Source organism: Chionomys nivalis, chromosome 2, assembly GCF_950005125.1.
Source record: "Chionomys nivalis chromosome 2, mChiNiv1.1, whole genome shotgun sequence".
In the NCBI taxonomy this organism is placed as follows: Eukaryota; Metazoa; Chordata; class Mammalia; order Rodentia; family Cricetidae; genus Chionomys; species Chionomys nivalis.
In genome coordinates, this window is record NC_080087.1 from 120864946 (window position 1) to 121001086 (window position 136141).

General features: G+C 53.1%; 9 protein-coding genes across 22 annotated transcripts in view; 2 read left to right on the top strand and 7 right to left on the bottom strand.

The window, feature by feature from the left end:
- Positions 1–6169: 6169 nt before the first annotated feature.
- Positions 6170–21467, bottom strand: Stk11ip (serine/threonine kinase 11 interacting protein). 3 transcript variants are annotated; one of them, XM_057762836.1, is made up of 24 exons: positions 21182–21467; positions 18592–18797; positions 18343–18417; positions 17780–17875; positions 17390–17494; positions 17193–17264; positions 15618–15744; positions 15123–15226; positions 14918–15013; positions 14731–14772; positions 14401–14547; positions 14123–14207; positions 13271–13621; positions 12917–13122; positions 12508–12624; positions 12200–12377; positions 9971–10201; positions 9748–9851; positions 9235–9332; positions 8962–9140; positions 8657–8738; positions 8440–8510; positions 7677–7924; positions 6170–7012 (listed from the first exon to the last, which is right to left on the bottom strand). In XM_057762836.1, exons 1-24 carry the CDS (start codon positions 21240–21242, stop codon positions 6863–6865), a joined length of 3231 nt encoding a protein of 1076 aa, XP_057618819.1. In that variant the 5' UTR covers positions 21243–21467; the 3' UTR covers positions 6170–6862. The 3 variants fall into 3 exon arrangements, with proteins under 3 accessions (XP_057618819.1, XP_057618818.1, XP_057618820.1); XM_057762835.1 differs by having other exon boundaries at positions 6171–7012; positions 17390–17497; XM_057762837.1 differs by lacking the exons at positions 18592–18797; positions 21182–21467 and having other exon boundaries at positions 6172–7012; positions 17390–17445; positions 18343–18357.
- Positions 21468–31798: 10331 nt separating this feature from the next.
- On the bottom strand, positions 31799–34838 carry Inha (inhibin subunit alpha). Its single transcript, XM_057758455.1, has 2 exons — positions 34472–34838; positions 31799–32835 (listed from the first exon to the last, which is right to left on the bottom strand). Exons 1-2 carry the CDS (start codon positions 34740–34742, stop codon positions 31997–31999), a joined length of 1110 nt encoding a protein of 369 aa, XP_057614438.1. The 5' UTR covers positions 34743–34838; the 3' UTR covers positions 31799–31996.
- Positions 34839–35458: 620 nt separating this feature from the next.
- On the top strand, positions 35459–55667 carry Obsl1 (obscurin like cytoskeletal adaptor 1). 5 transcript variants are annotated; one of them, XR_009056387.1, is made up of 21 exons: positions 35459–36886; positions 38201–38470; positions 38557–38808; positions 38954–39256; positions 39410–39706; positions 41719–41991; positions 43827–44099; positions 44662–44934; positions 47657–47929; positions 48510–48785; positions 48861–49148; positions 49304–49579; positions 50161–50430; positions 50554–50826; positions 51792–52058; positions 52782–52894; positions 53401–53557; positions 53714–53875; positions 54174–54278; positions 54619–54874; positions 55542–55667. XR_009056387.1 is itself a non-coding variant. In XM_057758345.1 (21 exons), the coding sequence occupies exons 1-21, from the start codon at positions 35875–35877 to the stop codon at positions 55547–55549; spliced, it is 5691 nt and encodes a 1896-aa protein (XP_057614328.1). In that variant the 5' UTR covers positions 35460–35874; the 3' UTR covers positions 55550–55667. The 5 variants fall into 5 exon arrangements, 4 of the variants coding, with proteins under 4 accessions (XP_057614328.1, XP_057614341.1, XP_057614332.1 ...); XM_057758345.1 differs by having other exon boundaries at positions 35460–36886; positions 54605–54874; XM_057758349.1 differs by lacking the exon at positions 49304–49579 and having other exon boundaries at positions 35461–36886; positions 54605–54874.
- A 163-nt stretch (positions 55668–55830) lies between these two features.
- Positions 55831–62185, bottom strand: Tmem198 (transmembrane protein 198). Of its 2 annotated transcripts, none has more exons than XM_057758468.1 (5): positions 61823–62185; positions 61392–61528; positions 58354–58929; positions 56976–57178; positions 55831–56656 (listed from the first exon to the last, which is right to left on the bottom strand). In XM_057758468.1, exons 2-5 carry the CDS (start codon positions 61435–61437, stop codon positions 56519–56521), a joined length of 963 nt encoding a protein of 320 aa, XP_057614451.1. In that variant the 5' UTR covers positions 61438–61528; positions 61823–62185; the 3' UTR covers positions 55831–56518. The 2 variants fall into 2 exon arrangements, with proteins under 2 accessions (XP_057614451.1, XP_057614446.1); XM_057758463.1 differs by having other exon boundaries at positions 61324–61528; positions 61823–62183.
- A 220-nt stretch (positions 62186–62405) lies between these two features.
- Chpf (chondroitin polymerizing factor) lies at positions 62406–67036 on the top strand. The gene is made up of 4 exons (XM_057758382.1): positions 62406–62933; positions 63881–64454; positions 64913–65092; positions 65390–67036. The coding sequence occupies exons 1-4, from the start codon at positions 62620–62622 to the stop codon at positions 66644–66646; spliced, it is 2325 nt and encodes a 774-aa protein (XP_057614365.1). The 5' UTR covers positions 62406–62619; the 3' UTR covers positions 66647–67036.
- A 1-nt stretch (position 67037) lies between these two features.
- Asic4 (acid sensing ion channel subunit family member 4) lies at positions 67038–89405 on the bottom strand. The gene is made up of 10 exons (XM_057758396.1): positions 87972–89405; positions 72675–72819; positions 72444–72571; positions 72128–72290; positions 71621–71677; positions 69291–69444; positions 68700–68791; positions 68541–68620; positions 68230–68334; positions 67038–68078 (listed from the first exon to the last, which is right to left on the bottom strand). The coding sequence occupies exons 1-10, from the start codon at positions 88551–88553 to the stop codon at positions 67965–67967; spliced, it is 1620 nt and encodes a 539-aa protein (XP_057614379.1). The 5' UTR covers positions 88554–89405; the 3' UTR covers positions 67038–67964.
- Positions 89406–95956: 6551 nt separating this feature from the next.
- Positions 95957–102917, bottom strand: Gmppa (GDP-mannose pyrophosphorylase A). Its single transcript, XM_057758450.1, has 13 exons — positions 102842–102917; positions 102022–102147; positions 101824–101921; positions 100517–100620; positions 100072–100258; positions 99693–99752; positions 98594–98724; positions 97597–97731; positions 97381–97478; positions 97148–97194; positions 96909–97001; positions 96576–96744; positions 95957–96267 (listed from the first exon to the last, which is right to left on the bottom strand). Exons 2-13 carry the CDS (start codon positions 102059–102061, stop codon positions 96167–96169), a joined length of 1263 nt encoding a protein of 420 aa, XP_057614433.1. The 5' UTR covers positions 102062–102147; positions 102842–102917; the 3' UTR covers positions 95957–96166.
- A 994-nt stretch (positions 102918–103911) lies between these two features.
- On the bottom strand, positions 103912–107297 carry Spegnb (SPEG neighbor). Its single transcript, XM_057761296.1, is given in 5 exon segments — positions 103912–103960; positions 103962–103990; positions 104703–104772; positions 105076–105149; positions 107292–107297. Coding segments are annotated over 5 exon segments (228 nt in total).
- A 108-nt stretch (positions 107298–107405) lies between these two features.
- Positions 107406–136141, bottom strand: part of Speg (striated muscle enriched protein kinase) — a 56297-nt gene continuing 27561 nt past the window's right edge. For 6 of the 7 annotated variants that reach the window (XM_057758304.1, XM_057758299.1, XM_057758317.1 and 3 more), the window contains 32 exons: positions 133990–134250; positions 132733–132891; positions 132442–132631; positions 132106–132329; positions 129307–129426; positions 128952–129056; positions 128563–128769; positions 128173–128296; positions 127910–128085; positions 125253–125365; positions 124601–124769; positions 124312–124408; positions 123987–124187; positions 122483–122540; positions 121840–121917; positions 121575–121753; positions 121115–121141; positions 120402–120554; positions 119488–119530; positions 118459–118527; positions 116326–118294; positions 115915–116046; positions 112562–112678; positions 112215–112382; positions 111999–112121; positions 111668–111835; positions 110985–111564; positions 110330–110569; positions 110009–110232; positions 109134–109209; positions 108700–108849; positions 107406–108409 (listed from right to left, as the gene is read on the bottom strand). In XM_057758304.1, coding sequence (XP_057614287.1) covers positions 108217–108409; positions 108700–108849; positions 109134–109209; positions 110009–110232; positions 110330–110569; positions 110985–111564; positions 111668–111835; positions 111999–112121; positions 112215–112382; positions 112562–112678; positions 115915–116046; positions 116326–118294; positions 118459–118527; positions 119488–119530; positions 120402–120554; positions 121115–121141; positions 121575–121753; positions 121840–121917; positions 122483–122540; positions 123987–124187; positions 124312–124408; positions 124601–124769; positions 125253–125365; positions 127910–128085; positions 128173–128296; positions 128563–128769; positions 128952–129056; positions 129307–129426; positions 132106–132329; positions 132442–132631; positions 132733–132891; positions 133990–134250 — 6893 coding nt within the window. In that variant the 3' untranslated portion in view covers positions 107406–108216. Of the gene's footprint in view, positions 108410–108699; positions 108850–109133; positions 109210–110008; positions 110233–110329; positions 110570–110984; positions 111565–111667; positions 111836–111998; positions 112122–112214; positions 112383–112561; positions 112679–115914; positions 116047–116325; positions 118295–118458; positions 118528–119487; positions 119531–120401; positions 120555–121114; positions 121142–121574; positions 121754–121839; positions 121918–122482; positions 122541–123986; positions 124188–124311; positions 124409–124600; positions 124770–125252; positions 125366–127909; positions 128086–128172; positions 128297–128562; positions 128770–128951; positions 129057–129306; positions 129427–132105; positions 132330–132441; positions 132632–132732; positions 132892–133989; positions 134251–134574; positions 135363–136141 lie in introns of those variants that run through there. The other variant, XM_057758340.1, reaches the window with a different exon arrangement.

A 136141-nucleotide genomic window follows, 5' to 3' on the forward strand; every position in this document is an offset into this window, starting at 1 on the left:
TCAAAGGCAGATCATCAGGCAGCAATGGTACTGTCATTAGGGAACAGGCAGAGAATGTGAGGCTGTGGCCCTCAGCGCTCCATCTACTCTTGTCATGCTTGCTATGTCTCATCATCCTCATCCTTTCTCTTTGGAATTTTTTATTATACTATACTGTATTTATTTATTTGGAGGGTGGGGGGACAAGACATGGTGCTTGAGCAGTGGTCAGAAGGCAACCTATGGGAGTTGGTTCTCTTCCTCCACTCTATGGGTCCCAGAAATTAAACTCAGATTGTCAGGTTCAGGGAAGCACCTTTACCATCTCACCAGCTCCTAGCCTTTACTCTTAAAAAAAAAAAAAAAAAAAGATTTAGATTTAGATTTTGTATGTGTATGAGTGTATTCCTTATATGTATGTATGAATAGCATGTGCATGCCTTTGGAGGTCATAAGAGGGCACTGGATCACCTGAAACTGGTGTTTTGGATGGTTATGAGTCTGTGGATGCTGGAAACTGAACTCCGGTCACCTGCAAAAGCAACAAGTGCTGCTATCTACTGGACCATCTCTACACACACGCACTTCACGCTTTTTTTATTATTTTTATTTTTATTTTTTTAAATATTTATTTATTTATTTATTTATTTATTATGTGTACAGCATTCCTTCCATGTGTGCCCACAAGGCAGAAGGGGGCGCCAGGTCTCATTATAGATGGCTGTGAGCCACCATGTGGTTGCTGGGAATTGAACTCAGGACCTCTGGAAGAGCAGTCAGTGCTCTTAACCTCTGAGCCATCTCTCCAGCCCCTCACACTTTTTTAAATAAAGTTTTACTTTTCTAAATGTATAGTTGGTTGAACCTGCTCAAGTATCTTCACCAGCAGCTGGGGTGTCTCCACCTTTGGTATTTCTGGTGTAAATTACGTGGACTCTGAGTTCGGCACATCCTTTACTAAGTAGCTCCAGGAGGGTTGTCCTGGCCAAGGAACCAGAAATATTCAGCCTCTCAGAGCCCACCACAGGAGTGATAAACTTACAGATGGGAACTTCCTTATGGTTCGTCATACGTAGCATTGTCAACAGGGCTAGAATGTTGAGCTTGCCATGAACTTGGTCTTTGGATCTCTTCCTTTTGGCTTTACTCTCAGACTTGTTTACTGGGCCTTTGTCTTTCTTGTCCAACTTTCCAGCATCTTACTTCTCGTCACCTGTCCTTGGGTAGCACAGTGGAGCTCAAAGAGTGTCAGCACCCTCTGCAACTGTGCTATGATGCAGGACAAAAGGCACATCCTTTACTCTTAAAGCAAATAGTCAAGATAACTTTTTGCCCTAAAATTTAAGGGGTACTTTGTAACTTACAAAGCAATGTGATAGTCTCGTGGTCCCGCACAGCAACCCTCTACTTGACAGGTATAAAAAAAAAAAATAAATAAATAAAGAGAGAGAGAGAGAGAGAGAGAGCACACACCTTTAATCCCAGCACTTAGGAGGTAAAGGCAAGTGAATCTTGGTGAGTTCGAGGCCAGCCTGGTCTACAAAGTGAGTTCCAGGACAGGCTCCAAAGCTATACCAAGAAACCCTGTCTTGAAAAGCAAAACAAAGCAAAACAAAACAAAAAAGCTCATGAAGTATAAACAGCTTGCTCAAGATTCAAGACCCAGAGGCAACACAGCCAAAGGAGCCCCAGAGCTCTGGCATAGTGTCTGACATTTACCCCTAAAAAATCACAGTATGCTACCCCTCCCCTATCACATCTCAATGCCCTTATGAAACTGTTAAACCTTCCAAGCCAGGTGCAAAACTGAACTGCATCACTTCCTCCCCAGGTGTATTTTTCAAGACTATCTTTGCTATTAGAGACGACAGAGGTGAGAAGTTAAGAATGAGATCCCCGGGGCCAAGTGGCCTGAGATCATACGCCAGCCTTGGCCACTTGGTAACTGCTTGAGCAAGTTATTTATCACTGTTCCTGGCTCTCGGTTTCTCCAGCAGCGACAACAAGGTCGTTGAGAGGAAAAGTGGGTTTGTCTGTGAATAGCACAAAGAACAGTGACTTTGACACATGGTGGAGCTCAGGAAACGTTAGCCAGACCAATGCTGCTGGGCCTTCAGAGTCCTCGGCCAAGCATATGGAAGGACAGTGTTTACACACAGGAAATAAACACACGTTAGCTTATATTAACACGCAAGAGCTCTATGTTTAGGGCCATAATAAATTTGCCAATCATGCAAACCCCCCAAAGGCAGGGAGAGCCAGAATGGCTTTGACCTCCCATCAGTTGGTTTCTGACACTCTTTATTGAAAGCAGCATTTTTGTTGTTGCTGCTGTTAATTTCCTGGGGGTGTGAACCAGAGCTTTACACATGCTAGGAAAGCACCCCACCACTGAACTGTACCCCAACCCCAATAAAGTAATCCTTACGTTGCTAATCCTAAATTTAGACAGTGGGTATGGTTTCATTGAGCCCAGATTGTCACTTAGACTCTTGCCAGAATTATCCCATTGCTTCCCAGAGGGTTGTGTTCAGGGCCAGCAGCTGCTGAGTGGGTTCGTGAACAGGCTTTTACAGGTACGGTGGCACTGAGGAGATGTTGTAATTTAATACCACTTCAACCCTTGGCACGGAGCAGGGGCTCAGACTCGTATTTACTAGTGTTGTTACTGTGCAGTGGTTTATCTCATCCTAGGCGCCTGGCCTTGACTTTGACCCAAATCCAACCTCTGCATGCTACCACTGTCCCTGAGGCTCATCTTTCCCAGCAGAACTTACCTTCCAGACCAGCCTTCCTGATGTGTTTGTGTCAGGACGACATCCTGAGAGATGAAGCCTTGTACTGTCATGCTCTTGGGTCACCCCTGAACGAGCGGCCTGCTTGAGTTTTGTTTTGAGGAAACAGGTGGGAGAGAAGGCAGAGACAACCTACCAGCAGCCCCACAGGGAGTTCCCAAAAGAAGAAAAAGAGGTGGGCTGGCAAAAGAACGAGATCTTGTCCAGAATATAGAGAGGGGAAGAGATCTTTGCCCTCTCCAGTCCGCAAAACAGGAGGAGGATCCCCCAAGGCATAAAGGGAAAGAGTCGGGTCAGGGAATCCTGCCAAATCCATAGAACAGAAGCCAAGTTCAGACCCACCCACTCGCCCTATCTTCCATGCCACGGGTTGTGTATACTTTTGGTTACGGTCAACAAGCAAGCACTACCTTTTATTATGAAGCATCCACATCAAGTACCATGAAGGAAAGGTCCAATAACACAGGAGATTCAAGAGGAAGGACTAGGGCCACCCTCTTTAAGGTGACAATTAGGCAACGACCTGAAGGATATGCCACCAAGAACATATGAAAAGATTGGAGCCTGAATAGGATAAGCATTTCAAAAGGCCTCAGAGGCGATAGGGTTTAAGAGAAACAGCAGAGGTCCTATCTGTAGATAGAGGGTCCAAATGAGATCACTTTAGTAACCTACCCCATCTTTCTCACCTGTAAAATGTAGATCTTCCCCAGGGCAGCCATAATATCAAAGGAATGCTGAGTACACAGACCAGCACAAAGGAGGTCTTTAAACACAGTCACTATGCAATTCATGTCAGTTCAGACCTGTAATCCCAGTACTCAGAAGGCTGAGACAGAAGGATCTCAAGTTCATGATCTGCCAGAGTTACATAACCAAACCCTGAAAGAGAGGGGTATCTGGTTTCTTCCTGCATCCCTCCCACACCTAAAGCCGGCACCTCTGAAGAGTTCAGTAAATATCTGTGGAGCTGAAAGCAAGTGCACACATAATTATAGTAACCAATAAACTAAAGAATGTTTTCTGTGGCGGCCAGAGTAAGTCCACAATGATCAAATGACAAAAGGATAGGCCGAGAAAAAAAAGACATGCCCTGACTCATCCTATCTCCAGAAGCGTCTGAGTTTCCTCCGAGGCATGCTAGGGAAATGTCCACTCATAAACACATGGGCAATAAGACATAAGCATCCACTCTTCCAATTACAGAGAACATTCCTAGGCTCCTGGGTGTTGTGGAGTATTATTTTAACTGGGCAAAGATGTGTTACACCTGTTCATGCTGCAGAATACTATGTGAGGCTATGCTGCATTTGGTTATTTTGGTTAGGCTGCATTTGTTCAATTATGTAAAGATGTGTTGCTGCTTCAATTCGCCTACCTAAGACACTTGACTGGTCTAATAAAAAGCTGAATGACTAGGCAGAAGAGGGAAAGGTGGGGCTGGTGGGCAGAGAAAATAAGTAGGAGGAAAAAAATCTAGGCTAGAATGAAAGAGGAGAGGAGAGAAAAAGAGGAGATGCCTGGGGCCAGCCTGGTAGCAATCAGCCAGCAAACACAGAGCTGGACACACAGAAAAAAAGGAAAAAAAAAAGCCCTGAGAGAAAACACAGATAAAGAAAAACAGGTTAAGTTAAAAGAGTTAGCAAGAAACGAGCCTAAGCTAGGCCGAGCATTCATAACTATAAGAAGTCTCTATGTCATGATTTGGGAGAAAGGCTGCTCCACCTGGGTGACACCTAGCAGGTAGACTTCATATCCAGCATTCACTGAACGCACTAAGGTTTGCACGATACTTCCAAGTATAGTCTACACCTCTGTGAAGTAGGTAGGTTATTGGTTAGTCTCAGTTCCACACTGCAGATAGCAAGCACGGGGAAGTTATTTGCCCACAGCTAAACAGTGGATCATAAAACTAAGGCATAGTTCTCAACCGTGTCCTTTCTACACCACACTGAACCAGTCCGGTCTACAAAGAGTTCCAGGACAATCAGGGCTACACAGAGAAACCCTGTCTCAAACAAAACAGAACAAAAAAGTAAACCCTCAAGCCAGAAGGGGTGGCACACCCCTTTAATCCCAGCATTTGGAAGGCAGGTGCAGGTGGATCTCTAAATTCAAGGACAGCCCAGTCTACAAAGCAAGTTCCAGGACAGCCAAGCCTATACAGAGGAACCTTGCCTCAAAAATGAAAAAATAAACAAGGAAGGAAGGAAGGAAGGAAGGAAGGAAGGAAGGAAGGAAGGAAGGAAGGAAGGAAGGAAGGAAGGAAGGAGGAAGGGAGGTGAGAGAGGGAAGGGAGGATGAAAGAAAGGAGAGAGAGAGAGAGAGAGAGAGAGAGAGAGAGAGAGAGAGAGAGAGAGAGAGAGAGAGAGAAAGAAACTCACTCTCCCCTTCCCTGCTCCTTTTATGCCTTTGATGGAAGATGCAGTACAGTGGTGTGGTTCTTTCAGCATCTTCTCTGCACCACTTTTCAGGGACCACGAGGCCGGTTGAGTGTTCTTCACAGCAGCCTAAGGCCAGACAGAGGCCAGCCAATCGATAAACTGCTGTTGGTCAGGCGGGGGTGGGGAGGGCAGACAGAATGGACCAATTGATCTCTAGGGACAGCCAGAGCATGTGAGGCAAGTGACTCCTGAACTAGGCCTCCAGCTAGCAAAGCCATCGCCCTTACTCAGAGCACAGCTACCTGGGGTCCTGCTTTCTGGCGAGGCACAAAGCTAAAGGGTGAAACACCCCTTAAGTGGTGCCGGCCTCAGGCCTGAGAAGCATCTTCTGGGTCAGAAAGCAAGAGCGCCTTTTCACAAGGCTGCCAAGGCTGCCATTGTTAAACAAGACCTTCCTAGAAACTGGAAGCACAAACAACTGGAAGACCTTTGCCTGACTCCCCAGGCTCACACTTTCTTGCACATCAGCCTAAATGCCTCATGGCAGACTCTTCTGTCCCATCTGACCATGACCTGTTTCTGGAAATGATGACTCTGGGCCGGAGGCTGGGGAGGCCTTCCTCCAGTCCCTGCTTCCAGACAGCACAAAATCATGAATGGAAAGGTGCCATGCACACCGCTGAGAAAGTGGACTAATATTTTTGGGAAGTTTTAATTTATTTCAATTAAGAATTCAGGGCAGCTCTGAGGCAAACAGAAGTAGGTGAGATTACTTTGTGAGCCTCCAAACAGGCCTGTCTGGGTCCTCTGCAGGTGTTACCAGAGGACACAACTTTTCCAAGAGCACCTCTCACTGGCCAGTCCCAAGACTCAGCATTCCCCCTCACCCTCCCACCAGACAGGGCACTGCCTGGGAGAAACCACGCCTAAAAATGAGCGTCTTGGTTGAGTAGCTGAACTAACTACTCCTTTTCTCGGGGAGATGTGTACATAGGTGTATACATGCACTGAAATTTCCGCAATGGTACAATGCTTGGTTCTATAGGTAATTTACAGAGTCAGCAAGGACAGAATCTCACTTTTTATTGCAGGTCTTTATTTAAAACGTAAACTCTGATGGCTCACACCATTAATTCCCAGCACTTAGAAGACAGAGGCAGGCAGATCTCTTTATGAGTTCAAGGCCAGCCTGGTCTATATAGCAAGTTCCAGGCTAGCCAAGGTTACACAGTGAGACCCTGTCTCAAAAAGAACACAAAATCTTAAGAGACCTAACTTTTTGACAGGCAGTGATCCCATGCAAGGCCACCTGATGGGTCCTACTTTGCTGGAGAAGGACTGGAGACGGTCTCATAGTGCAAACAAGGTTGCTTCCAGGAAGGAATTCGGGCATGGCAGGCTTCACAGGCAACATTACTATGTACCACCACCCAGGACACCTGGCATGGAAACAACTTGACTGATACCTGAGAGAAGCGCTGGAGAGACACTTTCACTGACTCCTGAGCCTGCTCTACTCGGGAGACCACCCAAGGACCAGATCATTTCTCTGTCCTTCTCTTAAGCTGTGGGTTATCTGGGGCCTCACTAGCCAGTGGCCAGCCGCTGGGGAGGTCTGCAGCCAGGCAAGAAGACAGGCCCAGAGGTCAGAAGAAGGGACTTCTGCAGTGAACTCCTGAGTCAGGCGAGCTCAGTGGAGACGCCTCATCGGTCGAGGTCCAGAGCCTCCTGGGTTACAGTCCGTAGTCCAATGGAGAACAGCTCTTCCCAGGGCTCCCGGATCCAGGCCAAGAGGGCTGTCAGCTGCTCCCCACACACAACACGGAGTGCCCAGAAACTCTCCAATCGAGACACCTAGCCGTTCGAGAGGATGGCAGGGGGAGACACAGAAGAAGACATGCCAAGAGGCCAAGGGAATCTTAGGCGAGGACTCACCACCCTCCTTGGCTTTTCAAGGCTCTTCCTTTCTTCCCCTCCCTAGGTCTATGTGACTCTGCACTAAAAGGCTGATTCTGAGCCTTGATGACAGTCCAGTCAGCATTGACCACAGGCTCCAGAGGGCTGGCGTTCATAGCCCCATCTCTAATCCTCCCTGCTGAAGGGACTGTGAGCTCTAGAGATGAGAACTGAGCAGGTTCAATTCCTGACTCTACCCTGTGACCTGTGCAAGTCTGCTCAGGTCCCCAAGCCTTAGTCACACCATCTGTACTACAGGACCAAGAAAGGCACCTCTTCCTCGTGCTGGAGTTGTGAAGGTCAAACAGGTGGCATACAGTGGGCGCGCTGATCACACCAGCTCGCACCAGCTAGGCTGCAGTCCAGGGCTCCAAGGCCAGGACATTCCCACGGCTGACTGCTGCTTTCTATACATGCTGCTCACCCAACCCAGGCCCTCACATCCAGACTCTGCCCCCACTGGATGCCTGCCCCTCCCTCGGCACCATCCCAAACTAATACCCATCCTTCCGAGATGTACTTCCACACTGCACACACACACACACACACACACACAACCTACCTCATCATAGAAGATAAGCCGCAAGTCCAAAGGGCTTGTGCGATACAGCTGCACAGAGCTCAGACTACTGAGTGGCTGCTGCTCCCTGACCTGCATGGAAGGACCTTGCCCCCGAGGAGGGGCCTGCTCAGAGGCTTCCCCAGACACCACTGGGAGGGGGGACTCTGCCTGGGACCCTGCAGGGTCTTCATCTAATAGGTATAGTGTGGACAGCGTCAGCAACAGGGACACAGGGCAGGTAGACGAGCCTGCAGAGAGAGAGGCAAGATGATGCCTAGAGCAAAAGGCTATGACAGACCTAGATACCCAGGTCTAGCGTCCCAACACTGCCCTGGAGAAGAGGAATGGACCACACTAAAGAGTGGGCCACGAATCGGCACCATGCTTCCACAAACTCCGAGGACCCTCACCACCAAAAGCCCCGAAGGCCTATACTGAGGCCTATATTGAGGGAGCCACCGCACCAGCCAACCCAACGGCCCAGAGCCTCTTGACAGGATGAGGGGACATATGCAGCCAATATACCCACTTTAGGAAGGCTGGATGCCACAGCTAAGGTCTCCGGGCAACTGAAGCCCTGAGGACCCCTGACCCCACCTGGAGAAGTGGGAAATACCAACCTAACATAGGTATGCCTACAAGTTGAGGAGTCCAAATTCCAGAAGCTGAAAATTACGACATGGGTACTATAGAGGCAATAGGGGACAAGCCAGGGGCATTATGGGATACACAAAGCAGGGAAGCATTTGCAGCATTGACTTACCTTCGGCCAGGAAGGCCCGAAGGTAGAAGAACTGAGGAACCTCTGCAGAAGTTTCTTTTCCCAGCAATGGCCTGTGGAGACCACAGTAGACACAGAAAGAGGATCAGCCAGGGTAGGGTGGGCTTCAAGGAGTGGAGTAGGTGGGGAGGTGTGAGCATGAGGATAGGGCTGTGCCTGGAGTCTGTCACCACTGAACCCTAACCTCTGGCTGACTCACCAGAGCCGATGCTGCGGGGTCACCTCCTCCTCCGTGGCACTGATGCAGTTCCTCTGGGTGCGAGGCAAAGCCTGCAAAACACCTGGATAGGGCCGGCCAGAGACAGGAACCCTCAGAGGCCTTTGCAGTCTTCTAGCCCAAGCTCTGACCCTGGCTATTCTCCGTAATGTGGGGCCTCAGAAACTGCTACTGCGGGGATTGAGGGAGCAGGGAGTTCCAGGACCTCCGTCTACTGGTAAGCATCAAACTGAGGAGCAGGCCCTGAAAGCTTGACCTCTGAGTCCATCCCTCCCAGCCTCTCTCACCAGTGAGCTCCTCAAGGAAGGCACGGCAATGCCTGGCATCTCGGGGCAGCAATACACAACTGCCTGTCCCAGCTGACCACTCCAACCGAAGGCTCTGGCCTGCAAGGCCAAGCTCCATGCCACTCAGATCCTGTAGAGGAATGGCCAGGGTGGACTGGAGCCAGCTAGCGGGAGGCCCACTGTGGAGAGAACAGGGAGACCAAGATTAAGAAGCAGACAGGACGACATTGGCAGGAGCTGATGTTGCCCCAGCTACACACCTGGCACACTCACCAGATAGCCCCTGTCACCTTCAACAGGTAAAGCCTGTGGTCAGACACAACCACAAGGCACAGAAACTCCCCCATGTGGCCTGCTAACACCACTGGCACCTAAGGGAAGGGAAAGTGGATGAGAAACCAGAAAATAAACCAAGGAGGCAGGTGCCAGACAAAAAGCTGCAGCCCAGCCCCTGTCGCTACTGTGATCACCAGTCTCTCCTCACCACTGTTTCTGACCATGCAGTCTGCCCTCCCACCGGCCCCAGGATCTCTTAGCAGGCCTCCCCAGTGTCCTCTCAGTGTTTCCAACCTGTCCTCCATGCTCAGTCAAGACTATCTTAAGTAACAAACTCTCTTCCTTCAAATCTTCTGGGTAGTCCCTGGGATCCATCCAGACTCCCTGGCAGACACAGCACGCTGCCTCCTAGACCCCCCTGAGGACACCTGCCTCTATCCCTGTACACTGGGATGTCCCATCTTTTCCACGACTTGATGCCCATGGCCGGGGTCAGTGGGTGGCACAGACCTTGATACAGCACTGGAACTCCTCCTCAGAGTCACTGAACACCTCAACATCCAGGAAGAGCCGGAGGCGGTGGTCCACAGAGCGAAGACCAGAGTGTCCAGGAGCTATGAGCAATCAGCAGGCCATCAGCCTGGCTCTGGGAGGCCACAGCTCCAACTGACCTTACCCCTCATGCCCATCCTCCCATCCCCATACACCTCCACCTTGCTTCACCTATACTCACTTGGACTGAGGCTCCAGCTGCTACGGCCATGAGATACAGATGCCTGAGGTGGGGTGCCATCAGACCCGCTGGGATGGTCACTGTGGTTATCAAGGTCACAGGCAGGGCCAGGGTACCCGGGGGGATCTGGTGGTTTGTCTTCCGGGTTCTGCTCTCTATTAGGGATTTCCCCAGACACGGCCAAGAGAACTACATGGTCACTCCCACAGTTTGGACACACAACAGGAGATTCTGGAGTGACAGACAGAGATCCTGTGAGCTCGTAATGCTCCCCACCACCATCCAGTCTACCTCAGCCCCAGTCACAGCCACCAATCCCAACATCCCACTCCCAGGCCCATCTCCAAGCGTAGTCTCTAACCTATCCCTCCCCATCCCAGTGAGGGCCAACAGCCTCCTGCAATACATCCCACTTCTGGTTTCCAGGACCTGCTCTGGTCCCTCCCGCAGCCTTGCGTTCATCAAGCACAGCACTGCTTTACCAGCAATGCTTGAAAATCAAAATCCGGATCCAGGGAGATGCAAGTGGTACCTCCTACATGTGCATGAGGACCTGAGTGCAGATCCTCATGCCCCAGGTAAAGGCAGTGTGGTGCCGGTAAATAGTGACTGAGGAAGACACCCAATGTCAATCTCTGGCCTTCACGTGCACACAACTACATGAACACATACATACAACATGTGCACACACACAATCATTATAATGATAACAACAAAGACAAAAATCAACAGATTGGGGAAGACAAGGAGGTTCCTCGTGCCAGTTAGGTCTAGATCCCAACTAGATGGGTAATCCTGGACCAGTCAGCTGACTGTCTTAACTACTAGATGGGTAATCCTGGACCAGTCAGCTGACTGTTATTAACTACTAGATGGGTAATCCTGGACCAGTCAGCGGCACTCTGTCTTAACTACTAGATGGATAATCCTGGACCAGTCAGCTGACTCTGTCTTAACTACTAGATGGGTAATCCTGGACCAGTCAGCTGACTCTGTCTTAACTACTAGATGGGCAATCCTGGACCAGTCAGCGGCACTCTGCCTGCCTTAAGGAGCTGGCAGGATAGGTGAGTGGACACAGACAGAGAGAAGGATGTGGATGAACAATGAGGCGAGAGACGCTGAGTGGCTGCAACACTGCAGGCAACGGCAGCTCCGTCAAAACTTTTCCTACCCATTTTGCAAATAAGAAAGGAAAAAAATTAAACAACTTCCACACCCTACCCACACTTCCATAGCTGGAGGATGTAAGAGAAGCTACCATATATGAAGGACCTTTGCTTTATGCCGGCAGCTATACTTGGTGTTTTATTGTCAGATTTAAATCTCACAAGAAAGCTGGGCAAGGTAGCACACACCTGTAATGCCAGTATTCAAGAGACAGAGGCAGGGGGACTAGCACAAATTCAAGGCCAGCTTAAACAAGAGTCTGAGGCCAGGTCCAGTGAGAGATTGTCCCTAGCTATATGAGGCTTAGTCTCAAAACATCAAAAACTTCCAAAGAGAAACTCTACCACAGGAGAACTGCAGAAGCCACAGCACTGATAGAGGACAGCCAGGATCCAGGAAGGGCTATGATATGCTCCTGCACTTCTATGCTAAGGCAGGCTCACAACAGGCAAGGACACAGGGGTATTTTTTCTGGAAAAAAATAACTTAGTCCTGTTATGTCTGCTGCCAAGAAGTGTGGCTGATAAGAACTCTGCACTGCTCACAGCTGTTAGCCAGAGTTTCCCTTCCTTCTGCAGGGCCTTCAAAGCTCTTATTGTTTGCCCCACGATGGAGCAATCCCGAGATCAGAATATAAAGAGATGCCACAAGGTGCTGCATCCTATCAAGTAGCTCACAAGGTCGGTCAAGGAAGGACAACTTGTGCCAATCCCCCAAGCGGCTCACTCAACAGTCACTGCACAGAGGGCTCATGACGGCCTGGCACTGCCCTGAGGGCTTTGTGCCATTCCTGAAATGTTACCCCAAAGAGCCAAAAGCCGTCAAGTTACGAAAAAATGAGTACATTTAAGTACTCTCACAAAACAGCACTTCCAACTCAACAGGGCCCTTTCTGCTGTTTAACACACAGGCAGGCAGTTGTGCTTCTCCCGGATGCCAACAGTTGCTCACTCCCCTAAGGCCCTCTTTCCTGGGGCTCCCTCTGCACACTCCTCTCAGAGACACCTTCCCTGCGGTGGGGAGCTGTGTGGGCAGGGAGATCAAGGGCACAGCTGGTACCTGGGTCTTGAAACAGAGGCTTCCAGCCTTCCTCACTCTCCAGACCCAAACTGGGTTCATCTGGCTTGAACTCAAAGCTACAACGCAGACACTGGAATCTGCCTCTCCGTGGGTCCCTGGCCTCCCCAGGCTGCTGCTCTTTCACACTGGTGAACGGGGTCAGCACAGCAAGCAGCTCCTGACAGGAGATGGGTCAGAAGTAGTTAGCTGTGAGCAGGCAGGCTACAGGTGGAACTGCATGGAGACCCCAACCCTCCATCCCAGGACCTGCTCCCTCCACTCTTCCCACTGGCCTCTGGATCCAGCACCTGGATGGCCTCGTGGGCCTCTGGCTCCAGCACAGCGTAGCGGCGCAACTTCCGGTCAGGACAAAAGTAGGAAAAGCGCAGAACAAGAATCGGAGCCCCAGGGGGTGGACCTGAGCCCTGTGCAGGAGGAAAGAACACAGCAGTGGGCAGAAGATGAAATAGAGCATGAAAGAAAACAGTAACTCTGGACCCACAATGCTGGTGCTGACACCAAGTCCTTAGACAGAATCCATCCTTTAGCCCACTCCCCAGCCACACACAACACACCCAGAGCACTCCTCGGCTCCAAGTACTCAGGGAAGTGGAAAGTACCCAGCCCAGCACCTGGCACACAAGCACCAACAGGCTATCAAAGATGAGTCTGGACAAGCCAAGCACCTCTTGCCAAGCCCCCGACCCCACAACTCACCTCGGGCACCCGTTCTCTTGGACTCTCAGTCTCCGACTCTAGCTCAGCTGCCACCAGGCTCTGCAGCTCCAGCCGCTCCAGAGTCCGGGCTGCTCGGAGCTCCACCTCAAACAAGTGGGCAGAAGTCACTCGGAGAAAGCATTCCTTGTCCTGCATGCCCCTAAGCCCCTGCAGGGGACACACCAACATGGGGCGGCAGAGCTCCGCTGCAGAGAGGACAAGAGAGAACTGGAGTGAAGAAAGGGTCCAGGTCCCTCTCGCCCGAGAGAGGCTGTACCCAGCCTGGCCTCCCCGCAGCCCTTCAGACATCTCAATAGCACTTGTCCCCATATCCCTGATGATGCATCCTCTCACCTTCCACTTCCTTCTGTTCCTGCTCCTCTTCCTCCTCCAGGTCCTCTCTCGATCCCTCTTCTTCATCTTGTTCTTCCCTCTCTTCTTCATGGAGCTCTGGTTCCACCCTGTCCTCCTCTGTCATCTGTGGTGACTCCTTAGTGTCCCCAGCTTCCACTGCGGCTGGAGGGCTGCACGCAGTCTCTAGGTTCTGGGTATCCTTGGGCGTGCTAAGGGCAGGAGTCTTGGTGGTGGCAAGAGGGGGGCTCCCCAAGGTCTCCACGTGGCTCCTGTACTGCAGCCAGTCACAGCCAAATCGCTCCCGGAAGCTGTTCAGCAGCTCAAGTTCCCGGTGTTGTTGTACAAACCACCCTGGGAGGAAGGACATAGAGCTGAGGCCCTACCCCGACCCTAGGTGACCCCAGCCTCTTCCACGGCTACTCTCAATAGGCCTCCCCTCCGCAGTATGTCCTCAGCTGTGTCCTAAGGAATGCTGTGATCAAAAGCAACCCAGACCCACACACCAAACAATTGTGGAGATTCACAAAACACGGTCGCATATATGTAAGACCCTGAGATAATGTGTAGGAAAAAAACCTGTTTCACCTTACACTTCCCAAATGGTTCTGGCCATAAAATCTCTTTATTATACAATCTGTAGCACCCTATGAGATCCTCATTTCTTAGGTGAACGCTGCCTAGAAGCAAGCCCTTCTCTTCAGCCTACACTAAAAAGACAACAGACTGAGGGGTTCTCCACAATAATCCATACCACCCCAAAATCAAGTTTTTCCTAACACCTACAAGGCAATTTCAAGATTACAGAGATCTGAAGGGAGGTGGGAAGGGAGTGAGCAAGTAGGGTCAACTTACCAGCTGGAGAGGGATCCAGAGTTCGGAGCTCTGGGTCTGTGTCACTGGGCTCAGAGATGCTAGGCCGCCTCACACGGACTCGGCTCTAGTTTGGACAGACAGATGAGGTTCTATAAAAGCCGGAGCTTTTAGCCTGAACATCCATGGCTACGTACATAACCTACCAGAAAGTGCCAAGTTCTAACAAGACCAAGTCTTACTGCTGCTAGCCTGTACCTACAGCGCCAGTGAAGAGACCACCTAAGCCCAGGTACAAACCAGTGGAAGATGCCACTTACCTTTACCTTACGAAGTGGGGCCTGGGCCACAATGCCCCCTGAGGAGAGGCTATCACTCAACTCAGGGCCACCTGAGGTTTCAGTGGTGCTCCCCACTAGCCAGGACGGAGGTTGGGCCACGGGACCAAGCCCTGAAGATTCTGAAGTCTGGTATGTGACAACAGGAAGGAGGTCAGAACCAAGGGGGCACCTCTGCCTGCTTGAGCTAACCAGAGAAGAACCCTACTTTCCACTGACCAGGAAAACCTTTCCTACCCCATCTCCCCAGCTACTGCCTTCCCCTCACGTCATCCCAAGAGTCCTCCCTCATCCCACCCCCACCAGGCTAACCTGAAGATTCTTCAGTGACAAAACCTCGCCATCAAGCAAGAACTGAGCAAGAGAAAGGAGAGAGCAGGGCTTGAGGCAGGGCCCATGGGCAATGACTCCTCCAGAGGATGACTAGGTCTTTGACCTCTCACTCGGGGACAGCAAAGGGCTGAAGTCACAGAAGGACAGACACTAGATAATCACTCACGCCATGAGCAGCATCTCTGGCCCGAAGTGACAAGTACTGAGCAGTGGTTGCACGGTGTGCTGGGTGGAATGACAAAGGGTTACCTTCCAGATAGAGCTGCAGGACAGAGAGGAGACGGGGTAGGCTGGAGATCCTCCCCATTTGAACGCATAAGGAGACCCAGACCTGAAGGTGGCTCCCAGGCCCATAAGGAACTCATTCTCACCTTACGGAGCTCAGTCAGCAGCCACAGTGGTGACAGCTCTGTGTGTCTTTCTAGAAGATTATAGGCCACATCAAGGTGTCGCAGGTTCCTCAGCTGTTCCAGGCCTAGTGCAGAGGAGAGAAGGAAGAGGCCTTTGGTGGCACGCTGGAGACAGAGGTGGAAGGACAATTCTCTGCACCACAGTCCTATCTCTAAGTCTTCACGGGGCTCTAGTAGATCAGCAGTTCTCAACCTGGGGGTCGCATATCAGATATCCTGTATATCAGATATTTCTATTAAAATTCATAACCGTAGCAAAATTACAGTTATGAAGCAGCAATGAAATAATTTTATGGTTGGGGGTCACCACAACATGAGGAACTGTATTAAAGGGTTGCAGTGTTGGGAAGGTTGAGAAGCACTGATCTAGATGACAGTTGTCTATGGGCCAACCTGAGCCACACCCGTCCAATTCCTTTCCAGACTGACCCCACCCTACACACATTTTCTGCTTACCTTGAAGGCTCTGAAGCTCATTGGCTCGCAGTATCAAAATCCCCAGGGCCGCCCCTGAAGGTCCTACTCTTGGCACCAAGTGCAGGTGGTTATAGGAGATGTCCAAATGGTACAGCTCGGATAAATCCTGGCAGTGGGTGAGGAGACAAAGGTTCTCCATTTGACAAAGCTCTAGGCAGGGTCTTCTGTGCCATCTTCTCAAATCTACCTTGACCTGTAGAAACTGCAGGCTCAACACAAGCCATTTCCTCTGCTCTGCATTGAAAGAGCTGGACAGACACTACCATGTTCCTAACAGTTCCAGGCTACTCTCTGATGGTGACTCCAACCTACCAAGTTCCCGCCTGGAAGACAAGGCTCTGAGGAGCACTCAAGGCAACCAAAGAGATTCGATCTGTTTCAGCCACCACCTGAAGAAAGGGCCAGTCTCTGGGGACAAGAGGGACCTAGCCAGTCAGTGCAGTCAGTGAGAAAGCCCAGGTGCACTTCATGGGGACCCACAGCTACTTCCTGACTTGTAAATCCCCAGGTCTCTGAGTGCAAAGATGACCCCCCAGGCTCTTCTCCTTCATTCCCCAGTCAGCCGTTCACTTTGAACCCTCTCTCCTATTTTAGGACTTGGAAGTATATCCTTACCATTTTTACAAGTACTCAGCCTTATTATTATTATTACTCTAAATTACTATTATTATGATGATGATGATGGTTTTTCAAGACAAGGTTTCTCTGTGTACACCTGGCTGCCTGAAACTCACTCTGTAGACCAGGCTGATCTTGAACTCACAGAGATCCGTCTGTCTCTGCCTCCCAAGTGCTGGGATTAAAGGCACATGCCACCACCACCTGGCAACCTTATTTACTTTTAATGGAGGTCAGAAAAGACACAGGGAAAAGGTTTGTCATCATCATAGAATCTACACTTCTGAGCCACACACTAGGCTGTGACATAGGGTACTCTTCACAAGAACTCCTGTGATATAGGTGGGTCTTCTTTCTATGTGTTGCTTTCATTGATTAATTAATAAAGAAACTGCTTGGCCTGATAGGTCAGAACATAGGTGGGTGGAGTAGACAGAACAGAATGCTGGGAAGAAGGCAATGAGGCAGACACCATGATTCTCCGACCAGAGATGGACGCAGGTTAGGATCTTTCCCGGCAAGCCACCACCTCGTGGTGCTACACAGATTAATAAATATGGGTTAAAGCAAGATGTGAGAATTAGCCAATAAGAGGCTGAAACTAATGGGCCAGGCAGTGTTTAAATGAATACAGTTTCCGTGTAATTATTTCAGGTAAAGCTAGCCGGGAGCCAGGCCACAGCCCGCAGCTCCTATCTATACTCCTGTGAGTTCCACTTTACAGGTGAGCAAACCAAGAAGCTAACTGATTTGCCCCAAGTCATCTAGGTGTTCCAAGCTGAGATCACAACTGCCTTGTATGCTAGAGGAAAAACCCACATGCAGTACTGACTCTCAGGATGTGGTTCCACCTAGGACTGAGAGCAATGTGGAGAGTGAGTGAGAGCAGAACCATCCAAGGCCCAAGTCCACCAGCAACTGGCAGCTCACACTTACCATCAGGAAGCCTTTGCAGTCCTGGATATGATTGTGGCTCAGGTTGAGGAAGCGAAGAGCTGACAGGAGACGCTGGAGGGGACAGGAAAAAGACGCACACAAGAATACCTGTCAAACAGCTGGCATTCCTCCCGACAGACCCATCCTTTCCCTCTCCAAAGGCTCCTTCCCTGGGCGGGGGGCAGGGGGGCACTTACCAAGGAGCTGTCTAAGCTGGTGAGAGCGTTGTAGCTGAAGTCCGCGGAAAGCAAAGCTAGCCAGGGAAGGGCAGAGCACAGGTCGCCACCACAGGTTGACAAGAGCTCCTGGGTAGGAGACAGGCACACCTACTACTTCATTCTCAACCTCCTCCCCACGCATGCGCTAGCATCCAGGTCTCCCTGGAGATAAGTCACTGTCCCCAGGGAGCAGACTACGGGGACCACGGGAGACAGACTCTAGACTATACAGCTTGGTGTGACTGTAAGTACACAGACAGGTGTAGAGCGCTGTGGGGTCACAAAGGACAGGGGGAGAAAACTGGGGGAAACCACAATGCTTGGCCTTCTGCATTTCTCAGGACAAGGAACCACCCTTCACACTCTTACCTCTAGTGCCTGGATGCTCCTGCTACAAACCAGAGACTCCAGCTGTGAGTAGATGCTACGGAGACCATGCAGGCTGTGGATGGGGACTCCTCGAAGCTGGTACAAGAGAAGAAAGGGGGGCTGGAGAGATGGCTCAGAGGTTAAGAGCATTGCCTGCTCTTCCAAAGGTCCTGAGTTCAATTCCCAGCAACCACATGGTGGCTCACAACCATCTATAATGAGGTCTGGTGCCCTCTTCCGGCCTTCAGGCATATATGTAGACCGAATATTGTATACATAATAAATAAATAAATATTTTTTAAAAAAAGAGAGAGAAGAAAGGGAGGAGGTAGGCAAAGCTTCAAAGAAGACAAAGGCCTCGTCCCCACCTTTTCTGATGGGAAGGAGGGAAAGGATGGCCAAGCCCGGCTAGGGATCAGGAAAATGGTAAAGGAAAAGACCTCACTGAAGAGCAATGGCACATTCAGACCTGACCTCCCACCAAGAGGCTGTCTCCAGCCTCACACCCACGAGGCTGCCTTTCACTAGGTTCTGCCCACCCACATGCTCCAATACTCCCTCACCTCCAGCTGTCGAAGAGACTTGAAGGGGAAAATCTTGATGGGCCCTGGAAGGCCAACACCAGGGATGTGGACCAGCTGAAAAAGGAACATTCAGGTTACTGAGGCAAGGTAGTCTCCAATCAGTACCATTTTCTCAGCACAACCACCCACTTCACTGACATCTTCTGGATCCCAGCCTCCCAGCCTTCTCACACCCCATTCATCCCCTGAGGCTCTCTGCATATCCTGTCCCCTTGTTCCTCCTAGGACCTTGAGTGAAAGCGTCTTCTGCAGCACATCGAAGAGGAACTGGAGCTGGAGGATGGTGGGTGAGTCGGCAGGATGGGAGGGAAGAGCCACAAAGCCCGTCTGGCCAGGGCCCCATGGCCCCAGGTACAGTTCAAACACTCTGTTCAGTTGTTGCAGTGTGCCTGTTAGCAGGCTCAGTGTGCTGCAGCCAGAGAGAACTGTGTCCCCTGCACATGAAGGAGAAGAAAATAAAACGTCTTTCTTTGTGGGACCCCAAAATATACCCACCCTCATCCGTATTGAAGACACTCCACTGCAAGATCCAACTTTCTACCCACTTCCAGCTCAGAAGTCTTCTATAGTTCCCCATGTTAAAAACAAACAAAATCCTAGTTTTCAACCTGATACAGAAACTGCTTCACTCTAAGAGACTTTTCCAAATTCTTTTGCTTTCCACTCAAAAGAGCCTAGGCTACTTACAGTATTGGAAATACAGCCCACTTGATCCACAGCTCTCTCATTTTGACACGTTCCCTTTTATTGCCAAGATCAACGTCACCCTGAGAACTTTTTCAAAGTAAGACCTCTGGGGGCTGGGGAGATGACTCGGTCATTCAAGTACTTGTTGAGAAAGCATGAGAACCTGAATTTGGCCCTCATCACCCCCTTGATGGCACAAACTGAAGAGACAGCCGTAGAAAGATCCCTGGGGCCCGGGCGGTGGTGGCGCATGCCTTTAATCCCAGCACTCGGGAGGCAGAGGCAGGCGGATCTCTGGGAGTTCGAGGCCAGCCTGGTCTACAAGAGCTAGTTCCGGGACGGGCACCAAAGCTACAGAGAAACCCTGTCTCGAAAAACCAAAAAAAAAAAGAAAGATCCCTGGGGCCAATGGCTAGTAAGCCTGCTTAATCAGCAAGCCCAGGACTCAGTGAGAGCTGCTGTCACAAAGAACAAGGAAGACAGCTCCCGAAGAATGGCACCTCTGGCTGCCCCCAATGAAATAAAAATATTTAGAGATGTGCCCACTCATCACTCCGTCTGGAGAGGACAGTGACACGCTAGATGTAAAGAAATGTTTTAAAATATATTCTAAAACCAGGTGTGCTGGTGCACATCTTTAATCCCAGAACTTGAGAGGCAGAGGCAGGTGGATCTCTGTGAATCCCAGACTCATAGTGAGAGAGAGAGAGAGAAAGAGAGATCAAGAAGTCAAAGAATATTGCAGGTGTAGTCTATAATTCCAGCAAATAAGACACCAAATCAGAATGGTCATAATTTCAAGGCCAGCCTGGGCTACAGAGAGATAGCAGAGAACTTCTAAAAGCTTTACTCAGCTTTCCCCGCCTTTATACTTCTATAATGCTAGTACAATGAGCAAAACCAGAAAATCGGTGTTGCTATCACGGTTACAGTATTCAGTTCTGTGCCGTTTGTGTAGATGTTGACAACTACCACCATAACCAAGACACAAAACTATTCCAGCCCCATAATCATATTCGTGCACTCTATGATTCCCAGTCCGGGAGCCATGTCAGATTTTTGTAGAATAATAAATCTTACAACCTTGCATAAAGATTTTCTATGTACTAGACAATGAACTGAGTATAGACAGAGACATGATTCAAGGAGTTTCTCTGAAGTCTAGAAAAGGCATGGCATGGAAGTTAATATTGATACAAGCCAGAAAATGAAAGTGCTCTCAGAGAGTCCACAGTCCCACCATGGGAGTGTAGAGATAGAGGACACTGATGCTAACTAGGTAACACATGCCAAATGACTCTGCTGCCTCATCTAAACCTCATCATTATTTCCCCCAAAGAACTATCAACCCCACCTTACAAATAGGAAAACTGAGGCTCAAAGAAGGATCTCTCCTTTTCTTGTGATGCTAGGGACTGAAGTCAAAGTTTTGTCCACGCTAAGCGCATGCTCCCCTGCTGAGCTATATCCCAGCCCTCCAAGAATCATCTTGGATGTGATCATCCAGCTGATAATTAATACAACTTTGATATCAAGTCAAAGCCTGTTTCTATCACTGATGCCAACCATGTCACAAACAATACTGTGTGAGCTTCACCATGCCCAGGAACTGGGGGAAGCAACTGCTGTAACACTATCTCTTTGGAACATTTATTATGTATGCATGCACTCCACTAAATAAGATAACTGAACTGTTGATATTTTTGAGTACAACCACTATGATAACCTACCCGCGAAGAATACTAAGTGAGGCTCTAAAAACTTAGCCCTGTCTGAAAGAGGGTTGGGACTCACCTATGTGGGTCTCACTCCCAATGTCAAGTGTTTAAGGTGCTATACTTGGTGGCTTTCTCTACAAGCGATTACGTTCTCGTCTCGAAGTGTTTCATCTAGTAATGATCCCTTCCCTCGGCGGAGGTAAGTGGTGCTAGTAATGACTAGTAACAATTCAGACTGTCAAAGACAGGGCTGTAACCAACGTGTCACGAGGAACACACCCAGGAGAACAGAGAAATGAGAAGTCTCTCACACCTCGTGACCCCGCCGGCAGTGACTCAGTGAGTCCGGCGTTTCTGGAAGGTATGGAACACACGCACAGCGTCCAACCCAGATAAGCCGGAAGTTCACTCACCCGAATCCCGCAACAGCCCGGCGAGCTTCCACACTACTGAATCCCGCGGAGCGGTCGTCATAGCCACAGGACGCTGGGGGCGGAGCCTTGGAAAAAGGGGAAGCGGAAGAGCCTCAGGTGGGCGGTGGCGACAAAAACCCAGAGTTTTCGTGCAAACGGAGCTGTCGCGTAATGGAAAAAGCAAGGAGCAGCTATAAAGAACGTCCTCTCGGACCCCCTTTCCACGAACACAGGGCCTCGGGAGCCCATGGATTCGCGCGGTCGGCACTCCAACCACTTTTGCTGCCAGATGCCTTAATGACAGGAAGTCCCACCCCGGAAGGCAGTGTAACTACCGGAAAGCCCGCCTCTTCTACCGGAAGCCGCGCCCTGGACTGGCTGATGTGTCCGCGGGATTCTGAGCATGGTGGTTGAGCCCCCCAGCAGGGCCCCTGGCTCCAGCTTGTCTCCGGGCGGCCCCTTCAGTGGAGGGCGAAACCTGACTCCATGTTTGCAGACTGGGCGGGGAAGCAAAGTTTGGAGAACTTTGGGACTTTTTTTTTTTTTTAGTACTAGGGAAAAAAAACCTCATCCAAAACAAATACTAGTTTTCCAGTTAAACAGCCCTGTCCTCCTTGGGAAGTTCTTCAGTTATCAACCAGGCAGGACTGAGACCCTCAGGAATGCCCTCTCTCGATTCCCCTTTGCTATCGTAGTCCTCAATCTCTAGAATTGTTATTTCTCCTTAAGGTTTAGCACAGTCTCAGACTGGCCCCTCGTCTTTGACTCGGCGCTCTGGAGGCAGAAGCAGGCAGATCTCGATGAGGGCTAGATAGTGAGACCCTGTCCCTAAAACAAAAACCAGACACGGGTAATAAATCGCCTGAACCCAGTTTTCTCTCTCTCTCCCTCCCTCCTCTCTCTCCCTCCCCCTCTTTCTTTATTTCTCTCTCCCCCCCCCCTTTCTTTTTTAACTGTGCTTACAACTCAGCACACCCAAAACAAAAGTGGTTTTCCTAGGTTTGAAAATAAAATATATTCACAGAGGTTAGATTATTTACCTGTGAAGGTCATCCAATGAGTGACAAAAGCAAGTTTGTCAAGTTTTCTAGCTTCCACATTGCCATGGTAACCCTGGCTCCTGGTCTGGCAGTTGACATCAGCTACTGGACTACTTTAGGAAAACATTCTAGATGGAATAGCTAGGACTTACGAAGCACCCTTTTCCACAACAACAACAAAAAAATTAAAATGAATTGTAGGACTGAAGGGATGGCTCAGTGGTTAAGTGGTTGTTCTTCCAGAGGACCAGGATCCCTGGCACCTCCGTGGCAGCTGGCAACCATCTGTAACTCCAGTTACATGGTGTGCAGACATACATTCAGGCTAAACATTCATTCATGAAACATTTGTCATCATTATCTCAAGTGGTCACATTTGGGGCAAGAGGCATAACTCAGTGGTAGAAGGCTTCTCTAGCATTCAGAAACTTCCTAGATTCAATCTCATGGGTCCAGTACATTTTGTGCAATTAATAATTCTGTAACATGAGAATGATCAGTCCCTGTTTATTGATCACCTGAAACTAGCTACGGGGGAGGAGGAACTCTATCAAGTCAACTTCTAGACAAATAAAAAACAAAAGAACATTCTTTTGATGTTCTGCTGTGGTGCCTCGAAACCTTTGTTTTCAGGCTGGCCTCGCCAGATCACAGTTAGCATCTGAGAATCCTCCATTTGTCTGTGTAGACCTGATAGCCAAGTTTGTTCCACACTGCGGCGCTTCCAGAACAGTAAAAGACAGAAAATCAAAGAAAATGGAACTGTATTAGGGAGAGAGAAATAATGCTAGGAGAAGCGGCAGCAGGAGAGTAAACAAGCCGGTCTCCATCCTCCTTGTGAGGCCCACTCCCCTTTCTGTCTTTGGCTTGCAGGCAAGGCCTTGGCTGCCCTCCAAAGAATTCTCTCTCTCTCTCTCTCTCTCTCTCTCTCTCTCTCCTAAGTTACTTTGAATGTACTTCTGCAAATTGTTACTTTAGAAAAAAAATTTAATCAGAGGGAAAAGAAAATTGTGTGTAGCTAAAGCTACTAAAATGAAGCACACACACTTTGAGAGGTTGTCACATCCATAATAAAACGAAGAACTGGAAGGCCCTGAAAGTGACCTGGCCAATAAAACAAACCCCGTTCCTGATGAGAAAAATCAGGGTTATAATGACATCAACTCAGTACAGTTTGAATCCCAGTCCCAACAGCAAGATTTTAGAAATTGACAGTTGATTCTAAAATTCATCCAGGAGACTAAACACATGTGCAGAGCCAAGAATCTTTGAAGGAAAAAAATGAAAACAAAAAGAGGCCTTGCCCTCCCAGCAAAGGGTCCTCACAGTGACCATAGCCATGTGGTAATGACAAAGACATAAACATTAATAGATCAGCAAAACACAGAGCAGAATAGTAAGTAATTCAACAGTGTCAGGAGAACAATCTCTCCATCTGGAAAAGGCTTAGTTATTTTCCTGGCATCCTGCATATGAGATTCCAGAAATAAAAAAACATCTAAACATTTTCTAAAGTAGATAACTAAACAAGTCCAAGCGTGATAGCACATCCTTGTAATTCCAGCATTTAGGAGACTGAGTCGCAGTCCTCAGGAGTAACATGTTGACTAAAACCAGAAGATGCCGAGCACATGACTGAGACTTCACAGCACAGCAATGGATCTGGTACTCAAAAGTCACATCGTCCCTCATGTTCCTCCCCCAGTAACAGGCGGAGAGAGCCGCTTTTGGTCACTTCTTTCCTCCCCTAAGTGCCCTGGAATGGCCTCTGCAAACACCTCTAATGAAGAGGGGTAGGGGAAGGTGTGACAGTCACTAGCTCAGCCCGCAGGCACAGGATACATCTTCAGACAAGAATGACAAGCCAGGTCCAGGAAAACTCAGACCTGAGAACCTGGTCCAACGCCTGCTTCTATCTGATACCATGAAGACGGCAAAGTCAGGAGGCTGCCACAAAGGAACGAAACCATGGTTCATCTTTAGAACTTATGCTATAGCCCCGATTATCCTACTTCTGATACTATAGAGGATCAGAGGCCAAAACTTAAGACTTCTTGCAAAAATAAAATTCTCACGGAAGGGTTAGTGGTGGAGAGAGTGAAATCAGGTGAGCTACTGGTCCCCCCTCCGGCCTGTGGTTGGGATGGGGAGGAGACCAATGAAAGAAAATGAAGAAGTATTAATAATGACGTGGCTTCCACAAATAGTTTTGGTAAACAAGTTTATGCTAAGGAGAAGCATTCGTGTGTAGTACACTCAGCCACAGGATTATGTGGTGAGAAGAAGCCCTTTCTCCATGAGTTACCTCATTGTGTCTCTTGGCTCTGCTACCAGACCTGGTCACAAGAGGGTTAGGAAGTGTTCTGCCAGCTTTAGTCAAAATCAAATATACAGGAGCCCTGGAGGAGGGCTGGAGCCCTGGAGGAGGGCTGGGCTGAGAATTTGTATTGGAGCTTGAACTTGGTTCCTGGAGAGACTGGGATGAACTTGAGTATGCAGAGGAAAGCCAGAGAGCCAGAGGCTCTCTCAAGCTATATGTGAATTGGGGAAACTGAGGACTGGGGAAGCAATTCATGATACAGCTCTTGCCTGGCATGTCAAAGGTTGTGGGTTTGATCCCAGGTGGGGGCGGGGAGAGGGACCTCACAGAAACCGGATCCTGAGAGTAGTCAGGAGAAGAGAAAGCAACAAGATAGGAATTTTCCCATGATGGTGACCCAGGATCAGCACCGGTCGCCCAGCCTGACAAGCCTGTGTAATTCTGCATAAAATAGAAGGTCCCATGGAGAGAAATGGTCCACAGCCGAGGAGGGGGCAGCAGATGGAATGACGGTGAGACCTGGGCCACGGGGAATGGAAACTCTGGAACAAAGCAAGTACATAGGGCTTGGGGACTCGGGCTGGCAGATGGAAGCAAGTAGGGGCTTTTGGTGGGGGATCTAGCACCCCTACAGAAGAGCCAAGAGGATTCTTTTGTTCTTTTAATATTTTCTCAGCCTTTGACTTCGGGCCAGGTTCTAGGCTAGTTTCTGGGTAGAGTACGAGAGGTGTGGCTCTTTCCCCAAGAACAGACTCAGCGAACACTTTACAAATTCTTGCCCTCCCGCTGCTGCTGTGTCAAATGACATGAACTTTAGTTACCAAGTTTAAAACAAGGTCAAAAGTCCCAGACAATCCTTAGGTGTCAGCAAGGCTCAGGTCCTCTGTGACGACTCCAAGGGAGGTTTCCAGATTCAAGTGGCCACCTGCTCCTCTGGCCTGTGGTCCTTCCCTCTTCACAGCCAGCAACAGTTGCCCGAGAGTTCTTCACAACACGACGGGCTGACCTTGATTCTCCTGCCTCCCTTTTTTAACATTCCCTGTGATTACGTTGGTCCTGCCTGGCTGATCCAGGGTATAATCTCCTTATTTTAAGGTCAGCTGATAAGAAAACTAAATTCCATCCACAATCTCGATTTTTCTTGCCATGTGACGGAACATGTTTACAGCAACTGAAGGGTCAATATGCAGACATCGCTGTCTACCACAAACATGAGATGTGGTTCTGGTCCAAGGCTGTGTGCTGAATGTGTGTTGCCGCCACCACCTATCCCAAACTAACAGAAAGAGATCTAAAAATAAAAGTTCATAATCATGCTGGACAGGACAAAGAGCCCTTGGTACATTAAAAACTACAAAAAAAATTCTTCAGGATGGCAGATATTAAAAAAAAAAATGCTCAGAGAAGAAAACACACGTCTCAAGTCTGCCTAGCCACAGACGGCCCTAAGGAATGAAAACAGACTGGGGGAGTAGCACTTCAGTAAAGTGATTGCCCAACACACACAAGGCCCTGAGTTCAAGCCTCAACATACAGATGCAAAAAGATAAGAAGTAATGGAAGTACTAGGAAAAAGGGCATCTTGCAGACACCGAAGGAACGATGAGCTTTCAAGATGTGACAGCAGGCACGCCAAATGCCAAACACACCACCTGCCCCTTCTCCTAAGTGCTGTTGGCCTACAGATAAGAGCTATGGCTACAAAATCGTGGGTAGAAAGAAGCACAGTGCTCCTGGTGGCTAGGGATGCCTTGGAGGACATTCTCTTTTAGAAATCCAAAGAATCCAGCTCCATATGTAGCCCACACTTGCAAGACAATTGCATTGAACTGTGGCAGACATTCAAGAGTGCCTCATAGCCATGCTCCAAGGCACATACAGAGAAGACAAAGATGCAGAGAACCTCAGGTCAAAGAAGCTGCCAATCAGCAAGTACTATGAAAAGAAAGTAAAACCTTTCATTTTTGTTTTGATTTTGAAATGGGGTCTTATTATGTAGCACTGGCTGGACTGGAACTCATTACCTAGTCCAAGCCAACTTCAAACTCAACAGAGATTGGCCTGCCCCTACTTCCTGAAAGACAGTGTTCTAAAAGAGAAGATTTAAAATGCTAACACACCAAAGAACTTTTGTAAAATTGTTTATAGGACAAAAACAGGACTTTAAGCAATAGTGGTGACCCATGTCTTTAATCCAAGCACTCAGGAGGAAGAGGCTGGTGGATCTCTGAGTTCCAGGACAGCCAGGGCTACACAGAAAAACCCTGTCTCAAAAAACAAACAAAACAAAAAAGATTAGAACTTTATAATGTCCTATAATCACGAAGGATGTCACTCACTCAGAAGCACACAGGTGAGTAATGAACAACAGGTACTCACTAGAGTGACCTGAAGGACCCACGGAGAATGGGCGTGACCTGGAAGGTAGAACGTTAATCCCACCGACCCAAATCATCATCATGGCCAAATTAAAGCAAGCTTTCTTATTCATGTACAAGAGCTTTGTCCCACTAAGGTGGGGTTCAAGAGATCAGCATTGGACATGGGAAAAATGAGATATTTTTGTTTGTTTATCTTTTTATTTCAGGAGTAGGGGGTTTCCAAATGGGGAATTTGGCAGGCAAGTAGAATTACAGAAGCAGAACAGAAGCATAACGAGGTGGTCATAACAGCAAAGACATGACTACAAGGTGGTTCTAACAGTGTGGTCATAACAGCAAAGATATGACAGTGTGGTCACAACAAGGAGGTCATAACAGCAAAGACATGACTGCAAGGTGGTCCTAACAAGGTGGTCCTAACAAGGTGGTCCTAACAAGGTGGTCGTAACGAGGTGGTCCTAACAAGTTGGTCGTAACGAGGTGGTCATAATAACTTTTTGAGACAAAGGCATGGCTGACGTTTCCTGGAATAGGCTGGTACAGAACAGTTTGTAGTTAAGGTAACAGATGTCTCATAGTCCAATCCTTGAGAAACATAGATTTAATCATAAACATGAGTGAACGTAGCTTGTTTTTACTGTAAAATGGCTTTCAAGCCTAAAATGGAGGCAGGCTGGCCCATCAGGTTTTTCGCATCTTTTTAAAACACCTGATTGATCTAATAAAAAGCTGAACAGCCAATAGCTAGGCAGTAGAGGGATAGGCAGGGCTGGCAGGCAAAGTGAATTAGGAAGAGGAGTAATCCAGGCTCAAGAGAAGAGAGAACCAAAGAGAGAGGGAGACACCTGGGGTCAGCCATCCAGGCAGCCTCCAGCCAAGCAAACAGGAAAAGCAGGACATATAGAAGGAAAGAAAGGCAAAAGGCCCTGAGGCAAAATGTAGATGAAGAAAAACAGGTTAAATTAAGTTATAAGAGCTTGTAGGACAAGCATAAGATAAGGCCAAGCATTCATAGCTAATAATAAATCTCTGTGTCATGATTTGGGAGCTGGTTAGCATCCCCCCCGCAAAAAATCTACTATATAGAAAGGGCCCTTCAAAGGCCAACCAGGATGTTTGTAAAATTAACACTTAGCTCTATTAGGATGCAATACTAGACACTGTTGTGAGGATGATTCCCCCCAAAAAAATCAAATGAGGAAAGAAAAGTCCTAAATGAAATCACAAAGGTATGAGAAGAGGAATCATAGCATCAAATTTCTCTGAAAAACAGAAAGTGCAAGAAGAAATGGGGGGAAAAAGTGCAATGTTTAGAGAAACATCTTATTAACTGTGAAAATAAAAGACTTCTTCAGAAGCTTCTCGCCTCCAGAACCACTCTGAAGCAAATAAAGGGGACAGCAGCAGAAGAAAATGAGCCCACAAGACCAAATTAGGAGTGAAGAGCAACAGGAGCCAAACTGGTAACTTTGTTCAAACGTAAGCATAAGACCAAATTGTAGGAGAGAGGCAGGAAAGCCAGGGAGGAAAAGGAAGAAAGGGAACATAGCTGGACAATGACTTTTCAGGTTAAAGGTTAAAGCTGTCAGGTGGTGGTGGTCACACCTTTAATTCCCGAGGCGTGCAGATCTCTGTGGATTGAGGCCAGCCTGGAGTTCCAGGACAGCCAGAGATACACAGAGAAACCCTGTCTCGGAAAAAAAAAGGGGGGGGGGGTTGCGTGGTTAGCTGGGTTCAGGAAGTCCTTCCTCTTCAGTGGTCACAAACACTTTTATCTCTTAAGGAAGTAGGAGATGGACATAGGGAGGGATACATAGACTGAACTTCTGGAGTGCAAATCTGGCCTCTCCCACTTGCCAGGGATATAACTTGGCTGCATTTAATCACTTCTCCCCAGGTGTAGGGTGGGTACGGCATCAGTGCCTGCTGCGCACAGTTGTTCTGAGCCTGTAGCTGTCCCGTACCAAGCATGCAGTGCTGTGTATAGCAGGTGTGTGGATAATAAAGTGAGCAAGAGGAGTTTATTTCTTGGGGTGAGGAGCTGTGATTACTTAAGGAGAAAGAAGGTAACAGGAAGCTATAAAACAAAGCTAAAGAAAACTCAAGAGAGCCGGTGAGATGGTTCACAGGGTAAAGGTGCCTGCCTCCAAGTCAGACAACCTGAGTTCAGTTCCTGGAACCCACATGGTGCAAGGAGAAAACCCACTCCAAGGTGTCCTCTGACAGACACATATGCACTGTGGCGTGCGCATGGACGCACATACACATACACACAAAACACAATGAAATAACAGGGATTGGACTGGAGATGTAGCCGAGTGGGAGACTACGTCCAGCATGTGAAAAGTTTCAGCACCACATCAGATAAACAACAGAAATTATTCTCTCACAGTTCCAGAGGCCGGAAAGTGCAAATGCGTGGCCCTGACTTTCAGAACCCAGTGAGGGGCACACTCTCCTGCACAGAGGGTGCCTTGGTACAGAATCTTCCCACGGTTGAAGGAAGTTTGTAAACTTGCTCCCTCGCATGCTGTTGTGAGTCTACTAATCACTTCCATGAGGACTCTGCCTAACCTAACCCAGGACGGGCCTCCATAACCTCATCATCTCTCATCTCTTTTTGTTGTTTATTTAATTTTGGTTTTTGGTGGCCCTTACCTACAATTTCAGAACAGGAGACTGAGGCAGAAGAATCCTGAGTTCAAGACCAGCTTGGAGAGCCTGTCTCAGAAAATAAAAAGGGAGAGAAATGGGGGTGCAGAGAAGATGGCTTAGCAGGTAGTGTGTTTGCTGTACAAACATGAGGACCTGAGTCTGAATGCCCAGTATCCATGTAAAAAAGCCTGGTGTGGCCGCTTACATTTATAACCTCTGCACTGGTGGTCAGGGCAGGGATAGGTGGATCCCCGTGTGTGAATGAGAGAGAAAAAGGAGATAGAGAAAGGGGGAAACTCAAAATGAATCACTGGCTTTTTAAAATGAATACATTTGCCACTGTGGAAGATCGTTTGTTTGCTGTGCTCTCTGCTTTCCTTGCCTTGTCTTGGACACGTAAAAACTCTTACTTATAATAGTTACCTCCCCGCCGGCCTAGTGGAGGGTTCTGAAGCCCTGAGTGGAGTGTCCCCAGTCCTCAGAGCTCTTCCGCCTCCACATGACAGGAGCTGTCTGGACATACAGGGACCTAGAGGTCCCAGAAGGAAGAATAAGGGTCTTAGAAGATTAAAGTTCCCAGGGAAAGGCCTTAGTGTTGGGCCAGGGAGGTCTGGCCATGCAGGGAGCAAGAGAATGCAGATAGCCCTGAGAAAAACAAAACAAAACAACAAAAAAAAAAAAAAAAAAAAAAAAAAAACAAATCCAGATCCTACTGGCTGAACCTGTGTTGCGCAGTCCCCTGGATTGGGACCATGGAACCCTGAGCACAAAGCAGTTCTAACGCTGGTGGAGATGAAGGCACTGGAAAAGAGTAGCCCTGTCAGCCCTCTGGGGTGGGCGAACCAAGCCTGGGGCTTCCCTGGGGAGCCTGCACTGGGGACCCTGTGCAGCCAGGAACAGAAATTCCTCAGGGTCATTCAGACTGGGGGCGGGGTGTTGATTTGACTCTGACTTCTGGGATTCTTTCCCTTCTGTACCCTTGGCTGGAGCAGGCACTTACCCACCCTCAGCCTAGCTGCTAGAAGGGAGCCTTTGACAAGCTGGAGGGAGGCTCCGCTAGCACAGAAACACTCTGGAGCCCTCCAATCAGGATCTGAAAGTGCTGATAGATTGAACATCCCAGCCCACCCTTACACACATACCACACTGTGATAGGGCTAATCATCTGGGAGCTGGTACCCTGGAATAATCCAGAAGAGGAAGTTCCTAATGCTCCATTTTGGAGGCCAAATGGATTGATAAGGAAGCAAATGAAAAAAGTGCAGTTTGGTACCATGCCCCACTTTCTTCAGTGTGCACACCAAGTGTGTGTGAACCAGTTCACCAAGGAGCACATTTTCCCAACCAAGGGTTATTTTCCATCTTTCTGATGTTATCTACTAAGTTAAGTATTGTAAATATATAGAGGAAGCATCAAGGGACCCAGGGATCTTAGGAGACTGAGTCCCAGGTCAGGGGACCTCCTGGAGTTTATCTTAAGAGGCAATGATGAAAGCCAAGTATGGTGGCTCTGCCTGTAATCTCTAGCACTTTGGGAAGCTAAGGCAACATGATTGCCTTCAGCTCAAGACCATCTTGGGCTATAGGATGAGCCCTTGTCTCAAAAAAGGGTGGGAGTAGTTAGGGGCTGGAGGAAAGGTTCGAGAACAGATTCTTAGCAATCCCGTGACCCTCAGTCAACTGAAATTCTTGAAACTCCATTCTGGACATCTGACTTCAATATGACATGACTTCTCTCCTTGAGGGTTTCTCCCTGACACTGTCAATTTATATGTTTGCCCCTTTCTTCCCACCAAAGCTCCCAAGAGGCGACCCTCTCTGGACAATTGTCCCAGTGGTACGGCTGTGGTCACAGTTTCTGCCTAGGCGATGAATCCCCGACCTTGAGTTATACACCAGTGAGCGAGAGTGTTATCATAGCCATAGTGGGGGCTATGAAAGCCTTGGATGAAGCCTCGGTGATAGTGACAGTTTCTTTTAGGTGTGGCAAGACTGGCATACTGTGTGACATATCAAGCTCATTTTGTAAAAGGAGAGTCTTGTCCCTAGAGTAGGTGTAAAAGAGCTCTGGGATATCTGGCAGCTTCCCAACAAATTCACACCTAATTTTACCTTCTTAGACGATAGATCCCCAAATCCAAATGTAGCTGAGTAACCCCAAATCCCACACTGCTATTCTGACTCCAGATGTCCTCAACCCCATATCAAACAAGCCTGAGAATGCATGCAAAGTCACACACACACACTTCTTTATTGTTACCCAGGGGATTGGGGTGGAATAGGGTATGGAGCCCTCAGATGGAAACATGCAGGGAAGAGGATGTGGAAACTTCCTATTTTCCACACCCCGCTTTCCTCCTAGCTGATGATGGTGGGACGCTGGTGGCTATTGGCAGTGGAGTGAGGAAACAAGATGCTTTTACATACAAGCACAGTGTTGTGTAATAAGGTTGGGTACCATCTCATACTTGAAAGAGTAACCTCCATCTGAGGTGGTTCGGACACGTAGGGACCTCATGCTCCCTGGTAGAGCAGCACAACAGGGCTTGGCCCCTGGCACCAAAAACAGGGGCTGAGCAGAGGTAGGGGGAACCCCAGGGGCTGGCAGGGGCAGGTCAGATGTGGGCACCCCACAGCTACCATGGCAGTAGTGGAAGATGAAACTGGGAGGATGCACGATCCAGCGGTCCCAGCCCAGCTCCTGGAAGGAGATGTTGAGTGCAGATCGATGGCAATAGGCATGGGCAGCGGCTTCCTCTGAAGGCCTCTGCAGCAGCTGCAAAGCGGCAGGAGACCAAGGCCGAGGCATCGAGGGGGTTGAACGTCGGGCCCTCTCCCCCGCGCCGGGTGATCCGGGTGATCTAGCTAGGGTGTGAGCCACCAGGAAAGGCGTGGTCTCTGGCCGGGCTGAGCAAGAACAGAGAGGGCATCGAAGCATCAATGCTAGGACAGGATGGGTCAGCAGAGGGAGAGCGGAGGCTGCCAGGTGCAGTACTGCCCAGCGAGGAGGACTCTGTCCCAAGGACACAGGCACAGCCATGGGCCCCCCAGGTGACAGCACCAGCAGGTCTACCAGGGTCCCGGAACTGTTGGAGGCCACTGTGTTCTTCCTGTCTAGCCCGGTGTGGAACCAGAGCTGGGCTGAAGTCACCTGGTGGCTGCGCACGTGTTGGGATGGCCGGAATACATAAGTGAAGAGACCTTCTCCAGCCTCCCGGGCAAACTCTCCAGCAGCTGGCTGGTCCTCACAGGTGGCACCTGCAGGGGACAGAGGGGAAAAGAGAGGGCAACCTTGACCCGTAGGACTGGAAACACCTCCACCTCCATGAGAAGAATGAGGCTATCCCTCAGTGCCGATTGTGTGTCCGAACACTGCTGAGTGTCTAGACCCAGACACTCTCTGGAGTCTCGGGAAAACTGGCAGAGGCTCCCCAATTTTCTATTCATCACCAAAACAAGACACTGGCAATCTCTCTCCTAGGCAGTTTACCAATTATGATAAACAGCCATGTGTAAGATCCCTTGTTACCTTACTTCACCCTCGGGTCCACTGAAAAGGCATATGTTAGTGTTCAACAGATTAACACAGTGATTATCTTGTGTGCATGGATGTGTGTTTATGTTGCTTTTGATATCTCCTGGCATGTCAGAAATCTTATATGACAAATTCCCTAAAATAATCATGTTTTTAAAGACAGTTTACAGAGTTGGGAGACCCTTAGCAAGTGAGCTCATACGCTAAGACGCTTGCTGCTTGAGCATCAGGACCTGAGTTCAATCCTCCACCCCCCAACCCATGTAGGAAGCTGGCTGAACCCCTGTGGTCTCTATCAGTAAGGAGGAGGTAGAGACTCGGCGCCTGTTGGCCAGTCAGTCTCATCTGTGAGCTCCGTTCAGTGAAGGACTGTCTCAAAAACTGAGGTGGAAAGTGACCAGTGACCGAGGAAGACATCCAGGGCCAAACTCTGGTCTCCACACACATGTGCATAGAAGAACAACAAAAGAAAGTGGAGGAGGAGCGGGGAGGGAAGAGAGAAAGAATAGACTGGAGAATAGGATGGAAGAAAGCCAGTCCTTCCTAGGGAAGTGCAGCTGGCATTCCTGCCCCAAAATACACGCAGGCTACAGTAAATATTATGGGCCAACTGTCATCAAAAGACTGACAATCAATCGGGGCTGCACTAGTACGTAGCCTCTCGTTATAAATTCTAACAATTGTTTCGATTTTCAGACAAGACACTGAGGCTAGAGCCATGATGTGACCAGTCAGCTATTACGCGGCCAAGCTGGGATTCCACTTGATCTGAAATCCTTACTTTTCCCTACTCTACTGTCAGGGGCCAAAGGGAGGGAAGCAAAGGGACCTCTGTAAAAGAACAGTGGGCCAGATGAGAAAGGAGCCCAGCGGGAGGACTTTACTCTTCCAGTCATAGGGATAAGGGAAACACACACAGGGATGAGAGACTCCTGGGAACACGGCGAAGCATTCTGCTGCACCCGAGACCCCTCTCGAGTCCCAACTGCCTACAGCTAATGAAACAGGTTTTGTGTGTGTGTGTGTGTGTGTGTGTGTGTGTGAGAGAGAGAGAGAGAGAGAGAGAGAGAGAGAGAGAGAGAGGGGACAGGAAGTAGACAGGAGCCTGAGCTCTGTCTCCATAGAGCCTTATCTTCCCTTTCGTATTCCAGTTGAGCCAGGCCCACTGGGTCTCTCCAGCCTGAGTAGAGACCACCACCCATCTGATGACGACCAGGGAAGCTTAGGAACTGTCCCCTTGCTGCAAAGCCAGCTGAGTGCTGGGGCTGCCACTCACACCCAAATCTGCCTGGCTCCCAGGCCATGCGATGGGTACCAGCTACTTTCCAAAATTGATCTGCCAGTCCCCAGCGTCATTACCTGTGGCTGGAAAGAGAATGACCTGAGAGACATCCTCCTCCTCTGGTTCAGAGGTCCTGTGCTCGAGGCTCCCAAGGGCGTGTCTTCGTGGCAGCCGCCTTATTTCAGGGTTCCCACCTTCCCCAGTCATTGCTGGGGGGCCCAAGGCATCTAGGATCAGAGCCTTCACCTTGGCCAGGACAAGTTCCCGCTCCAGTTCTGGGCCCTGACAGCTGTCCCCATCCCGTAGGGTCAACAGCAAAAGGAGCAGCAGAGATGGCTGGATCACCATAGTTCACCTGGCACTGACAACAGGGAACCCACGCCCTGCCCTGTGTCCCTTCTGTCCAGGACCTCCCCACTCTCCCCTCCCCATCCCACTGCCTGCCTTCTTCTACCCTCCTCACCCCAGTCTCCCCCAGTCCTTCCCACGCCCTACAATCCCAGTTGCCCCTGCCCATGGCATTGAGACCTCCTATCTCTGACGCAGATGTCTGTGGCCCTGAGCCTTATCTCCCACTCCCGCCAAGAATGTGGGGGAAGGGGCTGTGGAGGGTGTTCACCCCAAGTGACCTGACCCATTCATGCAAGCATACAACCTCTCTGTCTCTCTCTGTGTCTGTGTCTGTCTGTCTGTGTCTCTCTGTCTCTCTCTGTCTCTCTGTCTCTGTCTCTCTCTCTGTCTCTGTCTCTCTCTCTCTCTCTCTCACACACACACACACACACACACACACACACACACACACAAACTAATGAGAGTCGACATCAGGTCATCAGGTACCAGAGGTGCCTGGGTGCTAAGGTTGGCCAGTCATGAGTTCCTGAAAGTGTCATTTGTCAAGAAAACAGAATGCACCAACCCCCTCAGACTTTCTGGGGCCCCTTTCAACCACACAACTGCTAGGACCAACGTGGGAGGGAAGCCCTGGGTCTGGAGCTCTGGGCCGAGGGCAGGTGGTCCCGCCTGCTCTATACTTAGCCTGGAGGAGCCTGTCTGGGCTCTTGTCCTCCAGCTGTGTCATCAGAGAATATTTTTGGGATTGGCAGCTGCAGGCGCCTCAGGCACTCAGGCCCAAGCCTGGCCGGCAGTTGGGGACCTGGCGGCTGGAGGTGGGAGGGAGGAGGGGAAAGAGGCCCAGGCTGTGGGAGGGGGCTGGGAAGAGAGGCTCCAGAGAGCAGGAAGCCAGGCCGCGGGCAGACTAGGCTCCAGGGCCCCTCGCTGCACAAGCAAACAGGAAGGACTGCCCCCTGAGTTCTGGGCTCCGGGCCCGGGAATCGCCGCGCAGCAGGGCTGCAGCTCGGGTCGAGGAGAAGGAGGCGGGCAGGCACCGGAGTTCCACGGGTCCCCGTGCTTGCTCCACCACGCTCCGGCCTCGGCTCCCGGCCTTCCCGCGCGCCCAGGCGGGCCATCTGCTGCGGCCGCGATGAAGGCTGACTCAGGGGATCAGGGAAGCCCCCCGTGTTTCCTGCGCTTCCCGCGACCCGTGCGGGTGGTAAGTGGCGCCGAGGCCGAGCTCAAATGCGTGGTCCTGGGGGAGCCGCCGCCTACTGTCTTGTGGGAGAAAGGCGGGCAGCAGCTGGTGGCCTCGGAGCGCCTGAGCTTCCCGGAGGACGGCGCCGAGCACAGCCTGCTGCTGAGCGGCGCTCTGCCCACCGACGCCGGGGTCTACGTGTGCCGCGCCCGCAACGCGGCCGGAGAGGCCTACGCAGCGGCCGCCGTGACCGTGCTGGAGCCCCCCGCTCCAGAGCCGGAGCCCCAGTCCTCTGATCACCCGCTGCCGCCTCCAGGCACCGGGGAGAGTGCCCCGGTGTTCCTAACAGGGCCCCAGTCCCAGTGGGTGTTGCGCGGGGCGGAGGTGGTGCTGACGTGCCAGGTGGGAGGCCTCCCGGAGCCCAAGCTGTACTGGGAGAAGGATGGGATGGCCTTGGACGAAGTGTGGGACAGCAGCCACTTCGCGCTGGAGCCGGGCAGCGGCGCGGGTGGCCGGGGTGCGAGCCTGACGCTGCGCATCCAGGCTGCGCGACTGCCCGATTCCGGGGTGTATGTGTGCCACGCCCGCAACGCGCACGGTCACGCGCAGGCCGGCGCGCTGCTCCAGGTGCATCAGCCCCACGAGAGCCCGCCCCAGGACCCAGATGAGCCCCCAGTATCCGTAGTGGAGCCTCTCAAGTGCGCACCCAAGACCTTCTGGGTGAACGAGGGCAAGCATGCCAAGTTCCGCTGCTACGTGATGGGCAAGCCGGAGCCCGAGATCGAATGGCACTGGGAGGGCCGCCCTCTGCTCCCCGACCGCCGCCGCCTCATGTACCGCGACCGCGATGGTGGCTTTGTACTTAAAGTGCTCTACTGTCAGGCCAAAGACCGTGGGCTCTATGTGTGCGCAGCGCGCAACTCGGCTGGCCAGACACTCAGCGCAGTCCAGCTGCACGTGAAAGGTAGAGCGCTGCTCCCCCACCCCCACCCCCGTGCCCTCAGAGGTCCTCCTTGCTCTTGTCCACCTCCGTGTTCTGGGGGAATATTGAATTCCCATTCTTGCCTGCCTCCCACCCTCAGGGGTGCACATTTAGACGTCTCCAGTACACTTGTGAAATTCTTAGCACACTACTCAGGCAGATGTTGAAAACCACTAAATTTAGGAATAGATGACTATGTGTAAATTTCCCAGCTCTACGCTGGCTGCTATCCTTTGCTCTTTTAGGCATTTTTTCCCAACTGGATTCCCATCGGTCGCCTTGTCTGTAAGATAAAAGGAGCTTTTTATGGGTGTAAACAACTAAGGCTAAATTAGTAACGTGCCAGTCAATGAGAACAAGGGAGCTGCTGTACTGAAAACACACATTTGGAGTGGAGGCTGTGTTCACAGCTTCAGGCCCTGAATCTGTTGGGAAGGCCCCGTGCAAACCTCTCTGGAGCAACTGCTCCTTCACAGGGGAGATAAACTCGCTAAAGGAAAAGTTCCCCGGCAATCTCTATTCTTTCATTAATCTGTTTAAGTTTGAAAGAAGATGAAAGCAAAGCAAAAGAGGGGGGTTGGAATTACCTAACATGGTTTCGGTACTCATGAACAGAAAATGCAGAGAAAGCAAAACACACTCTAAAGTCACCCTGGAAGTTAAAGTTCTCCCTAGTAGGATTTGATCCCAGCTCGAGGGATGACTCGTTCAGTGGTTGTTCCTAAGCTTCTCTTTCCAAAGGAAACATGTTGAGAAGTTCCCTTGAGTCCTGTCTGGCACACAACCAAGTGTGTGTGGTACCTGAGCTGTGGCAGTGTCCTTATGGGCACAACTCAATGTGCCCAAACTTTGCAGGCCAGTGCAGAAGTGGACTGCCCTCAAGAAAGCAAGGGAACTTCTCCGGGGGGCACAAAAACTTGTTTCCCCAGCACAACTTAGCTCCCTGGTGGTTTCCTATTTCTAAAATAGGGTTTTGCAAAGCTTAGAATGCTATTAAGGTAAAATTCAATGCAGACCCTTACAGAATTGGGGGAAAGTTGGAGAGTTAAGGAAGAGTTTGAAAGTTCACTAATCTGGCTCAGCTGTGCCCTCCCCCTCCCATTTAACACACAAGCAAACTGCTGTGCTCAAGGTAACATAACTGCTGAGCATCAGGGTCATGCTGGAAATCAGGCCATCTAACTCTGCTGGGAATTTGGCTGCCATCCTCCTTCTGGGAAGAGCAAGTAATGTATGATACCAGTCCTCCTCAGATAGCTTCTTCTGAGCCTTCTCTTGCTCTTCTCTATTCTATAGAGCCCCGCCTCCGGTTCACAAGGCCCCTCCAGGATGTGGAGGGCCGAGAGCATGGGATTGTGGTGCTGGAGTGTAAAGTTCCCAACTCCCGAATCCCCACGGCCTGGTTCCGAGAGGACCAACGCCTGTTGCCCTGCCGCAAGTACGAGCAGATCGAGGAGGGCACCGTGAGGCGCCTCATCATCCACAGGCTGAAGGCGGACGATGATGGCGTCTATCTGTGCGAGATGCGGGGTCGAGTGCGCACTGTGGCCAATGTGACGGTCAAAGGTCAGCTGGCCAGTGGGAGGAGGCTGAGGCCGGTGGTGTTCTAGATCCTGGGCTGATGGATTCGCATTCGCCTCTCCGCCTCTCAGGACCCATCTTGAAGCGCTTACCCCGGAAGCTTGATGTCCTGGAGGGAGAGAATGCCGTGCTGCTGGTGGAGACCCGAGAAGCTGGGGTCCAGGGATGCTGGAGCCACGACGGGGAGGAGCTGCCAGCCACCTGCCAGAGCAGTTGTGGTCACATGCATGCCCTGGTCCTTCCAGGGGTGACCCGAGAAGATGCTGGCGAGATCACCTTCAGCCTGGGCAACTCTCGTACCACCACTCTGCTCAGAGTCAAATGTGAGAGCACTGAGCCCCGTAAACAGGAGGATCAGGGCAGGAGGGTAGCCACTGTCTGGGTCCTGGGTTGGCAAAGTGGGTTTAAAGCAGAAATGTTGTTGGGGGCTTGTGCAAGGCTCAAGTGAGAATCTCGCCTTTGTCCCAGGTGTCAAACACAGTCCTCCTGGGCCTCCTGTACTGGTTGAGATGTTCAAAGGCCAAAAGAACACAGTTCTGCTGACCTGGAAACCCCCTGAGCCGCCCCCAGAGACATCCTTCATCTACCGCCTAGAGCGGCAGGAGGTTGGGTCTGAGGATTGGGTCCAGTGCTTCAGCATTGAAAAAGCGGGAGCCGTAGAGGTGCCAGGGGACTGTGTACCTGCCGAGGGTGACTACCGCTTTCGCATCTGCACAGTCAGTGAACATGGCCGCAGTCCCCATGTCGTGTTCAATGGCTCCGCTCACCTTGGTGAGTTAATCCTTTGCCCATCAGTGTCTGTACCCCGGATCATGTCCTCCCTTCTCTGACTCTCTGACTAATGGTGTTCTTCCATCCGCCAGCTTCTGTCCTCTCTGGCCCTTTCTGGTTCTAACAACCATACCCTGTCTCTCTCTGTCCCAGTACCCACGGCTCGCCTGGTGTCAGGCCTGGAGGATGTGCAGGTGTATGATGGGGAAGATGCAGTCTTCTCCCTTGATCTGTCCACCATCATCCAGGGCACTTGGTTCCTTAATGGGGAACAGCTCAAGAGCACTGAGACGGAAGGCCAGGTGGAGCCTGGAGCCCTGCGCTACCGGGTGGAGCAGAAGGGTTTGCAGCACAGACTCATCCTGCAAGCTGTCAGGCACCAGGACAGTGGAGCCCTGGTAGGCTTCAGCTGCCCTGGTGTACAGGACTCTGCAGCTCTCACTATCCAAGGTGGGTACCGGTAGACACCTAGGCTGCGCTTGTTTCTCGTAGCTGGGCTGGAAGAAGAAGGGGCCTTTGTGATGGGCTCCGATTGAGAGTTCCAGTGTTCAGGAAGCCACTTTCAACTCTCAGCATATAGAGCTTCACTTAGAGTGTCATTTCTGTTCTTTGGATTGCCTTACTTTGCAGTAATTCTGTCACGTTGGGCTGGGGTATAACCCAGTGGTACACCACTGCCTAGCATGTGTAAGGCCTTGGGTCCAGCTCGATACCACCAAAGAATAGTTACATGTCTCCCGTTTGAGAGACGTGGACCACTGCCTGCTTTCTGTCCGCTTGTCTGATTGCCAACGCTGTCTCCTTGTGTTTACCGTGAGCCAGGCACAGCATGATCCTTTTGATAGCCCTATAAAACAGGTTCTTCTGTCATTTGTACTTTGCCTGTGGGAGGCAGGCACAGAGAAGTTAAATGGCCTTTAGGATCCCCACCCTCCGATTCCCTCATCCCCACTCCACCCCACACACCGTGCTTCCTTTGAAACAAGGAAGGGAGGAAATGTATCATCACTCAGGATTGAAGGAAGGGGTGCTAAAAATTCAAGGGCCATCGTAGCATTTAGCTGTCTTGTTATTGCTAGAAAACCAGAGACCTTACAGTGGTAACTTAGAGAATCAGAAGTAGAGAGCAAGGGCAGAAATATCAAGAGCAGCGTTTCTACACTAACCCAGGACCACTAACATAGGAGGCACCAGGAGAGACGGGCTCTTTAAGACTTCATAGGTATGCTGGGCCGTGGTGGCATAAGCCTTTAATCCCAGAACATGGGAGGTGGAAGCAGACAGATCTCTGCCAGTTTGAGCCACCTCGGTCTACAGAGCAAGTTCCAGGACAGGCTCCAAAGCTACACAGAGAAACCCTGTCTTGAAAAATAAATAATCAGGCAAATAAATAAAATTCTGAAAAAATCAGTGAAAAAAATAAATAAAAAAGAATTCTGACAAACAAGTAAATAAACAGATAGAATTCTTAGGTATAATAAAACCACTACTCTTTTTTTTTTTTTTTTTTTTTTTTGGTTTTTCGAGACAGGGTTTCTCTGTGGTTTTGGAGCCTGTCCTGGAACTAGCTCTGTAGACAAGGCTGGTCTCGAGCTCACAGAGATCCGCCTGCCTCTGCCTCCCGAGTGCTGGGATTAAAGGCGTGCGCCACCATCGCCCGGCTAAAACCACTACTCTTAAGTAGTGACCTAAAAGCCTGACTTGGCTTGTCCTGCTTTCTGTTGCCGTAACAGAATTGGTGATACTGGGTACTTTTCTTGTTGGTCAGTTCCATCGAGTTAGTTTCTAGTGACCCCCCGCCTCCCCCCGCCTCCGACCGTTCCCTAAGTCAGAACATGACAAGAAAGTAGAAAGCTGTCAAGACAGAAGGAAGCAATACTTGGGGTGAACCAGCTTTGCGACAGTGTACCCAAGAGCTGACGGGGTCCTGGGGACTCCTCCCACCAAGCTCACCACACCTGCTGCTTCCTGGTCCTCCTCCTCTCCTTTCATTGTTTGTTTTGTGCTTTTTGTCATTCGTGGTGGTGGTGGTTGGTTGGTTAAGGTTTGTGTGTCAGGGGAGAGTTTTGGTTTTAAGAAGGTGTCTCACTGTGTAGCTCTGCACCCCCACACCCGGCCTTAGGTGTCCCCTCTTAAAGGTTCCAAACATCGCCACCCTGAGGATCACATAGACCTTTCAGTGATAACCCAGATCTTAATCAAACATAGCAAAGCCCAATACTTTTTTTCCCCAAGTACAGGAAATTGAACTTAGTACCTTCTGTGTGTGCTTGACAGATGCCTGGCCTCTGTCCTCTTCCCCTTTGACCTCAGACCTGCTTTGAAAAGCCCTGACACCTGGGCTTTAGTGACTGACAGCAATTGTCTTCCCATGTGTTCATCCCTACACAAGCACTGCTGCTGGGGAGAGGATGCTTATTCAAACAGAATAGACCAAAGTGACCAGCTTTCTCTCCATTCAGAAAGCCCAGTGCACATCCTGAGTCCGAAGGACAAAGTGTCACTGACCTTCACAACCTCTGAACGGGTAGTGCTGACCTGTGAGCTCTCAAGAGTGGACTTTCCAGCAACCTGGTACAAGGATGGGCAGAGAGTGGAGGAGAGTGAGTCACTCATAGTAAAGGTGGATGGGCGCAAACACCGACTGATCCTGCCTGAGGCTCAAGTCCGAGACAGCGGTGAATTTGAATGCAGAACCGAAGGGGTCTCAGCCTTCTTCAACATCACTGTTCAAGGTCAGGAACCATGCTGCTGAGGCTGATTCTGGGGGCTTTGTAACCCCTGCTCCTTGTTTGGTGGCGGTCCCCTTGTAAGGAGGACTTGTTCTATGCTTCATTTTGTGGTATTTGCGTGTGGCCTAGGGCCTTGTGGATTCAAGGTGAGTACTGCTTAGATTTATCCCTGGTCCTGCATTTACGTCTTTAATGTCTCGTGTATCCATATCATCAAGCACACTTGCTCACCAATGCATGCACACCCTCTGCTGGAGTGGGTGAGGGAGCTGAATGCACCCGAGGGAAGAAGGGAGTGGCTGGCGTTTATTGAGAACCTACTTTGGGGCTAGAGCTATTTGCGCCGATGCTCTTTTGTTTAATTTTCACTACTCAGAAAGGTATAATCTCAGCCAGGCAGTGGTAGCACACACCTTTAACCCCAGCACTCAGGAGGCAAAGGCAGGTGGATCTCTGTGAGTTCGAGGCCAACCTGGTCTACAGAACGAGTTTTGGAACAGCTAGGGCTGTTACAGAATTATTACAACTTCACTGTCATCACATAGCCAGCAAAGATGGTGGCTTGGAATCACACCCAGGCTCGGATTTTTCCTACTACTCATGGTGGTTGAAGTATGCAGAGGTATTAAGTATATCGGTCTAGTGGTTCCTAGCAGACCGGTGCACGCTAGACTCTTGCTGCAAATGCACGTACCCGGCACCCCTGAGATATCGAGAGTGGAGACATCCAGGTCTGAGCCTGGGGGAATCTTCTTTTTAGAAAGCTGACAGTAGCTCAGCAAGGTGGCACGTGCAGATTTGAGGCCAGTCTTGGCATTGTGAGGCACTATATCTTCAAAGAAGAGAGGAAAGAGCCTGGCAGTGGTGGCCTAAACTTTTAATCCCAGCACTCAGGAGGCAGAGGCATGGAATCCCTGTGAGTTCAAGGCCAGTCTGGTCTACAGAGCTAGTTCCTGAACAGTCAGGGCTAAGCAGAGAAATCTTGTATCGATAAACAAAACAAAATACACACACACATACACAAAGGGAGGGAGGGAGCTGACTCTCAAGGATGGTGGCTTAAGAGCTACTGATCCCTTTGCATAGAAATCCTGCTTCAAGTCCATTACCAGGAGACCTTGTAACCCCAATCTGATTATGATCTGTGTCAGGGAACTCAGTATCCATGTTAATCTGTTTTCTGTCACTGTAATGAAATACCTGAGACATTCACTGATAATGAGAAAAGGTTTGTTGGGAGTTCCCGACCCCAAGACCAAGTGGACCCATTGTTTTGAGACCGTGATGAGGGTGCTCGATGACAAAGTCAGGGTTGGATGTGGCAGAAAAAAATTGCTCATCTTCATGGTCAGGAAGTAGGAGGGGAAGGGGCTGGGATCCCACCAACCCCTTGGAAGTCAGGCCCCAGTGACTTAAGGTTTTCCCATCCAATCACACCACAACATCATGATGGTACCAGACCAGCCTGCAAGCCCTTAACATCTGGGCCTTGGAGATACTGCCTAAATACAAACACAGCATTGCCTGGTGGATTGCTTAGCGCTGGCTAAATCATCCTCCAGACCCGTCCTTCTTGTCCTGTCCTTGTGAAGGACACAGTAAATTCAGCCACATGCCTGTGATTGTGATGTGCCTTTGGCCTCTCTCACTATTGGATGCCACTCAGCTGCCTTTGGGGATCTTTGGATCACTCGGTGCCATTTCATCTGTCATAGCTAAGCTGCCTTGCTGCCAGGGTCTGCTGCATGCCAGGGCTTTGGTAACCCCTCTGCCTTACCCCCAGTGTCCTCATCTCCTTATAAGGGGGTGTTTATGACCCATCTCTCTTCCCCATCCAGACCCCCCAGTGCACATCGTGGCCCCCCGGGAACATGTGTTTGTACACGCCATCACTTCCGAATGCGTCATGCTGACCTGTGAGGTAGATCGAGAGGACGCCCCTGTGCACTGGTACAAGGATGGGCAGGAGGTGGAGCAGAGTGAATTCGTGATGCTAGAGAATGAAGGGCCCCATCACCGCCTGGTGCTGCCTGCAGCCCAGCCCTCCGACGGGGGCGAGTTTCAGTGCGTCGCAGGAGACGAACGTGCCTACTTCACTGTCACCATCACAGGTGGGACCAGCTAGAGCAGCTAGCACACGCGCTCCTGCATGTCACACTTCAAGCCTCCGCTAGCCTCCCTATGTGGTCTGGTCCTGAGCACACCAGTCCTGGCTCTTCATCCCCAGCGGAGCCCTGCCTTCGCCGTCTTCCAGGAACCCCCACTAAGAGGGTTCCTTGGGGACAATAGTTCTGTTATAAAGCAGGTGATAGGAGGTGTGGAAGGGGTCAGAACACTGAGACCCAGTCTTCTCCCATATTTTATTTTTTATACTGTCCTTGTCTCCCCCCAGAGAATGTGAACTGCTCCCACAGCTAAAGTTGACACCACAGTCCCCATTATGCGGCTCCCACACAAAGCTTGGTGAGCTTTGGAGATCATGGTCCTGTTGTTCTGCCCGTGGTGGCTGTGTTTAGGATTGTGCAGCTCTAGCTGTGACTGCCTACAGAGTGACTTCCGCTTCGACACATGGCAGACTTTCAAAGCATAGCAGACGGGCACGCACCAGGAAGGGTAGCAGGGCACCCCAGTCCCACCCCGTCTCGCCTAGCAACAGCTGTCTCTGTCCTTCAGACGTTTCCTCGTGGATCGTGTACCCCAGTGGCAAAGTGTATGTGGCAGCCGAACGCCTAGAGCGTGTGGTGCTGACCTGTGAACTGTGCCGGCCCTGGGCTGAGGTGCGCTGGACCAAAGATGGGGAGGAGGTAGTGGAGAGCCCAGCCCTGCTCCTGGAGAAGGAAGGCACCATCCGCCGCCTGGTGCTGCCCTCCGTCCAGCTTGAGGACTCCGGAGAGTACTTGTGCGAAATCGATGACGAGTCGGCCTCCTTTGCCGTCAGCGTCACAGGTGTGGGCCCGCCCCAGCCCCCAGAGTCACCAGAGGACAAACTTGAGTGTGAAGGGTGTTGAGTGGCTGTTTCCTCACATGCCCGCATCCTGGTGTCAGGGAAAGAAGTGTGGGTTGAGGTGCATGCACCAGTGCCCCTGCTGGAAAGAACCTGGAACCCCAATCGGAAGAAACAGGCCTTTCTCCCATGTCAAGGACAGGTCTAGCTGTGCTCCCCCAGCTCACTGACTAACACAATCCGGGTCAGTCCCTGGGCTCCTGGTCCGAGAGATGCCAGCCTAGCTAGGAAGACAGTCGTTAACCAGGGGTCGCAAACAGGGAGACCCTTGGTCCCTGTGCAGCCCACAGATATGTTTTGTTTGGCCTGCAGAGTCATACCAAAGTCAGGACAGCCCAAATAACAACCCGGAGTTATGCGTCCTCTTGAAAAAGCCGAAGACCCGGCGGCTCTGGTCCCGTTTCCCCCCATGGCGACGAACGGCTGGCATTGAGTAGCAGCTGCCCCATAATATGGGGCCCCTGTCCCTCTGTTCCACCCACCCTGACATTCCTTCTGCCTCTCTCCAGACTTCTTGAGCTATTGATTCAACCCCACTTGGCCTCTGCAGTTGGCGACCCCTGTGTTAAACCAATAAACACACCAATGAACACTGCAAGACACCTGTGATAACTGATAAGCCTGCTAAGGGTCCAGGGCTCAACAGAGCAGCCAGGCAGGGAGGACCTGGGAGAAAATCACCCAGGGTGACTGTAATAAAGGCTGGGCTTCATATACTCAGCAGCATATGAACAGACAAGCATTTCCTTCCCAAAGGGCACAGCACAGCAATAAGCCAGACATGTGTCAGGGTAGGCTGTCAGGGCCTGCACAGAACTCCTAGGGCTGGCGACTGCTATCCTGGTCAGGGTAATGAAGATATTTACTTACTTTACTGCAGCTGAGTTCTAGGTAGGCAGAGAATATTCTAGGTAGGGAGACGTACAGGGTGACTAGAAGTGGTGGTGTATGCCAGAGACTTTGGGATGGTCGTGGGGGGTTTAGGCAGTTCTGAGCATCACAAAAGAACCACAGTGGCCGCACTGGACAACCACCCTATTGTTCATGGCCCTGTTACCTTCTTCCCTGACCTGCCCAAGGAGTCATGCTGAGGCTGAGAGGCGCTCAGGGACCCCAGTTAGAGGAGTCCCCAGTGGCAACAGGGCTGTGCACACATTCTGTTTCATAGCCAGCCACCTTCACTCTCTAGTTCCCAGCCCTGGCCAGACATAACAGCCACAGCCACAAAGTACCAGGTGCCCCACAGGAAGTTCACACAGATACCACTTCACCTCCAGGCCAGAGTGGGTCTAGTCCCACACCCAGTGAGTTCTGCTGTCGTAGCTTTCCTCCAGCTCACTGCCTCAACCTGTTCCACAGCCCAGGAAGCTGCCTCCTGCAATCTTCTGGCCTTGCCATGACTGGATCAGACACTTCGTGAAAATCCCGTGTGTAGAGAGGTGCTCCACCAGCTCAAGGCTGTGGTGTGCTGCGGTCGGGTGCCTCCGTGAGCTGAAAAATTCCGTGTCAGGAAAGCTAGCAGTTCTCCAGCCCGGCCACAAGGGGGCCAGGTGCACTCTAGTCTTTGAAACTTGATTCCCAAGGGAGCAAGAGGCATGGTACTAGGGCATGCTTGGGCTTGCTGACCGTGGAATAATATTGACTTGGTTCCTTTTCTGTGGAGAAGTAGCCTGTGCTGGGGATGAGATCCCTGGAGCAGCGTGTAGCATCCTTGGGGAACTTTTAGACGAGTATTAGCAACTCTGGATGTACAGGTACAAAAGGCTTTCCTTAGTGGCTGCTAGCCTGGGCTTGGATTCCCTCCCACTGCCTGCAGCAGGAGAGCCTGCGTGGAACAGAAAGTGCTTCCTCCTGCCCCCAGAGCTGTAAGTCATTCCGTGCCTTAGTTCTTCCACTTGGAAAATGGAGACAGCGTAGTACTTTTCTCCAGACATCACTGTGAGGCTAACCATGCAGAGTGCTTAGCGCCATTGCTAGAACATTAGGAAGGATCTGTCCTTACAGACCCTGACCATCCCTTATGCACAATTTTGAGAGCCCTCAAGCCCTCAAAAGGCCTGTTAAAAGGTCAACAGTAGTCTGATACAGTGGTACACGTCTTTAATCCCAGCACTCAGGGAGGCAGAGGCAGATAGAGCTCTGTGTGTTCCAGGCTATTCCGGTCAACACAGTGAGTTTCAGACCGGCCAGGGCTATGTAGTAAGACCATTTCTCAAAGAAAGAAAAAAAATGAAGAGACAGGAAGAAAGAAAAGAAAAGTTTGGTAGTCAAATTTATTTCACTAAAACTGAGTTTAATTGCTTCATACTTAATTACTCCTTAATTATCTGGTTTATCTGGTAGGACTAGTATATCTGTATCTTTCTGAGATGTGACTATTATCTTTTAATATGTTTTGCTGAGGGGAAAAACATTGCACAGCAAAAATGTTAGCGGGAATAGTTATAAAGGGTGGGGGCAGGGCCTGAAGGTGTTTTATAAATGAGAAATGCATCCTTTTTAGACTCCGAAATACTCTGATTTCTGCAAAGGGCTGACCCTAGAGATTTCAGGAGACACATCAGGGACCTGTTGCTACTCAGTTCTCTGGACTGTTATTGCTGCATGGGCAACACGGCCCAGATCATGCCAGCTGGTGACACCTTTGTTTGCCCTGCTCCACAGAGCCTCCTGTGCGGATCATATACCCTCAGGATGAGGTGACCTTGGTTGCTGTGAGTTTGGAATGTGTGGTGCTGACGTGTGAGCTGTCTCGAGAGGATGCTCCTGTGCGCTGGTACAAGGATGGGCTGGAGGTGGAAGAGAGCGAGGCCCTGGTGCTAGAGAGCGACGGGCCTCGTCGCCGTCTGGTGCTGCCTGCTGCCCAGCCAGAAGACGGGGGCGAGTTTGTGTGCGACGCTGGAGATGACTCAGCCTTCTTCACTGTCACCGTCACAGGTGGGTAGCTTATGTGGGCATTTCCGGGAGGTAGAGATAGGGTGCTATGGGGACAGGCATCAACCACCCTTCTTCCCTCCTCTTAGGGGGACCCCTGGTTTCCTTTCCCCATACCTCTGGTCTCTTCAGTCTTAACCATTAGAGAGATCAAGCTGGGCCGATGACCACAGGCCTGGCGAGAGGGAGCCCAGCGATTGGGATCATTCCTTCATTTAACAAATGCTTACCAAACAGCTACTGTATGCTTGACACCATACTAGATGCTGGGTACAAAGTGAGCCAGTGAACTACAGGAACTCATATTGGGAAGGGATAGACGGGAGGGGGAGCAAAATAAATGGTTCCTTGAGTAACAAAAGGTAAGTGTGTCAGAGGCAGAGCACAGCATTGGAGGAAATTGGGATGGAGCTCGGGAGGAATGACTCGATAGAGATGGGTATGAGTCTGACCTGCCTTTGAGACCTTGGGCAAGTCCTTTTCCTCATAGGAGTTCTCAGGTCCTTAGCTGTGAAGTGTATCGTTGAGTCAGGCAGCGGCCTTGAGTCAGAATCATGTGCCGCTTTCTCTGCCCACCCACTAGCTCCACCAGAAAGGATTGTGCACCCGGCAGCCCGATCCCTGGATTTACAGTTCGGGTCTCCAGGACATGTGGAGCTGCGCTGCGAAGTGGCCCCAGCGGGGTCCCAGGTGCGCTGGTACAAGGACGGGCTAGAGGTAGAGGTGTCGGAGGCTCTGCAGCTGGGTGCCGAGGGGCCTGCCCGAACCCTCACCCTGCCCCACGCCCTGCCCGAGGATGCCGGGGAGTATGTGTGTGAGACCCGAGATGAGGCTGTCACCTTCAACGTCAGCCTGGCTGGTGGGTGTGCTGGGGCCAGCCTGGGGTGGGGAGTCAGGGGCTGGCTTAGGCTTACCTTCTCCTTTCTTTCTGCAGAACTGCCAGTGCAGTTCCTGGCCCCGGAGGCAGCCCCGAGCCCGCTCTGTGTGGCTCCCGGGGAACCAGTGGTGCTGAGCTGTGAACTGTCCCGAGCAAGCGCACAAGTGTTCTGGAGCCATAATGGGAGCCCTGTGCAGCAGGGCGAAGGGCTGGAGCTGAGAGCTGAGGGTCCTCGCCGAATCCTCTGCATCCAGGCTGCAGACCTAGGTCACGCAGGTGTCTACACCTGCCAGTCTGGGACAGACCCAGGGGCCCCAAGTCTCAGCTTCAATGTCCAGGTGGCTGGTGAGTACAGCGTGGAAGAAAGCCTTAGTAGCACCCCGTACCCGGGCTCCCCCACTTTCCTAAAACACCACATTTATCCCCTTGCCCAGTTTCCCCAGTTTGCCTCCCTGCCCTCCTCGTTGCCCTCCCAGTGACCCCTAACTCTGACCCCACAGAGCCCCCGGTGCGGGTAGTGGCCCCCGAGGCAGCCCAGACGAGGGTTCGAAGCACCCCAGGCGGGGACCTAGAGCTGGTGGTGCACTTCTCCAGGCCAGGGGGCCCTGTGCGCTGGTACAAGGACGGGGAGCGCCTGGTGAACCAGGGGCGGGTACAGCTGGAACAAGCCGGGGCCAGGCAGGTGCTGCGGGTGCGGGGGGCACGGAGAGGGGACGCTGGGGAATACCTGTGTGACGTACCCCAAGACAGTCGCATCTTCATCGTCAGCGTGGAAGGTAACAGTGCACCCCTCACACCCACTGGGTTCTGGCACCCACAAAGACCACCTCCTGTCCTGGGCTCTCCTCCTCTACATCTCACCCAACCTACTATCTGTGGTTCCCACCAATGTGTGTATGACATCACCCTGAGAGCAAACTCCTTTTTCCAGGACCTAGCATGCTGTGTGGCCCAGTAGAGAAGAACAGGGCCTCTAGAGTCAATTTGCTCAGGGTCCAGCCCAGACTCTGCTCTCTGGGAATTGTGTGACATTTGCCAAGTTGTTTTACTTCTCTGAGCCCAAACTCTGAACTGGAATAGCAAATAGGTTTCTATGACTGTTAAGTGCTGTAATAGGGCCCATAGTAAATGATGTATTGGTACTAGAGATTTGGGAAGAGGTGCCAGGCTGGGACTGCAGGGAGCTTACGAAGGAATTGTTATCCTGGTCTTTGGGAGAATCCCCATGACCAACACACAGCAGAAAATCACTCAAGCTGTAGTAATTGGTGGGAGAATGAGTGCTGAGTCCTACGGAACAGATGAGGAGAGAGGGAGAAAGAGGTACCCAGTTTCACTGCCTCACCCCTCCTTCCAGAACCCCCACCAGTGAGACTAGTCTCTGAACTGACCCCCCTGACGGTCCACGAGGGTGACGATGCCACATTCCAGTGTGAAGTTTCAACACCAGATGCCCAAGTCATCTGGCTACGCAATGGAGCCGTGGTCACTCCAGGGCCCCAGCTGCAGATAGTCCAGAATGGTTCAAGCCACACTTTGATCATCCGAGGCTGCCAACTCAAAGACACGGGGACCGTGACTGCACGGGTGGGAGCCACAGACACAAGCGCCAGGCTCCATGTTCGAGGTTTAATGCCACTGAGTGTATAACACCCCATTCCCCGTAACCCCTTCCCAATCCTGGCCTAGGAGTGAGATAGCCAGCGCCAGCCTTCAGGGCTCCATGACCCCCTCTTTCCTCCCCTTCCAGAGACAGAGCTGCTGTTCTTGCGGCGGCTACAGGATGTGCGAGTTGAAGAAGGTCAGGATGTGTGCCTTGAGGTAGAGACAGGCCGAGTGGGTGCCGCTGGAGCCATTCGCTGGTTACGAGGTGGGGAGCCTGTTCCCCTCGACTCTCACCTGACCACCGCCCAGGATGGCCGTGTCCACCGCCTCTCCATCCATGGTGTCCTACTTACCGACCAGGGTACCTACGGCTGCGAGAGCCAGCATGATCGCACCCTGGCTAGGCTCAGTGTGAGGCGTGAGTGCCCTGTCTTCTCCTAATTCATCACCCACCTGGCTGGCCGAGAGTCCCCGAGACCCCCCACCAAAGTGCCCCTTTCTGCTAAGGACAGTCTGCCCTGGCCATCCCAATCAGGGGTTAGAGCCTGAAGCCTCCCTGCTTGAAGCAAAGCATCTCTTTTTTTCCTAATGTTTTCTGGTTACCTCAGAAGTCCGCATGGACTTTGCTTTCCACCTCCCACTTCCAAGATGGCTTTGTTAGCAACATAAATGCTATACTCCAGAAAGACTCTTTCTTCTGTATTTATTCTTCGGAAGAATGACTGGCTACCCTATGCTGGAGCCCCCCACTAGTTAGCTGCATGACTGACCCCACCCAAGCTCTCTCAAACAAGTCTCCCTAAAAATGGAGTTGAACTCTCTTCTCTAGAGACTTGGAGGAAGTTAGCGGAAATGTCAAGGCCTTGGTGATTGGCTGTCATCAGTGATACGCGTTCATCACAGTGTAATACAGAGTGTCACTGATCTTTATCTAGTGCAATAGAGAAAATCGTGGTTAGCAAAAGTCAGAGCAGCTGCCAAAGATGACACAGTCCATATGCAAATTATATGTTAAAACTAGGCTCCAATCCCAATGGGTCTGGCTTCAGATTTCCTGTTCCTTCCAATGTCATAGAACCCCACACCATGTGGCTTCCCACACTTCTCACCCCTCCCCCCAAAACTTTTTTTTTAATATTTATTTATTATGTATACAATATTCTGTCTGTGTGTCTGCAGGCCAGAAGAGGGCACTAAACCTCTTTACAGATGGTTGTGAGCCACCATGTGGTTGCTGTGAATTGAACTCATGACCTTTGGAAGAGCAGGCCTTCCATTGAGTGCTGGGGGTGGTGTGGAGAGTGCTGAGGGTTGAGTGAACCCCTGAACCCTGCCCAAAGCTAGAGCTACCATCCTTCCTCTCTCCTCCTCTTCCCACACCAGCGCGGCAGCTGAGGGAACTTCGTCCTCTGGAGGATGTGACTGTCATTGAGGGGGGCAGCGCCACCTTCCAGCTGGAGCTGTCCCAGGAGGGAGTGACTGGAGAGTGGGCCCAGGGTGGAGTCCGGCTGCACCCAGGGCCCAAGTGCCACATTTATGCAGAAGGCCGTACTCACCGCTTGGTGCTCAGCGATCTAGGTCTGGCTGACTCAGGCTGTGTCTCCTTCACTGCGGATACCCTTCGCTGCGCTGCTCGGCTCTCAGTGAGAGGTGTGGCCTCTGGACCCCCTGCCTGCTAATTTCCTGTGTGTGACCACTGATCTAACCAACCGTGTGGCTCCTACTGACCACCCTGCCAAAGTGGGGAATCCCTGGACTCTTTGGATCTGTTTGGGCCCTTCTAATGAACACCTTGCATATGACTGCTCAGTTGCCTGTAGCCCTGCAAACCGGTGCTACATTGATCAATCCCGTGTCTGTGTGATCCCTCTAGCCTATCTACCTGACTACTCTTAATCCGACTCAGTGATCCCCTTTGCTGCCTAAAATGTGCCCCTTGTAGTTCTTCCACTGAGAACCACTGAAGAGTGCTGTAGTACTGATTCTGCCTGAGGGCCCCCATTTTTCCAGCCCTAGTGATTTCCCCATTAATCATGCCTGTGGCATTAATGGACCTCAGGCTGTGTGGAGTTTTTATGCATGTCCCCTGCTGATCACCTCACGTGACTTCCAGCTAGTCACTCCTACCCCCGTTGACTCTCTGGCCCTGCCGTGTCTCCCATTTTCCAGCATCTCCTTTGAACTTCTGTCGTCCAGTGTCCTCCACTCACTAGTGACCTCTACTGACCGCCTGCATGTGTTTACCACTGACGCGTGTGTGTGTGTGTGTGTGTGTGTGTGTGTGTGTATGTGTGTGTGTGTGTTGTGCATACTGGGCCCTCACTCCTCACTCACCCCTGTCCCTTGGCCTTGTTCTCCCTTACCCACTCTCAGAAGTCCCAGTGACTTTTGTGCGGGGGCCACAGGACCTAGAAGTGACTGAAGGTGACACGGCCACTTTCGAGTGCGAGCTTTCCCAGACTTTGGCTGACGCTGTATGGGAGAAGGTCAGAGACCTGGCCCTAGTGCAGACTTGTGCATTTAACCATAGTGCAGGCAAGAAACTAACACTCCCTGGACTAGGTTAAGACTGATGGCACAGTTAATCCTTTTTAATCCTTAGAACACCCTGTGTAGGGATATTTTGTTGTCACCGGGTTGGTTATCTAAGGGATGAACGGAGTTAGTTGTTCAATGTCAGAAAATATCAGAAAAAAGGCCTTTGTTGGAAACCGATTTTAGAATCCACACTCAGTGGGTCCATGCAGAGCCCTGGGCTTTCTGTGCTGTTGGTGTCAATTCTTGACTCAAAAGTCCCCAAGGGATGGCACCTTCTCAGAAAAGTGACCAGAAAGGGAAGATGTGGGACGGTCCAACCCTAGCAGGGGAACACAGTGAACCCCACTGGTGAGCCTCTAGACAGCTTGACATGCATAGAGGACACCGCCACCTTCCGCGGCGGCGGCTCCCAGAGTCTTGCTGGGCTCGGTCTGATTTTAAATGCTGTCCTTAGGATGGGCAGGCACTCTCTCTAAGCCCCAGGCTCCGGCTCCAGGCTCTAGGCACGCGCCGCCTTTTGCTGCTGCGGCGCTGCAATTCCTCGGACGCCGGAACCTACAGCTGCGTTGTGGGGACAGCCCGCGCCGGGCCGGCGCGGCTGACAGTGCGCGGTGGGTACCCACGGATTCCGAGGCTGGGCACTACTCTGAGCACCTGGGCTGCAGAAGGGTGTTCCCCCACAGTTTACACACTTTTAGGGAGGGGGCGTGGCGGGTGTGTCCTGGTTCCGCCCCGCCCCTGCCTCACGCTCCCGGCTCCGCCCCCAGAGCGCGAGGTGTGTGTGCTCCGGGAGCTCCGGTCTGTTCGCGCCCGCGAAGGAGACAGTGCTACGTTCGAGTGCACCGTGTCGGAGGCCGAGACCCCCGGGCGCTGGGAGCTCGGAGGCCGTGCCCTGAGACCCGGAGACCGCGTCCGCATCCGACAGGAAGGTCTGGCCGCTTTCCTACCCTCTGTGACCCGTTGTTACTTTGCCTAGGGTTCAGGCACACTCCGCCCCATTAGGATTAGCTCCGCCTTTAGCTCGAGCAGGCCCCGCCCCACGGCCCCACTCCAGGGTCTCCCGGACTTTTCTCTGCAGCCAGCTTCGAGTCCTGCTTAGCGCCTTTTTGCTTCCTCTCTCCAATTCCACACACCGACACTTCGGAACCTCCCTGGGTACCACCTTCGTTCTCGAATCCTCCCGGGAAGCGGCTGAGGCCTCGCTACCTTTTCCTCCCCCCTCCCCAGGGAAGAAACACATTCTGGTGCTGAGCGAGCTGCGAGCCGAGGACACCGGTGAAGTCTGCTTCCAGGCGGGACCCGCCCAGTCCTTGGCTCGGCTGGAGGTGGAGGGTAAGCTTCTGAGGCTAAGGGGACAGGGAAGGGCATCACCTCCCGTCCTGGGACTGACTGACTGGCCGCAGGTTCTAGAAATGTCGCTTTTTTCATCTCTCCTCTTCGAGGAGATTCCTTGGGGGTAGATCACAGAGGGCAGCCCATTTTCTCAGGAGGAGACGGAGAGGAAGAGATTTTGAGCCGGTCGTGCAGGGAAACTGACCTGTGGCACGGCGGGCTTGTACCAGAAGCGGAGGTCGTAGGCAGGGAGGAAGATGCATCTCTCCTCCAGGGGCCATGCGTGTCCTTATTAAGCCCCTGTCCCCCCCCCCCCCCAACCGCAGCGTTGCCTCTCCAGATGTGCCGCCGCCCACCTCGCGAGAAGACTGTTCTGGCTGGCCGCAGGGCGGTCTTGGAGGTGACTGTGTCCCGCCCAGGAGGCTACGTGTGTTGGTTGCGGGAGGGGGTCGAATTGTGTCCCGGAAACAAGTATGAGATGCGCAGCCACGGCCCCACCCACAGCCTGGTCATCCGTGACGTCCGACCTGAGGACCAGGGCATCTACAGCTGCCAGGCGGGTCAGGACAGTGCTGACACACAGCTGCTGGTAGAGGGTGAGTAAAGCCCCCTGGACAGAATCCCGGAACAGGAGGCTGACCGGGCAGGGGGTGCCCCCTGGAAGCTGCAGCGCTGAGATACACCTATAGGAGGTTTTCCAGGACTCAGGGAAGGACTCTTGGCCGTAGGTGCTGGTGCATGTGGGGAGTGGGGGAGGGGCGGGAGAGATCACGCCCAAGGCTGTAGAGGAGAGGGAGCCCTGAGTCTCAAGGACCTTTCCGGACCTTCCTAGGACCCTTCTTTCTAGGACTTCTTCCCCCTGTTCCTGGAGCATGCGTGTCACCCCCAAACACCCCATTGCTACCAGTTGCTGTCTTTCTCACTACCCACCAGTATCTGCTGGTACCTGTCCTTCACCCGCTCCTGCCCTTTGTCCAGCTGGCTTCTGCTCTCCTAACTGGGAGACAGCTCCTTCCATTCTTTACCTCTTTCACGTAGGAGGTGCCCATCCTACCCCAGATCTTTGCGTATCTTTCACACATTTTGCTGTGTGTTCCACCCTACGGCTCTCACCTTCTTGGCCCCACAGACACCCTTGACAGAGGCTCTGAAAGGGTGGGACCCAGCTCTTCCCCTTGTGGGTATCCAAGGGCTACCAGGGGGAGGAAACTGGCTTTGCCCACTCTCCCCACCCCAGTCCCACATGCAGTCGTTCCTCTACAGGTGACTAGCGGACTGAACCCGACCGGGCAAATGCCCTCGGACGGTATGGAAGGAGGCGTGTACTCTTATACTGGGCATGATGGATGGGAGGAGTCAGAGAGAGCGAAACAATAAAAACAAACAAACACTACCGTTCATGCCCACGCCTGTCTGTGTGCCATGGGAGGGCAGGCCATGCTTGGAGCCCCTATAGTCAGTGGCATAGCTCTGAGGTTGCAGGGCTTCCAACTTGATTGATGGGAGTACCAGTTACTGAAGACTTCTGGCAGAGGGCACATAGTTTGGCACATTTATAAAAGTTGTTAAACAGGGTGGGAGGGGACAGAAGCATGAGGTGTCTAGAGTGGCATGACAGACACCAGACATGCACCGTGCATTTAAGCCCTTCTCCCTCCACCCTCCTCCCAAACCCAACCGAGAACACTCCCGCCCCCATCCCCTGCCATGGCTCTTCAGGCTGGTTGCTTTGCAGAGGCCAGGGGACCAGGGTCAGGGGTGCTGTCATTAGCTCCATGGACAATGACGAGAACCCTTAGATGAGTGGCTGGAAGGTAGAGCAATAGGGGCCGGCAGGCAGGCCTCTTCCTCACAGACATGCAGGAGAGTGGCCCATGGGACCCCAGCAGTGGGACAGGAGGCGGGGCTGGCCCTGAAGAAGCCCTGCCAATCAGAAATCTAAGGCAAGGGTCCCAGTGTCCCCTCAAAACCTACCCCCTTCACACACGCATATATGGGCAACACAACCCTGAGCACATCCCAACGGGGCTCACATCCCGAGTCCCTCGGGAGCTTGGACCGGAGCTTCTCCCTCAGGCCAGGCCTACCTAGCCTGAGACACAGCCTCCCTTCTGGTGGCTGGCCAACCCTCTCCAAGAAGGGGAGAGAGACAGTCAAAGACCACAGGGCCGTGCAGCCTCAGTGGTGGCCTGGCAGGACTGGTAGAGCTGGTGACTGCAGAGTCTAGACAGGCGACATGACTACACCCGCACAGGGGGTCCCGAGCAGGTTGTCAGTGGCCCCCGGGACCCATACTCATAGTCCGTGTCCGTGGGTGAGGCCATGAAGGAGCTCAGAGAGCTCCCAGTCTGCCGGTCCCGGAAGCTCTGGATGTAACTCTGTGGGGGAGATAAACACAGGCGTGAGTCCTGGGGCAGAACCACCTCTCCCTGTCCCACCCAGGCCTGACACTCCCCTGGCCTGCACAAACCCAAAGCATCTCCACACTAAGTCCACAACCCTAAAAGGCACCATATCCACTTGGTGTCAGTACTTGGGACACCTGCCAAGTTGGATCCATCAGGGCCCAGGTATAGAGTTTCTGATGGATGGACAAGCATAGGCCTTAAGGTCAGTGTCCCCCAAGAAGACTCAGTCCTGCACGGTCAGTCTACATACACCTCCTACCCAGGAGCTGGAGGGGCTCTGGGACCTCACCGGGGAGAGGACATCTCCATTGAAGCGTTTGATGGGCACTGGCCTGCGTCTATAGGCAGGGTCTGGGGGACCAGGCCGGGGAGGAGCCCGAGGACCTCGGGGAGGAGCCCGAGGGGGTCTCTTCTTCCTCCGCTTCTCCTTGCGTTCTTCCTGTTGCCGGATCCGCATGAGCTGCACTCGCCTTCGCTGCCGGCTGATGACCACTGTAGAGGGATGGGCACACAAGACTCAAGTTTATATAGCTCTTCCCTGAGCCCTCTCCCTTCTTCCTCTCGAGGAGCTTCAGGTTGCCACAGTCCCTTGTCTATGACCCACACTTCCGCCCTGTTACTTCCTTTCCTGATTTCCCACCTCCAAGATGGACTTCCCAGTTTTTCTTTTCTCGCAAAGGCCCTTACGTGCAACACCCCCTCCGCAACTGTTGCTGCTGTGCCAACCCTAAGGCCTTGGGTGACTCCCAGGCCAGCTGCCATCATATTTCAGATGGGCAGCTGCTTCCTCACTGTTCCTTTCTCTGCTCGCCTCCCTCTAATGCAGTGGTTCTCAACCTGTGGATCTTAATCCACTTGGTGAAACAACCCTATCATGGGAGTTGCCTAAGACCACTGGAAAACACAGATATCTGCATTATGACTCATAATTACAGTTATGAAGTAGCAACAAAATAAGGTTATGTTTGGGGGTCACCACGACATAAGGGACTATATTAAGGTCGCAGCATTAGGAAGATTGAGAACCATTTCTCTAATGTGTTCTACATTCCCCAACATTAACCTACTATTTCCCCCGCTACCCTAAGCCCTCCATGGGCATCCCACTGTCCTAACAAAATTCGGTGCAGAGGGTCGACACCATCAGCATTCCTTGGCCACTCTAACTACAGTGGAATCCATAAGGTGAAAGTTTCGTATTATTTTGTATCACTCCATATCACTCTGCACAATTAGAATTAACTTATATGTTTGTTTGCATGTTTAGTATGTTTCTCAGCTGCCCTGGATGCACTCTCATAAGAGCATGAACCCATCTCTGGTAGCATTTGTTCGCTTGTGGTACTGGGAATCAAGCTCAGAGACCTGCGCATGTCGGGCAAGCATGCTGCCACTGAGCTACATCCTCTATCCTTCTGTTTCACCTCTGCTATATCACCCCAGTTCCTGGAATGGGCCTGACCGAGGTTTGGTGTCCCACACATTCTCTTCTAGGGAATATTGTTATTAAGCCCTATTCTCCTAGACCCTGGTCAAGTCAATTTTCTAACTGAGGCTTTCCAATTTTGGTGTATATAGCTTCCGTCCCCTCTCACTAACCCCCCAATCACCCCACCATCTTTGTCCATCCCTTCTTCCCATGCCCACCCTAGCCTGTGCCCTCTCACCTTCTGTGTGGGAGTCCCTCTCGGTTGTCACCCTCCACTGCACCAGAACGCCCATCAGGCTAAGTAGGGGCCAGAGTGCCAGCAGGGCCCAGCTCCGCCAGCAGAGGGGAGGCACAGGCGCAGCCCGCAGTCGCTCCACCACGTAGCGCCCCAGCAGTAGCAGTTCAGCAAAATAGTCTGTGGCAGTGGCGATGAGGGCAGCACCAGTCACAGCAGTGGCAAGGGTGGTGAACAGTCTGGGCCAGCGCAGCGTCAGCAGGGCAAAGAGCAGGCCGCCTCCCAGAAGCAGCCCCAGTGGGCCCCATACGGAGCCAGGCTGGTAATAGGGGGCAGAGCCCAGTAGGGCGGCAGCAGCGAGCAGCAGACCGAGCAGCAGCCCCACCAGGAAGAGGCCCACGCTGCGCACCAGCATGGCTACTAGCCCGCAGAGCAGCCCAATGCCCAGTGCGATGCCTGCGCTTGCCCCAGCACTCAGCTGCGTCTCCAGAACCCGCTCTCGGTAGCACAACAGGAAGATGACCACTGAGCCAAACAGCAACCCAGTGAGGAAGAGGACTGCCTTGAAGCAGCGGTAACCTGGAGGAGAACAGGGTCAGTGAGAGGGCCAAGAAGGCATTTTCAGGCTGGAAGTCAGAGAGTGGGGACATAGAGGCACAAAGGAATCAGAGACAGGGGTACTATAATAAGAGAATTAGAGGTCACAAGGACTCAGTGGTAAAGCTAGAGGTCTGGGGACCATGTAGATGTTTGCTGGCAATTACTGGGAAAACATTGATTATTGAAATAATGCTTTGAAGTCTCTGAGGGTTAGAGTTAAGGATCATTGGGATCGAGCATATCAGTAATGGGGAAATAAGGGTCTTTAGAATCATATGGTTCAGAGAGATCACTCATTGGAGTCACAAGGGCATCAATAATGAGTCCTTAGGGCCTCTGAGGCGGACTAGTCAAAGATGAAGAACATGGAAGTCAGGGAAAAATGTGTATAGGGATGAGGTCACATAAGTTTACATCCCATACAAGGTGAGATCCTTGTATGGTCACAGGGCTTCAGAGTTAAAGCACTTCTGGAAGGTTGCAGAGATAGCAGAGCTGGGTTATGGGGCAATGAGGTCTTTGCAGGTAGATGGAGAATCTTTGAGATTATTTTTTAAAAAAATATTTATTTATTTATTATGTATACTATATTCTGTCTGTGTGTATGCCTGCTGGCCAAAAGAGGGCACCAGACCTCATTACAGATGGTTGTGAGCCACCATGTGGTTGCTGGGAATTGAACTCAGGACCTTTGGAAGAGCAGGCAATGCTCTTAACCTCTGAGCCATCTCTCCAGCCCCCAAATCTTTGAGATTATTAAAGACAAAGGGGGACATTAAGGTCAGAGAAATGGGATCACTAGAGACCACAGTGATGAGGAACAGTCTCCTGATCAGAGTGACAGGGATCAAAGAGAACCATTGGGAGGGTGCTAGGATCCATACAGGACTGTTGGAAATCCCAAAGGACCATGCGGAGAAGTTGTGGTTGTGAAGTTTCAGAAGAACGGGTTATAGGGACTTTCCACTGTTAGCAGTGTATGAAGGAGAGAGCGGGTATAGATCTTGAACAGTTGGGAAGGCAGAATCAGAATTGGGAGTCAAGGAGAGGCAGGAAGAGCCAAAGAGAAAGATAAGAAAGACAAAAGGGAGAGTTGGTCCGAAGCATGAGGGTATCGGATCCCAGAAGGCTCTGTAGTCAGAAAGGAACATTAGAAAAAGTCTCTGAATCCCATGGTAGGAGCATCCAAAATGGGTAGGATGATGTGGGAGCTGAGGATAAGGAATTAAGCTGTCCAGCACACCATGCAGAGGGAGTAGGTACACACAGAGCAGAGGGGATGGAGACTTTGAAGACCCATTACATATCCCAAACTCTTGTGGGGGAGGATTTCTCCTGCCCACTCTGCAAAAATGTAAAAGTAAGACCATCTGACCCACACCCCAAATTTCCAACTATTCTAACAGAAGGTATAGATTCTGACTCACTCGAGCAAACTGCCAGCCATTTTGCCCAAACTAGTTATAATACTTACAATCTGCTTGGAGGCTGTCTTTGGGTCCCTACACATAGAAAACAGTCTCCACTGAGAAGTTCTATAACTTTCTGAAGAACCCACTGGGCTTTTATTCTAAGCTGCCACTGACCCATTGATATCTTTGTAGAAATGAGAAAAAGGTGTACTTTTCTCTAAGGAAGGTAGCCAAGGTCTTGAGAGCTGTCAACTGGACCCACACTCGCCTGTTCAACTTAACTCCTGCAGTTACACACACACACACACCACTGTACCATGTAATCCATACTAAACTTGTGCTTCCGTTCCCCTGCTTCAGTTTCCTGAATGCTGGGATTACAGGCATACCACGCCACGCCCTCCCCCATACAACTCTTCACAATACCCATCCTTATGGGAATCTGCCTTGTAGGCGATCTCCATGTGTGTGACTACCATACAGCCCACACTAATATGTATCACAAGTATGAATATTCCAGGTCTCGCCCCCACCATACAATATGCCCTGCTGTAAGGGACCATGTTTAATCACCATGCTAAGTGTTTTCAGTGTCTGCTTAGCCTGCTGATCCAAACACATCTTCACTACAATAGCTACTATTCTTTGAGTACCTACTAATTTGTGCGTATATGAGACAAACATTGTTGCCTTTGTCCAGGTGGGAAAGCTGAAACTCAGGTTAATGTGCCCATTACATCACAGTGACTAACATATAGAGCCAGGTCCAGACTCAGAATCTAATTTAAAACCTGTGCTCTGTGGACTCTAGAGTCAATGATCTACAAATATATCTGGGATCAATAAGAGAAAGATATTGCCACGGGGGTAGGATGGGCTGAAAATGTTTTGAGAGACACCAGAAAAGGAACCTCAGGGAAACAGTGGGGGGGAACAGGTGAGGAATGAGGGGGGCTCTCACCAAAGAAGCAGTAGACGACTCCAAACAAACAGCACATGATGCAGACGAGGGCCGGCAGGGCCTGATACCTGCGCTCCAGAGGCTGTTCACAGGGTGCACCCCAGAAGGCATCATCTGGCTCCGGGGGCAGCAGCTGGAACCGCAGACTTTCCATAGTACCCGGCATAGTGCTGGGAATGGAAGAGGGTCACCCTCCCAGGTCAACCTGACAGAGAGGAAATTGGGGTCAAGAGTCAGTCGTGGGTCTCCACAGAGCGAGTGGGGGAATTCAGCAAGGGCACAGTGGACAAAGGAATGGTGCCCACATCAGGCAGCGCTGGAAGCGTCTCCGGAACCCGGAGTAAAGACAAAGGGAAACAAGTGCCTGGCTAGAGGCAGTTGGGATGGACTTAAAAGAGGGACTAGATGGGGCCGGACGAGGGTAGGGCGCTGCTGGCAAAAAAGAGGCAGCCCGGGCACCATCTGTGAGAGGCTCATTTTGGAATTGTCCAAGATCTACCTGGGCTGGAGGTGACCTGAGCTTCCGAGCAAGAGAGGCTATTCAAGAACCGGAGGAGCCGGGGTAGTGGGATGCCAGAGGTTCCTACTGACTGGGGTCCGGGCAAAGTCCGCCGTGTGAAGGGGGCTGCTGGGCCGGAGAGACAGGTCTCTGTGCGACGGTGTCGCCGCTCCACCTCCAACACCGGCTGGCAGTGCAGCCCCACAGCCCGGGGTCTCGGACCCAGCCAGGGGAAGGGAACGGAGCAGAAGCAGGAGCAGGAGCTCGGGCTGCCCCGGAGCCGCGGCCCCATGCCCTGAGCCCGCCGGCGGCCTTTGGTGCTGATGGACAGCTCCGGCCTCTGCTCCTGACGTCACTCAGGGTGCACCATCCAGGCAGGGGCGGGCTGCTTCTGACGTCACCCGGGACGCACCAACCACGCCGGGGGAAGCAGGGGACTCCGCCCTCGGCGTCTGCCTCTCCGGCACTGAGGAGGGGGCACTTCCGGGGGTCCTTCCCCTTTAACCTCCTCCCCCTCCTCCCTCTCCGGTAGCTGACGGCTGAGATCCCACCTCGGGGGCGGGGCCCTCGCCTGACACGTCGGACAGCAGCTGCCTGGGAGGCCCGGAGGCGAAGCGCAGCTGGAGGGACAGCGGAGCAGCGCGGGGGTTCCGGCTTTCGCTGCTGGCTCTGCTCGGCGGGGAGGGAGGGGGCCCGCCTGCTGGGCTCGGGCCCTCCGGATCCGCCCCCTCCCCGGTCCCGCCCCCTCGGAGCCTCCTCGGGCTGCGCGGGGGACGGGGGCCCGCTGTCGGGACGCCATGCGGGCATCGCTGCTGCTGTCGGTGCTGCGGCCCGCGGGGCCTGTGGCCGTGGGCATCTCCCTGGGCTTCACCCTGAGCCTGCTCAGCGTCACCTGGGTGGAGGAGCCTTGCGGCCCGGGGCCGCCCCAGCCCGGAGACTCTGAGCTGCCGCCGCGCGGCAACACCAACGCGGCGCGCCGGCCCAACTCGGTGCAGCCTGGAGCGGAGCGCGAGAGAGCCGGGGTCGGCGCAGGCGCCGGTGAGAGCTGGGAGCCTCGTGTCTTGCCCTACCATCCCGCACAGCCCGGCCAGGCCGCCAAGAAGGCCGTCAGGTACTGATCCGCTCCATCCGCCCCACCCCCCCGGGTACCAGCCCGGACGCGCGCGCTGGGGAGGCCACCGGAGGCCGGGTCAGGCTCCGGAAGGAAGGGGCTGGCTGGCCAGGAAGTCCTTGGGCCTCGATTACTTCCTATGACCCTGCTTTCCAGGGAGCCAGGGGACCAGTTTGAAGCCTTTTCTGGATTATGTCCGGATCTGAGCTGAGCTAAACCGGCTGCACCCATAGTTCCCCAGACACCCTCTTAGCTCCTAGGTGGTCTGTTTAGGATTAGAGAAATTAGTGTTAAGGAGGATAAGTGTATAAAGAGGGGGAAAGAAAAAGGAGGAACCTGGAATTTACCTGTATTTTATTCCTCGATGGGTTGATTTCCAGGGCCTCTTTGGGATGAGATGGGAGAGGGCGGAATGTACTCATCACGTTGATGTCTCTGCCCACGAATTGAAGTAATTTTTCCTAAGCAAACGGTGAATTCCAGTTGTACAACTTACCTTATGCCATAGGAAGGTGAGCTACTGTCTTAGTTCGCCCCTCCAAGAAAGACATTCTCTATACCACTATGCTATAAATCCCTACACATCATTTATAGGACATACTCAGGGAGATGACAGCATCTTCATATAGTAGGAAGTATATGCACGGCGTGCCAAGCATTTTGCTGTTTAAGTACAATCAGTCCCATTTTACAGGTGGCTCAAATTAAGTATTACCCTCAGGGACACAAGTTCTAGCCTGTGAAATCTGGAATTAGATATAAAATCTTTCTGTTACCTGCATGGAACTTGCTGTCTTTCAGTGCAAAGACCAGTATTTCATTTAAATTCTCATGCCTCGTGGGAGAGATGTTATTCTTATCCTATTCATGGGTGCAAAACAGGCCCAGAGAAGAAATAACAAGCAGAGCCTGTGTGCTATCTTGTTCGTTAACTGTCTTTTTCTCAGAACTCGGTATATCAGCACGGAGCTGGGCATCAGGCAGAGGCTGCTGGTGGCAGTGCTGACCTCACAGGCCACGTTGCCTACACTGGGCGTGGCTGTGAACCGAACTCTGGGACACCGATTGGAGCGTGTAGTGTTCCTGACCGGTGCGCGGGGCCGCCGGACACCATCAGGCATGGTCGTGGTGACACTGGGCGAAGAGCGGCCCATCGGACACCTGCACCTGGCGCTGCGCCACCTGCTGGAGCAACACGGCGATGACTTTGACTGGTTTTTCCTAGTGCCTGATGCCACCTACACCGAGGCGCATGGACTGGAACGTCTAGCTGGCCACCTCAGCCTTGCCTCGGCAACCCATCTCTATCTTGGTCGGCCCCAGGACTTCATCGGTGGAGAGAGCACCCGAGGCCGCTACTGCCACGGGGGCTTTGGAGTGTTACTGTCTCGCACCTTGCTACAGCAACTGCGCCCTCACCTGGAAAGCTGCCGCAATGACATCGTCAGTGCTCGCCCGGATGAGTGGTTGGGAAGGTGCATCCGTGATGCCACAGGCGTGGGCTGTACTGGTGACCATGAGGTAGGAAGACAACCTCCCCAGTAGTGTCTCTCCCCAGGAGAGAGCTATGGGGTGGTAGAGACACAGACCTGCCTTTCCATGTTAATCTAACGTTTTCGAACATCCCAGTGGTCCTAGGTAAATTACTAGTTCTGGGCTTCAGTAGCGTTGGTGAATGTGGATAGAAACAGTTACTCGGCAGGGCTGTACAGGGATGAGGGGACAGGAAGAGATCTGTGAATATTATATGTATTCAGTATCAGTTATTTTATTTAGTTCTGTGGACACCTCTGAGACAGTTTTCACAGATGAGTCCAGAATGATTTGTCCAGGGTTGTACAACATCAACTGATCAAGTAGACTTAAAATCTCCCAAGTCCATAACCAGTCACAGGATTAGAAGATGAGACGCTGACTAAGAGACAAAGGGGAGACAGTTCTGTTGTTCCCATTACGGATTCCTCCCTTTCTTTCCCCAGGGAGTGTACTACAACTCTCTGGAGCTGAGCCCTGGGGAGCCTGTGCAGGAGGGGGACCCTCGCTTCCGCAGTGCCGTGACAGCCCACCCTGTGCGTGACCCTGTGCACATGTACCAGCTACACAAGGCCTTTGCCCGGGCTGAGCTGGACCGCACCTACCAGGAGATTCGAGAACTGCAGGTACAGTCTGGGCTTGAGGGTTGGGGGGTGAATGGGGAACAGGTTCTGAGAGATCGTGGGAAATGAAAAGGCAGCGCTAAAATCCCGGGTCTTTGACCTCTGTGGAACCCCCAGGAAACTCCACTTTTAACTTTCAAGCTGCCTCAACCTGTGCAGAGACCGTGTGGGGCCCTTGGGTGAGCAGAGGTTTGTAGGAGGCTGCAGGTCCTCCCTGAGTATCACTGCCCACATAGCCTCTAGGTGGATTCTGACTATATGGCTCCTTCATTTTGCTCATGACCTATTTTTCTGGCTCAGTGGGAGATCCAGAATACAAGCAGACTGGCTGCTGATGGGGAACGGGCTTCTGCCTGGCCAGTGGGCATTCCTGCACCATCTCGCCCCACCTCACGCTTTGAGGTTCTGCGCTGGGACTACTTCACGGAACAGTACGCTTTCTCCTGTGCCGATGGCTCGCCCCGCTGTCCACTGCGTGGGGCTGACCAGGCTGACGTGGCTGATGTCCTGGGGACGGCCTTAGAGGAGCTCAACCGCCGTTATCAGCCAGCACTGCGGCTCCAGAAGCAGCAGCTGGTGAACGGCTACCGGCGTTTTGATCCAGCCCGAGGCATGGAGTACACACTAGACTTGCAGCTGGAAGCACTGACACCCCAGGGTGGCCGCTGGCCCCTCACCCGAAGGGTGCAGCTCCTCCGCCCCCTGAGCCGAGTGGAGATCTTGCCGGTGCCCTATGTCACTGAGGCGTCTCGGCTTACTGTGCTGCTGCCGCTCGCTGCAGCCGAGCGTGACCTGGCTTCTGGCTTCCTAGACGCTTTTGCCACTGCAGCACTGGAGCCCGGAGATGCAGCATCCTTGACTCTGCTGCTGCTGTACGAGCCCCGCCAGGCCCAGCGGGCAGCCCATGCGGATGTCTTCGCACCTGTCAAGGCCCATGTAGCAGAGCTAGAACGGCGTTTTCCCGGTGCCCGAGTGCCCTGGCTCAGTGTACAGACAGCTGCCCCCTCTCCTCTGCGTCTCATGGATCTGCTCTCCAAGAAGCACCCACTAGACACTCTGTTCCTGCTGGCCGGGCCAGACACAGTGCTCACATCTGACTTCCTGAACCGCTGTCGCATGCATGCCATCTCTGGCTGGCAGGCCTTCTTTCCCATGCACTTCCAGGCCTTCCACCCTGCCGTGGCTCCACCCCAGGGGCCTGGGCCACCAGAACTGGGCCGGGATACTGGCCACTTTGACCGCCAGGCTGCCAGTGAGGCGTGCTTTTACAACTCCGACTACGTGGCAGCCCGCGGACGCCTGGCGGCGGCCTCTGAACAGGAGGAGGAGCTGCTGGAGAGCCTGGATGTGTACGAGTTGTTCCTGCGCTTCTCCAGCTTGCATGTGCTGCGGGCAGTGGAACCGGCCCTGCTGCAGCGCTACCGGGCCCAGCCGTGTAGCGCTCGGCTGAGTGAGGATCTGTACCACCGCTGCCGCCAGAGCGTGCTCGAGGGCCTGGGCTCCCGCACCCAGCTTGCCGTGCTACTCTTTGAGCAGGAACAGGGCAACAGCACCTAAGCCCCACACCTGTTCCCTGCTCTTCCCGGATAACCTGGAGCCACACGCCAGCCTCGCTGGACAGGGCTGGCTGTAGTCTCAGACCCTAGGGCAGCCCACTGGTCCCTTGTCTTTTGCTTTGTGGGCCCATGGGCTCAGGACAAGCCCCGAGAGAGGTGGCCTAGAGCCATCCTTTCTTGTCCAGTCTCCCTGCCCCCTTGACGCTGCTGATTCAGGCTATGGCCTCTATGTATTTATGCCTAACGCCAGCCATAGTTCCTGGAATCTTGTCCGGGGGCTGGGCTGTAGATGAGTTGTTGGAGAAGGAGGGAGCAGAGAAAGGAGGGGTACGGTATCTCCACCTTGTCCCTTCTGGATCCGTGATGAAGCCCTGGCTTTAATAAACTGGCTACATGTGGACTAATGAGTGTAGACTGGTAATTCAGAGTTTTGGCAAGATAGGCATGGGAGTAGGGAGAATTGACTCTAAGGATGGAGGAGCCTGTTTCTGTGTGTGCCTTCATTTCCTTTTACAGGGACCAAGTCACACAGATGCCCAGCCTCCAGCAAGTGTGTGCCAGCTCACTCTCTCACCCACCCACCCACAAGCAGACGGACAGACACACAGACACAGAATTCTTTGTGACTCTTTATTCCCAGTCTTGCCTGCACTTTATAAAACCAGTCTTTAGGGAGCAAGGACTGAGAAGGCCACTCCCCCTCCGGGTAAGCTCAGCCAAGGTCAGAAAGGTCTTCCACCCACTCCCCATGGAGGGAACTTGAGGTGGGGCTGGTACAGGGGGAACTGGGAGCTGGGCCAGGCCTGCTGGGCCACCCACTCCCCCTGCCAAGAGGGGAGCTGGGCCTGGAGAGAAGGGAGAGGAACCAGCCCAACATGCCTAGTCCCAAGGAGTTGCCTTCTGTTGCTAGGGCTGGGACTCTGACTATCCTGCGTCACCCTCCCCCACAACCCCACCCTCTGTGTCTGTGTCCCACCCCCACCCAGTCCCTAAATATATACAAATGTACAGAGAGGCCCTGCCAGGGTTCCATCTCCCCTGTCTTTCTCTTCTTCCCTCCCTTCCTCAGGGGCCTCTAGTCTGGTCTTCAGTCCTTCCTGGACACCCGCCTGGGAGCAGGGAGTGTGGACAAGAAGGACCCTTGTGCAAGGCAGCCGAGCCTGGGTTGGGGAGAGCAGGACCCCAGTCCTGGCCTCTCAGTGAGCACCACCCCTACCCTGAGCCCTGGGCTGCCCCAGGCCTTCTGTCTCGGGAGCAGGAGATGTGTGGGGCCTGGTTAGGATCCCAGACTCACGGATTCTTCCCCACACAGCACCATCCTAGCAAGCAAAGTCTTCAAAGAGGCTTCCCGGGGGGCCGTGAGGGTGGTGATGGTTGGGAAGCAGGCTGCTAGCCCCCCCACCCTCAGCACACCCCCTGCCTGGACAGGGACTCTGTAAAATGAAAAGGGGATGGAACAGTGGTCAAGTCGTGTACTCAAGTCTCAACCATGACTTTTCCTTCTCTGCGGTTCCTTGGAAACTTTCAGGAAGTGGCCCTGGAGAGAGGGTGCTCGCCAGGTTGGGAGGAGAGCAGGTGACTCACCTGCTCCTTCAGCTCCTGCAGCCCCAAAGTGGAGATGCCCCCAGTGGATGTCCTCAGTGGGGTCTTGGGCCTTCGCCACACCCTCTTGAGTCGATCCCAGGAGACCTTGCAGGTCAAGGTTGGGGTATAGAAGGCTCTTAGTTATAGGACTTGGTGCCCGGCAACCCCTCTTCTAGGAGTCCCCATGCCCCAATCCAACCTCTTCAGAGCCAGACCCCCAGGTACTTCTAGAACTCTGAGCTCACTCCCCAGCCAGACCAGCCCACCCAGGAGCCGCATCCACTCACTTGGCCTTTCCTCCTTGTCCTTACCTCATAGATGTAGTCAAGGATCTCCAGTAAGGTGAGGATGCTCGCCCCAATGAACAGGCCCATCTGTCCCCCAAGGTCCCCTGAAGAACAAGAGGGCAGGGTCAATGGGAACAGGCTGGGCTGATCCACACATGAGTGGGGGCAAGGGTCAGGGCATACCCAGCAGGGCTGACAGGCCATAGGCTGCTCGCTGCTCCATAGCTTCAGAAGTTAGGGCCTCAAAAAAGACATCCAGGACCAGGAAGTTCTCCCTAGGAGACATAAAATGACACCCGTGTGGGGCTGCTGAACTTGAGCAGACAACCAGCAGGGGCATCCTCCTCAGTCTAGCTAGCTGTTCCTGATCTATGACCTATGTGCTGGGGAGCTGGTGACCCCGACTCCCAAAGGGAACTAGGTTCAGCTGTGTGAGCTCTGTGGTTTTGTTGTGGTTGTTCTGCTTTGTTTTTCTGAGAAAGGGTTTCAGGTAGCCCAGGCTGGCCTGAGGAGAAAGACATAGAAATGGGTCTAACACAATGCAGTGGCGGGGGTATGTGCAAGGAGCTGTGGCAGCTCCGACGTGGACTGGGAAGGGTTTTCCCAGAAGTGGACCAGGGTGTAACTTGAAGGATGGCAGTTAGGAAGACTGTGATTGGCATTCCTGGCAGGAGACCCAGTGTACACAAAGAGGCGGCTCATTCTCACTCTCTTCTACATCCCAGGCCTGCTGAAGGGCCCTGCTCACAAAGCCCATCTGTGGGCACGTCTTACCGTATGTAGGTCTCATTGCGGTTGTACTTCCTCGCCAGGTACCTGGCTGAGCCCCTGTTGGGGATCTTGACCATGGAGATCTCTTTGCCATAGCGAGTCAGGTTGCATGGGGTGGGGCAGAAGCATGGGCCCTCAGAGCCTCCACCCAGGGAATCTGCAACACAGAGACACCAGCTGCAGTGAGGACGGTGGCCCCCAGGCCCAGTGGCTGTAGGGACAGGCACGGAGTCTATCCTGAGCTACCAAGTCCATTCAAAGGGCCAGATCCGCCACCTTGTAATACTGTCTGGGGTCCCCCTCAGACCGACCTTAAACTACCCATGACAGCAGCACCTCCACAAATCTCTCCCTCTGTCCGCAGCTCCCTGGGACAAGGAGGTCCCATGACTCAGAAGGTGAGAGCGTATCTGCCAGAATTAGTCAACATGAGCTCTCAGACCCACGAGGAGTTACGGGAAGGATGCTGGGATGGAAGGGAGGGAGATGGGTGGATGGATGGATGAATGGACAGAACAGACAGGATTCACACATGATATGCTAGGATGCTCCCCAGGAGGCTGCTGATCCCTGGACACCTTTGCCCTCCAGCCTGTGGTCAGGCAGGTCAGGAAGTGAGAGAGCAGAGGTATCTGTTTCTCCAGTTTCCAGCCACAGATAGGCAGGGGCTGTGTTCTTCCTCTGGTGTCGCACTGCCCCCAGCCAGTCCTCTCAAACAGCCCTAGGTGTTCTCTGTCTGTCTGTCTGTCTGTCTGTCTGTCTGTCTCTCAGCTCCATGATGCTTCCTTCCTTCCTTCCTTCCTTCCTTTCTTCCTTCCTTCCTTCCTTCCTTCCTTCCTTCCTTCCTGCCTGCCTGCCTGCCTGCCTGCCTGCCCAAAAGTGAAGGCCCCCTGGTGTTGCTAATCTTGGGAGCTCTCACCGCACCTGTGGTTCCCTTTCCAGCTGCTACATCTGTTCCTTCGTTTAATTTTCTTCACTCACGCACTTGACAGGTGCAGGTGGTACCGGGGCATAGAGGAGATTGTGGTATACCAGGCTGCTACCCCAGCATCTCAGGTGCATCCGCAGAGGCCCATCACATCTAGATTTCTGCAGCGAGCCCCTGGCTGGTCCCCTCTGCATCCCACCCACTCACCTTTCTGCCTTGCCCTAAGGCCTTGTTGGCTTCCCAGAACCTCCCTCTTCTACTTTCTGCTCCTTCCCTTGACCTCTGTCTCCAGCCAACATGCTTTCTCTACTCACAAGATATTTGTGACATGGGACATGTTATCCCTACTAAGTAGAACCAACCCTTCAAATCTCTGCTGATACGTAGCTTTCCATGTAGAATCCTCCCTGCCTTTCCAGACCGGGGCTACGTGTCTCTCCCCAGGCCCTTACATCACCCTTGAGATGCCCCTATTCAACAACTGTTAGCTGGTTAGCAAGCATCTGTCCTCAGTAAGTGTTCATGGGCAGGGCTCTTGGTCCCTCACTTTCAACTCTCAGAACACATTGACTAGGTCTAGAGAATGAATCAATCAGTTGATTGTTAAATGGATGGATGGATGGGTGGATGGATGGGTGGATGGATGGGTGGATGGATGGATGGGTGGATGGATGGGTGGATGGATGGATGGGTGGATGGATGGGTGGGTGGATGGATGGGTGGATGGATGGATGGGTGGATGGATGGGTGGATGGATGGATGGATGGGTGGATGGATGGGTGGGTGGATGGATGGATGGATGGATGGATGGGTGGATGGGTGGGTGGGTGGATGGATGGATGGATGGGTGGATGGATGGATGGATGGATGGATGGATGGATGGATGGGTGGGTGGGTGGATGGATGGGTGGATGGATGGATGGATGGATGGGTGGATGGATGGGTGGATGAGCGAGCTACAGATCAGGTGAGGCCTGTGGAAAGATGGAGTTTGTTTTACCTATGCTGGCATCTAGCAATGTATTTTTCCTAGGGCTTAGAGAAGCCATTTCACTTTCTCAGAGAGAGAGAAGAATGGAGACAGAGAGAGAGAGAGAGGGAGGGAGGGAGGGAGGGAGGGAGAGAGCTCATTGGCAGAACTGAGATAGAAAGCCCAGCCCTTCACTCCCAGTCTTGGGTTCTCGCAACATCTCCCCATGGTCTCTCACCACTTACCCAAGTGTCTGGACCTGCAGAAAGAAGCCCTGAGACACCCCCCCCCCCCGAGGTGTGAGGTGCAGCTCAACCTCAGCAAGACCTGATCCTCCAGACATGTTGGAAGGAGAGGCGAGAGGACACAGAGGAGAAGGGCACAGGGAGAGGTGAAGAGTGGTGAGAAAGAGGGAAGGGGGAAGGCAGCACACACCCAATGTGTGGTCGGCACATTCAATGTAGATATTTGGTGGGCAGATGGTCTCATTGCCTGAAAGGAGAGAAGAGTATTTCTGAGATCCACAGCACTTTCCCTACTCCTTTACCACACACCCACGTGGGCATCCACATATATGCCTGTTTTGCACATGTACATAACAGATCAATGTCTTACACACTCATACATAAAAAGTGAAAATTGTTTTTTCATTGTATAACAGGTGCATCTAATCATACACTTGCTTACACAACCATGTGTACACTCTTAAGTTCATGCACACAATCCCAAGACACACACATACACACAAATATATACTAGCATGCGCACAAGCATGCATATTCATGCATTCCCAAACATATAAAAACATGCATAACTATCCAGACATACACCTGAGCACATGCTTATGAGTGTAGACGTGTGTATATATTGTACACACGTTTCAGCTCCCGGAAACTCAAGAGCCCAGAAGCGTGGCACCAAAGACGGGCTGGAGGTGCCCACCTGGCATGTGCGCCATCCGGCAGTGGCAGCGCTGCAGCACGGCCTCCTTTTCACAGCGCAGTCGGCAGGCAGACACACTATAGGCAGAGTAGCCCTGCAGCTCAGGCTCCCTGAGCTCGCTTTCCGCCCGGCAGTTGCCCCAAGGCTGGGGCAGATAAGTTAGCTGCAGAGATGGGGCATGATAAGGTCAAGGCCAAGCGTGTCAGTCGAGGCCAGTCCTCCAGTGTCAATAGCCCCAGCAGGGCAGATCTGGCCAGCATCCCTTCAAAAAGAGATTTGCCCTGTGCCCAGGCTAGGCCTAGCTGGGGATGCTCACCCGCTGTTCCTGGCAAGACACAAAAGTCTGGAAGCCTGGGGACACACCAAACCCCAGCTGATGAATGTAGGGAGGCTCCTCCTGGCTGTGGATCTGCACCCGGATACCTGCCTCGAATGACGTCTCATCTGCACAGCAGAGATGAGGAGACCTCTTCAGAACCTACTCCAGGCAGAGAGCCAGACCCAGGCCCCACCCGAGTTGGCTCTTATCCCTTCCCCGCCTGCGTACTTGTCTCCCTCCATATGGGTAGGTATTCCTCCTGCTGGATGTCTAGCATGATCTCCAGGCCACTACCCATGCCACCTGCCCGGCTGGGCAGTGAACTCTGAGGATCCGCATTGAAGGTGTAACACTTCCCATAGCGAGTGTAGACCTGGAGGGAGACAGAACGTATCAGTAACAGAACCTTGTTGTGTGTGGGGTTTTTTTTGTTTTGTTTTGTTTTGTTTTTGTATTTTGGAAGATCTCACTGTGTGTAGTTCAAGCTGGATCTGCTCCTCCCCAAGGCCTTGCAGCACCCCAGGAATTCCCCTACCCAAGAGTTGTTGCACTGTGTGAACAAGAGCTCCTCATGTAGCTGGCCTTGAGTTTGCAATCCTCTTGCTCTAACCACACAAGCTCTGGGGAAACAGGTGTGCACCACCATGCCAGGCTCAAGACTATTGCTATTTCCCCCAAGCCTTGCCCTCCCACCACTGAGTAAAAGGTCCTCCTATTGCTACTTAGGTTTTTTTTTTATTAGTTAGGATCTCTAAAATCTGCATCTTTCCCACTCCCATAGCAAATTCAACATGATCTCCACCTACTTGGTTCCCCTTCATCCATCCCTTCCTTCTGTTCTCCACACAGCAGTCAAAGCATGCAAGCCAACCAAGTGCCCCCGCCAGATTTTATCTGAAGCTTGCGCATCATGCTATAAACCTCAGGGACACACAATGAAACTTATTTTATTCTTTGTGCGTGTGTGCACTTGTACCCAGTGTGTACGTTCAGGTATCCTCCTCAGTCACCCTCCACCTACCTTATTGTGGAGACAAAGCCTTTCACTGAGCACGGAGATGGTCGATTTAGCTAGGCTGGCTGGCCAGCGGACTCCAGCGATCCTCTCGTCTCTGCCCCCCACCCCCAGCACTGTGGGGATCACATGTCCCGGTGCCCAGCTTTTTACTTGAATGCTGGAGAGCGTCCTCATGCTTATATGGCAAGCCCTTCATCCACTGAGCCATCCCCCAGCCTCAGTAAAACTTATTTTCAAACTAAACAATTGATAGCTCCTCAGTTTCCAGAGAACGAAGTCAGACTCTTTCCCCAGCCTTGAAGTTGCCCTTCAGCGTGACCCTGGCCCTCTTCTGCCTCTCCACTCCTGGACCAGTGACAAACTCAAGCATCAGATACTCTTATTCAACTCAGATCTTGGTTGTCGCGCCCTCTCCAGAAGTGGCAGAACCAGCTGTCCTGCACCCTGCTCACCTCACACCCATGCTCACTCTGTTAAATTGTTCAGTACATGAACCAAGACCTGAGACCTTGCTAATCTGCTCATTTCCCTGTCCACTGACCATGCCCTCCACTAGAGAGCAAGTTGTACAAAAGCAGGGAGCCTGCCTGGTGCCCCCTATGCTTGTCCCATTGTGGGGCTTTCATAAGTGTTTCCTATCCAAAGCCCAGCTCGTGTCTCCTCGAGGCGCATTCTTCCCAAAAACACCAGATGGCGCTAGTGACCCAAAGATGAAGGCACAGGCTCAGCCTGGGGGTTTTCGTGGCTTCCTAGAGTCACTGAGCCGCTGGAATGGGAGAGCTACTGAAAAAGAGGGAGATTCTAGTTCCCCCCTGCCAGGCTCACCCCACAGAGATGTGCCCCTGGGTCAAACCCATCACAGGCAGCACCTTCTCTGGAGGCAAGGGGTCAGTGTGCTCCAACACTCCCTCCACCCTTTCCTGGGAACGCACGTGTTCACACTGTAAGAGCTGGGAAGAGGCATGAAGTGGCATGGAGGGAAATCTCAGGCTTGACAGCAGCCAGAGAGACTGAAGGAAGAGGCTGGGCTGAGAGCTGGGAGGTGGACTTCTGAAGCAATCCGAGGGGCCCTCCAGGGACATGTTGAGGGGTGGAGTTCTGTCCTCCCTCCTCTAGTGAGTTAGCTATCTGCAGCTCCAGCAATTTCCCACCCCCACCCCTGCCCCAGTACTTCCTTCACCCAAACTGATTTCTGAGACAAGAAAATACGCAGAGCAGGCACCTTGACATTTACAAAACATGAAAACATCTACTGGAAGCCGTGTCGTCCACCCAGGAACTCTGATTTTAGATGTGTTTGATGACCTTGGTTTCAGAGAAGGGAACTGACGCTCAGAGAGGTGAAGTGATCTAATGAGGCCACACAGCTGGTGACTGGATGGAACTCATGGGGATGCAAAGCTCCAGCCACTTCCATAAAGCATTGCTTTCATCCTCCCACCCCAGCCCACCCAGCTGCTACCTCAGGATGGAAAGGCATGGGATGTGCCTCATACTAGACCTTCCTTTCCCTTGCTCCCCTTTCCTTTCAGCTCCCTTCCTCAGCCCCTTCCTCGCAGCGTCTTCTGCCTTTCTGTTCCTCGCCTGTCTCTCTCCATCTTCTGGGTTCCCATCCTTGTACCCATCTGTACCACTTCTGCCTCCACCTGTACCCTCCATCACAGCATGTTCCTGGGGAGCATCATGGGGACCTCACGGGGCGGGCATCACAGACACCTTCAATCGTTCAAAGTACCCCAAGCATGTTAGGTTCTGTGCTTACTCCAGTTGAACCCTCACGACTACCTTGAGGGTGCTATTTCTATCTCCTCACTCAGCAGACGAGGAGACAGAAACTCAGAGAATCGGAACCAGCGTGCAGAGGTCTCCAAGATTAGTGCTTTCCAAATGTCATTTTGCACCCAGATCCCCTTTGTAAAGTGCCGCTTCTGCTTGAATGCATAGAGGTAAACGGTATCCCCGGAATGAAAGTCTGTGTTTCTACAAACCTGCTGATCCGTGCGCTGCACAGTAAGTAGAAAGGTCTGGTTGAACAAGGCATGGTGGCACAGGCCTGTAAATCCAGCAGCTCTGGACCAATGCAGGAGGACTATAAATTCATGGCCTGCCTGCGCTACAAACTGAGTTCAAGTCTAGCACCAGCAACTCAATGGAGCCCTGTCTCAAAATAATGAATGAAAAGGACCAGGAATGTAGCTCAGTGATAGAGTGAGTGCCTGGTGATGGGGAGGTCCTATGTCCATCTCTGGTGTTGAAATGGAAAATTACTGAGAAGGTACAAGAGTCAAGCAAGACAGGTTGGGCCTAGTCATAGTCTCTTGGGACATGGCTGTGGAGAGAGAGAGGAGCCTGAAGTGGACTGAGTACAAGACTCCTGTCTCCCTAGTAATAAGGGAAGGGCAGATACAGGGAACGTAGAAGTACCCAACATGCTCCTTTTTCAGGTCAAAAAGATGCTGGAATCAGTTCCTGCCAACTCAGCCAGTTTTGAGCACACGCTTGAGTTGAGAGGGTAAATGAGGCCCAGACTGTGTGAGGGAACCCCGGGTCTGTGTCGCTCACTCGTGTCTACCGAGCAATGCCACAGTCTCTCTGAAGCTTAGCCCCACTCGCAGATCTCCAGATGCTGGAAGTGTGGATTCCTGCTTCCTGGCATTCCCAAAGTTCAATGAGATCAGCAGAAGGAGGGGCGAAGGGCAGGAGAAAAACAAACATGATCAAACATCCCCATTTTCTCCCAGATTAAAATTTTCTTTCTTTTTTTTTCTTTTTAGAATTTCATACATGAGTATGTGTCTCACAGAGATCTGCCTGCCTCTGCCTCCTGAGTGCTGGGATTAAAGGCGTGTGCCACCACTGCCCCAGCATCTCGGGTCTTTTGATATATTTTCTCCTTGGAGCCTCTACAGAAGCCACATGAGGTAATTATTGTTGCCCCCTGTGAAGGATGAAGGAACTGGAGCTCAGAGAGAGAAAGTCGCTTGGCTAAGTGTGCACAGACAGCAAAGGGCAGATATTTGAACCAGACGAAACCCCGTGTACAATATAATCAGTCCTTGTAGAATACCCAGTGTGGGCTCAGGGGATGAACGACGCTCCCTGGATAGAGCAGGACTATAGGTTTGTATTTCATCACATGTACACAGACGCGTGCTACTGAACAGTGAGTCTAGCCTCCTGCTCAAACCTAGCTTGGGAGGAGGTTGAATGCCTCCTGAGCTGATGAAGTGGTTGGATGGGGGCAGAGAGTGACAAAGAAGGTGTGTGAACGCCGTTCAGGTTCAAAGGACACCTCTACCGAGAATGGGCAGGCCAGACTGTCAGGACTGGGCCACCTGCACAGCCTGGGTCAAGCCCTACTGCTGGGAAGAGCACGTCGTTGCCCCGGAGACAGTCCCTGGCCCGGGCATTGGTGGTGGAGTCAGCCACTAGCTCCTAAGTGACAGAATTCTGGTGGCAGCACACACAGCCCACAGCTTCTTCCATGGAGACGGCACGGCTGTTTAGCCACAAGGTCCCACTGGTTGGCCACTGCTCCCTCTCCATGGACTGGCCTGAAAGGAGGATGTGTATACAAGAGTTGAGAGCCTAGGGGCCCAATCACAGAGAGGGCTGGCGCTGGGCCAAGAAGTGTCCTGATGGTGGAAGGGCCATCTCTAGATAACCTCAGCTTCTACATGCTGCCCATGGGGCCTTGATCCTGTCAAAACCCTAACACCTCTCTATCTTGGCTTCCAATCACATGCTATCAGCCCTAGCTGGAGTGTGTAACCTCTTGGAACTTCCCTGAGCTGGAAGTGGATGGGCCATAAACAGGACACCTAGGTTCCCTCTGCCAGCTTCCTCTAGCCAGCCTTCTATTGCTCCTTCTGATCATCTTCCCCCAAGCGCTGGCCTGAGTCCCTGCCTGTTTCCTGATCTGTCTATCTCTTCACGTCTCTAGCTCCCTGGTTTGTCTGCCTTTTCTGAGCACCTAGCCAGGTGTCCCTCTGGACTCAGTTTCCCTGCTTCTATCCATTGGACAGCCTGTTAATCGTCTGAGCATCCCCCTCTCTCCTATATCCTAGATGCTGCTTGGCTCTTGGTCCCTTGCCCTCTCTGCCTCTATCCTTTTTGCTTTTCTCTCCATCCTTGCATGTGAGTATTCAGTTTCTATATCTTGTCTTCCTCCTAGATTTTACTATGGACCTGAGGTTACCCAGATGTCCTCCTTATTCTTCGCTCCCCTCCCCACCATCACACACACACACTAACCCGCCCCATCTTCCCGAGACAATGATCAGGAGCTGGAAGAGATCTGTCCAGAGCTTGCTCCCCTGAGCGATGGATTCTCTCTCAGCCCTCTGAGCTCCATCCATCCACAGCTCCCATTTCCCAAGATAGCTTTCTCTGCTGGCTGCTGGCTTTCCCCCCCTCAGCCCTCCCTAACTTCTCTTCCTCCCTGTAGCCACAGAGCCCACAGGGTTAATAGCCAATTAGTAGGGCCAGGGCTCAGCTATGTGGGAGAAGGCCCTGGGCCTCCAGGAGATAAGAAGCAGCAAGGACCAGGCAGTTAATCCCATAGCTAATCTGCAGCCTGGGCTTTATCTCCACCGCCTTCTGGGTACCCAGCTTCTGCCAAGACCCCAGCACCTCCCTCCTAGCTACTTCTCTGTGGATGGTGACCCCTCTCCTTTATCCCTCTGCCCTCTTCTGTGGGGCCCATCTCTATGCCTCCTTCTTTGGTACCCTGGAATGAACTCCCCTTCACCCTGCAGTACGCTGGAGTTCACTGTGAACCAATAGACGGGGTTGGGCATATCTTCATCCAGCCATGACTAGCACTCTGGGTGAAAAGCTCCTAAGCCATGGCTTTACTCAGGGGTGACCCAGGATCCAGGTTTGGTGCTTCATCCTCTATCCTCTCCAGGGGTAGAGGAAGAAAGTGCCAACTCAAAATGCTTGGATGTCTGTGCTGGAAAAGGCTTGGGATCACTCGACCCAACCCCCCATTGAACAAAAGCTGAAGCAGAAGCCTAGAGATGCCAGCTCCATGTCCAAAGGCACAGAAGGAATAAGACCCAGCACTATGACACAGCCTGCCTCCCCAACCAGAGCACACAAGGAATAAGACCCAGCACTAAGACCCAGCCTGCCTCCCCAGCCAGTGCACACAAGGAATAAGACCCAGCACTATGACACAGCCTGCCTCCCCAACCAGTGCACACAAGGAATAAGACCCAGCACTATGACACAGCCTGCCTCCCCAGCCAGTGCCGGCATTCTTCGCCAAGTTCATCACCTCCATGGGAGTCAGTAGACTGTAACCTGGGTTAGTGATTTTTCAACTTTTCCGAATCTCAGTTTTCTCTCTGTCAAATGGAAACCTTCCAGAAAATTTCTATCTGCCTTGTTTCATGGGGTGGTTGTAAGTTTGAAAGGAGAAGACAATAGCAAGCCCAAAGGCAAGCAACTGTAGTCCCAGCTACTTAGGAGTCTGAGGTGGGAGGATTGTTTCCACCCAGGAATTTGGGGCAACACAGTGAGACTCCCCTCCTTAAATAAATAGACACTGGTAAACGGCAGTCATGCGCCTGACACCCAAGCATTGACTGTGATGCTGGGGATGGATACAGAAGCCTCAGAACGTGGGGAAAGAGGAAGAGTTTGGAGCCTGATATGGTAGAGTTCAAACCCTACCTCCTCCACCACCTTAACCAACAATTGGAGACAGTGATCAAGAGCTGGTGCCGGACGATCTCTTTCTGCCTTGGTTTGCACCTCCATAAAAGGCAACCAGCAATTCTTCCTCCTCGGTTTGGGACTGCAGATGAGAGAGAAATCCCCGAGTGGTGCCTGGCAGGCACTTGGAGAAGGGGGCTGACCGCAGGAAGGGACCTTCCAGCCTGGCAGCACGGCTGAGCTGCTTTGGTTTTGGATTCCCACTGGGCCCATCTTCACGGGGCATTCTGCCTCTTGCTAAAGATGTCTGCCCTTAGGAGTTGATCAGCATGGACCTTTTTCCGAGCAAAATGCACAGGTTCTGAGATGTGGCTCTTCCAGCAGAAGAAGGCTCAGCCCGGCTTACCGCTGGGACTTGTGCTTACTGAACTCTATGGGATTCAGATTCAGTCATCTAACCTCCCTGATCCTCTACTTTTCATCTGCAAAATGGGAAGACAATCAGGCACCCTCCAAAGCTGGCATGAGAAAAGAGATACCATAACATGTTAGCAACAACTAATTTTCTGAATGCCTACTACGAACCAAGCACAGGTTTGAGTGCTTTACATAAATGAACTCTTTAATGCTTGGGGACAAAGTGATAGACATTATTTCCATTGTCCCCATTTCACAGACAAGATGGTGGAGGCACAGAGAGGGTAAGAAACTTGGTCAGGGCCACATGATGTAGCAGAGCAGAGAATGGTGGGTACTGGAACAACCCATGTGTCAAACAGTATTCCGCGAGCTTTTACAATGTGTCAGTCACTGGTGCTGGGGATACAATCCGGAACAAAACAGTTTGTCTTGAGGAGGAGTTTGACTTGAAAGCATGTATGCATTCAAAAAGTGTTCGCTGGGCACCTACACCATGCACCAGGCATATTCAAAGTGGCGGGTCAACAAGAGGAAAGAGAACACACAAACCTAACAATCACACAATAGATACTACCCGCTGTGGGCCATGCTGTGATGGACATCCCAGCCAAGGCCACTGCTGATGCAACAGGGGTTTGGTTCCAGTTGGATGGGGAGTGAAAGCATCTTGGAATAAGCTGACTGGCCCACCACTCTGGGAGGACAGCGGATGGACTTAGGGAAGGCACTCTATTCCCCCACTTCCAACAGGCCCAACAGTAGGAGTGTTCCCTGAGTGAAGCTCCCAGTGCCCAGTGCCACCCTCCTGGTTTTCAGGGACCGTTCCTCCAAGGTGCATCTGGTAACGGTGGTAGTGTCTGTTCAAACGTAAATGTGAGAACCATGGTGGATGGGAAAGAGCATAGAAGGGGCACACAGGAAATGGAAGTATGAAATGGGGAGCACAGGGGTGCTTCCCAAGTGGATGAAGGAAGGACTCCAGGACCCAGGTAAGCAGTTACACCTGTTCCTGGGCAGACAGACAGTTTTGCAGGCGATAATGTTATTAATTGGTAACTAAGTCCTTCCCTGGCATCCCCACCGCTCGATGTAAACAAAGCTGTTTCGCACTCACAGTTGGTGGGCGGGAGTTTTCAGTTCCAACAAGACTTGGGGAGACCTGGGGTAGTAGTATTGGTGGTGGTGGTGGTAGTAGTAGCAGTAGTTCGTGTGTGTGTGTGTGTGTGTGTGTGTGTGTGTGTGTGTGTGTCCGTCCTCTGGACGAGTGGGTGGGTGCCATCAGGAACGCCTGTCCTAGACGCACTTCTGGCAACGCAGGCCTAGCTGCCCGCGCTGCACCACGAGGCCGCACCCACGGGCCACGCTCCCCGCTGACTGCCTCTCCTGCGGGGCAGGCATCCATCACCGAGCAGCGCCCTCCCTCCGTCTCCTTCGGCTTCCTCGGCTCTCCTCCCTGGGTTCGCCTCATTTGCATTCCCTCGGCTCCCGGCTCCTCTGCAAAGTGACCTCCTTGCACACAGCAGCGCCAGAGGCTTCCACCGCGGAGGGAGACACCGTCGACCGTCGCCCGCTGCCCGCTGCGGCCCAGGAGGCGATCAAAGGGGCGGGAGCTGGGACAGTGCCGACAGGAGTAAACCGAGCTGGGGACCAGGGTTGGGCGTGGCCAGTGAGCCTGGGAACTGTCGATAGACCTGGTGCTGGGGCGGCGCTGTAGGGCTTGAGTAAGATTTGAACCCGCGACCTCTGTCTCTAGCCCAGCTGGAGTGAAATGTGGAGGTCTAGGGAGCTGGGCCCCAGAAATGAAACCTCCTTTTGAAACCAGATGCTCCCAAACACCTCAATCTCCACTTGCACCCCAGCTAGGGAGAGGCCTGCTCCGTCGTGCAGTACCCCAAGAGTCTCCAACCCTCCCTGGGGTCTGCCCGGTATCTTGTCCCACTCCCCTGGCCAGCCAAGCTGCCTCCCCCACCCCCCGCTTGGTATTTACACCTTTCACACATTTGTAAGCTATTATCCTGTCCACGCTTAGTCACCGCTGAGCCAAGCGCCACGGATTTAGCTCCTTTAATCTTTCCTCCTAAATCAATCCTCCATTTCCCCTTAATCATCCCGTGGCTCCTCTCTGAACTCTCGCTGCTGCTTCGCCTGCCGCAGCCTATGCCTATCTCTCTGGAACTGCTCCCCCTCCAACCCAAAGCGGTGTCCCAAGGGCACTGTGAACATTTAGGGGGTGGACTGGATATTCAGTCCGCTACCCCCATTTGGGAGCCAAGGGAAGACATGCTGGCATCCTTGGCCTTTTCTAGAAGACACACAGCATTAGACCTTTGCTGTTCTCTGCCTCAGACTCTTTTGTCTTCCTGCCTACTCCAACAGCACGGGATGGGATACTCTAAAGACCCTAAGCCTCTGTCACAGCCCACCGAACGCAAAAACAATGACAACAAAATGCGCAACAATTCTCTTAGATGAGATTGTCTTCCGCCCGCCCATCGCTCATCGAGCTGGCTGTCCACACCTGCTTCACCCAGGTGCTGAAAGGAGGTGGATGCAGGACAGCCAGGAAGGGCAGAAAAAGCTGATCTTTCTCCCACCTGAGGTTGCTCTCCTTCCTCCTCCTCCTCCTCCTCCTCCTCCTTCTCCTCTTCCATCTCTCCTGGACCATCCTCATCTCCATTCCCACTCGCTCCACTCCCTGTCCAGGGGTGGGTCCAGTAACCTAGAGGGTGGACTTGCTTTGGGATCTCTAGGATCCTACATACAGGTTTCTTATCCTTTCTCCCCCTACCCAGACCTAGGTCAGACAGCCCTGCTCTCCACCACAAGAGGGGGCAGGTTCCTCCTGGAAGCCCAAGGACAGGGCTGGGGGGGGCGTCCATAAAGAGGCTAGGAGGGGTATTATGGGGGCCATTTCTTCAGATGCTAATCAGCATCTTCCAGCAGGGAGAAGAAAAGCTGAGTTGATAATGAGCCCAGCTCGGGGCTGATTCCTGATTAATGAAGAGGCCACAGGGCTTCTGGAGTGGGGCCGGGTGGGGCATGCCTCTCATGACCCTCCCCATTGCCCTTGGAGACCAGCCCTCTCAGGAGGCTTTCCCCCAGCCCTTCCCTTCAGGCATAATTCCCCAACAGTGCCTACCGATGCAGCCAAAGTGAGAGCACCCCCTCCAGGAGGTATAGAGAAGCAGCAACCATTGCCAAGTAAGAGGTGTGTGGTACTTTCCTGGGTTCTTTGATCTGAGCTGTAGGCACCCTACAGGGTTGTTAAAGCCAGGGAACTTTGTATTGAAAGAAACTAGATTTGGAGGTTCATTTGACATCACAGAAGACTACTGATACCCTCACACAGGGCAACAGTTAGCTAGAAATGAGACTGAGACCCCACCCTTCACTGTATTGCTCTCACTGACTCTACCTGCCTGGCTCCCCAAGGCAGGAGCAGCCCTCAACCAGGTGTTCACTAAATGTGCACAAGGGTCACATCTCAGGACATAATGGGACCGTAGGGGCAGAGGACCGAATGGGGATTCAGGCAGAATTAACAAAGTTCATCTGGTATATAAAAGGGCTGGACCAACGTCAGAAGGAATGCCCCCCCTTTCTAGAGCCAAGGGGATATAGGAAAAGTCTGGAGTTGGGAAGTGAGCATGGGAGAGCCCCTCCTGTAGATAATGGCAGTGGGTCAGCGGAAGAGCCTGCCAATATTGGCTGGACTGCTGCACTAGACAAGAGCAGGGATGAAGGAAGGAACAGACAGAAGGAGGAGATTGTTGAAGAGCCCCAAACTAGGAGTCAGGGCAACCAAAGCAGAGGCTTGTATCAAGTCCTCCTTGCCTCAGAGCTGTCCTGGGTAGCGGATGGGGAGGGCTGTGAGGGAGGGGAGGGCAGGGGGGACTGCCCAGCTGGAAGAGGCCTTGTCTAATTGTGCCTGATTAGTAGAGAGGAAGAGAACAGGGCGAGTGATTAATAGTCACGGCAGTCACCAGCGTGTGGGGAAGGAGGGGGAGGGAAGCCTGAGAGCCAAGAGGGGATGGAGACAGTGAGGTACCCACGGGGCCTCCTACCCTTCTAGGGGCTGTCTGTACCTTTGATCCTGGGGGGTCCTACAACCAGGAGCTGGGACCTGCCCCCACTCCCTTAGGGATTCCCTCCTCTTGCCTGCCTCAATGTTGAGGCAGGGGCATGGAAGAGAAGAGACCAAGGTCATATTTGCCTCTGGGAAAAGAAGTATCTGCATTCACACGATGCTTTCAGACACCCCAAAGCTTCCAACCCCAAGACACCGGCCCCATCCTCAGTTTAACCTGGAACCTTGGTTTGACTTCCAATCACAGCCCACAACACATCACCATAAGTATATCCTTTAGTCCCATCAGTATTTCTAGCCCTGCCTCAGCCAGGCAATCCAAGCCTTATTCACCAGTATGTTGTCCAAGACAACATGCATTAGTAGCACATGCCAAATCACATTTCAAATGCTCAACAGTCATGCGTGGCTAGTGACTACCGTGTTGGACAATACAGACATAGGACGTTTCCATCACCACGGAAGGTTTATGGTCTAGTACATATGCACATATGTACGTATGCATGCTTGCTTGGGAGGGCTATACCTGCAGAGGGGAGAGCGAGAGTCAAGGGCTACAGGGTGGGTGGGAGCGAGACAAGGGGATGGAGAGCAGTGTCGTTCTGGAGCAGGAATCAGAAGCCATCGGGTGATGCTGAGCACAGTGAGGTTCAAAGATGGTCAGGAGCGAGGTAGTGGGGTGTGTGACAGCTGACTCCTGCAAAGTGCATACTGTGTGTGCGCGCCAGGCAGGGTGCTAAACTCTTCTCAGGCATCTTGAGCTCACAACCTCCCCATAGACTAGGTACTGAATACACAAATGGATGCTCATAGGGATATTTCGCTTTCCTCGAGGCCACGGAATTGAATGGAACTGAGGTTCAAGTCCACACGCTCAGACAGCTCCGGAACTCTCACTTGGTGTACAGTCGTCCCCCCCGCTGAGAGGAGATGCTGGCTTTTAGAGCCACCTTTGCGGTGCACAGATCAAGCAATGAAGGCCAGGCAGAAAGCGATTGCCTCCTACCAAGTCGACAGGCTGCGAGTGAGCCATGATGGGGGAGGTGGAACTGGGGCTTGGCACACAGTTGGGGGACAGTGGAATCAAGAAGGAAGGAAAGAGCCCTCTACAATGGGGTGGTGGCGAAAGTCTGAGGTGGGAGTGGGCTGGTGTGGGGCTGAGTGGACGAGTAAACAGATGAGAAGAGCCAGGGGCCAGCATGGAGGATGGGGGTGTGGAAAAGCCCTGCACCCCCAGAAACCTTGCCCTCTTCTCTCCTCTTTTCTCTCCTCTTCAAACCTCAGGCGGACTGCCTCATCTTTTAAGCCTCCCCAGCCCTCTTTTAGCCCAGAGTGGCCTCTCTCTCTCTGAACTCGGACTCTTACCAGCCATGCACCCCATCTGGCAATTAATCCTGGCACCTTATGACATTGCTTGCATGGCTGATTAACTCTTGCATGGTTGCTTAAGCTTTTGAGCATCCCCGTCCCTGTTCTTCCATGAGACTGAAGGCATCTTGAGGGCAGGGGCTGAAGACTAGGGCTTCCCCTTCTTTGCTGTCCCCCATAGGTCCTGACAAGGAACCCAACATATGTAGGTACACAGAGCAGCATTCTGAGTGGCTGACTCGGGCAAATGAAGGGATATTTGGGAGCGTGGGGGTGAGAGTGATTTCACTGGTACCAGAAGCAAGAGCAGAAGCTTAGGGGACTGGGGGAGGGCACATTACCCAGAGTAAAAATAGGCTGGAAAATGTGACATTTATTAACTTGGATTCCGGAGGAAAGGTCACAGCAGAGTGGGGAGTGGGAAGGAGGAAACAGGGAAAGCAACAGAAAACACATAATGGTCCCTTGCCGAAGCCTGTCTGTCACAGCCACTGGCCATATCACCACCTACTCCCTGGCAGGTGCTACCATAACTGGCTCACATTCTCATCTCCTCACCAAAGACCCTCAAATCCCCATTGCGTAGCCCACATCCTCCACGGAGCTGATGATGAACCCCATGTCCACCCCAGAGGCCTCGAGTCTTCATTCCCCTGCTCCAGTCTCATTCAGGAAAGGCATCCCATCTTCTCCCTCGTCAGGGGCCCCAGCCCAGTTCCTAGCTGTCACTCCAGGTCCAGGAGGAATTACATGCAGCAGGTTGGGGATGGTTGTGGGCAGGAATCTGAGTCTAGGCTAGGGTGGGCATGGGAGAACAGGAACCCCAAAAGGGGAATTCTGTCCCCCCCCAAGTGCTTGCTTTGCCCCACTTGCTCTGATGTTCCTGGGACAGCTCCACAGCCGAGCTGCACAAGCTTCGACCTCCCTGTCCAGCCCATGTACCAGCGGACCTAGGGAAAGCTATCCTTGCCCCCCACCTCCCGGCTTCCCCAGTCATCCTCAGGATTCCAGGGACTCTCAGCTTGGATGAAGGGAATCCCTGCCCCTGTCTTCTCTGGACACCTTATTCTAGCAGAGACCCTCTGTCACCTAACCTTCACCCCCTAAGTGCCCTCTGTCTCTCCTCCATTGATGTGTGTCATCGTTACCCTTCCCTTTTCCTGCCCACCCCAACAGGAGCTAAGACACAAACTCAGGGACACAAAGACCCCATTGATTTCTGTCCCAGCAGCACTTGCTGAGGCTGAGTTCCTCCCCACCCCCATCACAGAGGGGTGAGACTGCAAGACAGGAGTCCCATGGACCCCAAAGGCCACCCTCATATTCCACACATCACCTCCTTTTTAGAGACTCTCTCAGTTCTGGTTTTGGAAAGCGGTATTTCATTTTCCTAGAAGACAATGTTTAGCTAGACAACAGGCTGGTATTCCCTAATTCTGCTTCTGGTACAATCTCCTCCCTTCTGCCCCTCTTTTCAAGTTAATTCCTCCCACCCACCGAACCCACCCACACAACCCAAAGCAAGAGGCCCTAGACACTGCAGACATGGTGGGGCCAGGAACCTGGTTGGTGCATGTTTCCTGGTAACACTGAGGCAGTGAGGGAAAGCTTGTGGGTAAGGAGCTAGGCTCTTAAGAAGGAAAGTACCCATTGCCACTGGAGACTGGGTGTAAGTGGGCACCAGGCTGACACCACACATTTGCTCATATGCCAGGCAGCAGTCACAAGGATGAAACTCTCTCTCTCACACACACACACATAAAGATAGACGTCAACTGGGGACTGGGGACAGGCATCTCGAGCACACTGTGAATAATAGCTGTGAGTGTGGGTGAAAGAAGCCCTGAGAGACCTGACAGAGTGCAAGACACACCCTGCACACTCACACACCTGACTGTGGGAGGTGTGCAAGCATAGCAGGCAGAGCTGGAACTCCACTTCTGGTGAGGGTACATGTGTGTGTATTCATGTACGTGGAGGTGATGGTGACAGTTGTCTCTGCATGGAGAATGGAGGAAAGAGGTTGGGATAGATTGGGAGGGTGTCAGGAGCTGGGATGACATCCCAAGCACGACCCCATCCTTGGCAGCTATGAGCTGGGGTACAGGCATGGAATGAATAGCTCTCTCGGCGTGTGGGTGTGCAGGTGTGCATATGGGTGTAGTGACAGGGACACGGAATGTGCATGATGGGGAAGCATGCAAGGAAACTGTGTCCCTGAGCCGTAGAAGTGTGTGTGTTCATGCGCCAGCTCCGAGGGTGAGTTACGCACATACAGGGAATGAGTGGTTCCCAGTGTGAGAGTCAGAGCCAGGCAAGGGAGCAGCAGGAACAGGGGCTGCAGGGGGTGGGGGCACTGGCAAGCAGGAAAGACCAAGGGGAGCATGAAAGAGGGATGTGTGAGGGCGGCTGTGAAGGGGTGTGTGTGAAAGACGGGGAGAGACGGAAGAGACTGGCACCCAGTATACACGAAGACCGTCTCCATCCAGCTGGCTGGCTGGGCCAGCTCCCCAGAAGGCAGCCCTGAGTCCTTCCTTTGACAGGGACACCTCTCCCCTCTAGCCACCGTCTCCCCCGTCACTTTCATTTGCTGGGAAGAAGAATCCAGTAGCCCCCGAAGAAAAAGAGAACAAGAGCAAAGTAGCGTTCAGTCTGCCTGGCCTTGGGATGAAGACCAGCTTCAGGCCCTGGGCTCATCCCCAGGAGTGGCCCTGGCCCCCAACCTTGAACACTGCAGCAGCAGCAAACACAGAAGAGGAGCTGTACCACCGAGGGTAAGCCCTTCTGAGCATCCGCTGCTCCAGGGCTGAGGAGCCAGAGGGAAACACCAGCTGGGGGAGACACGAGGCCTGCCTCTGGTGGCAGAAGGAAGGGAAGCCCTGTTGAGGATGCCCTCAAGTACCACCACCCTCCTCCCCCACTCCGGCCTCTGGCCACCCCAGGTTTAGGTGACTGAGCTAGTAGAACTCACCACGGAGAAGTTGCTGGCGGAGCAGTGGTGCCCGCTGAAGTTGCAGCTCTTGAGCATGTCAGCAAGCTGGTGGCCAGTGCGGTTGAGGATGTCTACCATGTCGGGCTCTGGGTAGCGAAGGCCAGCCGCACGGTGCCCATCCCGGTCTTTGGGGGGCAGCCCTGTCAGATTGGCCAGGTGGAAGATATCAGCATCGCTGAGGGCTGAATGCCGGAAGCGGTTGATGTTGCAGAGGGTGACAGCCGGGAAGCCCGCCACTGGGGCTGGGGCAGCAGGGTCCACAGCTACCAGGTGAGGCCGGGTCAGGTAGCCCCTGGCCAAGCTGGCTGCCTGGTATAGGAAGGCAGCCAGTGAGGTGAGTAGAGCCAGTGCCCAAAGGGTTCTGCGCAGTCCATGGGGGCCTGGGGCACAGGCCCGGCCCAGCCCATGCAGAGTGCTGGTACTGGCAAAGGTGGCCAGGTCCCGAGGGGCTGTTGGCCCCTGAGCAGCCCCCAGGAGGCTCTGCTCATCCCCTGCCTCCTTCTCCTTGGGTTTTGCATCCTCCTCAGCAAATTTGATTTTGCACACAATCTCGATCGGCATCTGTCCCCGGCTGCTGGGACTGGCCAGAGCCTCTCACTGCTACTGTCCCTCCCTGGACAGCAGCCCTGGTGCCCTCCGGAGTGATGGTGGTGGCAGCGGCTGCTCTTCTAAACTCAGGGCAATCAGGAGGAGGATGGGGACAGGGTGGGGGCCCGAGGTGGGGGCGTCACTCCCACTCCCAGCAGCTCCGCAGCCCCGGTGCTGCCTCTGCCGCTGCTGCCTCTGCTGCTTCTTGTCTCTCTCCTCGATCGTCTCCTTGTGGCTTCCCTTATCAGCACCAGCACAGCTGTCAGCCCCTGCGTGTGTCCCTGCGAGCAAGCGAGTGAGCGAGGGAGCAAGCGCTGCTCCGCCACGCCGCGCAGCCCCAGCCGCTCCGCTCAGCATGTGCTCTGGAGCCCACCCCGTGCTTAATAATTCAGGACATGTCAACAGCGTTTCACCGTCGGGCACTGGCACGGGAACCAGGAGCCAGGCCAGGGAGGGAAAACCCCCGCCCTACCCCAGTCCAGGATGGAGAGCCCAGGATTAGGGGTGCTTCTGAAACTCTCGCTGTACCTTAGTCAATTGTGGGGGCCCTAGAGAGTCCAGTCTCAGGCCCCTCCGGCAGTAATGCTGTGCTGAAGGTGCTCAGCCCACTCCTTGACACTTTTTCCGGACCACACCCCAGGAAGGGCCAATCAACTCTGTCCCCCAGCTCCTGGCTTCCCTGACTCCTGACTCCAGCCTTCGGCTGATCTCACTGCCCCAATCGCAGCAGCATCCAGAAACTCCTTGAGAGAGCCACTTGTTTGAATGAGGGAGGGGAGGAAGGGGAGGGCGGCAAGATTAAGAGACAACTGTGGCTTCACCCAGACTCTCCTTCCCTAGAGCCTTGATGATTCCAACACCCACCACACCTCTACCCATTGGGGGGGGGCACTGGCTCCTTTTCTCTGACTTTGCCCCCAATCCCAACATTCTTGTGATTGAAGCCGAGGCTGCCCTGGCTGTCCTGCTCCTCTGGGGCCACTTTACTAGCTTATAGTCGCCAAGTTCCTTGCTATGTATGGCCGGGCTTGGGGAAAAGGAGGGGAGCTGGAGGAGCCAGGCCAGGGAGCAAAGAGCTCAGAGGCAGGGGAGAAGGAAATGAGGAGCAAGGGGGAGGTGGTATTAGATAGAGGGAATGGGAGGATGAATGGGGGCTTCAATGGAACTCGGTGCTAAGGATGCCCTGTCCCCGGGCAGAGCCAGGCAGGGAAGCCCTGCAGACTGCTATCTGGGAGGAGTCAGACACATGGGCCATCACCATAAGAGGAGGTGCAAGCCCCTCTTGGCTCACCAGGTGTGGGGGAATACGTTGGTACCTCCTGCTTGGGAGTAGCAAGAATAGTCCACTGTGCCCCCCGGGGGAGCGTGTGAAAATGTGAATCCTCATGGGGGGACAGTACTTGTCCTGGGAGGAAAGGGGGGCTGATTAATCGGGGCGCTAATGAGCAGCAGGGAGAGGAAGCTCAGAGAGGAGGGGGAGGCAGCTCCATCGATCCAAACCGCGGAACCAGCAGCTGAAAAAAAAAAAAAAAGTGAGAAGGGAATCGATCTGAGGGAAACGGCAGCTGCTGGGGATTAGAGCCCGAGGTCCACGCGCTGCCCAGCGGTCACCCCTCCCCTGCGCCAGACTGTCCCCGCAGTCTCAGCCTGGCCCAGAGGGAGGGTCCCAAGAGTGGTTCCCTTGGGTTCAAATTGCTTCTCAGCTCACCCTGGCTGCAAGGCTAGGTCAGGCTTCTCGTGGGGGTCACTCCGGTGTGGAATCCACCTACCCACACTCCTAGCCACGCATGGTGCTCTAACTAGATGTTCCCAACCTTTCAGCAAAGTGGCTTCCCAGGGCCACAGTTGGGTTTCCCCACAAGCTTCCCATGAGTCCAGGTCAGCAGGCTCCCAAAGCTGGGGGGATAAGACCTCTGGGGACAGGTTCAGGTGCTGCTTCTGGTTGGGACACAGCAGGAGAAAGTAGAGTTGGCACTGGCAGCAGATGCTGAGTTCCTATGCGAGGGTCCAGGTGACGGCACACAGCTCCCTCTCTACCCCATACCCTGGCAGTACTCTCCCATACTCCTCCCTCCCTGCCCCCCCCAGTCACATACACACTATTCCTCCTTTCCTCCTCTCGCTTCCCTTTTCTCCCGATATCGATTTTTCTTTACTGGGTTTTTAAAAAAGGTGATTTAATTGCTTTTTTAAGGTTACTTCAGTCTGGGGCTCTGCCAAGAAAGTGGGAGCTGCCCCCCAGTCTCTGCCCAGCGCTCACTACTGCCCTGACAGCCTGTTCGAATTCCTGGCTATCTGCTGAGATCTCCGGGTCAAGCTGTCTCCATCGCACGCTGACCTCCATCATGAGCCCAGATAACACCCTCTCCTCCCCTCCAGTTCAGCAGGGGCTCTACCACCTTTAAAAGGAAAGAGGTTGGGTGCTAACTGCGGTGGGGGGGGGCTGTGGGGGACTCCAGGCCACTGGAATGAAGCAGCAGTTGGTTGCATGCAGCAGACTCCCACCATTGCCCGGTGGCCAGCTGTCTCTAATTGTCCCCAAGTCCCTACAATCCAGTCTCCCAGACCTCTAGGAATCTGGTTATGCTCAGTGGGGGGCCCCCCCATCCTTCCAGCCCATCCCTTGGTGTTTTCCACCCACTCCTCCCCAGCCCCTTCTGGCCCCCTTCCTATCCCTCCGCACCCCCTTCGCCTCTGGCCCTGTCCCCTCTCCCCCCTCTCCCTGCTTCCCTGCCTGCCTCCTTCTCTGCCCGGCTGCAGTTGGGTGATAATCTCCCTCATTTAGCCTCCCGGCTGCTTCCCCGGCTCATTGCCCAGCTGGTCCCTGGGGCCCGGCCCAGTTTCTTCCCCACCCCCACCCCTGCGCCCAAGCTCCCTCAGCCCCTCCCCTTTTCTCTCACCCATTCCCAGGGGACCAGCTGCCCCTTGCAGGGAGGGACAACAGGGCTGAAGGGAGCTGACCGGGATCTAAACTGGCTGTGAGCGAGTGGGAGGGGTTTCTAGGGATCCCAGAGCTGGGTGTGTGGGGAGGGGCTGCCGTTCCCGCAGGACATGAGCCCCACCCAGTCTCTTCTACCTTCCAATTATTCCCATTTCTCAGATTTGTTTACAGTCCAATTCTCCCCGCCCTGGGTCGTGCATTGGGCTTCCTGAAATTGGGAAAGAGAAAGGTAGAAAGCAAGGGAGGCAAAGATTAGAGTAGCTTGGGCTAGCCACGCCGGGGAAGGGGTGGAGGCCACAGGAAGAGGGGGATGGGTTAGCCAGGAGGAACTGGAAGGATGCTTAGAGCTTTTACTTGAGCAAAATGTCCCCAAGGGGAGACCCAGGCCTCCCAGGACTCAACCTAAAGGGGTTCTCAGGGAACCTCTTTACAGCCCAGGAACACCTCCAGAGGAAGCTGTTTCTGCTCCTTCCAATCATTTGTGGGCTCCCGACTCCCTGGCTGGCTGGCTCTATTCATAAACTACACGACCTATGAACTCTTAAGGAGCATTCATAGATCGAGTCCCCAGCCTCCTGATCCCAAGGGACACCTCCTTGCCACCCGCCCGAGCTCAGAAACCAGGACCTGGTGCTGACCAGGGGGTGGGAAGCCAGTGTGGGACAGACATGGGTGAGAAGGGACAAGGATGCGGGGGTGGGGGGGGCTGGCCAGGCCAAGCCTGGCTGGCGAGGGAACAGCGGTGACAAACGGGCTGTGCGGGGGCCGAGGGGCGGGGGGCGGACGGCGGCTGATTTATCTGGGTTATTTATGCCACGGACGAGGCAGGAGAAGCGGTTAATGAGAGTCCCGGGGAAGGGGGATGGGGAGGCCCAGACGTGATCTGAGGCAACAGAAGAAGGTTAGCGTCCCACCATCAGGCCCTACCCCCTTTATCACCAGTACTCTCTGCACATTCCGCCCTCCCCTCCGCCCTCCCTGGGCTATCCCAGGGAAGCACAGCATCTAATTGGGTGTTCTCAAGAGGAGGTCGTTGGTCCCCGGGAATGGAGAGCTTGGGGTTCAAGATTAGAGGAATCTGGAAGAACTCGGGAGAGAACATGGGAAAGGGGGGCCAGGAAGAAGAAGAAAAGTACAAATCCTGACTGGCCAGAAACGATGAAGTTTGAGAGGTCAGTGGAGTGGCCTGAGGTAGAACAGGGAAAGTGGGAGTCGGTGGGCATCCCCCAGACTCTGAGCTGAGGCTGGACAGAGGGCAAAGGGCCATCAGCCAGGGAGCCCTGAGAAGGGGGTCTGGGTGACAGAGAGGCTAGACAGAAGGGGGCGCTGGTCAGAGAGCAGAGAGAGAAGGAAGGAGAGAGAGAAGATCCCGAGGAGGAGGGGGAGAGGGCTTTGCAACAGCGAAAGCTGCTGGGAGCAGATAAGGCAGCGCGGCAGCAGGAGGGATTAAAGCTCTGAGGGGCATGGTGGGGGGGGGGTGCCGTGTGGGATGATGGGAGGGGGCAGGGAGGAGAAAGTTGAGGGCAAGACACCCGGCCAAGGAGACGAGCGGGGAAATGAGATCTTTGAGGAGGCAGGTTTAATCAGGAGCTATTAACTAGGAAAGGAGAAAGAAGAAACGCTTGATCATCCGTTCCGGGGAGAAAGACTTTCTTGTCATGGACAGACTCTTACACCCCACACACGCCCGGGGTGGCATAGCTAAGCCAACCGATGAACTGAGGACGGTAGAGGACTACCGGATAATAGGGTTGGCAGAGGCTGGCCCCCGGAGCTGCTCAGGTCTAGACAGACTAAGAGCGCACAGCGCCTCCTTGTGGTGTCCTGTGGAACACAAGAGAGCCACAGGAATAGTCGTTGGTGGTCCGCTGGCATGGAGACCCCACCTGCCTAGGGGTAGGTCTCCTAATGGGGAGGGGTACAATCCTGGAAGAAGGGTAAGCTGCTTCTCAGGGTGAGACCCCGAGATCCCGAGGCATCCCTTACCATCTCTTGCTCAACTAGAAGGGTGTTCTTGGTGCCAACAAAGCCCCCTACTCCCCCAGACCTAGCCTAGGACAATTCAGAGCCGGCCTTGGTGACAGAAGGCAGCCTTAGGGGGAAGGAAAGGAAAGAGAGGGGGCTGCGGGAGGAGAGCGGGGGTGGCAGGCGGGGCTGGGTAATTGCGTGTTTGCCAGTTCTCAGTCTCTGCACACGAGGGAGCGTGTGTTGGTGGATGTTGCTTCACTTTGAGGAGTGTCTGTTGGCAGAGGTGTCAGGGTGTCTATCTCAGGGGTCTGGGCTCTCCTTGGTTCCCGCCCTCTTTGTGTTTTGGGGAGCATGGCTCTGGGCACACCCAGCTGCGTTCCGTGCTGATGCGACAGATGTGGCGGGCCCCAGCTGTGCCTGCTTCCCAGAGAGGGGGAGGGGGCTGCAATCTGCTCCCCCATAATGGCTGCTAAGTGCCAGGGGGAGGAACTAATACAGAGGTAGGATTGGGCCCTGGGCAACCCCAGCAAAAGGACATGAGGGAAAGAGGGCACTGCCTCCCCCACCCAGTCCCGCTCCGACCAGGCCCCCACCCTACCCAATGTTCTTGGCTCACCCTGTCTTGCTTGCTCCTGAAGCCCATCCAAATTTCTCTCCATACTCAGCCCCTGTCCTCAGCTCTCCTCCCCTGTTGCCCCATCCAGCCTGATGCCAGGGACCCACCCCCTCCCCGGCCCCCAGCTCATTCCCCTTCGCTGATTTTACAGAATAATCTTTTTATGGAAACTGGGGGAAAAAAAGCACTAATGGCAGGAACACACCCCTCCCCCTGCTTCCCCCCCACTTCCCACCCCAGTTCCTTCTCAAACCCACCCCTGAGCCAGTACCCTCCTACACCTATACCTCCATGAGACCAAGTTTGGGTGCGGGTCCCAGCGTAGCAGACAAGGGGACTTCCTGCTACCTCTTGAGGCAGGGTGCTCCCATATTATGGGGTATGAGTTGCCCCTTAGACAGATGGGGAGAAATGGGGGCATCGTACCCCCTCACTGTTAAGATACTTTGCATGAGTGACCCCTCAGCCTGGGGAATGTTCTGAAGGGTTCAGCTTCCCTGCCTCACCCCACCTTCAAACACTGACCCTTTCCCCTCCAAGTGCCTTCTGCCATCATGTCTCCACCCCCACTGGGTCTAGGAGGGGGCTCCCGGGGGCCAGGGCCTGACACAGACTTATTGGATTTCACGGTGTTTTGCTGAGAAAATAATTAAATTATCATATTTATGATGGAGCTGCCATGGCCTCTGCCAACCACTTGGAACAGAAGGGTCAGGATAGGGGGAGGAGAGGAGAGGAACCCAGAGTCTGGTCCAACCCTCTCCTAGCCCCTTCCTCAGGGAGGTGACCCCAGGCTGAGCGGGTCTGCAACTCTCTGCTGATGGTGATGAGAGGTCTCGGCTGGGGGCAGGTGGAAAGAAACCAGGGAAAGGGATTGTGGAGACACAGGTTACAGGTTACAACTAAGACCCTGGGCCATCTCCCATGGCTGTCTCCCAGCCCTCAGGACCTAGGAGGTCACATCTAGGCCAATCCCCAGGTTAGCCTTGGTCTAGCTCCCATATATCTTTCTAACTGCTGGCCTAGGAAGCTATGAGATCCTGGGCTCTGTCCCGACACTGGGACACTGGTGTTGACAAGACCCGGACACCCTGCTGCCTGCCACCCAAGCTGGTTGCCAGGACCCCCTCCTGCCTCCCACCCAAACCCTGCCCCCCTATTCTCTCCGGGTAATTAGATTCCTCTCAATTAGCAGATTACGATCATTACCAGCTCATCTGGCAACTAAGCTCAGCACCCACAGCTGTGGAAAGGGGGGTGCCAAGAGGGGCACACTGGGGTCATGGGCAAAGATGAGAGACGTGTGAAGAGCAGAGCTATGACCTGCCAGAAGGTCGGAGGCTGCCAAAAGGTGACAATGCGTCTCCTGATGAGAGACCTCTGCCAGAGGAGTGGGAGACAGATCCTGGGAGACCCCTGGAGTAGGGGCAAAACCCCCAACTCCCCAAAGGCAGTCTGGGAGCAGATGGAGCTGGCAAAGCGTTAAACAGGCCAGGGCTGGGTCTTGGCAGGAGCTGAGGAGAACGGGCTGCTGGGTGTTCAGTCTGGGCCCAAGCCTCCCAGCAAGTGTGCGTGTGCCCACTGAAATCCCTCGGCTTTCTCTCAGTGTTCTATTAAAGCCAGGCCCAGGGAGGCAGGCAAGCAGGGCGAAGGTCAGAGGGCCAGCAGGCCAGGGAGCCTGGAGGGTCTCCCTCTAAAGCAGCTAGTGCAGAAGGCTGAGGCAGTGGGAGGGGGAGATTTACCAAGACTCTGGATTCATTATTCATGAGCCAGCAGCAAGGACTCCAATTTAAATGCTAATGTGGGGGGGCCTGACTCAGCTGCCCCTCCCGTACCTCCACCCCCAGCCCAGGCACAAGCGGAGTCCAAGCTGGCTCCAAGGTTCGTAGGGGTTTATTTGGGCCTGGGGAGGGAAGCCAGACGTCCCGGGCCACACACATGGCTCCTTGCAAGGGAGGATTCTGCCTGGTTTCCTCAGATCCTTTCTGGACAGAGCTGGCCAGGCAGGCAGTAGCCCGAAGGGGAGTGGGCAGGAGTCCTGGGGCCCTTTACACAGCACCCTCACAGGATGATCTGGTTGGTGAAGCTTCGACTCAGCTCCTTGTGTGGCAGAACAATCGAGTTCAAGATGAGCACCTCGGCAGGGATCCGGACACGGCAGCCTGAAGCATAGGCGAGGGTACCAGGAGCAAGCAGGTCATGAGAGGTGATGGGGCAGGAAGCCTGGGCCATGGCTAGGCCATCAAGAGGGGGCCCTCCCTGCCCATCTGTGCGCCTGGTCTCAGCCCCCAGTGACTCGTGACTCATTCAGGCCGAGTACATGATAGGATCTTGGTAAATGTTTGTTGAAAGAATACACACACACACACACACACACACACACACACACGTATGCACACACGTGCATGATACATACAAGACATCACCTGTGGAGCTTCCCAACCCTCACCCTAACCTCCACAAACCATACCCAGAATAGTAATGGCAGGAAGTAGCTTTCCATCCTTGAAGAGACTCTCACTGTCCATGCGAGCTCGGGGGTCATTGGGATTAGGGTCATTGGGAGTCCCCTCTACGCGGGCCCAGCGCCCCACAGTGCTTCCCCAGCCCACGATACTGTGAAGGACACAGGTGTGCTCCTGTCAAATGGGATGGTTCAAGGTGAGTGGAGTAGGCAGACATAAGAATGTGTGGAAGGGAGATGCAGAGCCTAGGGCTCACCCTTCTTGCCCTGGGAGGCATCCCTGGGCCCTCCCCCTCGGCCGTTTTGGGTACCACACACTACTGTGTGCCTGGTTCCTACCTGCAAAGTGGCTCCATGAAGGACGATGCTCTCTCGTAGACGTACACCCTCGCCCAAAGTCACCCCCTTCCCAATGGAGACATTGGGGCCCAGCTGTGGAAAGAATGGAGGGATGGGGGATGCTCAAGGCCCCATAACAGGTGAGCCAAAGCGGAGAGACACACCAGCATCTAAGGTCAGTCCCTGGGTATCCCCACCAGTCCCAACAGCCTCTCCCTGAAGTTGGGGGCACAGCTTACCACAGCGGATGGGGCCACTTTAGCAGTTGGATGGATGTAAACGTTTCCTAGAAGCAAAAGAAACAACCTGAGGGCAGATACCCCAAAACACATTTGGACGGCGGGGGGGGGGGGGGGGGGGGGAAGCAGGCGGTGGTGGGGAGAGACTGAGCCTTCACTTCCGCACCTGAGGTGAAGAGTGTAGGCTCCCAGGGTATGGGACAGTAAATGGCAATGATGGGATGAGGTGGTACCTCTGATTCGTGGGCCACCTGGAGTGTGTTTGGCTAGCCGTTCTGGGTGAGTGATCTGATATCGGCTCAGATAGAGACGGGAGGCATAGAGGGCCGAGCTAGGGGTCGGAAAAGGGAGTGAGACACTCCCGGTCCAGCAGGACCTGTGCCTACCATCCCAATGCCACTCTCAGAGCCTCAAGATCAGAGGCAGTTTCTTCCCAAACCCTCACATACCCTGCAGACTTGATCTGGCTCCAGATACCATCAGTGAGGTGCACATAGATTTGGCCCTGCCCGGCCAGGGCCGAGAACACATCCTGCTCCAGTCGGATGGTCCCTGCCCCAGGCCATGAGCCTGGAGATTCCTCTCTGGCCAGCAAAGGAGAAGACATCAGAACTGAAGGGGCTTTCGCCACCTCTTCGAGGCCTCTATCAAGGTCTATCCAAATTCTAGGGACTTCTACCCTTGATAGACTGCTTTCACTGGGGAGCCCCATGCCTAGCTGGATCCCACTCCTCCCATCCCTGCCCACGTCTACCTTCCCCCCATTCACCCATCTAGTCACCCTCCCTTACTGGATGGTACAAAAAACAAAAAACAAAACAAAACAAAAAAAACCAAACTCACCCCAGAGCAAGGCAGCTGGTGAGGGCAGAGACAGTCACAGAGAGAGGGGGGAAAGAGATGGTAGAGATGCCAGCTCAGCGGAAACAGAGACAGAGAAGCCAGGAGAAATGGGGAGAAGCAGAGACATGGCGGAGTGAGAAATGGTTGTCAGCAAATGAATGAGGCGTGAGATGGGATCTGGGTGGGAGAAGCCTAATAGGCAGCTTTCAGGCTTTGGAAGGACAAACCTCACATGAGCAAGCAGGTCTCTGGGCAGCCTGTGTGTGTGTAAACGTGTGTGTGTCTGCACTTGAGCACATGGGCACCCAAGTGTGTGTTGCCGTCTGTTCTGAAAGATGTCTCTGGGACACCCAGGGCTGGAGAGAAATGGACCAGAAGGGGAATAGGCAGGCAGTGACAGAGGAGGAGCTGGGTGTATAAGGAAGAGGGACAGAATGGGGTTAGAAGGGGAGGGGCTTAGGGAGGCTAGCTGGTGACACTGGGAAAGGGCAAAGGGGCAGAGGGTGAGCAGGGTGACATGGAACCTTCAGAGCCTGGCAGGGGGCAGGAGTCTGGGTCTAGGATGTTTGGGGTTGGGTCCCAGGGTCATGGAGGCTGCCTCACAGTTGCCTATCCTGTTGGTTACGCTGGAAAACATCCCGAAGAGGCTTCAGGGCTTCTGGGGAGAAAAGGTAGATGCCACAGTTGATGATGTCACTGATAAAGGTGCTGGGTTTCTCCACATAGTGTAGGACCTAAGGACGTGAAAGCAGAAAGGATAGTGGAGGGCGGACCACCACCACCAACACAATCTCACGCTCTCATTCCCAGGCCCAAAGGGTAGCTCACCCCTTGCCTCTACCCGGCTTTACATCCCCAAAGGACTACCTGCTCTACCCTCCCTAAGCCCTAGCATTGCAGGAGCACAACTCCAGGCCACTGGGATGTCCTTCCCTCTTCCTCTGGAAAACCCACCTTTAGAAATCCAGTTGACATTGTTACCCCTCAGTCCTCTCCTGCCAGTTCCACGTAGCTATTCGGGCCTGTCACCCCTGACCTCGGGATGTACCTCACTCAGGCCACTGTGCTATTTCTAAGGATTGGCCTCTGACTCTTTTTCCTGTAGACTGAGGTTTCAGGGGGGTAGGAAATGTGGTTCTGTTTCTCTCATGTCTAGCTGGTACCTGCCTCAAAACTGTGTGTGTATGTATGCACATACATATACATTACATGTATGTTTTATATATATTAAATTATAAATAAATCAAATGGTTCTTGTGTCAAAATCAATGAGATTCAGGGACAGGGACTCTCACAGATAGAGACAATGCCCCTTTGCCTTAGGGAGTATGCTCCTACCTCAGTAATTATAGTGTACCATGCACCTTCTGCCTGTCTTTGCACAAATTGTTCTCTCTGCCTGCTCACCCTGCTCCTGAAGGAAGCCCTGTCCCCCACTCAAGCCATCGCCGGGCCTCTCTTCTGTGCTCCATAGTGCCCCATGCATACATTTATTAAGACATCACACCTACAGAAATGAACTAGCAGCCCTTCCCCCCTGTCATTCTTTCTTAAAGGGTTCCAAGGGAAGGGTAGGGGGTATGGTACCCACACTGTCCTATCCACTGGACATGATGGGGTCCACCTTAGCGTGTTCTCAGCATTCTCTAGAGGTATGGGGCTGATCTTGCAGAGGGGTGCCCAGCCCCCGTTCTGCTCTCACCTCATGTGTCTGTGGATTCTCAACAATGCAGCCGTAGTTGAGGGATTGTGTCCTGTTAGCCTGAGAGACAGACATATCCGAGACAGTGACCTGCCTTCTCCAGGGCAGCCGAGGCAGTTTTCTCTCCTTTCCTTTCCTTCCCCTCTAACACCTGGCACACAGCTCTGACACTGACAAGCCTTCAGCAGAGTCGGGAGCTGACAGCTGCCCTCCCTCTCCCTACTTCCCAGCAGCCAAAGGGCTCAGGGTTACCAATGACACCTCCATTCCCATCGGGGCAGCACATCTCCCTCCCAGCAGCCATTTCTACTCTAAGACCTAGAGTGATCCCAGCCTCTCTACAGCCTTCGGCCCGCCCAGCCCCCTCTCTCTCTCTCACTGTGGTGCCAAGGAGTAAGAAAGGATGGCGCTGGCGTCGGTGAGCATCCAACATAGCACACAGGGGGAAGTCAGAGCAGACGTCAGCATTGAGCACGAAGAAGGCCTCAGGTGCCCCAGCCAGGATCTGGTCCCGGAAATGGTAGAGACCACCTCCTGTGCCAAGGGGAGCAAACTCCTGCAGGTATCTGTCCCCAGAAACCCCAGTCAACTCAGTGAGACACCATGAGCCAGGGTACCAGACTCACCCTCCCCCAACACCTCTGCCCTTGTCAGAAGTACTGGCCAAGACCTGCAGAGAAACCTTATATTAAGCAATTCTGATGGCCAAAATAAGAATCCCTTGGGTATGGAATGAACCCCAACAAATACTGACTCAAACCACTCCAAGAACTTCGAGACTCAGATGTGTGTGTGTGTGTGTATGCGCTCATGCATTCAAACACCTGACTGGAAGGTTAAACTCCTGCTGGGCAGCTTCTAGGAACTGGGTGAGGGCCTCATCAGGCTGGTAGAAGCCAATGAGCAGAATCTCCTGCATCCCAGGAACCTAGAACAAGAGAAGAGGTTTGGAGAGAAAAATTCTGATGGAATTAGGAGAATCTGGCCCAGAAGTCCAGGGGATACAAGTTCAGCTCCAGCTGTATAGCCAGGGTAATCAACCATTCTAGCCTGCTTTTCCTTTGGGCAATGCGGAAGATAGAAGAACTCTGAGTCTAGATCTTTCCATTTCGTTATATTCTCCCATGCACCTGAACTGGAACCCACTCTAAGAATGACTTCAGCTACCAAGTTACATTAATGTATAATCCAGTCACCTTTTCTCCCTTTCCTTATCCAGGGCCCCGTCTTTCTCTCTCAGTACTGGGGACTGAACCTAAGGCCTCACACGTACTAGACAAGTGCTCTCTCTCTGATCTACATCTGTAGCTCATGCATGTGTGTGCATGCATGGGTGGGTACACATGCCCATGTGAACTCGTCCACCTGGAGGCCAAAGGTCAGGTCTCTCTTCAGGAGCGGTCCACCATGTGTGTGTGTGTGTGTCACGGTCTGAGACCTAATGATAAGGACAGACTGGCTGGCCACGTAAGCCCCAGACTCCTGCCTCAGTGCTGAGATTACAAGTGTCCATCATCATGACTGGCTCTTTATATAAGGTGATGGGGAGCTAACGCAGGTCCTCATGTTTCTGCAAGTCAGCACCGTATCAAACGAACCATCTCCCACTATATATTATCCTGAGTTCGATACCAGCATGAGAGGAGGGTATATCGAGGGTGTGCATTGAATTAGGCATTTTACAGTCTTGCTTCTCCACAAAGGAGGTCTAATCTCTACTTTACAGATAAGAAAACCAGAGCTCAAAGAAGGTAAGAATTCCACTTGCTCCGGGTCACAGCAGGGAGACTGGACTCAAGCCCAAACCTCACCTATCCCAATTACAAAGCAATAAAGAAAAGGAGCTGCAGCATGGGCTCTGCGCTTTATCATCAATAAAGGCCCCCATGCCACAGCTCTAAATGTTCTTCTAGCTTCCTGCCTGGATTCACACTCCACACTGTAAAACTAGGTGTGAAATCCAAGCAGCGAGAGGCAGGGGAGTCAACAGGGCTAGCTGCAGCTCTGCACCATCCGAAGAAATGCCACTCACACAGGCACCTGTGAATGACAGCCCTTGAGGTTTCCTTGGTGCGAAAGGGGAGACAGGCAGCAGGAAGGAGATGGGCGGGAAGAGAACCTATAGGGTTACCTGGGCACAAGCTTCTATATGGTGCTGGATCATAGGGACGCCCGCCACAGGAAACAGTGGTTTGGGCACCTCAAAAGACAAAGGCCTGAAGCGAGTCCCTGGGAGAGGAGAGGAGAATAGTTTAGTCTCCTACTTCCTGCTGTCCTAACCCCACCGACCGCTCCAGCCTACCCCCTCCCCTATTCAACAGCTCCTCACCCTTTTGGGGGCCTCCGATGAGGATCACAGCTTTGAGCATGATGGAGATTGCTACCTAAACCTCAACCGCCAACAGAAGAATTATACTCAGATCTCACACTTCAAATTGCAGCACGTCGCCCTTTCCTAGGATGCAAACTCAAAAGTTCAGTACAGTCCTTCCTACCACCACCAATTTCATGCCAATCCAGAACTGAGTAGCCTTCAAAAACCTGCACCCCACCCTTTGGCAGTGAAGAAATTCTGTAAACTCTGGGAACTTAACGGACTCCCTTCTCTGGCCCCAAACATCAACAACAAGCCTCCATCCCAATAACTCGCAAGCGCCTGCATCTTCTTTCTAGATGTTCGGCTCCGAATTCCAGCGGTGAATATGGAACCTCAAAAACCTCTCGTGAGCCCTGGGTATTTCATTCCAATCCTAAGAATGAACCCCGAGCAGCGTACTAGCGCTAATCTGCATTAGATGAGCACCAATCCTAACAGTTCTGGGTGCTGAATGTGAATCCCACAACTGCATGTGCTAAAATTCAGTGAAAGGACAGGTGTCTCTGACATGCCAAACACTACAAGCTCCAGCAGTGCCTGTACTGAGGACGGGTGCCAAATCTCTGGATTCCGAGGATTGGTTGCTGACCCTCTGGACCCCACAACTGAGTCAGTCCAGTAGACGTTAGTTTCTCGTAGCCAAGGGTTATGGAACCAAAACAATCCAGGACATGAGGAGAGCAGGACGGGACCTCGGAGCCCTTCCTACGTCTAGGGTCTGTCCCCTACCCCTACCCTGGCCGCCACCCCTCCATCAAGTAGGTCCTTTTACCACTAGCTCCCTTTACGCCAGCTCTGCCGCCTGCTGCTGCTTGCTCCTTCCGTGTACGTGTCTCCTTACAACTCGCGAGAGCGCCTTCACAGGGGATGCCGGGAGTTGTAGTTTTAAAAAGTCCTCTCCCCAACTTTATTATACAGTTTGGTCAGGAGATCGAGGAGCGGACGTAAATAAGAAGAGAGAGAGAGGTGAAGGTGGAGATAAAAAAAAGTTAGGCATGGGAACTAATATTGAGACCTAGGACTTCACAGTACGGGCTCAGGGACAGCGGAGAACTAGGGAGGATCCCGTCTAGAGGAGAAGTGGGTGTGGCCAGCCTTGGAAGGGGCAGGGGCTGGGGCGCCAACGCCGGGGGACGCCGCGCTTAGCCTGAGCCAAAGAAGAGACGGCGGAGTCTTAGCTCCCGTATTTGTCCTTCTGGGACGTTTGACACTGAGAGAAGTCTTGTTCCGGATTTACTGTCTGTGAAATGAAGCACCGGACTAGGCACGCTCTCCTGACTTCCTAGTGACACGCCCATTCTGTGACCTTGGCTTGTGGGTCTTGGGTTAAGTACGCGGCGAGTGCTGGGACATTAAAAGGCAATGCCACAAAACAGAAAAAAGACTCGGAGGGTCAGAAAGAAAGCAGTTTTATTAAGCAGGACAGAGGAGGGTTTGGGCCCCACCGGCCCCTGGCCTCGCAGCCATGGCAAAAGGTCTGACAGCCCCTTTCAAGCCACGTTCACCAGAGAAAAAGTGCTAGGTTCCTGCGCAGGCTGCAGCCGCCCGGGGGGGTGTGGTCCGGCAAATGGTCCACGTGATTGTGTTGGTGCCAATTTCAACACCCTGGGGGAAATGTGGAGAGATGGAGAGTGGAGTTGTGGGTCAATTTATCCGTGTAGTGAGCTTAGTTAATTAGAATACTCTTTTCTTTGCAGTCCAGCGACCCTCATCCTTCTGCAAGGTTTCTGGGAACAGAACCAGTCCCAGAAAAAGTCCTGCTTTTACTGGAGATCCCAGCCCTTCCCTTTCGTCGTATTTGACGTTCTCTCTGTCTTTCATCCAGTTAACATTCGGAGGAGGCTAGCTCGGTATCTGGGCGGGCAGTGTTACTATGGTGTCTTTGCGTGTTAGTGTTATCGTGTCCCTTTTCAATCTTAGCCTGAACTAGATGAAGGGCAGGGAAACCCCACCTAAAAGCAAGGTGAGACAAGAGCATCACCTCTCCAACTAATATCTGGCCCAAAGGTGCATTTGAACTCACACTATGATATTGGACAAATGACTAGCTTCTAAGGTTTTATCTCTGTAGCTATTAAACAGGACTTGGCCCTGTCCCTCCTTCTCTGGGTCAGGTAGAAGATCAAAGGAGCTCTCACAGTATTTCGGAGACAGCTTTGAGTAGGGGAACATGCCCTGAGTTAGGAGCCAGAAGCTGGATTTTAAATCTTGATTTACTCTATGGGCCCTACCGTGGTACTATGGGAGCCCATAGCTGACTTCTCAGTCTGGGTGGAATCAGGTCCTGAAGTAGGAGAGGAAATTGCTAGGACTGTCACGCCCTCCAGGCAGTGCGGAGGCTGGGCTCCTCATCACTCTGTGTGAACTAGGCTCAGCTACAAAGGTGAGCCAGCGTGGACCCTACTACTGCAGAGCCCGCAGGGTGGTGCTGTTTTGGACTATGGCACCTGTTCCTTACACAAGGATGCATGCAGAGTGTGAGCAGTGGCAGAAGGCGCTGGCTAAACTGACCCAGGTAGGCCAACTTGCCTGCATCACCCGGGCCACTACATCGCTCAGCTCCTTGCATCTTTGCTCCAGCAGATGAACAGACCCGGGAGAGCTGAAATTCAGCTTGGCTGTGCTGCCTTCACCAGAACTATGCCTTCCAGTGGCTCCAGAACCCGGGGCAGGCCTTTCTCCCTCAGTTCTTTCTGAAGCCTACACCTCTATCACCGCACCAGGCCGGGTCAGTACTCAGAGCTCCCATAATAGTAATGAAGCCTGCTCCCAGCCCAGTCTGCTAGCACGCCACCTCCTTGTGTGGTAGGGGCCTCCAAGGGCTCCTTCTCCTTGGCCCACTAGATACCTAACCTGGAAGTTGGGATTGATAGGAAGGGGCGACCACTGTTCCTTTTTAAAAATGGTCCTCTCTTGCCCTCAGCCTTTCTGCACTACAACGATTTCTCCCCGAGCCCAGTGACTACAGTGCAGGTCTCGCAGCCTTCCTCTGGACTCCTTCATCCGTGACCCCTGTAGGAGGCCTGGATGCAGATGGAGATATTCTGGACCTGGGGGTCATTGATATCCAGAGTAATATCCTGGAAGTTTGGCAGCTGATTTGTATGTTTGGGTTTTTTGTTTGTTGTTTTTTGTTTTGTTTTTCCCCCAACAGGAACTGCTTTGGACATCTGAAGAATATGGGGAGACCACAAATATGGGGGGGGGGCAGGCTGAGCCAGAGGTTTTGTGTTTTCATCGCACTCCCTACTTAAGGATGAGACTGTCTGAGGCCTCATCCAGGACTGGACTCCTCCTCCAGAGGTTGACTTCAGGACCAGTTGGTTAGCTAGGTAGTTTGTAGGCTACCTCCCTGGATGTCACAGCAGGGGGGGCAGGTAGGTATTCAGCACCAGCCTCTGATTTTATACACCATTCCTTTCTTTGCCTTGTTTGGCATGGTTGTCCCCAATCCTCCCAGGAACCCCAGCCCCCACCCACTGGCCCAAGTGGGCTCCTTATTTAGCCCTTAGGATGCCTGGGATGAGCTGCTCTAGGCTACACCACCACCTGACTAGCTGGACAGATGGATATGGCCCATCCCTTTTTAGGGCTAGGGGAATCAGATGTGGCAAAAAAGGAGACATGGCTTTATACTTATCTCAACCCCCAGGCCGATATGTAATGTGCCCTTTTCCTGACAGTATAAGTTAAAGGGGTACAGGCATTTGTGGAAATATCCTTCAATACAGCCAAGGTAGCCTTGAATTTCTTGGTCCATATAGCCAGTAGTGAAAGGACTACATGGCTGTCAAAACCAGTGAGAATGACCTGACCTAACAGCCACCCTTACCCCCAAAAGTCCTTTTGACACCATGCCCCCTGGTGGTTAGATGAAGTAAACCAGCGGGGTGCAGGAAAGATGTTTGAGAACAGCAGCCAACACCCTGACCCCCCCAATGTCACCTTCATTCCCTACTTGCTTCCCTCTTTGTGACAGGATAGGGTCTGGCTGGTCAGTACTATCCTTGAAGGTTAGCACTATGATGGACTCTCTAACCCTAAGTCTGCTGAAGTCCGTTAGGGGCCTAAACTGGTGTGGAGGGGCATCGGACTGCCCACGGTAAAGATCCTCTCTCAGGGGCTAGAGTGGAGTTCAACCTGTGCAAGGCATCAAGTAGACGCATTGTTTCCACTCACTGTAAGTACTCAGTGTGGGGCATCGCCACCTTTTGATCAGAACGGTTTTGACACCACTCTGCTGACATAAATTACCTTTGCTCCTCCGGGTTTGGAACAGGCAGTTCACATGCCATTTCCAATGGAGATGGGGAGGGAACTGCAGATCAAAGGGGGACGGGAGAGGAATTTTTACCATTTATCAAGATATGAGTTCAGGCACCTCATTTTTTATACGAATGCACTTGCTGCGTGCGGAGGGAGATCCTCGCAAGCAAAGTGTGTATCTTCATAACTGGAATGACAGGCGGGCATGGTGTCTCTCTCATCCCTTCCCACTGATTCTAGCATCTTGTTCTTCTGTGACGATGGACCCCGCCTCTTTCCTGAGGTCCTAGGAAGCCAGAATGGCTGTTGGAGCTGGAGTCAAGGGGTCCTCAAACCAGTGCCCACGTTCTCTGTTTATAGTCAGAAGTTTGTTCCTTTCGTTTTGCCAAGAGTAAAGCTTCAAGGTAGAGCACAGAAAACCTCGATCCCTCTTTCCTCTACCTCAGGTCTAGAAAGCTCATTTCTAGGACCCTGGGACCATTGTTGGGTGCTGCATGGGTGTATCCAGTCATGGTCCAAGAGACTCCTAACTTGCCATAGAGACAAGAAAGTCCAGCCTGATGTGTCCCTCAACCCTAGGAAATGCAGGACATGGCTTTCCTGGGCACTCACAACTGTTCCATGCCCTTGGATCTGTGTTCTAATCCCAAGAATCTGGGGTCGGAGCCCCTCCTAGTTCTTTCTACAGCTCTTCACACTGTCTCCTTTACCCAATTACTGAGATGAAATCTGTCTCGCCCTCGTCCCGGGGAAAGACTAAGGCCAGCGATGTGATGGGTCCATTCCAGAGCCCAGCATTCTTCAAGTTACAAAGAGGACGCATAGGGACAGAGGTGGGTTCCTGGGATCTAGATAGAGGGTGGCTATGGAAACTCAGTAGGTGACCACAGTCTCCCTTCTAGAAATAAAAATGAGCGAGAGTCAAGGGAGGGATTGTAAGGGCCCAAGGCACTCACCGGCATACCCTCTATACCCCTGAATCACTGTCAATGCCTACAGAAGGCTAAACTGCACTCAAGACTCACTCCGAGCCACCAGCCCACCCAGAGGAACATACATTAAGTCCTGCCGCTTGCTGTTTTTATTTTCCTTGTGACAGACAGACAGAGAGCTGCACAGACAGCTGGATGGCTGAGGGGATGGTCAGGACAACATAGGCAATAGGGATTGGATGGAAAGGAAACTCCATAAAAGGCAATAAATAAATAAATACAAATAGGAAGAAGGGCAAAGGCCTTGGAGAAGCAGCGGGGACATCCCTGGGCCAGTGTAGAGGGCCCAGAACCACACCCGCTGGGGCAGGAGACCAGCTTGAGTGGCCTTGGGCCCACAGCTCATTGTCTTTCTTCTTCCTTTCTGAAGATTCAGTTGCTGGCCTGCCCTGCCACCCCTGAGCCCGCCCTCCGCCCTCCCTTCCACTTATCTCTGCTCTGGCTCCTGGCACTGCCGCTATGCTCTGTCCTTCTCTCCTGTACTCAGCCCAGCTCACTGTTTCCACATCACTGGATCCTCCTTCCTCTTCAGCCACTCCCTGAGGTCCACCTCTTCCTCTGCATCCCAGAACCTTCCTCAAGTTCCTTCCCCCTCCAGCCTCTGCTTCTCACTTCCCCACTCCCTTCTTGCCTCTTTCTCTTCTCACCCTTGCCCAGTCTGACTAGTGCGTCTCCTGCTCTGCTTATAGCCGGGGTGACATCCGGCTGAAGCCCCAGGGGCCTTGTCCCCTTAGGTCCATGAGGTAATAGCCCAGCCAGATGTTGCTGCTGCTGCTGGTATCTGAAGCCCCCAGACCTGTCCAGCTGAGCATGGGCTCTGGAATGTCCCTTGGCAGCGTTGAGTGGGAACCCGAGTTGAAGCCCATAGCCGGGCTGTGGTTCATGCCACCTAGGGGCTGCCAGGGTAGGAGCGGAGCAGCACCTTGTGACGGGTAGCAGCCTCAGCCCGGCGTCGCCGCTGCTCACCCAGGAATTCCTTGAGCCGGTTGGTGGTAAAGGTGAGTGTCTGGCGGCGCAGCTTCATCAGGTAGGCATCTTGCAGCCATGGGTGGGCCAAGCAGTCCTGTAGTGAGGGCCGGCTCCTGCCAGGCCAGTGAGGGATCGTGAACCGGGAAAGAAGCTCTGGGAGAGGGCAGCCTATGCCCTCCCTCGGGCCCTTTACCCATCCTGATTCACCAACGTGTGTGATACTGGGCTTAGTTTCCCAGTCTCTGGAATAGGGACAGCAATTCTGTCTTTCCCAGGACGGTTATGGGCTTTAAACGGCAGACAGCATGATTGCTGCTGCACTCTATGGAGGAGTTGGAGTCTGGCCCCATGAAGCCAGGGTCGGTCATAACACTGGAAGATTAGAGGTAGGGAGCCTACTCACCAGGGATGTACTGAGAGGACCTTTCGCAAGAAGAGGGTGGCACTCTGGGATGTGTTCGGGTACAACTGGAAGGCATCAAAGCGACCCCCCACAATCCGAGCCTCTGTTTCCTGGGGGTCTGGCTCATAGAATGGGGAGTATCCACTAAGCCTGTTGAGGAAGACAGGTGAGTTGGCACAGTCTCAGATGCCCCTCTTCTTGCCCCTACCTGAGAATGATGGTCAGTGGTCAAGGCTAAGAGACATTAGCGGAGGGCATCTGGGAGGGGCACAATACTCAGGAGCAGTCCCACCTTGGTACTGGATGGGTGGTGGGGAGACAGGGCAAGAAGGAGGAGATATTGGTAGAAGTGGGGGCTGAGAGCTAGAGCAGGCAGACGGAGAGGATCACAGACAGAGGAGAGCAGGGAGCCGGAGCCGGGCCGGGCCACTCACATGATGTAGGTGAGCACACCTGCTCCCCAGATGTCCGTGGCAGAGCCAATGGGGTCTCCTTTCACCATCTCAGGAGCTGACAGGAGACAGAGGTCAAGCTGATCTAGGTTCCCGGCGGCAGAGGAACAGGAAGAGGAGGGCAGGCGGGGCGGGGGAGGGGAATCTGGGGCCTTAAGGAGCAGGACTATGGCCAGGTTACCACATCACGAGTAAAATCAGAGCAGCGGGCCTTATAGGTCAGCAGACAGGACAAAAGTGGGGGTGGCCAGCAGGAGATGTGAGCCACCTGGGGCACTAGAGGTTCCCAAGGACCTAAGATGCAACTTCACAAGCTGCCTTGGGTCAGTTCCTTGTGGCCAACACCAAGTTTGAGAGCCTTTGAAAGCAGCCTGGCTGGCTTTAATCCCAAGCCTGCCCCTCTTTAACTATGGGACTCCGGGCGATTTACTAAAGCAGCCTAGCTGTCCATTGTCTCGTCTATAACGTGTGGTTTGTAGAGCAGCTCTAAGGAATTGAGACAATAAGCATCAGTTAGCAGGTAGCTAAATAACCGCTGGTTCTCCCTGCTCTGTACAGTCATAATTGATTCTCTCGTCTTCCCAGCTTTTGCAAATCCCATTGCAGTTATTTGTAACTGTCTAATTGGACGAATACTTAACGTCAGGGTTCCTCTCTTTCCTCATCTGTAAAAACGAAGCACTATTATGCCAAACTCTAAGGCTATTGTAAAGATCAATGGGAAAAACTCTGTTCATTATTTACATAACAGTTGTTTCACAGTGAATGGTACGTATGTGGGTGACAGGGTGAGTCTGGCACACCCCTTTGGCAGCCCCCTCCCACCCTCTACCACGACCAGCTGCTGGTCTTCTCACCCATGAACTCCAGAGTGCCTGTGCGGTGGCCAAGGGGCTTCAGGGCCTGAGGGTTGTAGGGCTGGGCACTGCCAAAGTCCACAATCTTAAGGGCATTGTCAGCGGCCAGCAGCAGATTGTCTGGCTTGATGTCCAGGTGTAGCACATGGTGGCCGTGGAGGTAGTCCAGCCCTTGTAGCAGCTGCACCACGTAGGTGGCCACATCATCTTCTGAATACCGGAATCTGGGGTGGGGGTAGGAGGTGGGTAGGGCATGGCAGAGGCGGCCAGCTTCCCCAACTCTTGCTACCCATTCTGTTCCCCGGGAACACCCAGCTTTACCTGTCACTGAGCCCACAGAGGAGTTCCCGGTTGCCACAGCTCTCAGCAATAAGCACAAGGTACCGAGGGGTGATGTAGGCCTCATGCAGGGACATGAGCCGTTCATGGTGCAGCGTCCGCAGCACCTCATATTCCTGCAGCACCCGATGTTTGCCCTCTGCTGCGTATGGCACGATCTTGGCAACGAACGTTCTGCCTGTAGCATTCTCCCGGCACGATCGCACAACACCGAAGCGGCCCCTGTGTGTGTAGGAGGAGGGGGATGCCACAGACTCAGGTGGACGCTATCATTGTTAGAACTAAAACAGGAAACAGGGACCCTGGGAACAAGAATGCAGCGGGCTTCTGAGTTCATTGCTAGGAACAACGATTCCAGCACTCACTGGCTCTCTACCTATAAACGAGTCCACAACCTCAGTTTTCTCATCTGTGAAAGGGGTGCTGATGGCAAGGCAGTGCCTTCCCCTCACAGTTGTGAAGATTGAATCACAGCACAAGCTCAAGCTCAGGGTGGCACCCAGCTGAACCCCACAGTTCTAAAGCTCCACACCTCAGCATCTTTCTCCAAGCCCAGTCATGACAGTCTGCGCTGCCTAAACTTTATGTCCCTTGTGTCCCATGCTCTTTCCCACCTTCCCTTCCCCATCCTGCTTGCCTGGCCTTCTCCTCTAGGAAGGTGTAGGGTTTCTGAGGGGGGCCCTGTCGAAGAGTGGTGCTCTCGGGTGTGGGGGAGCTGACCACCTCCTTGGCTGGGCTGAGGCTCCGCACAGTCACCTTGGTGGGCTCAGGAGGGGGCTCAGGGGCTGGGGGCTCAGGGGCTGGAGGTGCGGACACGAAGGAAGTCACCATATACAAGGAAGTTGAGGAAGGCGCTGGTTTAACCCCTTGTGGGGTAGAGGTTGGGGTCAGGGTTCCAGTGTCAGGGACAAAAGACTTGGGTTCACTTGGGGTGACCTGGATACTGGGTGGGGTGGGCTCTGCTTGCTGGGCAGCCAGCAGACCCCTGTGCTTTCGTGGAGGGGTCGGAGGTGGTGGACCCATGACCTTGAGTGAGGACAAGGCCTGGCTAGTGGACATGGGGGACATTGAGGAGCTGAGAGTGACTGCCTGGGGACCTGGGGGAGCAAGAGCTGGGGTGAGGGCTAGTGAGGTAGGAGAGTCAGAAGGTGGGGCCCTGGCTGGCCCTGAGGTAACAGGGGCATCTTGGGGAGCAGCAGCTGGCTGAGCCGAAGAATCTAAGAGGAGACAAAGAAAATCATCCCTGAGTGTTCTGGGAAGAAAGCTGTGATGCTCCAAGGAGTGGCGAGGGGCCGCTACCACCCTACACCTTCCACCGACCTTGAGGGCCTCTGATGAGGACCTTCTCAGAAGGGTTGCTGAAGGGCCCCTGCCCAGCACGGTTGGAACAGGCTACACGGAACCTCACAGTCACACCGACAGGCAGGTGTGTCACATTGTAGTAACAGTCGAGGATGCCTGAGCTTACGGAGTGCCAGACAGACTCCCCTGCGGACAGCACAGGGAGGGTTGAGGCCACAGAAGGGACTCTACCTCTCCAGAGAAGAGGCCTCTGTCTGAGAAGAAACTGGCCTTCCCAAGCAGCACCCCCGCCCATCACCCGGCTGCCATCGGCTGCCTCCTTCCTTCCCCCATCCTGCCTTGCCCTCACCATCTACCCGCCGCTCCAGAGTGTATGTGCAAGGTGCCCGGCTGTCTCCTGGCTTCCACAGCACCAGCGCTGTATCATGATAGGTCTGGGGCACCTCCGGAGGAGCTAGCTTTCCTGGGATGCCTGGAAGGAGAAGGAGAGGCCCCAGTGGAGGGCTCGGCACACTCTACCCTATCTCCTCATCCCTACTGCATGAGCCCTACCCCCCTCACTCACGGGCTACAGACACAGTACAGGAGCTGGTAATGCTGCCCAAGACATTGGTAGCTGAGCACTCATAGAGCCCAGCATGCCGCTTGCCAGCCCGGGGTATGCTCAGCATCTGCCGTCCATCTTTGCAGGACACGATGACCACTGAGGGCTCTGACCTCAGGGACTGCTTATCTGAGGACAAGAAAGCATTGGAGGGGCAGCTGAGGAAAGCCAGGTTTCTCTCACTCACTCTTCACTTCTGCCTCCCTGTGGCCCTGCCTCCCCTATGCCCTTTACTAGGAGCCACTTGTCACTCCCCCCCATCATGCCCGCCTGCCTCCCCTTCTCTGTGGAAGATGCAAGCTACTTACCTTTCATCCAGGAGATACGGGGTGCTGGGCAGGCTGCCGGTAGGCAGAGCAGGGTGGCTGCTTCCCCCTCCAGCAGCACCTGGTCCTTGAGTTTAATGTGGAAGACTGGGGGGAAATCTGAAGGAAAAGAGACAGCTCAGGACCCTGGCTGCTTGTTGCCCAGGGAGGGACAGATGCATGTGAGCCCTGGCGCGACAGGGATAGCAGGGAACAGAACAAATGGTTCTCTCCTCCCAGCTAAATGCAGAAAGTAGAAGCTCATGCCGGGCCTCCGAGAATTTTCCTGTGGTAAGCATCACCTTCTCCAGGCCCTCCGCACGCACGTGTGGAACCACCTTCTCCTTGACTGATGACTGAGGATGCTCGGGCCATACTTCACATTTGTAAATCACTTAGAGCCGAGACCAGCACTAAGTGTTCTACAAGCATTTGTTAAAATAAAAACAAACACATTTTGAAAAATGATAACAGTTAAGATTCTGTAATTTAAACTCCCTCTGGGCCACTGCAGGGCAAGTGGGAAGGGAAAGGAGACGAAGCAGTGACATGACCTAACATGGGCTGCATGCAGAATCTGTGATCAGAACATGCAGCCTTCGAGCCAGCAAGTAAAGACTCTTTCTACCAAGCCTCATGGCCTGAGTTCAGTTCATGAGAGCCACATGATAGTAGGAAAAGACACACTCCCGAGAGTTGTTCTCTGTCTTCCACATGCATACCATGGCAGGTACATGTATATGTGTATGTATCTATATATACACACACAAATACATAAATGTAAAGAAAAGTTTGGCCCATAGTAGCACATGCCCCTTTAATCCCAGCACTTGGGAGGCAGTGGCAGGAGGATCTCTGTGAGTTCGAGTCCAGCTTGGTTTACATGGTTCTACTACAGCCAGAGCTCCACAGGGAGACCCAGTCTCAACAAACAAACAAAACCTGTGTGGTTTCGAGAGACCTGAAGCTAGTGCCCCCTACAGGCAGCCCCTGGAAGGGTGTCTCTCGGCCTCCCTGAGGTGTAGGGGAGCCTCCTGACATTTCAACATTGGTGTACTCAATTCAGGCCCCTAAAAACAACTTTCGAAGACTGGGTGGTGGTGGCGCATGCCTTTAATCCCAGCAATTGGGAGGCAGAGGCAGGTGGATCTCTGTGAGTTCGAGACCAGCCTGGTCTACAAGAGCTAGTTCCATTTAATCCCAGCCCTTGGGAGGCAGAGGCAGGCGGATCTCTGTGAGTTCGAGACCAGCCTGGTCTACAAGAGCTAGTTCCAGGACAGGCTCCAAAGCCACAGAGAAACCCTGTCTCGAAAAACCAAAAAAAAAAAAAAAAAAAAAAAAAAAGCTTCTGAGAGAGCAGAATAGAGACTGCAGGACCCTAAGCGAGTCACACCCCTTCAAAAGCTCCATTTCTGGAGAATGTCTGTGAATTTGAGAGACTATGCCCAACCTAGCTTGGGTAAGGAGGGTTTGCTGTGAAACTCTAAGGAGGCTCGTGGAGAGCTGGCACGTGGGAAGTGCTCCCAGACATTAGATCTTCTTGAGGTTGTTACTATTATCTCTTTGATATACCCATCAGAGAAGCCAGGAGCTGAACCTGGAAAGTGGGATTATTGGAGCAAAGCAGAAAAGACACTGGTTGGTGACCTTGCCAAAGGCAAGGGGCTTGGAGCTCTGTGCCAGTCCTGCTGGACTGGAGTTCCTCAGAGGCAGGGTGATTTGAAATTGTGATCCCTGGATTGTTTCTTAAGATCCAATCTGGTTTGGGTCACAGAGGGTGGAGCGTATCTCCTTCACTGGAGGGGTTGGGGAGAGCTAAAGGCCTCTGGGAAATCAGGATCTGAAGAACCAGGAGGGATCTGGAATCAAGCAGGAGCACGCAGTGTGTGTGTCTCTTCTCACTGTACCCTATTGTTCCCCGAGGAGGGGTCCTAATCTCATCCTCCGGTGAACTGGGAATAACCTCATCAGTTGCCACCCCAGTCCTAGTTGGGGTACTAGGGACGGAACAAAACAGGCCGGGGTGAGCGTTGAAGATGACCTTGGTCTAGCTTGGCCAGTCCTACTGCCATTCCCCATTCCCCCGGGACCAGCCCCAGCTGATAGAGTGGGAGAGGCTTCTTCCGTCAGGGAGATGAGGTCAGAGGGCACTGCTGAGCAGGGAACCAGCTGCACTAGCAAAATGGAGCCCCAGGTGGGAAGGGATTAGCCACCCCACATTTCTCGGCTGATGCTCTCCTCCAACCCCCTCCTTTCCCCTCTCTTCCAGCCAGCTGGTCTTCCCTCCCCACCATACCAGCCCCACAGTCCCAACTACAGCTTTGGCACAATCCTCTCAAGCAAGGCCAGCTGAGGCAAAGGGAAGGTTTAACCCAAAACTGGGCAGTTTAACCCAAAACTGGGCCAGGAGAGAGTGGACAGCTTCTAAAGATCACGTGCACAGCCTTGCTTGGTGACTTCCTCCCGACCACCCCGACAGCCTGGAAGCCTGGCCTCCTGGAGTAATGCCTCTTTTCCAGGTGGAAAGACACCAGGCGGAGGATACCTCCCGCCCCGCAGCCCCAAGGACACCTGAGAAAGAAAGAAACCAGGGGATGTGGCAGGCCTCTGCTCCAGCAAAAAGAGCCCGGGGGCTACTTTCTCTAAAGATGTGCCTTGTGGGTGATGTGGAGAGTTCAGAGTTGTGGAGAACTGAGGATGCAGTCCAAGCTGGGAGACAAAGTGTGTCTCTGAGTGCGTACACTCTGGGGCTCTGGGTGCACCAAAGTAGGATTTTGAGCTGTTTCCCAGGGCTCTCTAACTGCTGCTCTTGAAGAATCAAGCAGGTCTCTGTCTCTCTATGTCTCTCTCTCCCTTCTTTTTTTTCTCTTCCCTCTCCCTCCCATCATCCCCTTTATCTCAATAAAACTCTTCACTTAAAAAAACAAACAAACAAACAAAAAAAACCCACCCTGCACCCAGATACCCAGATGCAGAAACCTTCCAAGGTCTTCCAAGTGACAGAAGGCCAGCCAAACAAAGACTTTAATAGAGTGACCTGGAGATGCTCTGGGCTGTGACTGCTCCCTTTGTTAGACCTGAGACTTGGACAAGCTACTCAGCCTCACTTCACTAAGCCTGCTTCCTCACCGGCAAACTAGGAGGCTGAAGATCATCCTTCTAAAGAATGCCGTGGTGTTAAACAAGACAGCGTTTGTGACATGCTTAATAGGACACTTGCCTCTGCTAATTAATGGCAGCTGCTGCTGTAATTATCATTGTTGTTCTCCTAACTCGAGGCCTCTTCCATGGCTGCCCAAGCTCCTCCTGGTGAGCCAGTTTTACTCAGCCAGGAGAGCAACCTGAGGCTTTCTTACCTGATTCGCTGGGCACATATTGGTGACCTAAGTCCTCTTGGACACTGGCGGAGAGGTTTGGCTGTGATAAGCCCTTGTTCTTGCGCAGCCTGGAAAGGCCCCATCGGTGCCGGCTTCGGCTGTCCCCTGGAGCTGGACAGACCCAGACTCATGAGCTCTTGCGTAGCCACTACAGCCAGCACCCAAGTCCCTGTAGCTCTCAAGGTACCCCCCCATCCAAAAAAAAAAAACCAAAAAAAAACAAAAAACAAACAAATCCCAACCACCTTATCCTTCTCTTCCTGATCCCTTCTTAGCCTCTGCCTCTCCACCTTCCTCATCTCTCTAGCCCTGCCAATGCCACCCTTCCGGCCCTCCTTTCAGAGCTACCTCTAGCACACCATACCCAACTCTCACCTAGTCCTTCCTTACCTGAGGAACCCGATGTGCCGCTGGCCTCTGAGCCCAGAGACTCAGCGGAAGGTGTGGTGGCACCAGCCTGAGAGGCCAGTTGATTGTGTGGAACACCGAGGCGTCGCAGGCTCTCCCCTTCCGAAGTAGCCCTGCGCAGCCGTCCAAACAACGGTGTGCTGCGACCCGAGGCGCCCCCGGAGTCCTCACTGCTGCCGCTGCGCTGCAAACGACTGGATAGCCGCTCCAGTGTGGAGCTGAGTCTCCTGCGCACCGCCAGCACTGGGGAGCCCCGTGCTGAGCTACCACCCTCAGAGCTCTCCCCGTCTCCACTGCGGGACTCCCAGGCTGGGTGTCGTTGTCCGGGCGGGGTCCTCCTCAGCTTCTGCGACAGGGACAGCGAAAGGCGGCGCACGAGGCCCGGCTCCCCCGCTACCCTGAGGTCCTGCACAGAGCGCGAGCGCTCTGGCCGTCGCACCAGCTCTAGCGGAGTTCCCGCCGGGCTGGGACGGTAGATGCCATCGTCCTCTGCCCCACGGAAGGGACCGCGCTCCTCTGAGCGCGAGCGGCTCAATAGCCGCAGGCCCCGGGACAGTGGCGATTCCCGGCTGCGCTTGAACTTAGCCTCGAACACAGCCTCTGATTCCAGGTTCTCGATGCTGCTACCAAGGCTGCTGCCTGGCCTGGGGGGCACCGTGGGGACTCGAGCTTTCTCGGCCAGCACTGGGGGAGTTCTGGCCGAAGGCACGCGCTTATTGGAGGCTCCGGGAGGTGGGGAGGCCACCCTGGCAAACACAGCTGCATGGGGCTTGGGCTCTGATGGAGGCACAGCGGGGCCCTCTGTGGACTGGGTGGGACTGGACAGTTGGAGCGATTGCATGATCTGAGCATAGGGGGTGAGAGGCTGCGCTGGCATTTGCAGAGCCAAAGTGGGCTGTGCTGGTTTGGCAGCTCGGGCTGGCTCTGGTTTGGGCTCTGGAACCTTCTCTGGGGCAGGCTGAGGTGCGGGGGGCTGGGGAGAGTCTCTGGGTGCAGCAGCGGGAGGTTCCGGGGACTTGGTGATACTGGGTTTGGCGACGCTGGGCCTCGCAGGGCTGGGTGGCTGGGCCTCGCTAAGGGCAGACAAAGAGGGAGACTCCTGCAGCCTGCGAGCCCCAAGCCTGGCTATCGGGATTTCAAGGGGTGCCCCGGCGCGGCGGTGCCGACCTCGGGGCTCTGCCTCACCCTGAGAGAAGCTGCTGCTCTTTTGCAGGCCCCGAGACTCGGGAGGGTGCTGGTGGTGGGGTGCAGCCTCGCTGGAGGCAGCCCTCGCCATCCTAGGATCCCGTGCTCTGCCCCCCAGGCTCTCCAGCAGGGGGCCCCTGAGGCCGCTGACCTTGCCATCCTCGGGACCTCCCCGTAACAACCGCTGACGCAGGGCCTGCAGCCTCTGGGCGTACTCGCCCTCACCCAGGCCTCCCCGAGTCAGGCGGGTGGCACCCGGGCTGGGGCTCCTACGCTGGGGCAGCTCCACAGAAGCCGCCTTGTGCAGGCTCCGGCCCGGCTCCCGCGACCCGACCCGGGGCAGGGCGCTCTCAGCAGAGCTGCCCCTTCGGAGCTCGGGCCGCCTGGAGCTAGGCCCATCTGGGGGCTCCTGGCCTGGAGAGGGGAGTGCCTCAGGGCTGGGGGCCTCCTGGTCCTTAGAAGAAGCCCTTCCCTGTTCTTGCCAGTCCATGGGGGTGACAGCTCCAGCGTCCGGGGTCCCCAGAGCCTCATCTTCAGTGGGGATGTCAGTGAGGGACACCCGAGAACCTGAGAACTCGGGCTGCAGGGGTCGGGGCACTGAGGGAAGTTCTTCCAACTCTTCCTCTTCCGAGTCTGATGAAGATGAGAGTCCCCCACTCGCGGGTGGTCTTCTAGGCATGGCCACCCAAACCCGCTCCGGGGGAGCCCGCAGCAGCTCCGGAATGGGGCGTAGCACCAGGTGGCACTTGTAGCTGATCTGGGAGCGCTGCAAAGAAGGTGCTACAGTTAGACCAGAAAGGCCAAGAGGACACAATGGCTCCCAGGCCCTTTTTCAGCTCTGGGGAAAGAAGTATAGGGACAGGAAGGCAGATCAGGTAGGAGTGGGAGGTACCATGAGGGGGGGTATGTGGAAAGGGCAGACACACTCACCTGCCACCTCCTCCGTGACAGAAAGAGCTTCAGGTGGTCCGTGCTCACCTCTGCACCCTTTGCTTGTGTCTGCAAACCCAGAAAAAGAGGACCTGAGAACAACCCGGACCTTTCTGAGAGACAAAGTCCATTGTGGGACTCGGAACAGGATGTAGGGGTTCCTGGGGTCTTGTCTCTGTGACTCTGTCAGGCCAGAGACACACCTAAGACAAATTCTTTGTAAGAGGAGGGGCAGGAAATAAACTCCTTATATACCTGAGGGAGGGTGGCTTTCCCTGGAATTCTGGGTACCCTGGTGGTCCCCAGCCCCCTTTCTGTCTCTATGTATGACAAGCCTCCCAGACATCTGAAGTCCTGGTGGTCCAGCCTAACAAGGCTCCCAGCAGGAACCGGAAGGAAACTCTCACTTCAAGGGTTGCTGGCAGAACGGCTTGCCTTCAGCTGACCCAGCACTGTGCTCAGTGATAAGTATTTAGTTTTGTAGGATGATGGGCACCAAGCTCGCGGCATTGAACATGCTAGGTGCGCGGCCTGCCACTGAGCTATATGGACTCATCCAATAGCAAGTTTACTTAGACATCTTTTCTGGACTCACTTGCCGACTGCCTGCCCACCAGTGCCTAGTCCCAGGACGCTGGGGCTTGACAATGAGGAGAACCTTGACCAGGTGACGATCATAAGTGAGTCAGGCCACCCAAACACTAGTGTGTGGAACCCACTCAGGACAGAGGTGCACAGAGGGTGAGAATTAGGCCAGGACTGGCCTTGAGCACCAGGAAGAAGCCTGAAGAGGAGTTCAGGCCTAGGCTTAGAGTCTAGCTACTCCAACTTGATCATCGACTTGGGCCTCAGTTTATTAAAAAATAGGAGCAATAATACAGTCTTTTACAGATCAACTGAGAGGCTAATAGGTCACATGTATATAAAATGCATATCATAGTTATCACATGTAATGCTCAGTAAATAGAACTATTAGTAACATTTTCTTTCCCTTCACCTCTGTAGCATACGTGGGAGGACTAGACTCACTTTGAACCAAGGATGTTCCAGTGTCTCTTCTGCAGTAGGTCTCCTGGAAAGGGATGAGAAGCAATGATTTATCATTCATTTATTCATTCAAGAATGGAGAAAATGGGACCTCTTAAGAACTAGGGATTTGGGGTAGAGAGATGGCTCAGTGGTTAGAAGCACAAGCTACTCTTCCAAGTGACCTGATCAGGCAGATTACAGCTGTCTGTAACTCCATCTCCAGGGGGTCTGATGGCCTCCACAGATACCATTGCTCATATGCACATAACACACTCATGTGCACACACACACTCACACGTAATTAAAAACAATACAAACTCGAGTTGATTCGGCAACTGAAAAATGCACATTCTTAAATCCTACTCAGAAAACTCTGAAAAACACACACACACACAAAACCCCAACCCACCTTATTTTTTAAAAAATGGGGGAGGGGTCTGGAAAGATGGCTCAGAGATTGAGAGCACTGACTGCTCTTCCAGAGGACGCAGGTTCAATTCCCAGCACCCACATGGCAGCTCACAACTGTCTGTAACTACAGTTTCAGGGAATCTGACACCTTCACATAAATGCACATAAAATAATGTTAAGTAAATTATTAAAAATAATACAAACTAGCTGGGCAGTAGTGGTGCCTGCCTTTAATTCTAGTACCCCAGAGGCAGATGCAGGTGGATCTCTGTGAGTTTGAGATTAGCCTGATCTATAGCGTGAGTTCCAGGACAGCCTGGGCTACACAGAGAAACCCTGTCTTGAAAAATGAAAAATAATTAAAGAAAATTAAAAGCAAATCTTAGAAATACTAAATGAAAAAAGCAAAGGAGCGAGGAGTCACATATCTAAGGGCAGAGGCTTGGTAGGAGGAAGCATGTAACCAGTTTGAGGTCTCTGCAGTTATGCAGTCTTCTACTCACAGCCGATCCTGAACCAGCACTTTGATGAGAAAGCCCCGGGCCTCCCTGCTCAGACTCAGGAATGTGGTCTCCTCAAAGGCCACGTTGTAGTTGCGGATATTCATCAAAGTTGTCCGATCGTTCTCGCCCACAAATGGGGAGATGCCCGTCAAACTGCAGGGGCAGAGTGGGTGAGGGTAAGAGTTGGCAGGGCCTTGATGCTGAGGTTAAGGTGAAGCGCAATGCCTGTGGTAAGGGACCAGGGACAAGTGGACGCCTAGGGATGTGGGGACATCAGAGGCTGGGCAAATCTGGACAGGAAGCCAGAGTTTTCATATTCTTGTCCTGCTAGCACTTGAGGTCCTCTGGTAGAGAGGCAGTGTGCTTTGGGAGCTGGTTGCCTGTGCTTTGGAGAACAATTTCTGTCCCTCCTCCAGTGTGGCTTTCCCATGAGGAGATGTATTCCCCTTATAGTCCATGCTCTGGGCCTCCTAGGACCAGGAAGTTCCCTGCCGAAATGATGCTAAGCCTACACTGGCCTCTGTGGATCCAGTCTACCCACCTCTTAGGAAACTTGGATATGCCAACCGGGGTAACCAGCCTCATGCATGTGAAACCCCTCAGGTGAGGAAGAAGCCGTGTGTGTGGAAGAGAAGGGAGTGGGCTATGGGCCCTGTAAATGTTAGGAGTGGGCCAGTCAGGAGACCAGTTGGAGACTGCAGAGGGGTCCTTACCAGAGGAAGGCAATGACACCCACAGGCCTGTGGGAAACCAGAAGTATGGGTGAGAAGCCAGCACACTCCAGCCAGAAATGAGTAGATCTCTACACCACCATTCTGAAAAGGATGGGTTCTCCCGGGGAGCACTGCACAGGAGTACCGACTTCAGGGAGGAACTCAACCCAAAGTCAGGGATCATGGCAGGGTTGCCTGAGGAATCCCAGAAGTCTGAGGACCACTAGAAACTTACACAGTCTCCCTTGGGGAAGCCCAGCCCCAGGGAAGATGGAAGCTGGGGACCACAGAGCTGCGGCCCAGAGGGACTAGGTTAGCCCTGAATGAGAAAAGATGGGGCTCACATGGGCAGAAGGGGAAAGCTTAGGAGCAGTGCTACCCGCGGTCAGAATCCCAATTTCCTGAAGTGCTTCCCAGCGAGGGAGCAAGTCCCCAGCAAGGGCCAGCATGCCAACATTACCAGATGTCGGTGACTCCAGACACAGGGCTCTGGTTGACAATCTCGGGTGCTACAAACTCTGGAGTGCCATACTGACAATACTGGGGCTCCCCTGGAGTGAGTTCCTGGGCATTCCCAAAGTCACAGATGCGCACCTGCTCTTCGCCCCCTGCACCGTCCCAAACCAGCAGGTTCTCCGGCTATAACCAGAGCATAGGAGCTGATTAGGGAAGAAAGTCCCACATGACAGCCCCACCGCCTGACTGTTCTCCATGCCCCTCCTCACCTTGACATCCAGGTGCAGCACGTGGCTCTGGTGGAGGTAGCCTATCCCTTCCAGCACTTGACGCATATAGGCCCGGGTCTGTGGAAACAGGGGGGCCAGAGTCCGTGGAGCTGGGGGAGTACTCTGTTTGATCATCACCCAGGGAGGTAGCAAGGGTTCAGGCCATACATGCCTGGGCAGTGGCCTTCAGATGGGTCACGAAAGCTCATCTGTGGCCCACCACATAGCATGTGGGATGCTGAGCCTCAGGGTCACCATATTCTACTGCACAAGTTGTACACAGTCCATTTAAAGAAGATAGGGATCTATATTATACTCATTGGAACTGTGCAATAGAAGCTTGTCTATCCACACTGTGAGATAAAAGTCTAGGAAGCTTTTGTAGATTGTATATGTGAGAAAACAGGGAAGCGATGGACTTGGGGTCTGGAATATGTCTGCTACTGTTTACAGAAGACTTAACAAGTCCTGTCTCGCGGGGTAGGGAATTCCGCTGTCTGTGTAGCTGTGTTCCCCTCTACCACCACCCCGGCTTCCTTGTGGGCACGAACGGCACGCACAGGACCCACCCATCATTCTTAAAGTTCACGCAGGTGAAGGCTGGTGAGCAACCCGGCCGGCCCCTGCCACCCACTGCCCTCACCTCAGACTCACACACGGTGGGCTTCCTGGCCATGCGTTCTAGAAGCTCTTCTGTGCACCTGTGTCATAGGTCAAGGAGAAGCAGCAAGCACGAACTACCTGACGCAGCCCAGCACTGACCTCAGGGCCCTCCTTCCCCACAAAGCATCTCTAACACAGACAGGTCCAGATACTCCTGGCCTCAGGTTATACACATTGGGGCACCTGTTTGAACTTGAACTCTCAGGCAACTCCCTTACCCTTTCTGAGCATAGGGACTGGAATGAAGGTGACAGCTCCTCCCCTGGCCTATGAAGCATTTTATAGGGTTCGATACAGTGGAATCTTGTCGACTGTAGATGGAACTCCTCAACTATATCGGAGAGGAACCCAATATAGTTCATTACAGGAGTCCATGTAATGAAATTATTTGCCATTTTGCTGAGGTCTAGACTTAAACAATGAAAGCCTAAGCGGCTTCTGTTCGGGTCACAGTGTCCCTGCTCCAGGAGGGTCAATTGCCAGCATTGCTAGCACAATGTGCCTTTGTTTAGCACAGCGAGAGAAAGGTGTGGCTTTGTGAAAAGTCCTCCTTAGTCAAACGAGGTATGGGCTCTCACCTGAGCAGGGTCCTGTCAAATGTGCAGATACACTGCATTGCACCCTGTGATGGAAATGTACGGTGTTTGCTAGCTGCAGGGCCTTAGAAATCACCACTTAACCTCTGTATGCCTCTTTTCTGTTTGTTTGTTTGTTTGTTGTGAGACAGGGTTTCCCTGTGAAATAGTCCTGGCTATCCTGGAACTCACTCTGTAGACAAGACTGGCCTCGAACTCATAGAGAGCCACCTGCCTCCGGCTCCCAAGTGTTGGGATTAAGGATGTGCACCACTACTGCCCGGCTATTCCTCTTTCATCAGCTAGAAAATAAGAATGAAATTCTACTGGATAGATATACGTGAGGACTGAGTATATACTAAGTGTAAAATCCATGCAGCATTGCCAGGCACATACTAATGCTATGTAAACTTAAGGCTTTCTTTCTTTCCTTTTTTTTCTTTCCTTTTCTTCTTATTTTTTTTTTCTTCCTGAGACAAGATCTCATTATGTAGATCAACCTATCCCGGAATTCTTTGTAAACTAGGCTGGCCTTTAACGTAGAGATCTACTTGTCTCTATCTCCTGACAGCTGGAATTGAAGGCATATACCACTATGCCTGGCATGAACTAGATCTGGAAATGGTTTTCACAGGCGTCTCCAGATTCATCATTCATCCCGACTGCCCACGGGCTCACCGTTTTTAAGGGGTTGATGTAACCTAAACTGGGCTATGTCGAACATGACTATAAGCTTCTGATCTCCCTCCTAGTACTGGGGTCCCAAGTGTGTGCTCCACACTCTCTTCTATGCAGTGCTGTCCACTGAACCCAGGGCTCTGAGCTCAAAGGACCACTTTGCAAAGGGCAAAACATGCTCCCGATTTGCCTTTACAAAGGACACTCTTTCCCCGTCTTGTCCCAGGATACAGCTCAGTGACAATGACAAGTCCCCGGCGCCTCTCGAAGGCTTCGTGGAAGTAGAGCACACAGTCATGCTGGAGTTGGGCCAGTAACCGGGCTTCACGTCTTGCTGATGCCTTGGGCTTAGCCTGGCTAGGGATGAACTTGGCTGCAAACTCCAGGCCAGAGCTCCGTTCCACCACACGCCGCAGGTAGGAGAAGGCACCCCTGGAGGACACAGGGAGGGTGACAGGACACCGCCATCACTACAGAGTTGACTTTCCATCTTTCCTGGCCCTCAGACCCAGCAGCCCCGTTCGGTCCTCGATGACAGCTCTTCCTGGCCCCGCACCTGCCAATCTCCTGGTGGATGTCATAGTAGTCGCTAAGCCTTCTTCCTCGGTGCTCCTCATCCTCTCCAACCCCCTCGACCTCCATAGCTGTCTGAGCTGGGGAGGAGATGGATAGATGTTCCCATGTTGTGAGTGGGGCAGATAGAAGCAAGGGCAGAGACAGGAGATATAGGACAGATTCAAAAGACAAAGGACAGAATACTGTATTCAGGGGCTGGGATGAGGATGTGGTGTAAGAAATGAAGGGTAGGGTACTTCCTGCCTCTTCTCCCCCAAACACTAACGCACCTGAATGCACAGACAACTCTGCCTTGCAGGAGACTTCGCCCGCCAGGTTCCGAGCTGTGCAGGTATAGATGCCTCCATCCTCGGTTCCCGCACTGAGCACCACCAGGGAGCACTCGTTCTCCTCATACACGAAGCTCACATGGTTGCTCTCGGTCAGCAGCACCTCATCCTGCCAGGGGCACATGTCACCTGGGTCTGACCTTACTGCTACCTGGGGGCTAGCTTTTCCTCCACACCACACAGTCTCTTTCATTTGGACCTGAAGGCCAAGGGCTTGACATGCTGTCTTCACTCAGTTCCTCTGACTCTGGGACCAGAACCAGCTTCTCCCTTCTCTCTTGCTAAGAACTCCTAACCCATGCCAGGCGGTGGTGGTGCACATCTTTAATCCTAGCACTCAGGAAGCAGAGGCAGGCAGATCTCTGTGTGCTCCAGGCCTGCCTGGTCTGCAGAGCAAATTCCAGGACAGCCAGGACTACACAGAGAAACCCTGTCTCAGAAAAAAGAAGTCCCTAACCCCTCAGTTAGTCCCCAGAGTCCCACCTCCTCTTCCTACCACACCTCTGCCCAGAAACTTCTCTTCTAAGGCCTCCCAGGACTGTACAGACCCCAGGCTCCCTGCCAGCTGCTGCAGCCTGCATCACCCTCTGACCTTGTACCACATGATGTCTGGCAGTGGTTTCCCCTCAACCACCACAGCAAAGCGGGCGGTTTCTCCAGGTCCCACCTCCACATCTTCCATGATGGACTCAAACCGAGGGGCCTCTGCAACACACGGGGACAGAAGCAGACAGGTGTCATCCTCACAGGTGCCTGCCTCCTCAGCCCCTCTCCCTATCAGCAACTGTATGGTGAGAATACTAGACCCTGGCCTCCCAGACCCCCCCACTCCCCCCCAAACCCTCCACCATGCCTGAGGATACCAGAGTTCCTGACGAGGCCCTCTCGGTAAATCCTAACGAAGGTGCTTTCCAAGGCTCAGAAGCATTGACTGTCCCTGACTGGCACAAGTTGCTTTGTGGGACCCTTAAGATTCATTTGATGGCTTTGAAATTGGGATATTTTCACACACAAAAGAAATCTGGATTTCATGTTTCTCGTCTGGCTATCCAACCCTTCTCCCCCTGCAGTAACCATGAGGCTGGTGCCGTGTGGCTCAGTGCTGCCCCCTGTGGGTGACTGCTCCTCTCAACACCCCACCTGGTGGCTTCTCATTGACTCCACTTGGCCTCTGCAGGAGGGGGGAGGGGGCTGTGACTAGAACGAAGCCCCTCAAGGACACTGCCTCTATCTTGAAGCGTCTCTCTCTGAGTCTTATTTAAATGTCTAGGAAGACTTCTATGTGAACAAAAATACCCTGCCCAAATATTAACCGGACAGTCTAGGAGTGAACTCTCGGCTGCATGGTTCCCTGCCAGGCAGCCTCTAATTCTCACGGTAAAACTAAACACACTTTACAGTGTGCCTTGTCAAATCTGTGAATTCCTTGCCCTGTATTCTGAGCGTGTCTTCAGGACCCCAGCTTTAAGAGGACTGAGAGTAATCAAGCCCCAAGGGGGAAAAAATAAAGCAAGCTGAGTATAGATTGCCACCACCACAGGGACCTGCCTGGCTTTATACAGAGAACAGGAGAGGCCATTCTGGGTCTGGGGGAGAGGCTGTTCCATGGCAGACATGAAGGGAACGGGGCTGCCTTTCTACCCAGCCAAGCAGAATGGAGAATCTGATATAAGCCCCAGGTCCCTTTTGAGTCCAGCTGATTAAGATAGTCTCCCTCAGTCACCATCCACGACAGCTAGGATGCAGGCTCCTAGGCCTCTCTGAGCCCTAAATTTGGCTAGACCTGGGAAGGGTGACAAGTCCAGCAGCTACTGCGATCTGGGGACAGAGTGGTGATTGAGTAGGAAGGGCAGGGTAGGAGCTGGGCAGCAGCAAAACTCCAGGAATGGAAACCCCGTGCACACAGGGTCAGGAGGACCCATCTCCTCTGCATGCCCTGTGACTGCTTGTGCCCACTTCACAGCTGTCTTCCCTTGATCCCTGTCTGCTGCGGGAAGAAACTCTGTAGTGAACTTCATTGATTTGTTCCTTTGTTTGTTTTTCGAGACAGAGTTTCTCTATGTAACAACTGTCTCGGAACTCGCTTTGCAAGCTCTGTAGATCAGGCTGGCCTCGAACTCACAGAGATTGGCCTGCCTCTGAGTGCTGGGATTAAAGGTGTGCTAACATCACTTGGCTTTTTTTTTTTTCCTCCTGCAACAGAAAGTGTCCATTTCCTCATAGATTGTGCTAACTAAATTGTCACTTTCTTTACTTTTGGCTGGGACTGTATCCACTCAGGAGGTAAGAACATCCAGTTTAGGTGGATCTGAAGTTTTCAGTGGCAGTTTCGGATCCTGGAGTTAACTAACAAGCAAAAAACACACACACACACACACACACACACACACACACAACAATGGTCACTTAATGCACACTACAGCTCCAGAAGACTTGACTTGAAAGGAGAGACTATAGAAAGGGACTTGGGTTCTAGGCCTGCACATGGTTAAAGGTGACAGGGACACCGTCAAACTAGCATCGCTGAAGTGCAGCCAGGAGCCTCAGAGCCGGGTGGCAGGTGATGGACTGCTTGAGGACATTTGCTTCTTTATCAGATCCTCCTCCCCCCACCCTGTTTCAGCTGAGACAGTGTTCCCTCGCTGTCTTTAGCACACAAGCTAATGGTACTCACAGCTTTGCCATCTGACATGGGAACTTGAACCCAGCTCCTGTGCTTATAAGACTCTGGGACCTTGGGCCAGGTCACTTCACACTCTGACCTTGCTTCATCTGTGAATTGGGAATGACAACTAACCCCACCTTACAAGGTTGGCACACTAAATAGGTGCAGTTCTTCATACTGATCCTGGCTCATATGAGATGCTAAGTCCTATATGTAACATTATACATAACATTGTATGTGTGAGTGTGTGTCAGTGCCAATGGACCAAACCTAAAGTCTTGTGCTAGGCAAGTACTCTACAGTGAGCCACAGTCAAGACTCTTTTTTTTTATTTTAAAACTAGACCTCCTTCACTTGTGGCCCAGGTGACCTCAAACTCATAATCTTCCTACCTTGGCTTCCTGAGTGTAGTTATTATAGAATATGTCATCATGCATGTTCAATAAATATTAGTTTATTCCTCTTATTATTACTAATACTGGTATTGTCACTAGAAGGACAGGAATGAAAGGGAGGACATGGAATTGAGTCTCCAGCAATGGCAGCTGCCTGAGAGGCAGGAATAGTAAGAAGTTGTCACCCACCTGCCAGCTCCAGGGTGACTGAGCAGGCCTTTGTGCCATGGCGGTTTCGGGCAGTGCAGGTGAGGGGCCCTAAGTCTCGGCGGCTCACCCGGCAGATCCGAAGACAGTACTGGTCGTCGTCTGGCTGCCTCAGTTCGTACACGCCTGTGCGTGCTTCTAGAAGGGCTCCTCGGCAGCTACGGAAGAAATGACGGGTGATCTTGCCGGCTGGGGATGGGACTGGACTATCACAGGTCAGGGACAGGTTGAGTAAGGACTCCTACCTCCGCCAGACAACCTGGGCCTCCACATGGTTAAAGGTGACGGTGACGCAAGCGGGCTGGCCCTCTACTACATACACAATGTCTGGTTTGTCCAGCACGGCCGGGGCCTCTTCCAGGGGTGGGCCTTGGGGGAGGAGAACACAGGCTGACAGTGGGGCCATGGTACCTGTTGCACTTTCACCCCCACCCCCACTAAAGTTCCAGTGGTACAGATGGAGAAGTTGAGGCTCAGAGAAGTGGAACAGAGCCAGGAAGCAGCTCAGGAAGGATTAACAACACCAAAGCTTTCGCCTTGTACCCAGACCACTGCTGCCGCTGATGGGATGGGATCCGGCCAAGCGACACCATTCATGCTGTGGCCCCTCCCCTGGCCACACAGCATCGGCTCACCATGCTCTAACAGCTGCACGGGCTCCGACGGTGCTGAGGGCTTGCTGCTGCTCTTGCCGCTGGTGCTGAGGACCCGGAAGATGTGCTGGAGCCCTTTCTTCAGCCCTGCGGCTGCCCACTCAGGTTCCCGCAGGCCTGTGACCAGTGCTGTCCACTGGTCCGAGCCTAACACCTGGTGCTGCACAGTGTATGTCAGGGAATCTGGGTCTAGAGAAGAAACAGCAGAATGTTCCTGGTCCCACTTCTACTGAACTATCCACTCCCTCACCCCACCCCCACCCCCGCCGCCCCATCATAGGCTCAAAAGCCCAGACCTTGTAGTGGCCTTGCCTGAGCCGTCTCTGTTCAGGCCTCATCCCTACCCTCTACCCTGTGTGGCTCTGACCCACCAATAGCCATGTCCAGACTCCTGGGTGGGTTCCACGTGAGCGTCACCATCTTTCCTGTCACAGCCACTACCTGCGGAGCGCCATCTGGAGGGCCTGGAACCACATCTGGAAGCCACAGGTGGAAGGTGTGGGGGTGCTTCCGAGACTAACATCTCTACAGGAGCACCAGCCTTAGTCAGGAAGCTGGGGCTGAGGCTTAACCATAGGTATAGGGACAATGGCAGCTGCTCCCTCAGGACTGGAGGGGGAGCTAGTGTAGAGTCCCCCGACCCAGCCCCGGCCACCTCTGGCCACGCTATCGAACGGTTCCAGAGGCCACATTGGACAAAACTACTAAGGAGGATTTTGGCCTCACCTGTGACATAGAGGTGAGCGTAGCAGGCAGCTTTGCCCAACTTGTTGGCGATGACACTCTTATAGACACCAGCGTGCTGAGGCCCCACAGCTGGGAACACCAGGCGATGTATATCCCTGTCTGTGGGGGAGGGACGGTGACACACGGGTGGTCAGAAGAATACTCGGCTCATGAGAGATCAAGCTTGACCACACATATGCTTCCTACTGCAGGGAGAGGGCAAGGGGACAGGATAGGGCAGCCATCAAGAGACACATGTTTCCTGTAGCCAAGGCTGGTCCTTGTTCCTCTTGAGCATTTCAGGCCTAGTCACTTGGCATCTTCTTGTCAAGCAAGGCTTGTCTTTGTCCCCATGACAGCCCCCTCATTCCTGCACCTCCAAAGGCTTGTAACTTTCAAGTCAAGGTTGTGACAAAGTTTTGTCAGTAGGTTCCTCCCACAGTCTCTTCTCGCCCCAGTGACCACTGCCTGCGCCTCATCTCCAACAGAGTCTGAGGAAAATCTACCGGAGATCAGCCAAACCTAGCGACCCTAATGCCCTTCTCACCACCTGGCTATTCCTTCCCAACTCTTGTAGACGATTGGGTCCCTGAACAGGCCACATGAGTTCCACCGCTGAATCTCAGCTCATCAAATTCCTCCTGTTCAGAATGTTCTCAACTCTTATCTAAAGCTCCCTTCTCCTTTAAGACATAGTTCAGGGCTGGAGAGATGGCTCAGTGGTTAAGAGTACTGCCTGCTCTTCCAAAGGTCCTGAGTTCAATTCCCGGCAACCACATGGTGGCTCACAACCATCTGTAATGAGGTCTGGTGCCCTCTTCTGGCCTGCAGACATACATACAGACAGAATATAGTATTATATAATAAATAAATATTAAAAAAAAAAAAAGACATAGTTCAGGCACATGCCATGAATCTCAGCCTGCTATGGCCCCACCCCTTCCTTCCAGTACCCTGATGTCCTCTCTGGGTCTCCAGACCTCTTGAAGCTCATTGCTGGTTACCAGTGATTTTGACAATTTTTCCTTTTTACTTCTGCGACAGCTCCTGTCCAGCTCTGCTTGTCCCACCCAGAACTCAACGCTTTGCATGCAGTAAGTGCCAAATATGTGTCATAGTATAAATTACAATAAGAGCTGCCTGCTCTGTGTCCATCCTACGCCAGGTACTTGACATGGTTTTCTCAACCCTAATCCTTTCAACAGTTTTACAAAATTATCCCCATTTACCAGCGAGGTCAGAGACATTAACTGGCTTGTCCAAGGTCACCCAGCTAAGAGATGAGAAAGCAGTGGCTTGGAATTAAGTTCCATTTCGTTCCAAAGCTCGTTTCTTGCACTCTGCTTCATCAATGATAAGGAGGCTGTCTCTGGCAGGACATGAAGAAGGGGCAGCCTGTACTGTTCTCTTTCCCACCAGGGCTGTTCCCAAACACTCCTGCCTTCCTTCAGCAGTTATCTCACTTCCAACGGCCATCCACTCATTTATCTCTGCCTGCACTATTTCCAAGGGAGGAGAAGCCAAAGGCTGCCAGTGGCCGCAGATACGGGCACAGCAGAGACGTCAGCTCAGACAGACACCGGCCAGAGCCTCAAAGGAAATAGGGACACAGGAGAGTCTGTGACTGAGCAGTGACAGCTACTAGAGGGAGCAAGGGTCAGGCTGTCAGGGCTGCTGGCGTGGTACTAGAGATGAGATGAGGTGGAGTTGGAGAACGGACCGACTGTGAGTGACTAAAAACAGTCTTTATTTCTCTTTCCTCTCTTCTTTCCTCTCTCCCATACTCCCTTCCCTTTGACAGGGTTTCATGTACTTCAATTAGCCTAGAAATCACTATGCAGCTGAGAATGACCTTGAACTTCTGATTCTCCTATCTCTGCCTCCCGAATCCTGGCATTGCAGGGGCATGCCACCATGCCCAGTTTACGCAGTAGTAGAGGTCACAACCAGGGCTCGAGGATGCTGGCAAGCACTTTACCTACTGAGCTACGTCCTCAGTCAAGAGCAGGCTTTTCAGGAGATGAACTTGGGTCAGGAGTTCCTTGCTTACCTTTGAGGAAGTGTCTGTACCTCTCTAAGCCTCAGTTTCCCCATCTGTAAACAGGTATAAGAGTACCTGCCTCACAGGCCTACAGCAAAGTGAGACTGTCCCTGTCCTGTCTTCGGGCCTTGCAGGGGCTATCAAATGCAGCAGCTACAGATGAAAACCGTCACGGGTGGAGGCAGGAGGAACTGGCATGAGATTCATGCTGCTTCAACAATAGAACACAAGTGTTCCCTTGGGAAAGCAACCAGGCAAGAGGACTCTAACCCAAAACATCCTGTTCTTTGTATCCCTGGCAGCTTCCCTTCAGCCAGACCCCGTGCATCCCAGCCTCTCCACTGAGATTTCTCAGGCATCTGGGCAGTGTGGCTTTATCAACAGTGAGAGCGGTGGCAACAAAAAACTGTCAGACGATTTATCATTTGCTGACCGCTTGCTATCTGCCAGGCCCCGCTTTTGGTGATATGTATCACTAATTTCATTCTCTCACAGCTCAGTTGCTGATGAGGGAGGAAAGGCACTGTGGGTTCTGGAACCCGCTTGCTGGTCAGCAGCAGGCTGTACTGCCTGCCCGGTAAGTGCTAACAGAGCCACTCGGGGTGACACTGTGGGCTCAGATGGACCTCAGAGCCCCTAAAGGTTCTCTTCCCCAGACCCTCCCATCTCTAAACCAATTATGAAAGGAAGACATGAGGGGTCCCTAGGGAAGTATCCAAAAAGCCAAGAGGTTGCTGGGTGCCTTCCCAGTCACATACACTGTGTCATGCGCCGGTCATCACTGCTTTGAATTCGGTGACCGTTGTGGAACCAGCTGATGGTAGGATAGGGCAGGCCGGTCACTTGGCACTCCAGCATGGCCTCTTTAGCTAGTCCCACTTCCAGATCCTGCAGTGGCCGCAGGAAGTCTGGGATAGACAGTCTCTCCAGATCCCCGTGCTCTGGCTCCTCAGGGATGGACGGCATCTTCTCCAACTTTGAGCTGCAAGAACCACACGGCTGTCCAGATGTGCACAGCTATGCACCCCCCCTCCGGCTCAGGGTGAGGGTCCCTCAGAGGCACTGCAGGCAGCACCTAGAGGCCTAGGGGGTACCTGGGGCCAGAGGCGGCTGTCCGAGGCTCCTCCACATACAGCTGGGCAGAGCAGTGGGCCTGGCCATGCGTGTTGGTGGCACTGACTTCATAAAGTCCCTCGTCCTCACTTCCCACCCGGGCAATGTGCAGTGAATGCAGTCCCCCATCCTGTCGCAGCCGCAGGTTCTCGCTCTCATTCACAGGGTGGCCTGGGGGCAGGGGGACACAGACACAGATCTCCTATAGCAGCAAGACCTGTCTGTCTTAGCCCTTGATGCCTTCTCAACATATTCAGAGTGGGGGACCATACCAAAATGAGTCCAGGTAACGGAGGGAGGTGGGGTGCCGCTGATCTTGCAATCCAAGCGGGCAGCACGGCCTTCTAGCACCTCTGCATCTTCCAGCAACCGGGTGAACAGAGGCGCCAGCGATGGCCGGACCGTCAGCCGGGCACTGCAGGTCAGCTCATCTGTGAGGAAGTAGGTGGCGGCACTGGGTCAAAGAAGGCTGTGGAGGCCCAGACACCTCATCTTACAGGTTCACGCCAGCCTTTAAGAGCCTGAGCTGAACGTGAGGGCTGAGGCCATGGGCTAAGATTCATAGACCAGGCCTTCTTAGGAGGTGGGAGGTCAACAAGGATGGGTAGATGCCTCCCAAGGGGGACTGGGGACACAACAGGTGCACAGAACCTGATGAAGTTCTTACCTTACTCTGCCCACTCAAGATGAAACATAGCTTGATTCTGAGTGAGAAGGTTCTTGAAGAGAAGCCCCTCCCCCTGACTCGCCTGTGTCTGGTTAATGACCACACACTGCCCCACCTGTCATACACACAGAGCAGATGCCTCTTGGTCCCGCTTTATACCCCCTGCCCCAGAGGCAGGTGCCCTCATCTCTGTTCTCCAAAGAGAACAGAACCAGGACAGCTGGCATCCATGACTGGCACAGGGTTTTGTTCTCTGCAGGGGTCATCATCTCCCCAATCCTGCCAATCCCCCTGCCTGGTAGGTAGCACCATTCCTCTTTCATGGATGGATAGAATAAAGCTCACACAGAGGAAGTGACTTGTCTAAAGACATGTGCTTGGAAACATGCAGAGCAAGGCTAGAGATGCCCAAGTCAGGTCTGTGTGCTACATCTCAATGGACTTGCTCAGCCTGGGAATAGCATCATTTTCTGTTCTGAATAGTGCTCTAAGTCAGTGGTTCTCAACCTGTGGGTCACGACCCCCCCCCCAGCATCCAATTACCTTTTCACAGGGGTTGCATATCAGATACCCTGCATGTCAGACATTTACATTATGATTCATAACCATAGCAAAATTACAGTTATGAAATAGCAACAAAAATTCTATGAGGAGTGGTCACCACAACATGAGGAACTGTATTAAAAGGTCACAGTATTAGGAAAACTGAGAACCACTGATCTGAGTGCTCACTGTTTGGGGAGCCAGAGGCCCATACCATCTCCTGCCCCCACTTCCTGGGCATCTGTTCCGCACCCTGTCTTCCGGTTCCCTCCCCAGCTCTGGGCATCACGACAGCCCTAGCACCTGAGTGAGTGGGTACCTTTGGCTGTGCTCAGCTTGCACGTGTAGACACCACTGTCGTCTTCATGCACAGAGGTGAGCAGCAGCTTGCATTTGCGGCCATCAAAATGCATCTTGCATTTGAGCAGCGCAGGCTGCAGCAGGCGGCCGCGGCACAGCCAGTCCACCTCCACGTCGGTTGGACCTGCCACCAGGCACTCAAACAGCGCCATCTCCCCGGCCCCCACGTCCACGTCCTGCAGGGGGGCCAGCACGGCCAGGGACCGGCTTTCAGGGTGTGCTAAGGGGAGGGCAGCCACAGGGGGCACAAACAGAGCAGAGACACACGGGGCAAGGAAGACACACACACACGCACACACAGAGAGACAGACAGATACAGAGAGAGAGATGCATTTGGTTCCTCTGGAGACTGGAAAAGCCCATCCGCCCCAGGCAAGACAGCAAGGAGCCCCTAGACCTGGCTCTGAGATGGGAACCTATGTTGGCCCCAAGGAGGGGAAGTGATGAGAGGTGAAAGGGGGTTGGGGGAAGGTATCCAAAAGGATGGTGGCAGCAGCAACGGCGGCGGAGATAAAGAAAACACAGCACACTAGATGGGTACAAACTGGACTTTATTTGAGCTACGAAATAGTATTTCCAAGTCCCCACCCCACTATGCCCCTGCTCCTGTGCTCAGCCTGGCTTGCTCTCTCATTCCCAGCTAGAGCATGTCGGACATGGCCGTGAAGGAGGGTGGCCCTCTGGATCCTAAGCTTGCCAGCAGCCAGGGCTTAACCCCAGGCCTCTTGCTTTTGGTCTCTTGTGGAATAGAAAGTGTTGTGCCATTAAAAGTCTATTTCTGAAATCATCAGTGCCCTGCCCCTTCCCGGTAATCGTCCTAGCCACTGTACCTGCTCCTCTGGTCCCCTTCATCCCGTGGATGCCATGTATTGTCATCTAGTCCCGTTTTATTCCACCTCAGCTCAGAGGCATTCTTCCCTGACTGTCACAGACACACAGACAGACAGACAGATAGACAGACAGTGGCCTGTAGCAGCACAGCACATGCACTCGCTTGACGCTCCCTACAGGGAGACTGGGGGAGCTTGGCACCCCTCAAGGTTGTCCCTTCCCAGCACTCAGTCCTTCTGGGGGCCTCCTGGCCTGCACAGCCACATATCTACTTAGGGAGGGAGGATCCACGGGGGTCCATGGACTACCCCAGGGTGCTTCATGGACTAGAGAGGGAGGGGGAGGCAGGGATAACAGGGATAAGTCCGGGCCGGAGGGAGAGCCGGCTGGGTCTGTGGGCAGGAGGCAGTGAGACACAGCGAGGTCCGAGAGGTGCCTGAGACAGGGGCGCAGCTCGGAGGGTAGCGGGGGCAGCGCAGGTGGCCCCCTGAGCTCACTCGCCTGTGTACAGACAAAAACCTCAGTCAGCAAGCGGCAGGTTAGTGCAGCACACACACACACACACACGCGCGCGCACACACGTGCACACAGGCGCACAGACCTAGCTAGGGCCCCTCTGGTTATGGAGCTGCCTCTAAAACTGACACTTTCAGCTCGCTGTAGTAAGTACTAGGGTGGGAGGGCCAGTGGCTAGCCTGGTCCCTGGGGTTCCTCAACAGACAGAGACCCTGAGCAACAAGGGGGGGAGGTGCTCATAGCCATTAGGAGCACTCCAAAGCCTGTGGAATGCTGGAAAGAAGCCCAAAGAGAAAGAAGCACCGAGACACAGGTTAACACAGAGAAGCAAAGTAGAGCCCAACACCAGAGAAGGAAGAGGGCAGGGAATGGAACTGAAGAATTGTCAGAGAGGTGGCAACCACAGCAACAAGACGAACCAGGGAGAGCGAGGCAGGCGAGGCCTGGCAGAGGAACTAGAACTGTAGGTCTGGACTCCAGCAGGGCCTTAGGAGTGTCTTGGGAAGCCCATAGAGCTGGCCTTTGCCAGGCTTGAAGGGGCTGTGCCCAGTGAGGGCAGGAAAGGACCATGGTGGAATAAGGGTCTGAGGAGATGTCCCTAACCCTGTGACGTCACAGGGAGGGGATGACCAGCAGCCTCTGAAGGGCAGCATGGATAGATCCTATCATGCCAGCTGCCTAAAAACCCTGACTTATGTCCCTAACTCTGAGGGCCTAACCTTCTCTATACTCTGGGGCTCTGTAACCCTGGCACCTCTGATGTC

Excerpts from the sequence above, each read along its gene's own strand:
- Stk11ip (XM_057762835.1), bottom strand. The coding sequence starts at position 21,242 with ATGACGACCGCTCCGCGGGATTCAGTAGTGTGGAAGCTCGCCGGGCTG. Across the intron at positions 17,876-18,342 it reads AGTCTCTTCGACAGCTGGAG|CTTCGAGGAGTCCCCATCCA; the intron begins GTGAGGGAGTAT and ends CTCTTGTACCAG. Across the intron at positions 10,202-12,199 it reads GCCTCTGTTTCAAGACCCAG|AATCTCCTGTTGTGTGTCCA; the intron begins GTACCAGCTGTG and ends CTGTCACTCCAG.
- Inha (XM_057758455.1), bottom strand. The coding sequence starts at position 34,742 with ATGGTGATCCAGCCATCTCTGCTGCTCCTTTTGCTGTTGACCCTACGG. Across the intron at positions 32,836-34,471 it reads CATTCTCTTTCCAGCCACAG|GTGCCACCTGTGAGGACCAG; the intron begins GTAATGACGCTG and ends TGTCCCCTGCAG.
- Obsl1 (XM_057758345.1), top strand. The coding sequence starts at position 35,875 with ATGAAGGCTGACTCAGGGGATCAGGGAAGCCCCCCGTGTTTCCTGCGC. Across the intron at positions 44,935-47,656 it reads CTTTGCCGTCAGCGTCACAG|AGCCTCCTGTGCGGATCATA; the intron begins GTGTGGGCCCGC and ends CCTGCTCCACAG. Across the intron at positions 48,786-48,860 it reads CTTCAACGTCAGCCTGGCTG|AACTGCCAGTGCAGTTCCTG; the intron begins GTGGGTGTGCTG and ends TTCTTTCTGCAG.
- Tmem198 (XM_057758463.1), bottom strand. The coding sequence starts at position 61,489 with ATGCCGGGTACTATGGAAAGTCTGCGGTTCCAGCTGCTGCCCCCGGAG. Across the intron at positions 58,930-61,323 it reads AGTCGTCTACTGCTTCTTTG|GTTACCGCTGCTTCAAGGCA; the intron begins GTGAGAGCCCCC and ends GTTCTCCTCCAG. Across the intron at positions 56,657-56,975 it reads ATGGAGATGTCCTCTCCCCG|AGTTACATCCAGAGCTTCCG; the intron begins GTGAGGTCCCAG and ends TCTCCCCCACAG.
- Chpf (XM_057758382.1), top strand. The coding sequence starts at position 62,620 with ATGCGGGCATCGCTGCTGCTGTCGGTGCTGCGGCCCGCGGGGCCTGTG. Across the intron at positions 64,455-64,912 it reads GCTGTACTGGTGACCATGAG|GGAGTGTACTACAACTCTCT; the intron begins GTAGGAAGACAA and ends TTCTTTCCCCAG. Across the intron at positions 65,093-65,389 it reads AGGAGATTCGAGAACTGCAG|TGGGAGATCCAGAATACAAG; the intron begins GTACAGTCTGGG and ends TTTCTGGCTCAG.
- Asic4 (XM_057758396.1), bottom strand. The coding sequence starts at position 88,553 with ATGCCGATCGAGATTGTGTGCAAAATCAAATTTGCTGAGGAGGATGCA. Across the intron at positions 72,820-87,971 it reads CCGCCAGCAACTTCTCCGTG|GTCTACACTCGCTATGGGAA; the intron begins GTGAGTTCTACT and ends GTCTCCCTCCAG. Across the intron at positions 68,792-69,290 it reads CGCAATGAGACCTACATACG|GGAGAACTTCCTGGTCCTGG; the intron begins GTAAGACGTGCC and ends TATGTCTCCTAG.
- Gmppa (XM_057758450.1), bottom strand. The coding sequence starts at position 102,061 with ATGCTCAAAGCTGTGATCCTCATCGGAGGCCCCCAAAAGG. Across the intron at positions 101,922-102,021 it reads CATCGGAGGCCCCCAAAAGG|GGACTCGCTTCAGGCCTTTG; the intron begins GTGAGGAGCTGT and ends CTCCTCTCCCAG. Across the intron at positions 96,268-96,575 it reads TCCTGCCATTACTATTCTGG|GCTGCCGTGTCCGGATCCCT; the intron begins GTATGGTTTGTG and ends CCTATGCTTCAG.